This window comes from Hippichthys cyanospilos, chromosome 21 (assembly GCF_059441005.1).
Source record: "Hippichthys cyanospilos isolate Australia breed blue-spotted pipefish chromosome 21, RoL_Hcya_1.0, whole genome shotgun sequence".
Taxonomy (NCBI): Eukaryota; Metazoa; Chordata; class Actinopteri; order Syngnathiformes; family Syngnathidae; genus Hippichthys; species Hippichthys cyanospilos.
Window position 1 is genome coordinate 12,701,523 of NC_142389.1, and position 144,179 is coordinate 12,845,701.

General features: G+C 38.2%; 6 protein-coding genes across 11 annotated transcripts; 3 read left to right on the forward strand and 3 right to left on the reverse strand.

Annotated features, from left to right (window-relative positions):
- Nucleotides 1–11,064: 11,064 nt before the first annotated feature.
- cckb (cholecystokinin b) lies at nt 11,065–17,040 on the forward strand. Its single transcript, XM_088405505.1, has 4 exons — nt 11,065–11,215; nt 11,479–11,590; nt 11,676–11,822; nt 16,485–17,040. The coding sequence occupies exons 2-4, from the start codon at nt 11,479–11,481 to the stop codon at nt 16,628–16,630; spliced, it is 405 nt and encodes a 134-aa protein (XP_088261631.1). The 5' UTR covers nt 11,065–11,215; the 3' UTR covers nt 16,631–17,040.
- A 6,061-nt stretch (nt 17,041–23,101) lies between these two features.
- On the reverse strand, nt 23,102–48,354 carry trak1b (trafficking protein, kinesin binding 1b). Of its 2 annotated transcripts, XM_088405167.1 has the most exons (18): nt 48,202–48,354; nt 47,053–47,247; nt 43,810–43,886; nt 42,271–42,387; nt 42,092–42,192; nt 41,157–41,262; nt 40,969–41,047; nt 40,768–40,898; nt 40,615–40,689; nt 39,550–39,687; nt 39,398–39,474; nt 38,106–38,354; nt 36,307–36,581; nt 34,250–34,368; nt 30,905–31,100; nt 30,661–30,766; nt 27,530–27,655; nt 23,102–25,980 (listed from the first exon to the last, which is right to left on the reverse strand). In XM_088405167.1, exons 3-18 carry the CDS (start codon nt 43,858–43,860, stop codon nt 25,395–25,397), a joined length of 2,532 nt encoding a protein of 843 aa, XP_088261293.1. In that variant the 5' UTR covers nt 43,861–43,886; nt 47,053–47,247; nt 48,202–48,354; the 3' UTR covers nt 23,102–25,394. The 2 variants fall into 2 exon arrangements, with proteins under 2 accessions (XP_088261293.1, XP_088261292.1); XM_088405166.1 differs by lacking the exons at nt 47,053–47,247; nt 48,202–48,354 and adding an exon at nt 44,973–45,102.
- Nucleotides 48,355–50,693: 2,339 nt separating this feature from the next.
- On the reverse strand, nt 50,694–64,033 carry txlna (taxilin alpha). Of its 4 annotated transcripts, none has more exons than XM_088404892.1 (13): nt 63,851–64,033; nt 62,963–63,075; nt 62,634–62,748; nt 55,733–55,907; nt 55,384–55,638; nt 55,191–55,282; nt 54,946–55,116; nt 54,523–54,717; nt 54,317–54,436; nt 54,163–54,237; nt 53,998–54,090; nt 53,831–53,926; nt 50,694–52,557 (listed from the first exon to the last, which is right to left on the reverse strand). In XM_088404892.1, exons 3-13 carry the CDS (start codon nt 62,649–62,651, stop codon nt 52,234–52,236), a joined length of 1,614 nt encoding a protein of 537 aa, XP_088261018.1. In that variant the 5' UTR covers nt 62,652–62,748; nt 62,963–63,075; nt 63,851–64,033; the 3' UTR covers nt 50,694–52,233. The 4 variants fall into 4 exon arrangements, with proteins under 4 accessions (XP_088261018.1, XP_088261017.1, XP_088261019.1 ...); XM_088404891.1 differs by having other exon boundaries at nt 62,634–62,751; XM_088404893.1 differs by lacking the exons at nt 62,634–62,748; nt 62,963–63,075; nt 63,851–64,033 and adding an exon at nt 57,360–57,608.
- On the forward strand, nt 57,486–69,381 carry nsun2 (NOP2/Sun RNA methyltransferase 2). 2 transcript variants are annotated; one of them, XM_088404889.1, is made up of 20 exons: nt 57,486–57,586; nt 58,121–58,263; nt 58,483–58,640; nt 58,730–58,834; nt 58,903–59,008; nt 59,121–59,192; nt 59,278–59,362; nt 59,479–59,674; nt 61,723–61,797; nt 62,637–62,767; nt 63,009–63,082; nt 63,176–63,306; nt 63,637–63,733; nt 63,876–64,042; nt 64,118–64,210; nt 64,274–64,409; nt 67,328–67,408; nt 67,546–67,684; nt 67,771–67,810; nt 68,731–69,381. In XM_088404889.1, exons 2-20 carry the CDS (start codon nt 58,198–58,200, stop codon nt 69,044–69,046), a joined length of 2,268 nt encoding a protein of 755 aa, XP_088261015.1. In that variant the 5' UTR covers nt 57,486–57,586; nt 58,121–58,197; the 3' UTR covers nt 69,047–69,381. The 2 variants fall into 2 exon arrangements, with proteins under 2 accessions (XP_088261015.1, XP_088261014.1); XM_088404888.1 differs by lacking the exon at nt 57,486–57,586 and having other exon boundaries at nt 58,007–58,263.
- Nucleotides 69,382–83,487: 14,106 nt separating this feature from the next.
- ube2ql1 (ubiquitin conjugating enzyme E2 QL1) lies at nt 83,488–98,941 on the reverse strand. Its single transcript, XM_088404851.1, has 3 exons — nt 98,611–98,941; nt 97,373–98,292; nt 83,488–87,078 (listed from the first exon to the last, which is right to left on the reverse strand). Exons 2-3 carry the CDS (start codon nt 98,078–98,080, stop codon nt 86,947–86,949), a joined length of 840 nt encoding a protein of 279 aa, XP_088260977.1. The 5' UTR covers nt 98,081–98,292; nt 98,611–98,941; the 3' UTR covers nt 83,488–86,946.
- Nucleotides 98,942–99,212: 271 nt separating this feature from the next.
- med10 (mediator complex subunit 10) lies at nt 99,213–100,875 on the forward strand. Its single transcript, XM_088404852.1, has 4 exons — nt 99,213–99,720; nt 99,818–99,901; nt 100,108–100,210; nt 100,283–100,875. Exons 1-4 carry the CDS (start codon nt 99,599–99,601, stop codon nt 100,376–100,378), a joined length of 405 nt encoding a protein of 134 aa, XP_088260978.1. The 5' UTR covers nt 99,213–99,598; the 3' UTR covers nt 100,379–100,875.
- Nucleotides 100,876–144,179: the final 43,304 nt, after the last annotated feature.

The following is a 144,179-nucleotide window of genomic DNA, read 5'->3' on the forward strand; positions in this document are numbered from 1 at the left end:
TGCGCCTGCGGCTTCTTTCTAATCCACGCAGCGATATTCTTCTTATAGCGCGCTAACAGATGGGTGTGCTGTATGCAATGTTCGAAGTGACATGTTCCTGCTGAGCTACACGCACACACACACACACACACACACACACACACACACGTCCACACACTTTCCAATGGACTGCAACCTTATGCTCAAACGCTCCTATGAGATGTCATTGCTGTGACAAATACTTTAATAGTTGTTTGCATTATTTAGTATGTTTACTCACACGCTGTATTAAAGCTGAAGCAAATGGCCTTAGCTAGGCCTCTCTAGACATTTCCCTTTCAAAGTACACTATGTGAGAGGCTTCTCTCTCAAGCCAATTAGACACTTTTAATGAGCGTTTAACCTCAACCCTCCTGCCCCTGCTGCGTGCTGCAAATATTTTGCTAACGAGGGAGAGACAAACAGCTGTTTGACAGCTTGCTCTGAGGACACACGTCAATATAGTGGACCACAATATCCGAGTCAACTCAAGATTGTCCTCATAGTTATGCATTTGGGCAATTGTTCTTGAATTAACTCCCTCTCTCTCCAAAACGTTTTCAGAATTTTTTAAAAAATTGTGCAGGAGTACAGAAATTCAATACCGGGTATCTTTATATATTTACATTTTTCTGTGTTGACTTAAATGGGGTCTAAAATAGGTTGCTAGTGAAAGAGTTAAGGAAGAAAAAAAGTTGTTTAAAATAACTTCATAAATGAAGTCATTTTAACCATTCTGCAGTATTTTGTCCAATCCTTTGATCCTTACATTGAAGGGAAAGTATCGGAAAAGACAGCAAGCAGCTGAAATTTCACCCAGATGGTTCAAGATTCAAGAGTATTCTTGTCAGTTTTAATTAAAAATAAAATAAATTTATTGTTCATGAAATCATGCAGTTTAAATCAATTAATTAAATTAAAATGATGTCAAAATGTTACTTTATTTCAAATATTTCATTTAAAAAATCGTACTTGCCACAGTATGTATTTGTTTTTAGAAAAGCTCACATCAAAAAAGGACTTTTGATGAATAAAATTTAAAAGCATCTCTATATTTTCATTAAAAAATCTGCCAAAAAAGAATTTCGTCTAATGTAGTGACTTGCTTTTATTCCAACGTCAACATCCTACATAATGACTTTTTTTTATTCAAGCCATGTATCTAAATTTTTTTTTTTTTTTAAGAAAATCATATCCTGTTTTGAGAATTACTGTGTAAACGTATATAACTCCAAACAGTATTTAAAAAATGTTTACATCAAAAAGGACTTAATTTATAATTTATAGTTTTTGATAAGTTTTGTATTTTCTGTCTTTTAATAAAAAAAAGTTTTCTTCAAACGTGGCTTGTTTTTCTTCCAACATGAACATCCTACAATTTCTTTTTACAGAAAATCTTACATAAGGTTTTGTTTTAAGAATTAAACGTCTCTCTAAATTGTATTTTTTAAATTGTTTAGATCATAAAAGACTTTTGATTAATTTTTCATTCATAATTTTTGATACATTTCCTATTTTCTGTGTTTTCATAAAAAAATACTTTTCTTCTTGTTTTTATAAAAAATACCTTTCTTCATATATGGCTTTTTTTTTTTTTTTCCAGAAAATCCTATATCATGGGTTTTTTTTTTTAATTTTTTAGAATAAACCTTTAAATAGTATTTTTTAAAAAATGTTCACATCCAAAAAAAGGACAAAAATTATTTCCAATGTTGTGGTTTTGGAAAAAAAAAAAAAAAAAAAAAACATACTTTTTCTTCATGAGAAGCACATTTTGAGCAAGTGTTGTGTCTTTTTAACTTTTGACTTGACTTGACGAGAAATACTTTTTCACTAGACAGGAGCAATTAACAAAAATAAATAAATAAATAAATCTAGCCATTTGATTGCTGATAAGCCTTTGTATATAAAAGCCCCTTTATTCTCGTGTTAACTGTGCAACTTGTGGGACGTTCTCATGAGAGCTTCAAGTTGACTTTGAAATGAAAACGAAAGGATTCCGGTTAAGGTCAGTGAGCTGTGGGGATGAGTCATGAGAACATTAAGGGAGCAGGTCGTGAACGGCGCCGCGTCAATATTAAAGTCGCCCGACGGGAATTTTACAAAGTCTTTTTCATCATCTGCTACTGACAATTGCACAGGAAGTGCCTGAGAACTTCCATCCATCCTGTTTTTTTTCTTTTCATTTTCCTAACTTCCACATTTGCAGGGTACAACAAATCCAGCTGAAAATCCTCTAGAAATACATCATGAAAAAAAACAAGCAATATTGCCTTGTCGTCAACATGAGTAGATTGAGCCGCTTGGATGTACTACGGTGACTCATTTGTGCTCTTGAATAAGCGCGCCTCTTCGTCCTCTGCTGTTTCAGTGATTTTCCTTATTTTAGCATGAGCCAGAAGAGGGACATTTCCTGCCTTTTTTCACCAAAGTCTGGCCAAAAAGTTCTAAACAAATTTGTGGGCAGAATTAACTCTTCGTAAAGAGTTAATGGCTTTTTTTTCAACCCGATAAACTCTTGAGTAGTTAATGATACCAATCACTAATACCCCTGCTTTTGATACATACATATATTACGTATATATTAATGTATATGCAATGAATAAATGTTTTCCTTTTTATTAGTTTTCAGCAGTAAAACAATGGCATTGTGTATTTGACAAATGCGATTATTTTTATGTATCAAAAATACTTAGTTACAGACTTTAAATGATCAAAGAAAGGACATTTAGTAGGATTTCATTAAAAAAAACTTGTTAGAAGAGGTTTTTTTTTCAAATTTTGAGTAAAAACAAAACCTTGAGATGCTTTACAATTTTGTTAATCACTAGCCGATGTTTTTTACCCTTTTTACATTAAAATACTATTTCAAAAACATTTAATTCTCAAAGAATGTACATTTTTTCTTGTGAAAACAATCAAAATTGGATTAAAGTATTTCTTATAATTTTTATTTAATTTAAAGAGCAAAATACCCACATTTCATTATCATTAATCATAGTCAGTTTTGCCCTTTTTAAAAACAAATACTATTTATTGATTTAAGCATTTAAGTCTTAAATAAAGGACATTGTGTAGGATTTCTCTTTGAAAAATCAATATTTGGAAAGACAAAAGTCATTTTATAGCATCTTAACCCCTGGAGGAGGCTCCTCCATATAGCCCCAATGCGCACACGTACGCATTACTGGGCTTTACAGGGTATTTTCCGGTGCTTTTTAACATCAATTAACGTGCATCAGCCATTAAAACTTGTCATTATACATGATGCTGTCAAAACTTAAAAAACATTTAAATTAAAAATAACTAAATTAAAATACATTAAAAATAAATATCCACGGAATTTTATGAAGTCCAAATTAGGAATCACAGTTTAAAATAAGAAGGACATCATTTGATTTCTTCTCTATTAATTGAATATGAATGAAATAAAATAACACAAACATAACACAAACATATTAAAAATTAAACAATTAAACAATAAATAAAGAAAAGGCTTACACTCACCAAAACAAACGGTCACAATTGATTTTTTCAATATCTCCCCTTTTCATTACGGAGGTCTCTTTCTCTTGGCACTGAGATGCACCGTGTTTCCACTCGGGTATTCCAAAAAATTTTTAAAAGCACAGTAGCGCATTGAGGAGCTCTCTTTACCTTCGAACTGAGATGAGATGTACAATACTGTATACCTGCTCGGGTGTCTCCATAAGTTTTTAAAAGCACCGTAGCACTTATGTCGAGCTGTTGAAGTTTGCAAATCCAGGGCAGCTCCAAACAACAAATCGATCCTTTGCAAACAAAAGGCATTCCCTGCAGAACTATTTGCCAGGCTTAGCTCACGCCCCTGGTAGCCCAGTCAGATATATGGCCAAGTCGGGACAGGTTAGCTAATAGCTACACCACGCTGCTAAAACAATCAGGCAAAGCCAACACGGTGTAGCTTGGTTGTTGAATTGCACCGCATTCCTGCAGTGAGCATCCACTTCAGTTCAATGTGAGGCCTCTAGATCAGTGGTCCCCAACCCCCGGTCAGCGGACCGGTACCGGTCCTTGGATCAACTGGTACCGGGCCGTGTGGGCTGCACCCGAAATAATGTTTTGGAGATGATTTAGTTTAATGGTATGCGCACACCGAACGCGAAGGAGGCGAAGAAGCGGAGAGTTTTGTATTGTAGTCAATGGAGTTCGCGTGACTGGGCGCGAATGCACGTCGGGCGACGCGATGGACGCGAATGGAGCGACGCAAATGGCCGCGCGCGGTCACGAGAAGCAAAATTTTACCTTTCGCGTGAAGTTTTTTTTTTTTTTTTTTTTTTACTTTTTCCGCATTTCGCGTCGCGACAGCCAATCAACTTAGGGAACATTCAACGGCTCACGCAGGGGGCAGCACGCAGGGGGTAGGAAGGAATCATGGCGGCCGCTTTGCGGTCACCGGGAGCGATCCAACATGGCCAGCTGAGCTTTCAATACAAAACAGAGCCAAGCAAGAAGCACTCACCTTGTAGAAAGGCGGAAGCGAGAACTTGGGACAACTGGTATGTGCAGCGTTTGCTTCACTTAACAGCTGTTGAACTGTAGTTACTGTGCTAAGCTAACAATAGCGCAGCATTGTCAGCACAATATTCAGCAACCAGCACCTCCCCCTGTCCACAATATTACCGTTGGCCTCTGGCTGCTGTTGATATGATGTGGCTTTTAGAGCACCCCTCCGAACCCCCGGTCCACAATATAAATGTAAGGCGTTGACCGGTCAAAGGTTGGGGACCACTTCTCTAGATGACGATCTTATGATTCGGTTGGCTATTAAAAGCTGTCTATTAAGTTATACGGGCCATTCACATATCCATCTGCGCTTGCGCAGAAACCCACACCATGTTGATGTGAATGCCCTGGGTGCTGGCTAAGGCAGATTACATATAGCCTGGCGACACAAGTTAGCTGGATTCTAATTGGCTAAAATCTCCAAGTTAGCTGGATTCTAATTGGCTAAGATCTCCAACTTAAAACTACACATGAGAAACACTAGAAGGAGCGTAACCAAATGGATATAATATGACACGGAAGGAACAGCATATGGAGAATAATTTTATGAATTTAAAAAAAATTATAATATTTATATTTAGTAAAAATTAATTTGAAATTAAATTGACTGTCATTATAGTTACGACAATTATTGTTGTTTTTTATGACAATTATATCAGGTTATGTTAGGCCAGCAAAGAAGGCCTTGCTGGCCCTGACGGTCCACCCCTGGTGAAATCAAAGGATAAGGGAACAAAAAAACACTAGGAGGTTAAAATATTGCATTGATTATCAAAACTTAACGACCTTGAATATGCCAGGCTAGTGAAAAGTCCCGAGACACCCAGGGGTTAAACAAGAAAAGTAAAAACACAAAAATAATCGAGATTTCAATTTAACTTTTCAAGTCATTTTTGTCAGTATGTAAAAAAAATATAATGCATTTATTTGTCAAAGAATGGCCTTTTAGGAGGATTTACTCTTTAAATATAAAATTTATTATTTAAGTAGATGTATATTCTTTTTAAAAAAAAATTATTTCATGAAACCTCTTGACAAAATATAATTGAAGAAATTTAATGCACACGCAGTTCCTGTTTAATACCAGTATCAGCTGCCTGGTATCATTTGGTATCAGTGCCTGCCTATGTAGTATCACCCCCTCCCACCTCCAAGCTGAAGTAATTGCTGGAACTTGGACGATTTGCTTTTCACTGGCCAGTAAGAAAATCCCAACTCACAGACAGAAAAAAAGTGAGGCATCATTAATGTCTTAACTTTCCACCCATGCTTATTGTACTGAATTAAGAATCCAGTGACATTGTGATTTCACCATAGCCCCTCATTTAGGCATTTCCATCACATGCTGTAATCAAATAACCAATGTCAGTTCATTTCTCAGCATGTTGACCCACCTGTGACGTTTTTAATTACCGCCATTGTCATTCTGCCGTACCTGGTGCCACAAGCAGCTGGTGACACCCACTTCCTCTGAGATAGCGTGTTATCGCCACGAGAAAACGTCGGCTAATCCCCGACAACAGGTTGTTTGCTTTGTTCATAAAAATGTTAAGTGGCTACACTTGATCAATAGCCATCGACTCTGGGCCCAAAGATTTGCTGCGGGGCGTTTGATCGATGGTCCCGGTTAATCCCGCTTGGCTGGACAGAGACAGTGTGGGGGGAGAGACGTCGGCAACATGGTCACAATGTCTCCGGAATGGAGTCAGCGCTTACATCAAACATGATCACTAGTACGAATACTAGTATGTGTAGTATAAATACTTTGTTACAATACTGAAGTAGTTTTGACAGGTCAGATATCCGTCATATGTCAGTCAGCCCGCCACGCCCCTTTATGTTTACTAAAATCTAATTCAACTGACTTGAACATTTACCTCCCATATTGCTGCATCTTCCTAGTACAAACTGCAATCAGCCTGCTGTCAATATATTAATACAGTGGGAACCCGTGTTACGAACTTAATCCGTTCAGCGGCTAGGCTCGTAACTCGAATTCGCCGTATGACGGGCAATCCAAACCTATGTTAATTAGTAAATGCGTGCAATGCGCGCAAATACCTTAGGTAAAAACATCACGACTTTATACGCATATTAAATATTAGTAACATAATCTACTGTACAGTTAAATTAAATAACATAAACATACAAAGGAAAATGACATTTACCTTTGGGGCGACGTGACTTTAGCTGGTGGTGGTCGGAGGCGGAGGGGAGCAGAGACGAACCAGCAGAATTTTTTTATTTATTTTTTTCTTAAACGAGAACTTTTTTTCAAAAGAGAACTTTTTTTAAACAATGACTTTTTTTTGTTTAAAAGAGAACTTTTTTAAACGACACCTTTTTTTAAACGAGAACATATCACCAGCGATTTCCTTCTCTTTAATCCATAATAGAAGAAGTCTCTCCATTTTGTTGTTGACCGAGGTCCGTCCCTTGGCAAGGAAAGTCATGCCCTTATAACATTTGCCTGCTTTAAAGGCTTCCTTGTTTTTGAGAACTGTACCGATTGTCGAGCGGTTACGGCCTTACTCACTAGCAAGGTTAACTATGCGTGCGCTTCCTTCGTATTTTTTTATTATCTCCTGCTTCGTTTCTATTGTCATCATCCTCTTACTTCTTCCTTTACCGCCACTTGCAATTTTAGAAGCCATGTCTAACAGATAAAAGTTTGCAAAGTCTTCATAACACACGGACCAGCTCGTGCCATCAAGCAAGGTGAGGAAGTTCGGCCAATAGCATATCTACATTTCTGTGATTGACGTGACGCCGGCTAATAGCATCTCGGCATCTCCGTGACTGCCTTAATCGACCATAGCATATCGGCATTTCCGTGACATGCGAGAAAAGTTGTTTTTGTTGATTCAGCAAAGCAAAAAAAAATAGTGCGGACACACTGACCGTCATGTTGGATAGTTCGTAAGACGAAAAGTTTTTGCGTAAGAGGGGGACAAAAAAACGCCGCGGTCCACGTCGTAAGATAAAAAATACGTAAGACAGGGGGTTCGTAAACTGGGGGCCCACTGTAGTTACTTTACAGTACCCCCAAGCAGTGGAGAAATGTGTCCGGTGGAGTAAATAAACTGCATTGGTTCAATTCACCACTTGTCATTCACAGCTACTGTATAATATAGCTGACTTTACAGGAGATTTATTTGAATTTGCTCCCTTTCTAAGTCCTGCTTTCAAGTTTCTTGCTGGTAAGAGCATTCTGGGAATGCAGAACAAATTTGCGTTCTTTCCCTGATTCGCGCATGGCCAGAAAATGCAAGATAGATGTTTTTTTATTCCCTAATTGAAGACTTTATTTTAGTCAATTCAATGACAGCAATACTGAAACTTTACTACTTTTTTACTTGTGGTGTATGTGATAAATGACATTAAGATACATTTACACAAATGTAAATGAAATAGTCTTTTATGGTTGCAAGGCAGGCAGGTAGGTATAAATGAGAACTCTTTCTCTAAATGAGAGTTAATTCTGCCCACAAATATGTTTAGAACTTTTTGGCCAGACTTTGGTGCATGTCATGTAACGCACGATAATGCCATCCAGTGGACATGATTTTTAATTGCAGTCTTGTCCCCTGTATTTTGCAAATGTGGGATAATAAACATGATGGTGTATTATAGCCTAGGGTTAAACCCCTTAGCTTGCTTTGTTTTCGTGTTACACTTATATTATTGTGTTGTGTTTTAATTGCAGTGTAACTGTATAACCACAGACATGGTGTTAACTTTAATTGTAAGTACTAAAACAGAAAAAAGAATTAGGTTGAGTGCACACAGTAGTCCAGCGCCTGACAAATGTCGGACAAGGAAAAAAAAAAAAAGTCAAATGTCGCCATCTAGTAGTGGCGGAGGTTTGGGCAAAAATACACGGAAGGACTGACCATTATAATTTCGGCTCGTTTGAAAAAATTATGGGACATGATGGCATAATAAACATGATGGTGTATTATAGCTTAGGGTTAAACCCCTTAGCTGGCTTTGTTTTTGTGTTACATTTATTGTACTGTTTTGTGTCTCAATTGCAGTGAATCCGTTGAACTACAGACATGGTGTTAACTTTAAGTGTATGTACTAAAACAGAAAAAAGAATTGGTGTGGGTGCAGACAGAAGTAGTCCAGCGCTTGACGAATGACGGACAAGGAGAAAAAAAACTCAAATATTGCCCTCTAGTGGTGGCGGAAGTTTGGACAAAAATACACGGACGGATCGACAACTACAATTTCGTCTGGCTTGAAAAAATGTAGGACTGACAATGGCGGAAAGGGGGTGGGGCTCTGCTTCATCTTGGTTGACAAAAAATGTAATGTGATTGGTCTATGTTTTTAAATACCATCCATCATTTACTTTTTTTATTTTTTTTAAGATGGTGACAAGATGGTGTATTTGACTTACCTAAACATTACCAATAATCCAACAATTGGATATTAATCTCCCTCATAATCACCACAATAGGTTGAGATTGGCTTTCAAATCTTAATTAGCTACTCAAAAGCTGTGCTGTTCTCCAATTCAACTTGATGCATCACAGCCATCTATAGAAATCGTTTGGTCTTTACAGATGAACGAATTTCGAATGCATTTTGAATGAAACAATAAAGACTCACTGGCCATTTCAATTTATCTTTTAAAATCTCTTACTGAAAAAGAGAGCTGGATTTTTTTTTTATATTTGTGTTTTTTTCACACAAGTATGTACTAAAGCAGTGGTCCCCAAACTTTTGATCACCGCGGACCGGTCAATGCCTTAGATTTATATTGCGGACCGGACGGGGGTGCTGGCTGCTCTAAAAACCACATCATCCTTCTCACTACGCCTCAGATTTACATTGATTTATATTGCGGACCGGCGGGGGGAAGAGGGCTGGCTGCTCTAAAAACCACATCATCCTTCTCACTACGCCTCAGATTTACATTGATTTATATTGCGGACCGGCGGGGGGAAGAGGGCTGGCTGCTCTAAAAACCACATCACAAACGTATGAACTGTTTTGCTACGTGCACACCAAACACCGAATCATTCGCCAAATCATTTGCCGGATCGCTACGCTCATTCGCGGGGCTTTCTGTCGCGGTTGTACTTTAAGTTCACTTTTTTGTCGCGCGAGCAGAGGGGAGGGGAGTGGAGCGAGCTTGCTGTGCATTTCATGGTAGATCCAGAAAGAAGAACATTGCTGAGAACTTTCACTTTTCTGGGATGTGACAGAGCCAATATTTTCACCGGCAGCACCTTTATTCTTTACGGCAATACTCGCCTGCCAAAAAATAAAAGTTTCAATGTCGCAATCAAGTAGCCGAGACCATGCTAAATATTGTGCTGACAATGCTGCGCTATCGTTAGCTTAGCACAGTAACTACGGTTCAACAGCTATTAAGTGAGGCAAACACCGCACATACCAGTTGTCCCAAGTTCTCGCTTCCGCCTTTTACAAGCCAGGTGAGTGTTCTTGCTTGGCTCTGTTTTGTATTGAAAGCTCAGCTGGCTGTGTTGCATCGCTCCCGGCGAACGCAAAGCGGCCGTCATGATTCATTCCTGCCCCCTGCGAGAGCCGTTGAATGTTCCCGAAGTTGATTGGCTGTGGCGACACGAAACCCGGAAAAAGTAAAAATTTCTTTAAATTCACCCGAAAGGCGAAATTTCGCTTCTCGTGACTGCGCGCGGCCATTCGCGTCGCTCCATTTGCGTCCATCGCGTCGCCTGACATACATTCGCGCCCAGTCACGTGAACTCCATTGACTACAATACAAAACGCTCCGCTTTTTCGCCTCGTTCGCGTTCGGTGTGCGCGTACCATGAAACTAAATCATCTCCAAAACCTTATTTCGGGTGCAGCCCACGCGGCCCAGTACCAGTTGATCCGCGGACCGGTATTTCTTATGGGTAGTTTGGAGCAGATCATTAAAAAGACAATAGACCATGAAACTAAATCATCTCCAAAACCTTATTTCGGGTGCAGCCCACGCGGCCCGGTACCAGTTGATCCGCGGACCGGTATTTCTTATGGGTAGTTTGGAGCAGATCATTAAAAAGACAATAGACCATGAAACTAAATCATCTCCAAAACCTTATTTCGGGTGCAGACCACGCGGCCCGGTACCAGTTGATCCACGGACCGGTACCGGTCCGCGGTCCGGGGGTTGGTGACCACTGTACTGTAGTACATACGTGATGCAAACACACAACAGCTATTGGAGGAAGTAATAAAGAAGTTATGCTTTTAAAACAGATTATTGATTTTACAACACAATGACAACCCCTTCTTGCACACATGAACCCACGCACGCACACACACACACACACACACACACACACACACACACACATGCACACACGCACATACATTGATAGTCTAAGTCAACAAGGCGGCGACCATCATGTTGCGTTTATGGTGCGCAAACACCATAAAACCCAATTGCACATTTGTACTGCTTGAAACTGAAGAACAATTACACTCATATTAGTTTTTGGGCAAACGCACACACCCGCATTGGGGAATACACAGTACAGCTTGTGGCCATGCACACACACACTTGAGCAGAGCGGTGAGAGAGTATAAAAGAAGCATCCTTCCCACTCAGCGGAGAAGTGCCCTCCTAACGCTCACACACTCCAATTCAGCGAATCAGACCGCCTTTCTCAAGGTAAGAAAAAAAAAACACCTAATTTTTGAAATCTTTTTTAGAGTACACACTTTTTGTTTTTATTTATTTTATTGTCTGATTTTTGATAACATGGACAAGTGGACAACAGTAAAATTTATAACTTGATGATTTAGTGTGATTGGATGTTTTTTTTTTTCCTGTATGCAAATATTGTCATTGTTTATTTAATTGAGTGATTATGCTGAGATGATAAATGCACACTCATCAAGTTTGTCCTGTTCATTTGTGTGTTTTTGTTTCAGATGCGTGTTGGACTGAGTGTGTGTGTGGTTCTGGTGGTCCTGTGCGCAAGCTCTTTGGGGCTCCCTTTTTCCCATTTCGGGGACGAGGACCTCCATTCACCCTCTGAAGAAGGTAACCCCCCCTCCTTCTTTCTTTGTAAGTTTCAACCATCTTAATACAACATCTTGTCTTTGTGTGCGTGTGTGCGTGCGCGAAGGCCACCTGGAAGCCGACGCCCACACTTTGGGGGAGCCCCTTGTCCGACACAGTCGCTCTGCCCCCCAGCTCAAAGTGTCACAGGAGGATGGTGATTCACGAGCCAACCTCGGCGAGCTCCTGGCCAGACTCATCTCCTCCAGGAAAGGTGTGTGTCCTCCTTTCAGTTAAAAAAAAAAAAAAAGGTGCAACGATTAATCGACAGTCACATTCATCGATCATTATTTTGAATTCTGAAAATGTTCACCAATCTCCACAATTTTAGCTTCTCAACAGTTAATATAGTCACATTTCCTTTGTCCTTCATTATACAGACTACCATATTATACAGATTATACAGATTGTGTGTTAAATCCAAAATATAACATTTACAAACTTCAGTTTTTATTTTGAAAAACTAAGATGAAAATTTTTGCCTTTTTTGTCGCCATAATTGGGATCAAACTTGTAATCGAATAATAAAATCATTTTGGTGATACATTTTTAATTAAAGTGAAGGAAACCAAAACTCAAAATAATCATTAGTTGTAGCCCTAACAACATCGACAATATGTGTTGCTCATTACTGAAGACAAGAGCTCTTCATTTGACACCCCCCCCCCCCCCCCCCACCCCCACCCCCCAATGTGACACCACTGCATCAGTCTCCCTGATTACTGGCCCCGGTGCACAGCAGCTTTGTAAAACGAATTAGCGGCTCTGGAAAGCTTTTGTGGTTTCCAAGTGCGTTTATTAGAGTCTTCCGGCCACTTCACGACACACTGAAAATTCATGGATTTTTTTTTTTTGTGTGTGTGTCAGTGAAAAAAAAAGGCATAGAATCTTTTGAAGCCTTCTTATAACCGCAGGCGATTTTGGTTCTGAGGTCTAGGGTAGGGGGGAAATGAATGAGCTTTGACACACTGTCAAGAGGGCTGCTAGATATTATAAGAGACAGTGCGTCCCATATATGAGGGGCAAATGATTGCATGTTTAGGGAAAAAAAAATAGCTGGATTAGTGTGTGAATGCCGTTTTATAACATTAATAACAGTATTTTCATTTGAATGAGTGATATTACTTAATTCCTCATGCCGCACTATTGTTGATGGAAACATTCCATGAGGACTAAGTGGAATAAATGAGACTCAAACAAAAATATTCCTACATATTTTCGCATTATCTTGACGGAAACAACTGGATTTCATGCAACTGCTATGAGGGGTACCTTGACGTATGTGCCTCAATTTACAATTTTTTAAAAAATATCTATCCATAACTGAGTTTGAAGAAATTGAGGTATTTTAAAAAGTGATGTCTTTGCATGTGGGCAAGGAGAGCAATTCACAGCATAATTTTTGTGTTAATGCATGGATATGATACCTATTCATTAACTCTTTCAGTGCCAAGCGTTATAGGAAAAGGAAACCTCTAGAGGGCCAGTTATTTAGCATTCTCACTCATCTTTCAAGGCCAACAGAATATTGTGTACTATATCTATGTAAATATGATTGGTATCATATGAAAGATTGATTTCCATTCGTTACCTTGAATTGCATGTTGGTAATGCCTATGTTGTATGTGTGGAAACACTGCCATCCAATGGTCACAGTTGTCACTACAGTGCTCAATTCGCTTATAATAGGTATTAGCCCATTTAAGCCTAAATTGTTCCTGGACATGAAAACATCCAAACCATATGCCATTGGTAACCCTTTGAAATAATCAAGAACTTAAAAAAAAAAAAAAAGTGAAATAGTTGATGAAAATGTGTGTTTTATGAACAGTCACAACAATATAATTACTCATCGTGCAAACACACAACACACAACCAATTTGAGTAAGTGCAAATATATGTTATCATCTTAAAAATCACATGTATGAAAAATCTTCACTAACCTTTTGTTTGGGAGCTTTGAGGCTGTCATCTTTGTCTCAAAGTGCAACCACAAAGTAAACAGCTCTGGTCATGTGACAATATTCTCTAAACGTGTAACATTGAACATATTTCATCTACACATTGTAGTATTTCAGTACGGCATAAAAAATATTGAAAAATCATTTATAAAACCTCATAAATCGAATTTTCTTTACGGTCACTTTTGTGATTGATGGGTTGAAATGCATTAGTCAAGGGTATTAGCTACCCTGCATAAAAAACATATTTGACGAGAGTTGTATTATTTTTTATTGTTCTTACCATTTTAAAAGATGAGTATTCTCGTCCATGTAACAAAGAATTAAAGTGACATGGTTTACTGCTATCTTGTGGTGAACGAAGAAAATGCAAGGATTTTGAAGCAGGCACACTACGGTGTCTCATCATGACAATTGTACTTCTGCTACAAACCATTATGCTGCATTATGTCACGCTAGATTTTGATCCATAACGTTATGTTTTGTTATATTACGCTACATAATGTTTTGCTATGCTGCGTTACTTTGCGGTATGTTATCGTTATGGCATGGCACATTGTATTACATTACGTTACGTTACGCTTTGCCTCAATGTGTCACATGATATTGCATTATGGTAAGTTTGTTGCATTGTGTTAAGTTACGGTGCTTTAACGTTACGTTACATTGTCTTATATTACTGTACTTTCTATTCTGTTATGTTACATTACATTACATTAAATTGCAGTATGTTATGTTATGGCACATAGCATTACATTGTGCCATTACGCTAAGCCTCATTATGTGGAGTGCATTGTGTTACATTAATTTTTTTTACGTTTTATTACTCTATCGTGTGTAATGTTATGTTACGCTACATAATGTTACATTGTGTTACATTACATTGTGTTACGTTATGTTATTTTTTGTGTGCCTTGTTTCATTCTGTTACATTCTGTTACACTACACTGCATAATGCTGTGACATTAGTACCGCATTAAGCTGTGTTGCAATATGTTACGATGCAATAAGTTGTATATTATTTCATATTGTGTTATATTGCATTGTGGTGTTTTGTGTTACGTTGTTTTTTTTTAAAGGGATGAATTTTTAGTTCAATTGCATTAATTCTACACACTGTTTGCAATAATCAAAAAATGCACATTTTATATTCTCATGGAAATTTAAACAACATTATTTTTCCACTGCACTATTGTGCTCAAATCTGACAAGAAAACTTTTTTTCACTTCAAGACAAGGAGAACAACACGTCAAAGGTCACATTAAGAAGCATCTCCTTAGGCTGTGTGTGTGTGTGTGTGTGTGTGTGTGTGTGTGTTTGTGTCTGTGAGTATGGGTTTGCCGGGAGTCGTGTTCCTTGCTGTTCGCTTTGCATGTTTTCGGTGTGGGAGGTGTCGTTGTCGAGCCTTCTGCAGCCAATCTTCTCAGCACACCAGGGAACTTGAAAGGTTGTACTTCGTGTGTGTGTGTGTGTGTGTGTGTGTGTGTGTGTGTGTGTGTGTTGTGTGCGTGCGTGTTGCGTAGGAGGATGTGGGCGGGGTGAAAGCAGAACATCTCCACACGCAGAAATGCTGCTCGTCTTCGATCACGATAAAAATAAATAAAGATTATGAGAGCAGGATAGAAACTTTGGGTTGAAGTTGCCGGCCAAAATATTAGGTACACCTTCTTTATCATTTCCACAATGACAAGTTGTTGAAAGGTGGATTTGTTTTCTCAAGTCGCACGGATACAGAAGATGAGGAAACTAAGATTATTTCTGGTAAATTAAAAATGGTTTGCTTCAGTGTGCTTCTGGAGCACACTGACTGTGAATCATTTTTACACACAATACTTACACACACGATATTGATGGTATATTGCTGTTTGGCAGAAGCCTTGTATATCCAAAGGAGACCCCCAAAATGGATTTTTTTTTTTTTTCAACCATTAGTTGAGTGTTTGGATTGGTCAATAATTTGTGAACAGCCACGTGCATGTGTGTGTGTGTGTGTGTGTGTTTACAAAATCAAGCTTATGTCACAGAGATGAGTTTTGAATTACAGACGAAAATGTGAAATGTTCATTTAATGATTTCTATTAAAAAATGACCTACTTAAGGTCTCGATTTTCAGTATAACCAAAACTTTAAACCAGGCTTTCCTCAAAACAATAGATTTCAACTTGCCAACATTCAAATTGATGTAACTTCATCCATTTCAGAGCTACCATATAATATATCATTTTATAGGAAGTGAAGAATTAGACTTTGTCTACTATCACTTTTGATGTAAGCTTGCTTATGTGAACATTCCTAACCCTACCTAATATATATATATATATATATATATATATATATATATATATATATATATATATATATATATATATATATATATACATACACACACACACACACACACACACACGCGCGCAAAGGCCAGGATGTACTATTCTCACCAAACTAGAGCTTATTAGAGTCGCTCCATTGAGCCAAAAGATATATAGTCGACCTAAAACTATTGTCCATCAAAGTGGACAAAAATGAATAGGATGAGTCTCAGGAGGTCAATGGCAGTGAATGAGTTTTATTAGTCAATAAAAGATCAATGACGGACTCAAAGCAGGTGGATTTATCAAGTACATACAGTATTTCTTGTGGGTAGTTTGGAGCAGATCATTAAAAAGACAATAGACCAAAAATTAGGGACCAGAGAAAGGAATAAAACTGCCAAAACCTGACATCGAGAGTGGTGGTATGCCTGGTTAGCAGATTGTGATAATGATGGCAGCAATTACATTTGTGTTTTATTTATTTTTTGGGTTGAGGCCACCATTAACATTAACATGATCGATGCCAAGCACTTGCGTGTGTGTTTATTATTTCTCCTAAATTCCAACGACTGGTTAAAAAACATATTTGTCCCTTCGAGCAGGTTCCGTGCGTCGGAACTCGTCAGGCAATGGCAGAGGTGGCGGTGTGGGCTTAAGCGGCAACAACCACAGGATAGCAGACCGAGACTACACTGGCTGGATGGACTTCGGACGGCGCAGCGCAGAAGAGTACGAGTACTCCTCGTAGAAGCGGATCTGCTCCGACAACCAAGCTGTCCCGTCACACACAAGGAGAAGCTACTTAATGACCGTGTACATTTGTTTGTAATGTACTGTTAAATGCAATATACATTATGCCAAATTTTTGCCTCTCTGTCACACGTTTGTCATATGGACAGGGACGCAAATGTGGTGTCAGCGTACATCGAGACCTATTACGTAGAATAAACAAACAAAAAAAAATAACGCCTCTCCGTCTTTGAAGGCAACGCACTCTTTTTTTCTCAATTTTAGTTGTCACGTGGGCTTCTGTTGGGAATTTTTGACATCCAGGGAGCATCGTTTTCAATTCTTGTACGGTACTGTGAATTATAAGTAATCCAAATCAATAAAAAAAAAAGATCATGCAAATAATTAAAATAAATATTAACATATTCATTGGTTTCATCTGTTTTTGTATGTGGGTACTTGCTTCAATATGTTACTTTTCACTTTTAACTTCCTACAAGCAATATATATATATATATATATATATATATATATATATATATATATATATATATATATATATATATATATATATATATATACACACACACATCCAATTTGCATGAAATTCACGTGAATCATTCTCAAAGTCATCTCACAAGAAGAGGAAGTGAAGACCACTGAAAGTGGTCACGTGACAAAAATCAAGTACAGTATGCACAAAAAAAGGGTCGGTGGAGTGTGGGTATAATCCTGGTCCGTTTGAGCGCGAGGAAGGGAATAATGATGCCAAGAGAAAGGTCAGCTCTCAGCTGCACTGAGATGAAAGTCGGCCGACTCATCGTTTTGAAGGGGGGGTTGCAGCATGCTTGGGAATATCTTCAAAGGGACCTCGAGATCATTAGGAGCAATAATTTCCTGGCTTTATTTTGAAAGTCATTTTAAGCTTGCATCAATTCAGTGCTTCTCAACTATATTTTGCCAAGCCCCCTCAATCACAACACACTGACTATAAATAAGACCATTATCGATAAAAAAATTGTATTCTAAGTATAGCTAAACCCTTTTTAACATTAACAAAAGAAAAAGCAATATAAATCAACTTTTGACAGCTGTTAATTATTTTTTACAGCATTTATACAGGTTACAGCTTAGTCTAAATCAGAAAAATAGTCATAAAATAGTCCATCTTTTTTTATTGCAATTAAACTTAACATGATAAGTCAAAGCCTTTTCCCTGGGGTCATCCATGCCCCTCCTGGCATCGCGCTCCCTCAGGGGTGCCCACCCCACTATTTGAGAAGCACTACATTAATAATAATTAATTAACTACATTAATTAATAATTTTCAACATTTTAATCAAAACGGAACAAACCGCTCTACGAACAGCTGGCATGCTAACGAAAGGTCCAAAAGTCAGCATGGTGGGGAATTATGATGAAGCTGACTATTATTCTGCTTGTCTCCTGTGCTGACTGATCGATGTATGTGCATGTGTGCATGCGTATGTGTGTGTGTGGATTTTGCATGTGCATTGGAGGATTGGTGAACAAAGCATTTTTGGTAAATTATTCAGCGAAGTGGCAGGGGATGCCTTCGGGGAAGGAGAGGGATTCTATGTGTCTGTGTGTCAGTCTGACATTCAAATGAGTATAGTAAGGTCTTTTTTTTCTAATAAAAAAAAAAACCCGATCATGATATGAAAGATTTTTTGTTCCGCAAAAAATGACCATTTTCTGCGAAAAAAAACCAAACTTTCTATACATACCAAACACCCATAGTAATGCTTTTTTCACAAAAAACAACCACAACCCACCCGACCATCTATAGGTTTTTTTTCGCAAAAAATGTCTTTTTAAAAGGCTTCTTTTAAAAAAAACTCGATAGTTCTGCTTTTATTATTTTTTTTATTTTTGCAACAAAACAAAAACAAAGCTATAGTAAAGCTTTTTTATCGTTAAAAATTTTGGAGATGTGATAAGTCTTTGATGGAATAATTGTTTATATGTTATCATATAAAAACACATTGCTTGCTCACCTCTTAACCCACTCACTCTCATATATACACACACACACTCACACTACAGACATAAACGATTCCTTATATGGTATTATTTTGAAACTTGAAACCGCCTTCTTTGTAATCTTTGTAATAAAACAAGGAAGAGAGCCCCAGAACACCGGAAGACCCTGGTGCTCTCTCCCTCTTTTGGAAAAGATTGTGTTTGACTCAGAGTTTTAGCTTTTCTCCAGTCTCTCATTATTGATAACTCTGACATAACTTGGTCCTTCGAGCCGGATCCCAACATATCTGTGGTCGTGGCAACCACATAGCGACTGGAGACTGTGCGCACAGCCAGACTGGGTCTGTAGAAGAAGTCCACTTTCCCGTGGCTGGTTGCATCAGCGTCCTCCCCGGGATTGTTGATTGACGGCATCCGTAACCAGCAACAGAAATTGAGACGGGGAGGAGACATGAAGTGTGATTATAGTCTTATCTTGTTGGCATGCTATGTGAAGTAAAAGGGAGGTTGAAAGCCCTGCCAATGGCCCGAAAAACAAATAGGGAGGTTGAAAGCCCTGCCCGAGGCCCAAACGACAAAATAGAAAGTATTGCAAGAGGCTTGCACTACTTATACCTAGAATAAGAAAAGCTAGAAGTTCTAGAAGATTAAGACAAGAAAAGGTTCTAGTCCTGTGCGTCTTGAAAGTACGTGCACACATACACCAAACACCTGACCAAGTGCAAAACAAGGACCCTGTTTACTGCAAATAAGGAGGCGATGTGCTGATAACCCCTCCCTCCCTCAAAAGATAGAAAGAAAGAAATCAAAAATGAAATCAGACACTCAAAAAAAAGAAAATGCAACATCACATTGACTGCAAGCCAGAAGCAATATTATGTATAATGTTGTTGTGCTTGGTGTTCATGACTTTTCATCTTATGCGGCTCCTGCCGGATGAGGAAGAAGATGGGAGTGATGTCATTCGAGGACCACGACTTGTGTCAAATGGACACCATGACATGAGTCATGATGATGATATATACTGTAGTCCCTTGTTTAAGACTTATTATAGATATGTTTTATTAATTGCAATGGTACATAATCATACCTAAATTCAATTTGCTGACAATGGGACACTGTGACCAGAAAATACCTATGAACACTTCCGCCATGGCATCACATGGTTCAATTTGGAGTGCATATGTACTTAATAGATTTTGAGTTATTTTTCATTATTATTTCCCATGGGTAGGGGTACTAAAAGTACAGTTAAGAGTTGAGATTATGGCCTACAGATTAGGCATTAAATGGTTGCTATGGATATTAGTGAGCTCAGAAGCTCACACCAGATCAATTTGTTCATGAAAGGTTGAGACTCTTTTTCTTGGTTAATATCTGATGAATGGATGACCATGTTATTGACAACAAATTTTTTCAACTCCTACAGTTGTTTTCTTTATTTGCCTGAGGCATTTCACCATTAGTGACATAGGCGTTAGATGTATGGTGAGTACAGCATTAATGTTAGGTAATATTGGGTACATACAAGAGAGTACAATAATTATAACATGACCCTACTGAACGATGGACAAAATGGTGAACATTAATAGTGAAAGGCTGTATATTATATTAAGGTGGCATAATGATGAGGAATGTATTTTTATTTGATAATAGGAGGGAAATGATGGAAAAATTGTATATATGTGTATATGTTATCATATAAAAATACATTGCTTGCATACCTCTTAACCCACTCACTCTCATATACACACACACACGCACGCACGCACACACACACACACACACACACACACTCACACTGCAGACATAAACAATTCATTATATGGTATTATTTTGAAACTTGTAACCGCCTTCTTTGTAATTTTTGTAATGAAATGAGGAGGAGAGCCCCAGAACACCGGAAAGACCCTGGTGCTCTGTCCCTCTTTTGTAAAAGATCGTGTTTGAATCAGAGTTTTGGCTTTTCTCCAGTCTCTCATTATTGATAACGCTGACAGTCTTCATTTTATGCATATTATTTCAGACAAATATTACTGCAGGACTGTACACATATTTACCGTACTTAAATCGCAAATGATTAAACCTTTGATTAAACCTTATACACTAACTGAACAGGAGCTACCACTTTCCATCTTTTGAGCTCTCATGAGCAGCTGCCCGGACATCGAATTAAGGTGAAGCCTCTTATATCATAACAATACACTTGAAATTTCAATTTATTATAAAAGAAATCTAGGTAAAAGTAAAATTTCCAAAGCTTTTCATTTCTCCGTTGCACTCTATGTAGGCACACAGACAGGTGTGTGCGTTTGCTCTCGGCACGTCTACAAGTCACGTGATCGGCTCCCAGAGACCAAGCTGTCAATCAACGTGCCTACTAGCACGTTCGTAACGTGTGCATGTGTGCTGAGCTGAGTGCACACAGGCGGTTACAGGAGAGACAGAGGAGAGACGAAAGCAAACTTTTGTATCCTCTTGCCTTTTGTAATACATTGGAATTTAAAGTGTAAACTCTGCGTTTTGATCATGTTCGGTAAGCTTCTTGTTACTTGCTCTAGTCGGACGTCTGAGGAAGTGCTAAACGTATAGGCACATGACTAGACACAGAACAGAGAGGACATACCAGTACACTTACGGGATAATGATGTTGGTTTGTTTCCTGCTCCCATCTTTTGTATTCACCGGTTTACCAAAAGGGGTGGTCCCATGGCCAGGTCAGCATGTTGAGTTGTTTCCAGTCCTCTGCTGCCCCCTTTCGGGTCAAGGGTTTGAATCTAGCAACCTCAGCACCCTGGGGAAAACTCTTGGAGATGCATTGGAGTCCCCCACAGTCTGAGACCTGTGGGCGTCAGTTGACTGATATTATGTGTATTTGAGGTTGAGAATGAAACAATGCGCAGTGGAGACACTTTCTTTCACTTCTAGGTGTTATGCCTCTTTCACAGCATGCAGGCCCCCTGGGAGGTGACCAGACTACAATGCTCAATCTTGCTGATCTTATCAAAAGTCAAGCGTGAAGAAGACGCTACCAGTCTATACACACTATATATCTCCAAAGAATACTATTAAAAGCTTCATTATAATATATAAAGTTATATAAATCCCCTCAATAGTAAGGCTTGTTTCTTTGCAAAAAAATTGACAGCCTGTGGTAGGGCTTTTTTGGCGAAAAAAAAAATAAAACAACAAAAAACGACAGTCTATAATGAGGCTTTTTTCACAGCAAAACGACAGTATAAAGTTTTCATCAAAAACAACAGCCTATAGTAAAGCTTTTTTTTCCACAAAAAAAGACAGTCTATAGCAGTGTTTCTCAACTATATTTTGCCAGGCCCCCCCTAGAAAAGAGAATACTTTTCGCGCTTCCCCGTCAGTCGATGCACTTAATATAAATAAGATTATTATTGATGAAAATTGTTTAAGTATACCTACACATGTATCCTTTTTAACATTAACAACAGAAAAACGCACATTAAATCAACTTTCAACAACTGTTAATTATTTTTATCACATTTATACGGGTTATAGCTTAGTCTAAAATGTTTAAAAAAAAGAAGCAAGTGTACGAAAGTGCCTGAAACTAAAATAAAATGATGAAAATTATTACTTTATTGCAATTACATTCCACATGACAAAAACAAAGCCTTTTTCCTAGGATGATCCCGCCCCACTATTTGAGAAGCACTGTTCTATAGTAAGGCTTTTTGCCGCAAAAACATGACAGTCTACAGTAAGTATATAGTGAGGCTATTTTTTTCGAAAAAACAAAACAAAACAAAAAAAAACAATACGGCTTTTTTTCTGAAAAAAAACAACAAAAAAACAAAAACAAATGACCGTTTATATATAGTAAGGCTTTTTTTTTTAAATACGAAAACACAAAAGTCTTACAGTAACGTTTTTTTATCTTAAAAATAATGACAAAGTAAGGCTTTTTTTTTTGCAAAAAAAAAACAACAATATAGTAAGGCTTTTTTTGCAAAATAATGAACATGTATAGTAACAAAACTATAGTAACAAACTGCAGTAAGGTTTTTTATTTGCAAAGAAAATCTTGTCTATAGTAAAGCTTTTTTTTTTTTCAAAATAACGAACATGTATAGTAACGGAACTATAGTAACAAACTACGGTAAGTTTTTTTTTTTGCAAAGAAAAAACGCAAAAAAAACCCGACCATTTTTAGTAAGGTTCTTTAATGCAAAAAATGACAAAGTATAGTAACGCTTTTTTTTTTTTTTTTTTTTAGAAAAAAAATGACCTAAGGCTTTTTTTTTCTTTCGTAAAAATCAGTAAGGCTTTTTACGACCCCCCACCCCCCCATATACAGTAGGGCTTAAAAAAACAGTACAGTATGTAAATTTTTTTTACTTTCTTGGCAAAAAAATAACTTTGAATAAGAACATCATAGAACTGTAAGAACATGTATGTAGGTCATTTTTGTCATGTATGTTTACCCCCCCACATAAAACAATATGAACAAAAAGGCCATTAAAAAAAGTGTATTCTTTAACTTTCTTAAGACTTATGACTTTTTTTTTCCCGTAAATCATAACATCATAGTAGTGACATTTCACTGATGAACAAGCGAGAGCCACTTGCAAACAAATCGAACTAGTGTGACCGGCAATCCATCAGTCACATGACCAACATCAATCCACAAACGTCATTGGAAAGTTGAAGGCTTCCTGCCTCCTGCGAGTTCCACTTGGCGGGCCTCAGCATCTATCCAACAGGACGGAAGCATCATCAACTTCCCACTGTGACGGCCAATTATGGAAGCATCCAAACCCACAAAGATCAATCGTCAGATCATTTTTACTTGATTTTCAATGACTGCGAAAGGGGACAGCCTGGAGAACATCACTTTTTGTTCTAAAGGTGAAACTTTTTGTACACAAGGCAATTCAAGGTGCGTTATAGCTGCATAAAATTACAATAAGGCAAATAATAATCCTTAAAACAACATAATCTTTAAAATTGACAAGTGTGGAAGGCCCATTGCTACACAGTTTCTTTATATAGTGTTACCTCCTTTTACAAATGTCTCTACTTACAAAAAACTCAGGTTACTAAACACATTTTCGGAAAAATATTATCTATTGTTACGAAAGAAAAATCAAAATACGAAAAGCGAAAATGTTTGGTGTGTAAGAATGACACACGAGACACCAGTGCCCGCTTGAATAAGATTTGTTACAGTTTTTGATGCACTTTTATAATTTATTAAAACGCCCGCTTGTCCACATACGAGACACTAGCTCTTTGCACTGGACTGTGATCTTGCACTTTTCATCTTTACACGCCTCAGCTAAACTTTCCACCAACAGTTCACGTTGGCTAACATTAAACCCTATTCCCATAAAAACGTTAATATCTGGCATGTCAATAGCACGTTAGTGAGTGGGCTGGACATCACACAGGAAGCACTTCACATGACCACAAACTAAACTTAAGTAAAATTTCATGCTGAAAAATGATCTCAAAATAGATTCTTTTGCTCCTGTGGACTTGTAAAACATGCTCACTAGAAATGTAAACTAAAACCGTACAGATAAAACGACATAAAAAGGTCTCAGCACTCACAGACGCACCAGTGCCATCTCAAGACAAACAGATGAAATGCATTCATATTGTTAACTGCTTTTATTAATTAATTGAAAGGGTTAAGGATCTTTTTTTAATCTTCTTTACATGATGTACTTTGGATTCTATGATTATTATGCACAAATCTGATATTAATATGAATTTGCTACAGTTTGATGCAACTTTATATGTTTTTAATGATTATTTATTTCAAGTTTTGGAACACTATTTTGGGCTTGGAACTTTTTTTTTTATGAAAAAAAAAAGAAAAAGCTTGATTCACATATAAAAAGCATCTCTACTTACAAAAAAATTACATAATTAAATTATTTTCAGAACAAATGAATATTGGAAGCAGAGGTATCACTGTATATTAACAAAAGAAAAAGCTTGTGTGTATTTGCAGTGTTTTCGATGTTGCAAAGAACTGTCAACATGGAACAAAATATTAAGTGAAAAATGAATACAAATCTACCATCACCCAAAATTTGTTGTAAATCCCTCATTTCTGCCACATTTTATCCTGTATTTTATGTTGGGCATGTTGTTGGGCAGCTCAGGGGTCTTTTGGTGCTCTGATTCATTTCAGGCATGTTGGCAGGGCAGCTAAGTGTGTGGATGGTGCTCCAGCAAATACTCCTAAATTGTAATACAGTCCTCTCGCTCTGCAACATAGAGGTGTGTTAATTTCTAAATTCAAAGAAAGGCAGATGCTGAAAAATACAAAAACAATGGTCAACATGGAACAAACCAACAGTGAATTTAAAAAAAAAAGAGCATATATCTATTGGGCCACAATATAAGGTATACTTACACGATCAAATGCAACTTTACAAATAAAAGAATGAGATTAAATGACATTTTTATTGTATGTATTAAGTTTTTGTTCAGGTTCTTTGAGACAAATAGTTTGCTTGTATGTTGTTAGACATATTTTTTGAAAACAAAGATTCTATTTGCTGGAAAATAATACTATATGGTTAGAAAATTTTGTCTAATATGGAAGTTGTATTATAGCACCAGGTTGCTATGATGAAGTGATTTGAGGTGCTTCGAGCTGCATTTATGCTTCGTTAACTCTCTTGCTATATTAATTTTCTGTAGATGAAGTCATTTCCTATCATCCTGACCATGTGACTGGCCAGCAGCCAGTCCTTGTTCCTGATTGGTTCCTCACACATCAGTAGTCAAAACTACTCTGGAGGACCTGGAGCTTTCATGGCCATGCTTGCCGGGTAACTCCGGTTCCGTCTGATGCCGTCCGGCCCGAAGGGTGAGCCCGATCTGCGCAGCCCACCCAGAGGCCCCCCCAGGATGGGTCCGGGGCTGGCCGCCCTGGCCCCAGGCGCTCCGGCCACCCCAAGGCGTTTCACCTTGTCCAGCAGGTTGAGGTTGTGCACTGTCACGCTCACGTCAGTTTGGCTCTCGCAATCCCGCCCCCTCTGGCGACCCCTGGTGGCCCCCGTCATCTCCTTCAGGATGGAGCGCGCTGGCTTTGAAGCCAGGAAGTTGTCGTAAGATGGGCTCTTGAAATCAAAGCCCATAGAGGTCGCTATGGCTGAGGCCCCCCGTCCAGTCGGGGAGTTTGGAGGTGTGGAGGGGCGCAATGGATCGGGCTCCGGGGGTTTGTTAGGAGTAATGGACGTGCTGAATAACAGCCCCTCATTGGCCTGACTGGCATCTAATCTCTGACTCTGGTGATACATTGCTGCAGAGATCCCCCTCTCCTGAAGTAGGCGCACTAGGCCCAGGCAGGTACTGGTGGTACGCGTGGCATCTCTACAGAACAACAAGTAAGAGTTTAGCTTAAAAAAACAACAACACATATATATATATATATATATATATATATATATATATATATATATATATATATATATATTATATATATATATATATATATATATATATATATATATATTATATATATATATATATATATATATATATATATATATATATATATATATATATATATATATATATATATATATATATATATATATACAGTGGGCCCCTGGTTTACGAACTCCCTCTTATACAAACATTTCATCTTACGAACGTGGACCGCGGCGTTTTTTGTCCTCCCCTTACGCACAAACCTTTCGTCTTACGAACAATCCAACATGCTCCAACATGCCGGTCAATGTGTCCGTGCTATTTTTTTCGCTTTGCTGCGTCAATAAAACCAACTGTTCCCGCATGTCACGATGACGCCGATATGCTATTGCTCTTACAATGTCACAGTCACTGTTTCAGTCACGGTGTCAGTCATGGAGATGCCGATACGCTATTGGTCGATTAAGTTCACAGTTTCGGTCTCAGTCACGGAGATGCGGATATGCTATTGGCCGGCGTCATGTCAATCACAGAAATGCCGATATGCTATTGGCCGAACGCCTTCATCTAGCTTAATGGCACAGCTGGTCGGGATGGAAGAAAGGAGAGAAAAGGAGTGAAAAACGGAAGGAAGGAATGTTGTGAAGACTTTGCAAACTTTATCTGTTAGACATGGCTTCTAAAATTGCTAGTGGCGGTAAAGGAAGAAGTAAGAGGATGATGACAATAGAAACCAAGCAGAAGATAATAAAAAATAGTTAACCTTGCTCGTGAGTATGGCTGTAACCGCTCGGCAATCTTCTAAGGGCAAGACTTTTCTTGCCAGGGGACGGACCTCAGTCAACAACAAAATGGAGAGGCTTCTTCTATCATGGATTAAAGAGAAGGAAATCGCCGGTGATATGTTCTAGTTTGAGAAAAGTTCTCGTTTAAGAAATAAATAAATAAATTCTGCGGGTTGGTCTCTGCTCCCCTCCACCTCCACCCAGCTCAAGTCACGTCGCCCCAAAGGTAAATGTCATTTTTCCTTTGTATATTTATGTTATTTAATTTAACTGTACAGTAGATTATGTAACAAATTTTTAATATGTGTATAAAGTCGCTACGTTTTACCTAAGGTTTTTGCACGCGTTGCACGCATTCACTAATTAACATAGGTTTGGATTGCCCGTCATACGAGCAATTCGAGTTACGAGCGTAGCTGCTGAACGGATTAAGTTTGTAACACGGGGGCCCACTGTACATATATATATATATATATATATATATATATATATATATATATATATATATATATATATATATATATATATATATATAAATATATATATATATATATATATATGTCTATCTATCTATCTCTCTCTCTCTCTCTCTCTCTCTCTATATATATATATATATATATATATATATATATATATATATATATATATGTATTTATACACATATATATGCTGCATGTTGGTGTGTGTGTTTTTTTTTTTCTTGCCTTAAATTGGTGGAAGACTCAGACGGCCTCAGACTGAGCCTGCGGGGCGTGGAGGGTGTTGCGGCGGGCGTGCCCAGTAACGAGCTGGTCATCACGCAGGAGGACGACGCTGGAACGGCGTTGAGACTGTTGAGCAAAGTCAGCACACTTGGTCATCTTCAATTTTAGGAGACGTGTGTGTGAGTATTCGTTAGTTTGGCATTCAAATGAGGTTAGAGATCATTACCAGGCTTTTTGCAGGGGATGTGAATGAACTGATCATTTGGGGGGAATGACACCAGAAAGTGTTTTTTTTGCAAACAAAAACACTACCAAAATTAGTATGCCTCAGCCTAATAAGGAATTATTTTTCGAGACGAATGAAAAGTAAGGATTTTTTTTTTAAATTGACCTCATATTGTAAGCTTTTTTTTTTTTTTTAAATAAAATTACAATGTAAAGGTAAAAATAAATAAATATACTAGAAACAACTGGAAAAAAAAAACAACTATATTTTCTGAAGAAAACAGTTTCAGGTACTTTGATGCACTTGGTTATTTTTCTTTTGTAACCTGTATAAACGCTGCAAAAAATAATTACCAGTTGTTGAAAGTTGATTTATGTTGTTTCACTTTTTTTAATGTTAGAAAGGATCCAGATTTAGGTAAACAGTGCCTATACAATTTTTATAGATAAGAAACTTATTTATAGTCAGCATGTCAAGAAATCTAGTTAAGAGATTTCCAACAGTCTGGTGAACGCCTGCTCCACTGTGTCTCTGCCTCAACAAGGTGTGGAAGTGCGTGTGTGCCTACTCAGTCACGGAGATGCGGATATGCTATTGGCCGGCGTCACGTCAATCACAGAAATGCCGATATGCTATTGGCCGAACGCCTTCATCTTGCTTGATGGCACAGCTGGTCGGTGTGTTGTGAAGACTTTGCAAACTTTATCTGTTAGACATGGCTTCTAAAATTGCAAGTGGCGGTAAAGGAAGAAGTAGAAGGATGATGACAATAGAAATGAAGCAGGAGATAATAAAAAATTACGAAGGAGGCGCACGCATAGTTAACCTTGCTAGTGAGTATGGCCGTAACCGCGCAGCAATCTTCTAAGGGCAAGACATTCCTTGCCAGGGGACGGACCTTGGTCAACAACAAAATGGAGAGGCTTCTTCTATTATGGATTAAAGAGAAGGAAATCGCCGGTGATATGTTCTCGTTTAAGAAAATAAATCAATAAATTCTGCGGTTCGTTTCTGCTCCCCTCCGCCTCCACCAAGCTCAAGTCACGTCGTCAAAAAGGTAAATGTCATTTTTCCTTTGTATATGTATGTTATTTAATTCAACTGTACAGTAGATTATGTTACTAATTTTTAATATGTGTATAAAGTCGTGATGTTTTTACCTATGGTTTTTGCATGCGTTGCACGCGTTCACTAATTAACATAGGTTTGGATTGCCCGTCATACGAGCAGCTCAACGGATTAAGTTCGTAACACGGGGGCCCACTGTATATATATATATATATATATATATATATATATATATATATATATATATATATATATATATATATATATATATATATATATATATATATATATATATATATATATATACATAAAGTATATATATGTGTATACCTGTATATCTGTATATTATTACTATTTTTATTTTAAATGTGAAAAGTGGGGGCACTACTTCGCGGGTTTTACTTATCGCGGGGAATTCCCGTCCCCATTAACTGCGAACAATGAGGGATCACCGTAAACATATTTTTAGAAAATGGATGGGTTGATGGATATTGTTAGAATAATTGTAGATCTAGTGATTATACATTTGCTACAAAATATAAATGCTTGCAATGAAGAAATGTTTTGCTGTGAGAATTATTATGATTAGGATTATAATTATTATAGTGACTATAAATTTGCTACAAAATATAACTCCTTGCAAAGAAGACAAGGTATGCTGTGAGAATGAGTGCACTGCTTATAGAAGAAAACTGTCTTGTTATGGTTTTATCTCAAGCAGGAGGAAGGCCGCTTAAGTCTGCCTGCTGGAGTGCTTCTGCATCTGTAATTTTAAGAGTATCTTACAGACAAAATATTCTGCAGAATGTTTTGCTACGCATAATATTTGATCAAACATGTATTAGTTTTTCACCCACATGCTCACACATCGAAGGACAAGTACAGTAGTTCAAGCCATAGTCTTTCCCCTGATGCACTTTTGCACCTTTTAGGGCTGGAACCTTTATGTAGTTAGGGATATATATATATATATATATATATATATATATATATATATATATATATATATATATATATATATATATATGAAAAACATGAATAGCAAGACATTTTAACCACCCCCCCAAAAAAAAAAAAAAACTGATTATGTATGAATCAGCTTTTTTTCAGGACCATGAAAACTAAGCCATTTTTAAATGTGATTTTTGAAATAAAAATGACCATGTAAAATAAGAAAAAATAGGAAAAAAAAACACTCTATAATGCAGTTCTTCTCAATAGTAGGGCGGGTCCCCCTGTGGGGACGCGAGATGATGCTGGGGGGGGCGAGGAGGACCTCATTGTTTTGTCATGTGAAGTGTAATTGCAATAAAATAAGAAATATTTATTTTTTCATTTATTTTTAGTTTCAGGCATTGTGATGCACTCGGTTATTTTTTTCTGTTTTAGACTAAGCCGTAACCTGTAAAAGAGCTGTAAAAAATAATTAATAGTTGTTGAAAGTTGATTTATTTTTCTTTTTTCTTTTGTTAATGTTAAAAAGGATACAGTTTTTGGTATACTTACACACGTTTTATAAATACTAATCTTATTTTTAGTCAGCGCAAAGGTTTTCCCTTTCCTAGGGGGGCCATGGCAAAATATAATTGAGAAGCACTCACCGCATTATACCAATATGTTAATACATAAAAGCAAACATTGTTCATTACAAAATTTTTACTTTAGAATGCCAAAGTTGTATACACAAGGGGAGGGGGGCGGGGGGCGGGGGGCAAAAACTTTCCTAGAGGGAGCTTGGCAAAAAATAAATGAGAAGCATGATTTTTTTTTTCGCAAATACATTTTTCATTCTCTCTTTTATTTTGAAAAGGCTTAATATGTTATCCACGTTGCTTACCTGGGTGTGACTCGGGTCTGCTCGTCAGTAGGATGCAGGATACGGCAAGTTGTGAAGGTGTAAGTGGAGCTTGTATGGGCCATGCATTTACCTGGATAGTATGCAGCTGCGCACGCACACACACACACACACACACACACACACACACACACACACACACACACACACAAACCATAAACAACAACTCCACATTGTTTGCTCACTCATGATTCACTCCATTTTTTTATTTATTTTTTTGCCTCACCCAGTGCATCTGTGTTGCTAAGATGTGGCGATGGGGATGGTGAGGACGGGGAAGGTGGAGCCAAATGTGGCGATGCTTGTCCCAGGCTGGAGGTGGTACAGGCCACAGCTGGGGAGGCCGAAGTTGAGGTGCTGGGTAGATTCTGGAAGTACTGTTCCCCCGTTTCGTCCTCCTCGAAGCTCCCCCAAGAATACACCTGACAAAAATCTTCATACATGATTATCATTTCAAAAGACACATGTTGGGTTCAGTTAGACGTGCATGTTTTACACGACACGTGGGGTTAGGGTTTTTCATTTTCAACGGACAGCAGATGGAAGCACAGGTAAGCACTGTGTTTCCGCCTGACGCACATTTGACGGTGCCAGTGGGGTAACTGCAGGGTCATCAGCTGGGAGCCACCCTTCATTGATGTTTCAACTCCATTAATCCACCCATGTCCTGGGAGGAAGGTCTTTGGCAGCTTCCATTCTCCGTCAAAGGACTTCTGCAAGACCAGATTGTGCCGCCACCTATACCTTCCCTGAGCCAGCGCTAATTTGCAACTGGACCGGATGTGTTGCAAGCTTGGGTTTGGGACATAGCAGAGCTGGCAGCTTTCCTCTGAGCTGTACCACTGCCTCAGATTGCATGGGCTGGGGAAGGTTTCATATGTGGCCCGAATGAGGAAACACAGCCTTGCTTGAGGCATCTTCTACACTTCAGATCACTTGATGGTCCTGTTGACCACTTCTTCCCAGGTTGTCCATCGTCCTTGCTGCGCCTGACTGAGCTCATTGATCTTGTCATGCCTAACTACCTCCTCAATCACCAGATTTTTCCTCTCCTTTCTTGATGCCTTCGACCAAAGCTTGGCTGTTCCCCACACCAAGCCGGTTCTCCTTGACTGTGCCCTGCCAACAACTTATTTGTGCATGAGCCTGCTGATGGCCTGCTCGACATCCTCTTCTGCCTTCCATTTGCGTCCTGTTCGCATTGGTGCCTCTGTGTTTCGTACAAACGGGTCAGTTGAGCCTCTTAGCTCTAGCACGAGCCTCGCCGTCTCCTGTCAGTAGCCCAGGTTGAAGCACTTCAGTTGTTACTGCAGTGTGGTCTTCCCAAACAGGCCTATGTTGGAAAGGCTTTGAAGTAGACCAAGCGTATGAAGCTTGACCAAAACCCATTTGTCAAAGTCCAATAAGCCATGACTGAATTAATTTTCAATGGACAGCAAATGGAAGCACATACAGTAGCTACGGCATTTAATCTCTGCTGGCCCGTTGGGCTTCTTGTAAATGTCTTGATCCTTTTTAGTGTTTAAAATAATTTTTCTGACTCAGTTGTTGTCCTTTGAGTTGTGATCATAATTTTGAGCGGTGACACATCCAGAAAATGCATCCTGTAGGTTCTAACCCTAACCGCAGCAGAGACAGTGTGTTGCCAGTAGGCTATGCAACGCTGAGTGACAGAACAGCAAATTTCAGTTGCACATTCAAATTCAGCTCATGGAAATGATTTCCAGAATTTACCACGAGCTGTGTTGATCACTTTTGCAAAGGTGATCACTTGAGCAAACCATGGTATCACAAGCTTCCGCCATAACTGCTGCAGTTCGTTAAATTCCATATCCTCTGCGCTGCCTCTTACTCTTGACCATTGTCATCCACTTTTTCTCTCAGTTGAGTGGATCTTTGAATCTCATTGTAGTCCATGTACTGTCCAGCGATTTTCTAATCACACAGTTAGCCATGTTCCCCTTGAACCATTAGGTTGAAAGTGCGGATTTTGTCCTTTTCTGCTTGAACAATAATAAAATCCACGGGCTAAACGTATAAGTTCTCATTTTTGCACAAGCGGCAAAGTCTTCAATTTAGTCTTTATTAAAGCATCTACATCATTCATATTGATGTGTTGCTTTTATTGTTCTTTAGGTTACAATGAAAACCGAGCTAACTTGCTGCCGCTATCCGCCAAACATGAACACGTTTGTTACGTATCGCGTCTGACGTATGTCACTCCAATATTTTAATTGGCTGATTTCGGCCTTAGGGCCACATTGACCGGGCTCTCTGGCTGTCTACTGAGAGCAGTTAAAGACATGCACACAACGGTTTTGGTGACTCGTCACACACAACAAACATTTATGGGCCGGCCCTATTTGAGTTGCAGTTAGAGAAATTGTGTTTGTCTTTGATGCAAAATTTTATGCAAAATGTTTACAATGGAATTGCCTTGGTAACATAATTGGCAGTCATAATCATGAATATTATTATTCAGGACAATATTCATAGCTCATTACGCTCTAAATCAGGGGTGTCAAACGCATTCTTATCAAGGGCCACGTTGCAGTTACAGTTTCTGTCAGAAGGCCGGGATGACTGTGATAAAATACATTTTGGGTGTATTTATTACACTTCCTTCTAGTTTTGAAATCAGAGAGACGGTGATGGCAGAAAGCGCTTGCTTTTTCCCCCAAACAATTTCAAATTGACTTACAAATGTGATATTTTGACCGGAAACTTGAATTGGAATGGGCATTTCGCGGGCCACGTGAGATGATGTGGCGGGCCGGATCTGGCCCCCGGGCCTTGAGTTTGACACCTGTGCTCTAAAAATAAGACAATTATTTTGAGCCTGCAGTGCTCCACTAGCGGCAGCAGGTGGGGCCAAGCCCCACTGGGCCCAAACGCAGAGAAGACGCTGCTTGGTACGATACTAATACTGCGGCAACAATTTAAGTACAGTACTAAAGTAATCTTTAGTACATCATACTAAAGTAATTGATTGGTACTGCCAATAATCGTTACTTTGCACCTCATATAATTGATGACTATACTAGTAGTGGGATTGAATGTCTGGTCTGGAGAAAAACATGAAAACATCTTTGGGATTGAATGAGTTAAGGGCTGCGACAAGCCCAACAAGAAAGCAGCTAACTTCAAAGTGGATAAAAAGCAGTTAAGGCACTTTTGAAGATTGTGAAGGGATTTAAGCTAAGCTCCCAGGACCTGTTGTAATGGTCCGTAATCACCATACAGCAGAAAAGAAACTTACACACTTCATTGTTGTTAAATAGTCCATAGATGGATTGGAACACAGACGTTATTGTAATTGCAGCAATATGCCAAACAGCCAGAGGGACAGGCAAACTGACAAATAACTAATGCATTCAGTATCAGCCATTTTTACACCCTCCTTAAGTCAAATACTTTAAAAAAAAAAAACATATTTAAAAATAAGTACCTGGGATTTTACATTTTGGACCCACCCCCCCAAAAAAACCCAATAACAACAAAAAATAACCTAAAAATTAAAATACATTATTGGGATTGAATGAGTGAAATAACACTCACAAGACGTACACACCTGTTCAAGCTCAAGCTCGAGGGGTCTGTATCCTTTGGACACCACTCCAGGCCTGGCGTCCAGAATCACCCCGAGATGCGGCTGGGCTAATTGCTGCCAGTGATGCAGGGTGGCCGAGCCTACGGCGGAAAGACACGTGACTAAAGTGTACTCCGCCTAGCTGATGGTGACCATGGTGATCAAAGTAAACAAAATAAGATAAATAAAAGATGACAAAAAATGACAGAAGAAGATAGGAAATTTGAATGACAAAAAAAAGTTTTATTGGTTATGTATGGCGGGGTTAAGAAAGAGGAGTACATGTTGAGAAAAGAAGACAGATGAATAAAAACAGAGCAAAGAAAATGAATAGGGTGCATAAAAACATTAGTGTAATGAGCTCTAATACAGTGTAATGGCTTTATTAAAAAGAAAGCCTTAAATATTGCTTGTTATTGTAATTGCAATTGTTAAAAACAGAGCAAAGTTACCTAAGTCGTATTTCATTTTTTATGAAGTACGAAAAAACATTTTTAGAATACACATTGGTATTTTTTTTTTTTATTTCTACTTAGGGTTACTTCACTTTTGGGGAAAAATTAGTGACGAAAAGCAGCTCAGAAAATGGATTCCATTGTACGCTCATCTTCATACGAACGCATTACCTTCCGGGCACCTGTTTGTTAGCTTAATTTGCTCGTAAATTTGTGGTAATAAAAATCTGTTGAAAAAAAGAACACATTCAGAAAAATGTGTTTTCTAAAGATCAATTTGACCGTTATACCATTCTTGCGGGTTAGAACAATTGCATTTAGGTTATCCTATGCAATCTGTATTTTGGTAGATTAGGATGAATGTTTTCTGTTACTGTTATCGCTGAAAAAGAAGAATTGACACTTCTCAAACAGTTGCAAGAAGGACACAGGCGCGTGACTCGACCAATGAGGGTTTCGCGACCAGACGGGTTGTGCTTGATGTTCCTGAGGAAGAAGATTCCAGCACGGACTCTAACCTGCATTCCTCATGATCATTAACCGATTGTTTACGTTTTTGTCAAATGTCTCCCCCAACCCTTCAGGGCGGCAATGACTTAGGTACTTAGGGCCAACCCAAATTAATAAATGAGCAGAAAGAATCTGTAACGAGATTGGAAGTCGCCTTCAGAAGGTGAAGGCTCCTGTCTGCTCTCCTTGCGAGTAAAAGTAGTAAAAGTTATTGAATGTTCAAGGTTGCTTGAACATTGAAGTAACAGGAGGAACTTCAAAATAAAATCGTTCCAAAGCCGTTCGTGTCAATACAATTATTGTTATGGTACAGTTTATTGTGAAGCAATGTCTGGCCTCGCACAACATTTCCTGCTTAACTAAAACGGAGAAGATTGACAGGAAGTGCATTCTCCCCATGTACTGTACTGTATTTCATAGCATTTGTGGCCCATTCCTATTAGTTACTGCCTGGTAAATGAGTCTTATCCTGCCTGCGTCATTTTACGCTTTATTTAAAGATATCACTGCAAAAGAGGTGAGGTTTTATGGGCATCCCTACACTACATTATCAGCAGGGGAAAGACATACTGGGCGGGAGGTTTTTTTACAATGTCAACGATGCCTGTGTTAGTATCACAGAAAAATGCGCTAAATATTGTAAATATCGTATTTCATAAATCGAATGTTCGCATGTAGAGGAGTGTCCGTATTATAATATTTTGTAGCATCTCCTGCCACTGAAGAAAGGGGGCGCCAAAGGGTGGTTTATTCAGAGCCAAGCTCTGGGCTGAGTGTCTCTGCGAAAAGTATGAGGGGAAGCAAAAGAGCCCGACTTGTGATGATGCATGAGAGACCAGAAAGAGTTGAAGAGCATGAGAGACGGAGGCGTGGCCTTCCCTTCGCTCACCGCCTTCCTCTTCCTGCTCCCAGCTTTGTCTCTGGCCCACCTCCTCCCCCTCTCCCTCTCAAGCCCCGCCCTTGTCTTTCTCACCCAGCCCCACCCACCCTCTCTTCCTCCTTCGGGGATCTGCCCCGGCTTCCCCTCCCGCTTCCTACTCCTGCTCGCTCGCTCCTTTTTGGCCCCGCCCTCACCTTCCAGCGGTTTGACAATCTGCAGTTTGTCAGGCAGGTAGGGACCCCTAGTGGCCCACAGGTGGAGGTTCCCCAGTGACATGATGCTTTCCGAGGGGGTCATGACGCTCCCCTGGCCAGCGGCTTCGGGGAGGCCGCCGCCTCGCCGTCGCTCCCGCTCCTCCTCGAAAAAGCGCCGCTCGCTCAGGTTGTTCTGACGGCGCAGGGACAGGCGACGCAGGGCCAGGCGCAAATCCTCAGCTCCGTTTGCTTTCTTCTCTCGGCCATCAGTGTTCCTGAACAATCACAGTCGTACAATATGAGGGCATCTGAAAAATGTTGCACAAAGTAAAACATTTATACCACAACAGAATACCTTCCCTCAGTGGTGTAGGAGACATTTGGATACTAACAAAATGAAACGTGTGGTTCTTCTTTTATTTTAACTCTTTTAATGCCAAGCGTTATCGGAAAAGGCAACTTCTAGCGTGCCTGCATTTTCAGCATTTTCATTCATCTTTCAAGGCCAAAAGAATATGGTGTGCTATGTCTATGTAAACATGGGTGGTATCATATGAAATATTGATTTCCATTCCATACTTAGTCTACATGTGTGTAGTATGTATGACAACACTGCCATCCAATAGTCACAGTTATCACTACAGTGCTCAATTGGCTTAATATTAGATATGCACTAGTCAAGGGTGACAGCTACCCTCTATAAAAAACATACTTGACAGGAATTTTATTCTTTATTATTTTTATTACTATTTTAAAAGATGAGAATTTTTGTCCATGGCACCTGAAAGAGTTAAGATTTGAGCACCACCTCAAAAAATAATACCCATAATGACCAATAATAAAATGAAGTATTTTCCTAAACCCAGGTGTTTCATCAAAAAATGAAACACACCCTAAAAGACCAAAAAAAGGCACAATATATTTATAGCCAGTATACAAAAATGCAAATGTTGCATATTTTGAACTTAATTTCAAATTTGAAAAATCTGATTTTTTATCTATCTATCTATCTATTTATTTATTTATTTATTTATACAAATTTTGATCAACAGATTTTGCATACAGGTAATTTCTTTTCTTTATTTTCACCATTCTCATAAATGTTTTCATGTCATTACACTTTGTGTTTAACTATTGTATTGGTTTTTCTTGATTTTTTTTTTTGACAACGTTTTTTTCAGTTAAACGTCCTCCTGCAGACATTTGCCAAAAACTGATTCACGGACTTCTCCTGACACTCATTCTATCCCAAAGACGTATTTTTACATTTTGAAAGAAGGCACAGTGCAGAATGTTAAAACCGTTTTGCTTTTGTGGCAATGGAAGAACATTAAACTCTGTACAGTAGGTGAGAGAGAAAACCAGAGGTTTCACTGTAGACACATTGCCACCTATGGGTGAAAAAGCGCAACTGCAAGAAGGCTTCAAAACCAGAGGCATCGAAAGCAATTTTTGTATTAGGGGGCCTGGGTGTCACAACACCTCAGTGAGGACTGACCAAGCGTGGCATGAAATATTAATATAAAAATACTTGTATTGTTTTAGTGCTGTCAAAGAGTGTAAAGTTTAAAATAATAATAACTTAGTTTTTCTTTACTTCCTGTGGCAGCTGTGCACTGCCAAATTTGCAACCAAACTTGGAGAAGAGAGACACAGAAAAAGATGGACGTTTATCTTTTTTTACTCTAAAATCTTGTTTTACTCTAAAAGGTTGCTAAATGGCTCATTGAATTCTAATTACATGATTTTAAACTAATTCTTTAAATTCATTAAAAATATCCCCCAAATCCCGTCTTCACCTCTCCTGACTGGGCGCCGTCTCCATGAGGATGCTTTGGGTGCGGTTGTCAAGGGTGACACCATCCCCACCCAGGTCGCTGCCACCCAGGCTGGAGTGAGGGCTGGTGAGTCCGCTGGACATGGGCGACGTGCGCGAGGACAACGACTGGTTGGAACCTGGAATATTTGCGCTGGTTGGGGTCAGGGAGCGCTGACGCACTGTCTGGTTCACGTTCTTCACCGTCTCGAAAAGGCGCTTACGGTGGACCCTACCGGAGTAAAGATATGAAATTTGGATTTAAATGTGAACACACTTAGTTGAATCATCACTGGGGATTAAATTCTGATAGCTGGTAAGAATAATATTTGAGATTTGAACACTTTAAAATAGGTTGAAGTTTAATATCTCACCACATGAAATTGGCCAAAAATGGATCTTAGGCTTCAACCGTAAAACATTTTTTTACAATTAATTCCTGGGGTTTCATTTGCCAAAGTTTGTTTTAATGTTCCTTCGTGAGTGTGTGTTTTTTATTGTCAAATCATCATTATGGGAAAATTGCTGTAAGATTTTTGAGTCAATTAAAACATAGTGTGCTATTTGGTGTTACTTAGTGTAATGGAAAATAAGTATTTAGCTTATATTATTATTTATGTTATTATGTTTTGTTGTTCATTGACCACCTGGCTTTGGTTTTAACAAAGGCCCTTTCACCTAACATACATGGGAACTTTCTGTGCAGCTAGACATTCTTGAAAGATAAGTCCAACACTGATATATCATACTCCATGGTTTTGCCTCCCTTTATGTTTTAAATACTTCCACTCTGAGGTGGGTTTTTTCTCTTGTAGGCGTTCACGTTCTGTGTGACTGTATAAGAATTTTAATTTTTACTTATCCCTGCGCACTCCTTTGCAGACCACTTAGCTGTTCGGTAAACTTGTGTATTTGAAGCTTCAAATAAAAGTAACCTGAAAGGACAATTTGTTTGTCCAGACTATTTTACTATTCTCACTGAAAATCCTAAAAAAAATCCACAACATTAGACACCCAGTTAGTTTCTGCTGCTGAAAAACAGCACCATACTATGATGCTGCCACCACCATGCTTCACTGTAGGGATAGTATTGGCCTGGTGATGAGCAGTGGCTCGTTACCACCAAACATGACATTTACACCTAAGAGTTCTCATCAGACTGCGGAATTTTGTTTCTGAGAAACATTTTATGCATCCTTCCCCAGATACATTAAGTACATTGTGCCTGGTGTTTGTGTTCTAACATGCAATAAATTTAAACACTTTCATCCATACTTTTGCTGCTCACTGTCAGAGTCATCCATGCTTAACTCCTTCCGCATGGTTCCCTCAATTTCTGCAGCCAAGGAATCCTGCCAAACACACACGTTGGGTGTATTTTCTCACATACCCATATCTCTACAATCAAACAGCTCTTGAAGCCTCACCATGGGGTACAATCCAAGTGGATGGAAGCGTCGGGGCGTTCCCACAGCATAGTTTCGGTTCCGCAGGTTCTTCAGCTCCTCCTGGGCCTCGTGAAGCATTTCGATGCACTCCGAGTACTTCTCCTCCAACTCTTGCAACTGTTGGAAGATTAACGTCATGCTTTGACTCTTAGGTGCCGGATTGGTTCCAAATTACTTTCTTATGTTCCCCCAGAAAAAAAAAAGCAAATAGAACATCCTCCACATATTTTTATTTTATTTTCCTTAGGGATTTTTTTTTAACTCGTTCAGTGCTCTGAAAGCCAAAAAACATTTTAACTTAGCTGGCAATATATGAGTTAATAATAATAATATTAGCAGTAATAGTAGTAATTGCGAAAAGCGGGGGTCAACTTTAAAGAAATTTTTAAAAAACAACAAATAACCACATCAATAAACCTAAAGATAATAATAAAATATACTTTGGTCCCGTATACAGCGTATATCCTTAAATTACAGTGGACCCCTAGTTTACAATGTCCTTGCGTTTTTTTCACCTTACGACATGGACCGCGACACTTTTTTTGACAATGTTTGACACCTATGATTTAGAGTGAAGTGAGTTTCTTCATATTCGTTTGTTGATATGCATGAGAGTTGCTATGGGTTTTATGTTTGTGTGAGAGTTTTCGGTCAGGATGTTCTTTTTAAGTGAGTTTCTTGGTGTTTATGTCAATAAAGTCGAGTTATGACATTTTGTGTTAATTTTTTTTGAGTGGGAGTTTTGCAGATTTTTTATGTGTGTGAGTTTCTGTTGGGAATGAGTTTTATGGTTTGAGATTTCAAAAAGGTTTTTTCTCTCTACATGAATGATTCTTTTAGAGTGTGCGACTGTTTTGTGGGAATAGCTTTTTTACACAGAGAGTTTGGTGAGTTTTTTTCATGTACAGGATGTTTTTGGAAGATTTATTTCAGTGAAAGTGAGTTTTTGGGTAGCACGAAAGCTAAATGGGATTTTTTTCTCCATGGCACCTCAATTTAGTCCGGCTTGTTTCAACCGTGTCGCCATGACAACCCTCGAGTCACCTCTGCAGTGAGCTGCCTTTGTGCATCTTTGGCTGCCATCAGATGCTGAGAGAGCTCTTCGTTCTCCACGGCAAACTGCACACACGAAGTTTGAGATAAGCATAGTAAGCGATTGTTTTTAATTTTATTAGCTGTTTTATCTGTATTACGCACAGACTTGGCTTTCTTCTGCAAGTCAACAATTTGGGAAAGGAGATGCGTAATCTCCTCTTGTTGTCGGGAGGCATCGTCAGTCTTGCGAGCGAGTTCCTCTGCGATGGTTGAAATTTGCAGACTAGACAACCCTGGAAGTAAAAAGGCATTCCCAGCAAGAACACACAAAGTCAAGTGGACCAACAACTCGAGAAAACCTACGAAGTTCCTTCACGCAGTCATTGACAAGCTGCTGCTCTTTTTCCTCGTACGTCTCTGTCTCAGACTTGAGATGGCTCGCCTGCACACGGGCACAAAGCAAGCTAGGGTGATGTCATAGCATTAACAGCAAAACTTGCAAAGCTTCCCAGAGGAATTTTTTTTTGAACAGTCACCGTTTATGGGCATACCTCTGAGCGGAGCGAAAGGTTCTCTTCTTCCAGTTCCTTGAGTTTCCTCTGCAGAGTGTCATTCAGAAAACCTCCCGCGGCAGCTTCCACTCTACTCTTTTTGCCTCTTTGGTGATATAAGCATATTATGATATTAGCAGCTTAGTTTATATTTGCATAAAGTGTTATTAGCTGAAAACCGCATGCTGACAAAAATACTGTAATAATATTGCTTTGGCGCCATCTGATGGCATCTTGGAGCTTCATTTAGACATGTCAGTCAAGTTTGTCACTAACGTGTGGCATTCAAAAGGAATTACAATGTTTTTGAGTGGACCTCAACTATGTATAGATATTAGCAAAAGCAACAGGGTACAATCCCAACTCACATGAACTGTGGCAGAAACATAACAATGAAGTGGCAATAATAAATCTGCTCAACCAATGAGTGTTCCAATCAGTGGTCCTCAACATTTTTTTGAATGACACATCTGGGAAATACTTTTTTCAGCCAATTACTCCCTAGCCAGAGCAAAGTGCAAACAGAGAAAAAAAGTTCTGTACCATCAGAACAATTTGATACTACATTTGTGGTGGTATCTCTATGCATATTTTATTCAAGAGATCTATATACAGTATCAATATATCTATCTATATCTATCTATCTATATCTATCTATCTATCTATCTATCTATCTATCTATCTATCTATCTATCTATCTATCTATCTATCTATCTATATATATATATATATATATATATATATATATATATATATATATATATATATATATATATATATATATATATATATATATATATATATATTTATATATATATATATATATATATATATATATATATATATATATATATATATATATTTGTGTGTGTTTGTGTGCCAAGCCAAGTGTGAGCAAGTAACTCAAGCATGGGTATGCAGTTAAAAATGCTGACGTTGGGGATCCGCCAGACTCTTCCTCGCTCTCATCGGCCGCATTGGTGTAAAACTGCAGCAGCTCGTCCTTCAGGTTCAACTCATGGTGCAGCTGGGCCACCTGCAACCCCAAAATCCCACAATCAAGTAAGCCGTTAAAAGGAATACTGTATAATAAATGTATGGTGTGTGTGAGGACCTCTTCAGTGATTTGCCCCACTTGCTCCTCCAGATAGTCATTGTGCTCGGTCAGAACTCGATTTTTCTTCAGGAGGGATTGACCGATCCTGGCGGCCAACTCCAGATCTCTCTCTTTCTAACACCCAAAAAAAAAATACAAGCTACATTTAGACACTTTTGATGTTCAAACACTTTTCACAACACAAGCACTTGAATATTTATAGAGAATCTGTTTGAGGTTAGCCCAAAAATACCTCTTACACAAAGCCAAATATCTAAGACGTTTTGTTAATCAGATTTTTTTTTAAGTGTGTGTCACAAATTTTGGTAAAGGTATCCAAAAAAAGAAAGTTTCTCAAATGTCGTATACTTCATGGCTCTCACATTCCAGAAAAGGTCTTATTGGTCACAAAATCATAAAAAAACTCTCAGCCTAAATAAAGCCTCTGACATAACTCGAAAAGCTTTTAAACTTACACAAAAACTAGAAAGAAAAACTCTCAATTCATCAAAAACCTGTCATAGGACACACACAAGACAATTCACTCACGCGAATAACACTCTCACACACCCAAAACATTCAGGAACATTGTGGTTGCAGGGAGACCTATTTTTTTAAGTGAGAGTCAAAAATTTTGGGGGTTTGAAAAAAAGCAGAAAGGAAACCAGGGTAAAAACCAAATTGTCATTCGTTCTCACACTCACAAAAAAATGGCAGCATCTAAAACCTCTCATGCGTAGAAAAAAATGTTTTCACACACAACAGCTACATCTTGTCTCATACAATACAAAAAAATGTCACAAGACAGAACACATTTCACTTACACAAAAAACAAACACAAAAAAATCTTACATCCAAAAAACCCTAAAAAGGGAGATCTTTTCCTGTTTAAGTGAGTCAAAAGTTGTGTGAGAGTCCAAATTGGTAAGTGTGCGAAGAGAAGCTCAAAAACAGAAGCCATTTCACATCTTGAATTGTTACTGGCTCTCAACACATCACCAAAAAAACACATCATCAAAAAAAAAAAAATCTCACTCAGAGGAAGAACAAAAATCTCACACACAAGTCTAAAGTGAGACCTATTTTTGTTAAGTGAGAGTCCAAATTTGTGGGTGTATGAAAATAAGCACAAAAAAGGAAGCAAGCTCAAAATCTGAAATGGTTTTGTCTGTCATACTCACACACACACAAAAAAACAACATATCTCCAAAAATCTCTCGCTTAATGAAAAAAAAAAATCACAATCAAAAACAACGAAACCCATGTCTAACAAACTAAAAATTCACACATCAAAACCTCACATATAACCACAAACTCCCCAAACATACAGAAAAAGACCTCTCAAACACAGCAAAAAAAATAATTTTGTCTTGTCTGTGGAATGAGAGCCAAAAAAAATTTGAGTGAAAGCAAGCGAATAAATATAAATAGGTCAATGTCAAGTCTGGATTCTGATTGGCGCTTTCATGCAATAAGCCCCTCCCTTGGCCTTTTGCAAAGGTTAGGTTCAACAGGCTCAACATTTAAATGGCTCTTGATTTTTATGCGTGAGGTCACCTCTTCGAGAAGACGTGTGACGGCATCAATGTCACTGAAGGTCTTTGTCATCTGGCCCACTCGATCTGCACACAGCACTGAGGAAACACAACACATTCACATACAGATGAGAAAGATTACGTTTGTGGTAAAGCTCACATGGCATTATACAACTTCGCTAATTTTCCAGAATATTCCTCTGAAAGTTCACGACCAGCTCAATTTTGTCTGAGGCTTTCGTCAGAAATGATGATGATGACGATATTGTTGTTGGTGTTTTCCATGGTGCACAACCCGCAGGAAATAACTCCTATTGACTTTGTTTAATCGATGATCAGTTCTCTGCAATAGCACAATCGCTATCATTTGTGACGCACTTATTTCAAGTGGCACGACATTTTAGTGTATGTGTGTGCGTGTGTGTATATGAATATTACTACAATAACTATGGTATATTTTATATATATATATATATATATATGTATATATATATATATATATACATATATATATATATTTATATATACTGTATATATATATATATATATATATATATATATATATATATATATATATATATATATATATATATATATATATATATATATATTTTGTAATACACTCATAATAAAATTGTATCCAATTATTTGATTACTCAATGGAATAATCAATACAATAATTCATATCTATACAACTGAAAACACTGAATAACATAAAAAATATAGACATAATTGGTTGATAAGCATAAATGGGGGAAAATTATTTGTAATACATTCATAATAAAATTGCATCTAATTATTTGATTACTCAATGGAATAATCAATACAATAATTCATATCTATACAACTGAAAACACTGAATAACATAAAAAATATAGCCATAATTGGTTGATAAGCAGTAAATGGAGGAAAATTATTTGTAATACATTCATAATAAAATTGCATCTAATTATTTGATTACTCAATGGAATAATCAATACAAGAATTCAATAATTTATATATATATATATATATATATATATATATATATATATATATATATATATATATATATATATATATATATATATATATATAAATATACACACATACACAATATTTCATATTCAGAACTAGACATGTAAATCATATTACTTGGTTAGTATCTAAAATGCCATTTAAAATCATCACCGTCTAGTCCTTTACCTTTTTCATCATCCCGACAATGCCAGTCGTTCGACTCATCCCTCCTTAACATCGCCATCATCCCACTCTCGCTTCCCATCTCCTCTTTGAGTTATGGCAAATCCCAATCTCATGCTATGCCTCTCTTAGTGGCACACACAGGACTGACCCCCCACCCACCCGTGGCGCAAGAGAGGCTGAGTAAACCTCTCACCAGTGCACATTTGAGGCATTGACCAATGAATGACAATGGAGGGAAAGTTCAGCAAAGAATGGGTCCTAGTTATACTACTATACTATACTACTAGACTTGGAACATTCGGAGGTGAGCAATTCATTACATTAGATTTGTATAACTATACCTGTATAGCACACACTGTATTTCTCATTAGGCTTAACTATCATAAACAGGGTGAATTAGCATCAAAAAGATATGCAGTCGTTTTTACCCCTGGGCCTGCAGTCAATGTGACAATAGTCACTTTACAGCACCACCAAGCAGTGGAGGAATGTGTTCAGTTGAGTGAATAAACTGGGTCAGTTCAATTCACTGTCAGACACAGCTATAACACAGCTGACTTTGCCAGAGTTTTTTTTTTTTTTTTTTTTTTTTTTTTTGTAATTGCTCCCTTTCTAAGTCCTGGTTTTAAGTTTCTTACTGCATTCTGGGAATCTAGAACAAATTTGCATACTTTCTCTGATTGGCTCTTGGACGGGAAATGCAAGATAGAGGTTTTTTAAAGATAGAAGTATTTTAATTCCCTAATTAAAGACTTTTTTTAATGAATTCAACCTCAACAATACTTTCTTTTACTTGTAGTGTATGTGACAGATGAAATTTTTACAAATTTAGACAAATGTTCATGAAACAGTCTTCAATAGGTGTAGGGCAGGCAGGTATAAATGAGAACCGACATCCACCCATTTAGTGTCATGTAAAGCATGCTAATACCATCCAGTGGACATGATGGAATAATAAACATGATGGTGTATTATAGCCTAGGGTTAAACCCCTGAGCTGGCTTTGTTTTCGTGTTACAATTATATTACTGTGTTGTGTTTTAATTGCAGTGTAACTCTATAACCACAGACATGGTGCTAACTTTATGTGTAAATACTAAAACAGAAAAAAGAATTAGGTTGAGCGCACACAGAAGTAGTCCAGTGCCTGACGAATGTCGGACAAGAAAAATAAAGTCAAATGTCGCCATCTAGTGGTAGCGGATGTTTGGGCGAAAATACACACACGGACTGACAATTATAATTTCGGCTCGTTTGATTAAAATGATGGACCGACAATGACGGAAAATAGACGGGGCGCTGATGGACCAGCAAAAAAAAAAGTAAGTTTCCCACCTCTGGATGTTTCGAGATCAATGACCCAAATCGGGTCGAAATTGACATAGAGGGGTTTAAGCATATACTTCTAGATAATCATACATTTTAAATTGGATTTGGTAAAAAAAAAAAAAAAAAAAATGCCTTCAAATGTTATTTGTTTGGATCAAATTTAAAACCAATTTTTTGGGATATGTCATACTCACATGGGTAAACTACCATAGTTCTTACAACACAAAAGCGTAAGTTTAATATGAATTCCTTCATTTATTGATAAAAGTCTTACATGATTTTATCATTACATTATACAGTATAAGGAACATTTACCTATAAAAATGAGTTGAATTTTTTTATTCAAATAGTACATGGCAGGAATGGATCCAAACCAGGAAAAAAAATAAGCTTGAGCTATTATTGAGCTATTGAGCTATTATTATATTATATTATATTATATTATATTATATTATATTATATTATATTATATTATATTATATTATATTATATTATATTATATTATATTATATTTTTTCAGTAAATTTTTAAAATGTTTTAAAAGATAAATGCATATTTTAGATAAACTAAAACTAATTAAAATAAACTAAGACAAATCATTTTCAAATAAATAAATAACAGATAAGCTCTAAAATCAATTAAAAGTGAATTTAAAAAAAAAGACTACCAGTAACTAGAATGAAAAATCAAAAGTTCTTAAAACCCTGTATACATGTTTCAAAATGTTCAAAGTGAAGCCATTCTTACTTACAGAAGTATTTGAGTGTCTCTTCTATCTGCTCGCTGGTCAGGTCGAGAGGGGCATCTGGCGCCAGCAGGGGCGTGTGCAGCCAGTCATCGTGATCGTACCCGTAAACTGTATCGGCCCGCAAGCGATAAACTGGCAGCTGCTCCTCCAGGAGGCTGATGATCTCAAACTCCGGCAGGTCGGTGCTGTTGCACACATCTAAAGCCACATGAAAAACATCACTACTTTTGTTCACGCTAACATGGTGCAGACATTTTAGGACAACATATTTCTTTACTCACTGATTAAAAACTGAAAAAAAAGAAAAAGCAAACTAGCAATTACACAGTAGTTTCCTTAAAAAAAAAAAAATTGCTACGTCGAGGCTTTTGGTTAAAGGTATTGAATGAATTTCAGATTTTAACACTGTTTACCTTTTCATAAAGTTTGAAACAGCATTAATCAAATTTTAATTGTGATCACAATATTTGCTGCCTTGATTAAATAAGCTGATCCTTTGCGATCTTAACATTTAAAAACCCTGCTACGGTACAAATGTCAAATCAAGTATTTTTCCATCCTACCACCAAGAGGCAATGTTTCCCACATGTTTGCATGAAGAAAGCCTCTTCTTTTCTCACCCTTATATATTATTTACCAGTGTGAAATGCGTTGAGTTTCTCACCTGATTCCTAATACAATCAAAAAATCAGATGAGATTTTGACATCTAATTAATTAAAATTTGTTAAAAAGTGAATAATGTGCTTGGTTCTAAGTAAGTTCAATTTTTTTCAGTAGTTTGCACTCACCAAGTAAGTTAGCTGCATTGCCTTGCGTTCCAAGTGTGTGCCATGTCTTGGGTGAATTTGTTTGAATTATTATGTACCTTATTTATTTATTTTATTTTATTATTATTATTTGAAATGTCAAGCCTTGAAGCCTTGTTTATTTTACACCCCGTGTTTAAAAAAGGGCAATAAATAGACATGTTTGACTAAATATGATGAATAATCGGGATTTCAAAATTGACCAAAATAATCGTGATTATTATTTGGGCCACAATCCTGCAGCCCTAGGTGTGGGCCACTAAAATGTGGGTGGTGGCACCAAAACAAAACCCACAAATAGGCTCATTTAAGATTGCATAATTAGATTACAACATGCTGTTTTACCTGTGATGGTCTCGGCGTCCTTGTAGTCAGAGAGTGCCTGGCAAATGTCAGGCTGACTGGACTCGCCCTCCCCTACATACTGATCCTCGTCCGCGAGAGCCCAGTCAGGACCCCGCTCCGGGTCGGGGTCTGGGGCCGGGGGGTGGTAGGGGGCCGGGGAGGCCAGCTTGACTCACTGGCGGAGAGAAACGGCGGCCATGGACCTCTTGAGCGGACTAAGTGGATAACAAAACACACCCAGTGAGTTAAATGGGAAAACAAAAGTCATATTAGTGTTTTGTAAACTCTAACTGCGATCAATGCACCTCCACTTTTTAAGTTGAGTGCTGCTGAGTCAGCAGTGTGCCGTCTGCAAGCTGCATGCTTTAAATCATGCAAAACATCACTGCAGAGCCACATTCATCCCTGCACAGGCATACATTCTAACTCATCTGAATAAATTGTTCCTCTTCTTTGATTAACTATACCAAATGTAGAATTTTTTAAAGATAAATTAATACAAAATATTAGGGAACGTTTAACCACTTTGCTTTTTTTTTTTTTATCAATACCAGCATGAGAACTCAACTTAAGTAGCCTTCAATATCAAGTACTGATATCACTAGTACTGAAGATAATTTGTTGATCATTTTAAAGAAAGACCAATATATCCAATCATAGTATTATTATAGTCTTAAGATTACATAAATTAATACCAATTTTCCATCGTCTTTATGTATTACTACCCAAGTAAATTGCAGTAAATACCAGTATAAATACTGTACCAGTATTGGTGGCTGCAAGTATCGAAATGGGTATTCGCCCGCCCCTACAAATTCTAACCAATATGGCGAAATAAGAGATGAAAATTACATTGCAGGAATTTAAATAAGGAGTGGGAAAGCGTATATTGATTTAATTTTTAACTCTTCTAACTCCCAAATTCCTTTTTATAGTTTCCCAGCTAAATGATCAAAAAAGAGCTGCCCAAACACTTTTCAGCCCATTTCCATTAAAAAGAAACAAAAAGTAATAGGCATTAATTGACGTTTATGGCGCTCTTCAGTAAGGTTTGTGTTGACGTCTTTTCACGCCAATGGTGCTCAAAGCGTTAAAATGAATGGACGGGTTACATTTTTTTTAAATTTTACTCTAATCTGCCCTTAATTAATAAACCATATAATAAAACAAAATTCTGTTGCTATCCATCCTCACTAGGGTAACAGGCATACTGGAACCTATCCCAATTGTTTCCGGACAGAAGTTGGGGTACACCCCGAGCTGAATGCCAGCCAATCAAAGGACACACAAACAAACAACCGTTCACACTCCTTAACACACTCAAGGGCAATTTGGAGAGTCCAATCTTCCTATCATCCACATTTTTGGGAAAGTGGGAGAAAACAGGTCTCCAGAGAAAACCCACATAGGCACTGGGAATACATGCAGAGTCCACACAAGAAGGCTGGAGCAGGAATTGGAACTCTATCACCATGCCACCCATTTCAGTTGTTGTTATCAATAGTCTTACAAATAAACAACAAATACAAATGAATCTATCAATTTCAGGAGTCAAGAGCTAAATTAATGCGACACTAATGTTCCTACTACTACACCCTTTATCTTGTTACTATTATCTAACTAATACAATTATTTTTCCCACAAGTTGTGCCTACTAGACCTTAAGTGGACAACTTTGGCATGTTACGAACTGAAACACTATTTGGCAACTGTGTACCAATAGTGACGTTAGAAAAAAATCGTCCTAGTAGTGTGTAGAAATGTCATACAGTAGTTACTACCAAGACACGGCAGCAGAATAACTACTACGTGGACCTTAAGCTAATAGAATTCAAACGTCTTTGCATTTTAGGCCAGGGGTTCCCTCATGTGGCAGGGTTATTTGAGGGTGTGGCTTCATCATCCCTACGTGACGTCACGGATGCGGGTCTCACGTAAAATGGACCATACAGAGGAGACAATAAGCAGCAACAGCACATGGCATGACAACACCACGAATGCACTTGAAATGGAGGAGGCTCCTTACATTCTGCTGTGGTCAATCAGGCTGCCAAAAGCGTCTCCATCCGTCTGGATGATGCACGCTCTTTTGGCTGTTCACAGGCCGGGGTGGAGCGCCGAGATGCAAGCCGCCACAGCGGAGCTACCCCCGGGTATCGGATAGTTCGGTAAATGGTCAAGGTCACGTTCTAGAGCTTGCCAAAGTCGCGAATGGCCCGGTCCACTTGTCTCCTCCAGCAGCCATCTCTTGTTTCGGTTAGTCGGCCAATAAAGCGTCAAGTCACAAGTGAAGCGAGGAAAACACTTCCGGTTTGGCCTTTCGTAATAAAACATTGGACGATTAACAGCTTGAACAAAACTGGGTAATGTACCGTATTTCAAAGTAAATCTTGAGCAATAAGAAGTCATGAAAGAAAATTTAATAGTTATTTAAATCTATTTTAGTATTTTGACGGTTAAAAAACACGTTACAAAAAGACTTACAAAACACCCAGCAATCTTCAGATTTTTTATTAAACAAAATGTAAAGTCTTTGAATGACAAACAAAACCACAATGCAAAAGAAACAAGGAATATCTTTGGTTCCTTTGCCTGTTGAATGAGTTTGTTATGTAAGACAAAAAAATACATTGGCTTCCAATGCTACAAAATTATTATCTTTTACAATGTCTAAACAAGACACATGTATAAGGAAAAAAAAAAAAAGCAACTCCTACATTTGAACTTTTCAACATGAGGTAACAATCAAAGTCTACCTGCTATGAAAAGTATTCTGCTGTGATGGACTACAGTTATGTGGAGATGATGAAGTAAGAGTAGATTGCAAATGCCTTTCACTTCAGATCGACACAGAATCAAAGCGAGTGTTGCATAGCGGTCCCCAAACACAAACGCTGGCTAAAAAATATGTAGGACATTCCTATTACTGGCTAATATTTATGACATCTTTCCATCAAGTAGCATTCACAATACTACCAGTAATGTAATGTAATTGGCTCTTTAAGCAATCAAGTATTTGTCGAAGTGGGAATCATCGTAAAACATTAAAATGAATTCATGAGAAATTACCATTAGGTTTTAAAGTCCAAACTTTTCAATGGGAACAAACCGAAATAAATGTTAATACATTAAAAGTTCTTTCTTAATTCTTCAATAGTTGGGGGAAAATCTATTTGAGCATAATATAAACTTTACCAGATTTTGTTGAATATGAATGATATTTAACATTCATGTTTTGTTGTCTATTTTTAACGAAAGAGTTCATGTAGAAAACAACGATTAAAGTGGTGACGTGTACGTGTCATGTGGAAGCTTTTTTATCTCAAGGCTTATTCTATGGTCCCTGTTGGGGACATGGCTGGAGTATTGCCTTTTTTGCCCTCCCGAATAGCTTAAGTTCTTCTTTTCTCATTTAAGATCTTGGAGTGCTTCTTAGCGGCAGCGATCATTTTCTTTACATGTTTCTTGGATGGTTTGAGTCTGTTAAAAGAAATCTTGTTTCCTTGTAATGATAATAAAGAAAGCTTAAAGGTGTACTGACAAATAAACAAACTGAAACATCCCGCTTTTAAATTGTATACTTTCATATGGCTGTGAAATTCTGACAAAATGAAATGGTTATTTTTATGCTTGAATATACAAACTGGCCATGGATCGTCAGTCCATTCCAATAAAACGTTTTAAACTACATAATTGCCTAATTTGTAATTAAATATTTTTGGAAAAACCAAACAACTTTTTTTTTTATATATATCAAACTTTAAACAGATGTGTGAACGAGCAAAATGTTTGAAGACCGGATAAAAATACCAGTGTAAATTTTTTTTTAAAAGTTATGACTTCGGCAATTATGCTTCATGGCCAACCATGACAAAAAAATACCATCAAGAATTGGAATGGAAATTTTGTGTCCCTTTTTAACCCAAATGACAATGCGGTCCTCTCAAAACTGGTTTTAGATTTCTCGCTTACAAAATAAAGATTGATGTGAAAAGGGGTGGGGGATGGGGAGGTGGTCCTGAGTGATGATCGTCATTCCTGCGTAGCGACCGCCTGAGCCGCCTCCACTCGGGTGTCCGTGGTGAGTTTGGGTTTGCAGCGTGGCTTTTGAGAGCTGCATTCAGGGAGGGCGGGGCTAGGGCTGCACGCGGCGCCGTCCGAGCCATCTTCCGGCACAGAGTCTGTGGGCGTCGGGGAGGGGCATTCCGAGTCGGTGGTGGGCGCGGTAGGGGCGCCGCTCCGCTTCTGTACTTTCTTGCAGAGCTCGTTACGTTCCACTTTAAGGGCCCGTCGCAACTTCTCCAGCCGTTGTACTTTACCTTGAAGGGCTTCGAACTCGCGGTCTTGTACCGATTTCTGCATGTAAAGCATAAAAGTTTGCACCAAAATCTGAGTTACCAAATTCATGAAAACACTATTAGCCTAATAGCCTATTGACACCCAGCCTATTCATTTGTGTCCACTATAATGGACAATTGTTTTTGGTGTATGTGTTTTGATTTTTTTTGGAGCTACCATATTAAGTCTTTGTGTGCTCAATCGAGGACATCCTGGCCTTTCCATTGATGTGTCTTGTGTTTGGGTGGGATGCAATTAACTTGCTGAAACAAAATGGACACAACAGTGGATGTTGAACAGTGAATAAGCTAGGTCTCATAAGGAAGATATCTTAGTGGAACACACTTTTTTTGGAGGGGGGGTACGCCTCAAAGGCAGGGCTGTAGCCAAATATTTTTTATGGGATGACTGCTGCAGTGTTTCACATAATAAAATAATTAATTTTCATTCTAAGATATAAGTGTCAAGTGTCTAAGGATACATATAAACATGACTGAAAAAAAAAAATACTTAAAAGATATGCCGTAGGTGTGGGGGTGACCAGAAAATGAAAAGGTTGTGGCCACCATATACCTCGGCCCCTGCTCAAGGGTCCAACAAAAGATCCAACTTAAAAAGATCATAACATAATGAGCAACCATTATGACAAATATGTGAGATGGTGCCAAATGGTCTATCTCTGGAGGTAGAAGAAAGTTGTTTTTTTTTAACATTGAGATTTTAATTTTCTGTGCATTAAAATAATTTTGAATATTGAAGTTTGCTAGATTTTCTCTGGCTAATATGCATGCACAAATAAGAGGTTAGATTTTTTTATGTGTATACATACTGTCCAATCAGATTTTCAAACAATGGAGTATCGTGTAGTACAGTATGAAAACACAAAGAAAATATCAACAGAAACAGAAGTTTTCTTAGGGTTTTGGTTGTAAAATATTCCTGCTGCATATTTGTGACAAAATCTCAAAATGGTTCATTTGTTTGTGGAGCTACTTAACTATTATTTGCTAAAAAAAGAAAAAAAAGAAAAAAAAAAGTCCATTCCTGATTACTTTTTTTTTTTTCCACTGAAGTCTAAGCCTGTATTGGCTTTAGCGGCTTCATTGACAAAAGTAGTCCTTTACCACCATTTTGTGACATTTATTGGCAATGCTAAATCTTTCGGTATGAGTGTCAAGGTGCCAATTCCTTGCCCAATTTTGCCATTTGGGGCCGTGCTCTTTTATGTTGAGCACTGTTTAACATATATTTCTGTTGTGTTTCTTCATTTGCTTGAGCATCCCTACTTTACCTCCTCAGCCATCTCCAGAAGAGCTTTGTTGCTGCTTTCCCACCTGAAGCGATACATGGCCGTCTCCTTTTCAAGCTTCTTAATCTTTTTTGTCATCTGCTCAAAAGTGAAGGGAATCAAAACAAAATCCAAAAACAGCAAAGCAAAACTTCAGCGCGACTCCTCACCTTCTCCATCTCCTGTTTGAAGGTGGCGAAAACCTCGTTGCTCTTGGACAAGGTGGTCTGGAACTCCTCGAACTTTTCCGTGTACAGCGAAAGCTATGAGAGGACAAAGCAGCTTTAGAGGTCCAGCTAATATCCGAGTGATGTTGGAAAGGATGATGGGGAAACCTGCTGCTTGAGGTGACCTTCTTGCTGCTTCATCAGCTCGTACATTCGCTGAGACTCAAGTGTCTCCTGCAGCAACTGATAAAGAGAAGACAATTGGACGCTTTAGCTGAAATGACAAGCGGACGATCGTGTTCATGTGTGTGTAATCATTTACAAAATGTTTCTCAGTGTTGTGGCGTTCCTCCGACTCCTTGAGTAGCTCCTGCGCCTGCTGAAGTTTAGTGTCCACCAGCTGCTGCTGTAGGTCCTTGTGCTTCACCACTTTGTCTATATGCTGATTGGGAGAGTCTCATTTAGCCAACTCTTCACTGGTAGTCTAGTTCAAAAGTTGTTAATGGCAGCAAACGACTGAAAACACACCTCCTCTCGTAACTTGTACTGCTCATGGAGCTTCTTGAGCTTCTCTGCAAGCTCCGTGTTCTCCTGGCGCAGGCTGGCGTTCCTCTCGTTGTGTTGCTCCATTTGCACCTGGATGTCGTTGAGCGTCAACTGAAAATGCGACGTCACCTCTTTCCGTTTCTCCTCTTCCAGGCGGGTCCTCTGTATCCCTTCCTCCTGTGGACACAAAAATACATCCAATTTGGATTTCAGTGGATGGATGACAGTTTATGGTTCAAATCAACATGTTGAGTCTACTTTACATTGTATTTTTTCAAGTAAAATTTTTAACTTACTGTGCAAGATAAGCGTATAACAGAACAGTTGGTGGTGCTCTAATTGCTCTTTCCACTGATTTCTACCATATAGGAAGTTAAATTTGGCTTGCGTGTGCGTGTTGGCAACCTTAAGTGTGCGGTTGTGCCTCTGCAACTCCCGGCAGAGGCTCTCCAGCTTGCTCCGAGCCAGAATGGCCTTGCTGTGCTCATTCCTCAAGGTGTCTTTCTCCTGCACCAGGTGCGTCTGCTTCTTCTGAAGTGCTCGCATCTCCTTCTGCCTGTTTCGATGCTCCTCCAGCTTTAATCCACACACACAGATGACAGTCAAGAGAAAACATTTTTACGGGCTTGGTAAAGAAGAAAAAGGCTTACCAGTTCAGCGTACTTCTTGCAAAGGACCGTTAACTTCTCCTCAGGAGTGCTCAATGTATTGAGAGTCTGCATGAGATGGGTGATTTCTTTGCCTGGAGAAAGCACAAAAAACAGATGCATGAAATGTACACATGTATATTTTAACAGTATCTGTACTTCTATTTGAACAGAATGTGACTTGACTCTTCCTCACCTAGACCCTTCACTTTCTTCTTCTCCTGTGTCTTCTTTTTCTCTTTGTCTATGCCGCCAGAAGCCCCTTTGACTTTACCTGCTCCGGCCCCGTCATTCCCTTTGTCATCAGTAAGCCCGTTGAAGTCAAGGCTGTCCGACTGGCTGTTACCCAGGGAGCCGCCGACGTCCGAACGGCTCTCTCTGCAGTAGATGCTGAGAATGTCCTGGAGCTGGCGGCTCAGCTCGTTGGCTTTGTCGCTCTGAGACTGGGCTGCTGATGTGGCAGTACAAAAAGAAAAGTCATACACAAGATGGCGAGACTTCAAGCATATGAGACATTTGGTTGGTTTATAACTTCAGAGCGTTACCTGCGCCCACTGCCTCATTTTCTTGAGGTGATGTTTCAGATGCTTTGGGGCTGCTGCTGACCACATCATCCTTCAGAGCCACGGAAGGTTTTGTTGCGTGTGCTGTAGTTGGCGCATTCTCATTGTCCGGGATTAGCGACTCCACTTTGACTTGCTGCTTCATCTTCTGTTTTTTCTTTTTTGCGGGGAAATGATAGTTTGGTTTGCAAAGGCACCAAGTTGCAATTCCTTGACAGCTTTAATTTTAGTCTGCACACAAACTGTCCCTAATTGTCAAACCCAGTGGTTCTCAACCTTTTTTCAGTGAAATACCTCCCGTGAAATATTTTCCCGCCAAGTACCCCTTAACCAGGGCAAAACATTTTTGGTTTAAAAAAAAACAAACATGCCATCAATGTCTGGTTTATTAAACTTTAGAACCTTTCAAATTTAATTTGTACTGGTCCACACAAAAAAATGACCAGCGCAAAGTGTCCTCTTTTGGATCAAAGAAATAACTTAATTATTATTATATTAGTGTCGACAAAAAAAACAAAACAACAAAAAAAAAACAATCAACAGATTGTCTGACCTGTTCTCAAAAAGAAATGATTATAAATAAATATCTGACCACAGAAACATATTAAACATAAAGTGTCCTCTTCTGGGATTAAAAGATCCGTTCCCAAAATAAATCTTTAAGATAATTATTGTTATATATTAGTCCGCAAAAAAGTAATCAACCTAAAGTGACAGATCTGTTCTCAAAAAGAAATTATTATAAATAAATAATTGACCACGTAAAAATATTAATCATAAAGTGGCCTCTTTTGGGACTTAGGTAAAAGATTTGATCACTAAAATAAATCATTAATGAAAAAATTATAAATCTTTCTCCAAAGAAAAATATGAAACATAAAGTGTCCTCTTTTGAGGGAGAATCCGCCTTTTTAAAATAATGAAATTGAATAACCTACTACGAATAACATTTGTTCTCTGGACTTATATTTACCTGAAACATGTAATTACTTCAATACATATTTTGAGGGGATTTTTGCTTGTTTATTTGATTTAAAATCTGGACTACGCCTTTGAGTTCTTTCAAGTACCCCCAGGGGTACCCGTACCCCCATTTGAGAACCACTGGTCTAATCTAACCTAACAGCAGGGCACACGCACCGTACTTGGTGACGTTCCGAAACATCAAATGAACGAACGAGATCCACAGATGGACAAAAACGCTCATATGTCAAATAGGAACTAATGGACATGTTGCAAAACCACACCAGAACTCGACGCTAAATCCATCCGTTTACATTTATAGCAGTTTGTCTCGAACTTTTCACTGCATAAAAACAACAAAAACAGCTCTCACTCACCTCTGTGAGTGCATACACAAACTTCGATTGTCACTAATGTTGATTATCTTGATGGTTAGGTTTCCAATAAATGAATACATAAATTAGTGCGTCAAGTTTCCTTACCTTCGCTTTTACTTGTACTTGGCCACTCATTGTCAGAAAAAGCTTTCACAAGATGCAACAGTACGGGCAAAATCGTCTCGAGATGCAGTGCGCTATTTTATTTACAAAGGACAGAAACAACAAAGAAATGTACACTACAAAAGTGGAAAAATTTGCTAACCAACCTTTGTTGACAACAATAGACTCTTTCTGTGCACTTAAAGAGAGAAATGCTTGCAGTCTAATAGCGTGAGCTAAAACATGTGCACTTCCGGTTTGAACTTCGCTTTCTTCTTCGTTGGTTTTAATAATATCTCGCCGTCAGAAATATACATACAGAGAACCCGCTCTAGAGCCTTAACTATACGATGATATTGCTGCCATACTGGACGTGGCAAAATAAAATGACAGTGTAGGTAGGCTATTTTTACACATCCAATATAGTAGCAACGCCGACGTACAGGCGGTATTTGTAAAATGGTGTCCGCAAATTTGCCCGACAGTAATTCGACATATTTGCCTGCTATACAAGGTGGTGAATATATGCTTAGAAAATTCTAATCTAAAATTAAAGTTAAACCGCTCGCTTTCGTCCTTAAATATAAATGAATGGGGGTGACAACTTTGTATCCTTCTGTTAACAATCTCCGCTACACTAAAAGTAAATACCCTCGTTTTTTTCTTGCAATTTTAGTTGAATAGATTAAACAAATATTTGCTCTTGCGTCCGGGCATACGTGCATTGTGTCACATGACCTGCATGTTTCTAAACGACTTTCACCACCATTTTATTTTAGGCGTATTGGTTAGATACCAAAAAAAGGGGTCCTGATTCACATGCATCAGAAACTACACAACGCGCTTCTGGGTTTGATCATATCGTAGCATAGTAGCGGCTCTGTGATTAGACGCACATGATTGAAGTGTCATTCTTTTTCTACCACAGTTACACACCGATTTGGGTCGTTCGCTCTATCCACACTGCTTCGTATACTTTTCTCTAGAGGTGCATCCCTCTTAAAAATGGGGAAAAGAAGCAGACAGAGGCAGAAAAGCCAGCCTGCAGGCAGAGACCACAGAGACAACGCTGTAAGTCACTCATCTGAAGAAAAAAATGTGCAAAACTGATATTTCCTCCAGTGTATTTAACCAAGTGTCTTGTTGTTCATACTGCAGCATACTAACAACTGTTGAAGAAGAACACTAGGTGTCCAGCGCAATACAATGCTCGTTCTCTTTGCCTGTTGATTCTCTTGATTTTAAACAAGTATGACACGCCAAAGTATAACGCTTTGTCTGTGTCTGCAGGGTTGGGGTGCTGGTTATGCTGATATCGTTAAGGAAAATAAGCTATTTGAGCACTACTACAAAGAACAAGGCTTGGTTCCAGAGGGAGAGTTTGAACAGTTTATGGTTGCCATGAGGGAACCTCTTCCAGCCACTATACGAATCACTGGATATAAAAGGTAAGAAGACTGCTACAACATTTATTGTGGCACGGGAAATATTTTATAACTTATTTAAATGGGGAAAATCTTATCTTTCCTGGTTTCAGTCATGCTAAGGAAATCCTTCACTGCCTGAAAGAAAAGTACTTTAAGGATATTCAGGAGTTGGAGATCGATGGTCAGAAGATTGAGGCTCCGCAGCCTCTCAGCTGGTAATCGTCATCCTGATATCATTGCAAGCACAGTTATGAAAAGTCCTGACTCTGCCCACTTTTGCCAGGTATCCTGACGAGCAAGCCTGGCACACTAACATGAGCCGGAAGATTATTAGGAAGTCTCCCCTGCTGGAGAAATTCCACCAGTTTCTTGTCAGTGAGACTGAGTCGGTAAGTCAATAAAACACACATTGGAAATAACGGCTTTGCAGAATTAAAGTGAGGAAGAGCAAATATCTGGCTCTAAATTCCAAATCATCGTCTTTGTTTTTACATCATGAAGGGTAACATCAGCCGCCAGGAAGCTGTCAGTATGATTCCTCCACTTCTCTTGAAGATTGAGCCCCATCATAAGGTAATGATGGTCGATACATTTATTTTAATCAAAATATTTCATAGTGTAAATTTACAGATCATTAACACCAATTTGTTTTTGTAAGATTTTGGACATGTGTGCAGCTCCTGGCTCAAAGACAGCCCAGCTGATAGAAATGCTTCATTCTGACATCGATGTGCCATTTCCAGGTCAGAAAATTTAATTTCATGGAATTTAATGTATAAAATATCTTTGAATGACATTTATGTACATTTTCGATAGAGTAAGATGATTTGAAATACAAGTGTTTTGAATTTGATTCCAGAGGGTTTCGTGATCGCCAATGACGTGGACAACAAACGCTGCTATCTGCTGGTGCACCAGGCCAAGCGCCTCAACAGCCCGTGCATCATGGTGGTCAACCACGACGCCTCCTGCATCCCCATGCTGCAGTTCCAAAATTCCGACGGAAAGAAGGACATCCTCTTCTACGACCGAATCTTGTGCGACGTGCCCTGCAGGTCAGAAGTAACTTGCCATGTATGAAAAGTTTGGAAGTGTGTCCAGTCTGGTGTGGCTTGTCACTTATACAAAAAAGCTATTTTATATTTCACCAGTAGATTGCAGCAGACATGTGGCGAAGCTCCCTGGTTTACGAGAAACCCCTGGTTTACGAGAGTAATCCGTTTCGTGGTTGGGATCGTAACGCAAATTCACCGTATGGTGGGCAATCCAAACCTGTGTTAATTAGTTAATGCGTGAAAAACTCCAGGTAAAAACATCAAAATTGTATATACATATGAAAATTGTGTATCAAAATAGTAAAGTAAGTTCTACTTATATATAATATACATGCATACAATTAAATAACATAATTAATAAAAAAATATATAAAGTATTTTACCTTCAAAGTGATCTGACAAGCTTGTTATAGCCATATTCCTGAGTGAGGGTAGCCTGGCCTAGGCTAGGCTAACTTAGCTTTCTTCATATATCTTGATTATCTCCAGCTTCGTTTCCATACTAATCATCTTCTTACTTCTCTCTTTAATATCACTAGCAATCTTGGGACCCATGGTTAACCAATTGAAGTTTGAATTAAGCACTAAAATGCACAATAAATACTGTATTTTCCGAACTATAAGCCACACCGGTATATAAGTTGCAGTAGCAAAATTGATCAAAAAAAAAAAAAAAAAAAAAACATCTTTTGCCACGGATAAGCCACACAAGACTATAAGCCGCAGGTATACGGTGGTAAAATCAAACTAAACTTTTCTTCATGTATTTTTTTTAATTGTCTACCAACTGCAACATTCTCTCTTTAACAGACTGAACATGCCTGCAAATTTAATCCCAACATTATATCTATAGAAAATAGATGGATGGATAGTACCAATACTGCAGAGTTAAATATAAATTCAAACTCAAAATCAATACTTCGATAGCGTTCTGTCTCTCGTTGTTGTTGTTTTATATATATATATATATATATATATATATATATATATATATATATATATATATATATTTGTAATAAAATATTTTAAAACTTTCTGAGCACAGCCATTGATTCACGTCTTTTCAGTCCTTTTTTATAGTTGTTCCATAAACTGACTCCTTGAACACACATTTGCTTGACCGGTGGGAAAAACCAGCAGATAAACTGCACTGGACTATAGCCGCAGAGCTCAAATCATGATGAAAAAGTTGTGACTTACTGTCCAAAAACTACGGTACAATATTGAAAGCGCACTCAGAAATAAAGTCCTTAGGCAGCCATCTTTGTGATCCTGTGCACTGACCAATAGTAGACCAGCATTTTAGTAGATGCCGTAGTAGACCAGTATTTTTGGGAGTCGTGACGCCAACCAATAGCAGACCAGCATTGTAGGGATGACGCGTGTAGTGACGTATGAGCGTGTTGCCCCTAGTAGACACGCGCGCACACTGACTGCCATGTTTGAGAAGAGTTTTTTTTTTTTTTTTTTTTTTTTTTTTTTTTAATGTCGTAAAGCGAAAATGGCATAAAGAGGGGACAAAAAAAAAAACATTGCGGTCCACATTGTAAGGTGAAAAAAAAACGTAAGGCAGGGACGTCGTAACCCGGGGGTCCACTGTACTAAAAAACAAAAAGAAAAACCTTCCAACAAACCACTCTCAAAGTCTTGACACAGTATGACCCTTGTGCTGCCATTTCTAGATTTTTTTAAAAACGGAAACTATTGCAAAGAAAAAATAAATTGACAGTGTTTCAGTCACTTCCTGTACAAATTGAAATTGGCATTCACTGAAATACAAAATATATATTACAGTAATTCCAAGATTTTCCAAGGTCAAAATTAGTTCTTGAAAATTGTGATTAATTGCATTTTTTTTTTAGATTAAAAACTGAAATCAATACACTTAATTAGATTACATGCAGAAACCCTGTTAAAATCTTGAAATGTGAAACCTCTAAATAGTAGATACAAAATATAAGAAGTAAATATAAGAAGCCCTTTGGTTTGGTCAGATGCATCCGAGTTATCCAAAGTATGTTTGACCTCTGCTCTCTGCTATCACGCAGCGGGGACGGCACCATGAGGAAGAATATAGACGTGTGGAAAAAGTGGACAACCAGCAATAGCCTGCATCTTCATGGGTGAGGAGGCAGCAATTACAGTGTTTCCCCGCCACATCGAGCTTCACTTTTTGCAGCTTCAGCATGTTTTTTTTTTCTTCCTTACACTCAGCAACGCCTGCCTGATGAACTGTAATAACACTCCCTCACTCAATCCTAATGTGGAGTCTGAAGCCATCTAACATCCTGTTAATATTCGACCTTTTTTAGCTGCAAATGAAGGCATTTTTGCTTAAATGTAAACCACTTTTTGTCATTCTGCATGGACAGAGTTGTGGTACTACGTAAGTGTGGTGTGCTTAAGGTTGTGAGTGAGATGGATGTGGGGGAAGAAGGAGGGGACGTGAGCGGATGCATGAGAGAATGAAAATGTTATCAAAGCCTATCTGAAAAGAGTTGCATTGCGGTGTATGGTCGAGGCGGGGAATGTTAGTGCTCGAGGCTGCGAAGAGAGTTAGTGGCCACTCACCACTTTCTTGTGCACTGTGTGTTGTGTTGTAAAAGAAAATCAAGCTTGTGCCCCCCAAAAAACATGTTTGACCTCCATATTACAGTTCAGAGATTGCTGGGCATGGGAAATTAAGGTTTGCGAAGTTTTAATTAAGACAATGGTTTCATTTTGCTTACACAGCCTTAATCAAACCCTACTTCGCGGGATTCATTTATCGCATGTGTTCATGTTTTTTCAATCAACTTATAAAAAGATTAACCATATCACATTAAGTGTAAAAAACGAGGAAGGAAACACTGTTTATGCTTAGTCTGCTTTTATGTTGCCCAGCACATTTTTTGTGGTGTATCAAATAGCTTTTAAAGGCAATGGGTGCTAATTCAAAAAGTTGGGTGCTTCTGCTCACCAGCCTCCAGATGCGCATTGCTGTGCGTGGTGTGGAACAGCTTGCCGTAGGTGGCAGGATGGTCTACTCCACCTGTTCACTCAACCCCATCGAGGATGAAGCTGTCATAGCGGCACTTCTGGAGAAAAGCGAAGGTATCAAACACTCAAAAGCTTTGATTTCGGACTACATTTGCTTTTTAGGAGATTAGCAAGAGTTCCTGGCGTCACATAGTAGGCTACTTTATTAGAGCGTTACTTTTCTTTGTTTTTCAGTTTGTATGTTACAATGTGGTACAGTTATATGTGCAACAAATAAAAGATTAAAACATTATTGTCAGATATACTTACATAAAACGAAGCCTTGCTTTATTGCTCTTCCCATTGACAATACAAGGAGCACTCGAGTTGGTCGACTGCTCTTCTGACCTGCCGGGCTTGAAGTGGATGCCTGGTGTCACTTCCTGGAAGGTACAACCACCCCAAAATAACATATTTTAATTGCTATGACCGGATGACGAATGGTTGGTTAAAGTGCTGAAAAACATTGTGGTATCTCCCCAGCTGATGACAAAAGAGGGCAAGTGGTTTGCTGACTGGTCAGAGGTTCCGACCAGCCGCCACACTCAAATCAGGCCCACCATGTTCCCGCCAAAAGATGTGAACAAGCTGGCTGGGATGCATCTAGAAAGATGGTATGCACACGGATACGCACAAATGTCAACAATCTTCTATAGCGCGTGCCTTTAAGGCCGCAGTGATTTAGAGATGACGTCACAGTTGGATGGCAGTGAAAGGTTCTGGCCAGCAGACGGCACTGTTGTCACATGATTCAGTTTTAAAGGCCGGGGAAAACGTGTGCTAACCTGTTCGCACCAAACGAGGAGATTAGTGTGTTATTAGATTATTGTTTACCAACCTTTATTGCGCCAAGGCACACTACATTAGCAAGATCTCGTGGTACAGCAATGAACAAAAATCTCATAAAAAATAATACACTATGTCCCAATGTCTTCACTTGTCAGTATGCGGATTCTGCCACATCACCAAAACACGGGAGGTTTCTTTGTGGCTGTTCTAATGAAGAAAGCCCCAATGCCTTGGAACAGAAGATATCCCAAGGTACATTCGCATTAAAAACATTTGACTGTCATTTCCACCAGAAAAGATAAAACTAAGATTCTGTGAGCACTTCCCTCACCTGTTCCGTTTTCCTCAACACAGCTGGTCACAAATTACCTTTACTTGCTCTGCTTGCCCCCAGCTGAGGAAAGAGGCCCCGTCTGGCTCCGATGCCCAAATACAAAGCTCTCCGGGGGCCCCGGCAGAAACTCCCTGCCTCCTCGAAGGAGACGAAATGCAGGAAGACAAAGGAAACAGTGAAGAGGCCCAGGAGGGAGCACCCAAAGAACCTTCTTCCAGCATGTGTGGGTGAGTCACGCTGTTTGGAGAAACCAAGAACCGGGAAACAAGTTAGTTTTCACATGTGTTTTTTCGCACTTTAAGGCCCCCTCCCTCCAAAAAATTAAAACTCTTTGGGTACAAGGAAGACCCCTTTGTGTTCCTTGGGGAAGATGACCCCGTCTTCACCGCCATGCAGTAAGTCTTTCATGTTTTTTAATCAACTTATAAAAAGATTAACCATATCTAATTCTGCTCTAGATCTTTCTACAACTTGTCTCCAGACTTCCCCAAAATGAACGTGTTGACCAGAACGCACGAGGGCAAAAAGAGACACTTGTACATGGTGTCTAAAGAGTTGCGCAACGTGATGCTCAACAACAGCGAGCGCATGAAGGTGTGTCATATGATGTTTCAAATCAAGAATCTGTGAAAGCGGTTTAGGGCCAGTCTAACAAAATATATTAAAGGATTGGTAGCATTTTTTTTTTTTTTTCTTATCTTAGAATTCTCATATTATATTCAGAAATCTGACTTCTATGTTGGAATCCAAAAACCTTAAGAATAAACTATTTTGATTTCAGACTTTGTTCCTAGAATTTGATTTAATCCCTAAAGGAAATACATAATACAAATGAAAATTTAAAGAAGAGAAGCATCATTCATAGATATCACAACTCAACACAGTTTACAATTTTGAAAGGATAAGGAAGAAGTTCAAGCACTTATTGAGTTTTACATCTTGTTCTCCCTATATTATTACCGTATTCTCCGCATTATAAGGCGCACCCAAAAGCCTGATTTTTTTTTTTTTTAAACTGACGGTGCGCCTTATAATCCAGTGCACCTTATATATGGATCAAATCATGTGCTGACTGCATAAACTATAGTTTATGCCTAAAAAAATCCAGTTCAAACCGACCTGGCCCGAGGGTATTAAAGCCGACACGGCCGGCGCGATTAATTAACTTCATTTGCAGGCCCAACATTTTTGAAGACTTAAGAGTGTGTGGCCCCACACTTGTGTTTGTCGTTTAAATTTATTTAATGTGCTTTCGTTTAATTCGCAACTTCTTTGTGCTCCATATTGTAACAGCGGGTCAAAAATATATAATGCACGCTGAGGAAAAAATTAAAAAGAAAGCCCTGCTTGGCTTCAAACTCATACGGTTGCATGTTTGTCGTTTAAATTTCCCTGACTTTCGTTTATTCCTAACTTCTTTGCGCTCCATAGAAATAGCGGGTTGAAAATATTTAATGCATGCAGAGGAAAAAATTAAAAAGACAGCGGCGCCACGCCTTCACTCGCGCTTGGCTCCAAACTCATGCCGTTCCAATCTAATCCAATCCAACTTTATTTGTTAAGCACTTTAAAACAGCCACAGCTGACCAAAGTGCTGTACAAAACAATAAGAACATTGTAAAAACAGACACATTAGCTCAAGGATATAAAACGCTAAATCTGATAAGACAAATGAGTAAGGGTAAAACAGAATAAAATGAAGGAGAAAAAGAATAAAATAGTGAATAAAAGGATAGGGATAAAAGAATAAAGGAATAAAATAAAAGTAAAAAGTGTTTGTCATTTACCTTTCCCTGACTTTTGTTAATTTGTAACTTCTTTGTGCTCCATAGCGAAATAGCTGGTCAAAAATATATAATGCATGCGGAGGGGAAAATCAATAGAATTGCGGCGCAGCGTTCTCAAGTGCATGGCTTGATCTGGATCTATTGTGCGCTCTGCGGCTCCTGTTTAGTAGTTAAATAGCAATTACCAATAACACATTCTCTGTTTTATCAGATTTTTTTTTAATACCAAATATTTCTTAGTATAATATCCATACAACGCTTATATTGTATGAATAAAGTTTATATTCTATTAATAAAGTTTGATGACTTTGCTGATTGTTTATAATACATTTCCTTTAGTAAAGCACCATCTAGTGGCTGCATAACGCAACTCTATCTAGTGGATGCATAATGCAACCCCAGCCAGTACTATGGTTTTAACTCTATGTGCGCCTTATAATCCGATGCGCCTTATATATGGCGTTTTTTAGAAACTCGGCCATTCACTGATGGTGCGCCTTATAATCTGGTGCGCCTTATAGTGCGGAAAATACAGTACTTTATAATCGGATACTAGGCCAATTATATATAAAAACATATTGTAATGTATCAGAAATAAAACAGGAATACGCACACTTCTTAACAATTCTACAGAATCTTGTGAATTGTTGGTGTATTTCTGTTTTGACTTCATGATGTGAGAACTCCAGTTTAAAGTCAGAATTCAGATTTGTTTTTCCTCCCAGTTCGGACTTTGAGAAGTCCGATTTTATTCTTGGAATTTTGAGAATAGTAGAATCGTGACCTTAAAATGAGAATCATGAGCATTACTGTAATTCCCACAATATAAGACATTTTTTTGTTGATACGGTATTATTTTTCGTTAAATGAAGCGAGCAGATTGAATCAACGTCAGAGTACAGCCTTGCTCATACACAGAAATATTACTAAAACGTAGAGGATCATATAGAAGTAATTATATCTCCAGCTGATTCAATTAAGAGGCATCGGTTAGAGAACACAAAGATATTCCATTTGGCTCATTTATTAATTGTAGTCTTTATAATTTAAGCATGAACACAAGAAAATATGAAAAATTTCGAAAGATTTCGTTTATTCTGTTTATCTATAGTTTTTACATTGTCGCCAAACTGGGTGTGTCACAGTAATACACAGTAACATAAAAAATATTAGAATTTGACCCCAAAATGAAGGTAGTATCCAACGATTGGGGGATTACAGTAACTCATAATTCTGAAAAGGTAGAATCCTGCCAAACTTTTTTGGACCTTATTTTCCCACATAGGATTCTGACTTTAGAGTGCGACTTTTGTAATTAATTCTGACATAAAAGCTTTTATCTCAGATCTTCACCCCCCCTCCCCAACTGGTCCCAATTCTCTTTGGTAATAATCATAGTTCTCGCTGTGCATATTTTTCCAACACCAAATTGTTTGCCTGATTTCAAATGCTTTTATTCCTGCCCTCTGTGATGCTCATTGTTGCGTTTTCTAACCACAGACTGATTCCTCCTACTCATTCTGGGACACAAGAAAATGGTTTCATTTTGCTTACACAGCCTTGAGCAAGGCGGGTGGGAACTTTGCACTAATTGTATAATCCAATCCTGCCTAATATAGTCCTCATTTACAATGGAATACCTGATTATGATTCACGAAGGGGACTACTGATATTAAAAATAGTAGCTAGCTAAAAACTAACTATTTTCTCCCCGCTCCCTTCTAGGTGATAAATACAGGGGTTAAAGTGTGGTCTCGCAACAGTGATGGAGAAGAGTTTGGTTGTGCCTTTAGACTGGCTCAAGAGGTGATCATTAGTTTCAACTATCTCCTAAATGTTTTCTGCTTATGGTAATAAGTACGCAAAAATGCAACTACAATAAGAACTTAAATCAATTGCATGGTTTAGATTTTCTAAGCATTTCCCCTTCTCCACCCCACCAGGGTATCTACACTCTGCAGCCGTATATTTGCTCGAGAATCATCACAGTGAGTGTGGAGGACATCAAAGTGCTGCTGACTCAGGAAAACCCCTTCCTCAGCAAATTGGAGGAAGATGCCCATGCTCAGGCCAAAAAAATAGGTGGCTTTAAAAACTGCTTTTTAGCCTACATAAACGAATTTTTGGTTCAATCCTTAATCTGCATTTATTTATTTATTTATTTTAAGGTATGGGCAGCATTGTGTTGAAGTACATTCCCAACCCCAAGTAAGTGCCTCTGGATTTTTTTTTTTCATACGATGCATTTCACACTTATGCCTTCAGTGGTTTTCGACTTGAATAAATACCACTCAGAAGCACACATACGCATTACTGGGCGTACACCTTAATTGTGTACAATACAGGCTACTCTCCGGAGCATTTAAACATCAATAAACCGGTATCAGCAATTAAAACTTATCATTATACACGATACTGTCAAAACTTAAAAGGGAATTTAAAATTATTGGTCCGCAAAGTTTTATTAAGTCCAACCAAGAGCAGGCAAGCTTTAACAAGATTGTACGCTATAATACAAATCACAGTTTAATATAAGAACATCTTTTTATTTATTTGCCATTAATTGAATATGTTGCGGAGAGAGAGTATTATATTGTAGCCAAGGAAGCTGCGTGGGAGCAATTCATCCACACAGCAGCTCAGACCAATGAGCGGTCGGAGACATATGACTCAACAATGTCACTTCTATTCCTATTACAAACTCTACCGCTGAACGCGGCAACTCCCGAGCACTCAACAGAACGCTTCCTCTATCAATGTCCTCCTTTTCTCATGGTGGTGACTCATAGTGACTGCCTCGTAGGACCCGTATAGCTGCCCAGCTACACGCCTGCCACAACCAGTCCACAAAAATGGACCTCCCCCCGTATACACACACAGGCATGAACGAAATCTACCCCATACACTCCCAATTTATTGGCAACGAGGAATTTACAACAGAAAATGAACAAAATAAAATGACAAAAATATTAAAAATGTAAAAAACATCAATAAAATGCTTTTAATATAATTATGATAAAATATCCTCGTTAGGCCAGCAGAGAAGGCCATGCTGGCTCTGATGGCCCACCACTGCATATGCGTGATTAAGCTTATGATTTCTGTGTGTTTTACCTACCGCTTGGCAGTAAGCCCACAGAGCCGCAATGTTCCATCCAACTGTGCGGCTGGAGGGGAAAGACATCCATCCGAGCCTTCGTCCCCCGCAACGAGCGGTATCACTACCTACGCATGCTGGGCGTGGAGGTGTTCCGGGACAAGCAGGGCGTGGGCCGGAAGCCAACAGACCCCGAGGCCAAAGGGAAGGAGGGCGAGGAAGATGGCGAGGAAGAGACGGATGCTGCAGCAGGGGGTGGTGAGGGGGAGCTGGATTTGGAGAACGGGAGTGAGAATGGATCATCTGAAACAAAGATGGATTATGGCAATAAAGGGACTAATGTTTGAGAGGAGAAGACAAAGACTGAGTGAATGGGCTTCAGGACAGTCCACGTTGGGAATGTGGGAGGACAAGGCGGAGCTTATTCTCCAGCATGATATTGATACGGAAGGAATCCCTCTTAGAGGAAGCTTGGCTGGAATTTTTGTGGGATCCTCCAGAAAGAGGACTTTTTTTTTTTTAGTTAATGAAATTCATTATTTGTGCTTTAAAATAGATCTTCAACTTGCCTACTGGCATCGCCTGTCTTTAAGTTTTGCATTTTTAAAGAGTTTTATATTTAGTCTTATCTTTGTACACCTGTATGAGCTGAAAATGAGCCGAATAAAGGTGTATAAGACTACTGGGTTCTTGTCGATTCATTTTAAGGTAATGGCCTGGTTATTGTTTTCATAGTTTTCTTGAATGAGTCCTTGTCTTAAAATTCAAATGTATTTTTCGAATGATTTTCTTTTTTTTTGGTTACAAATAATAGACAAAGCACTTTCCCAGGATTTTTTTTTTTTTTTTATGAATGATGTTCTGTTAGAAACATTGTGTGTGTGTATATATACATATCATATATATATATATATATATATATATATATATATATATATATATATATATACACACACACACACATATATATATATATATATATATATATATATATATATATATATACACACACACACACATTATATATATATATATATATATATATATATACAGTATATATATATATATATATATATATATATATATATATGCAGGGTGTTCCAAAATGGTTGACCCCACTCTAAATGCCCAAACTAATTGATGGATCGTAATGAAACTAAATACACTTTTATTTTGAAGGTCATTAGTTTTATTTTCTTTACAAAGAAATGTACAAATATTTGTTGGTTCTATGCCAGATTTTCATAAATGTTCAATATGAGTGCCACCTGTAACTGCACAAGTTGCTGGCTGTCTTGGCAATTTAGGTATGCATAAGCAGCCCTTTTCTAGAAAGTTATGGTGCCAAGTCCTAATTTGTTTTGTAGTTGGTGCCTTCTTTGCAAAATTTGTGAAGAAGGCATGCTGCACCGTCTTCGGTGACTGAGTCCGAGCATACTCTAACACATAAAATGCCTTTTCTTTTGAAGTTAATGGCATTTCTTAACCTGAAAAGATAAAACTGCCAAACCTTACACATAAACACATTTCTACACAAGCTGTGAAAATTTGAGGTCATTCCAATGAAACATGTCAAAATCATTGGCCTATGAAATGGGGTCAAACATTTTGGAACACTATGTATCCAGTATATGAAGTGTTAGTCAATGAACTAATGGGATGGATGTTTATTGCCCAGTGAGGGCACCATGACAAACGCTGTTATGATGACAAGAACGCTCACCTCTCAGCTGCTGCAGAAGGCAGGACACTGGACACACACCTTAGAGCATCTTTCACGTGGGAACAAAACTGGAGTTTTTACTCTAAAACTGGAAAAACATAAAATGAAGTCAGGGAGGATGAATGAGAAGATTATTGATTTTTACCCTCTCCCCAATGAGAGAAATGGCTACTGGTGTATAAAAAGAAATTAAATAAAACTTTACGAACAAAGAGATCATTTTATGCAGGAGAATCTGCTGGATGAGAAAAATGTTAAAAAGCATTGACAGGATCGTGTGTGTGTGTGTGTGTGTGTGTGTGTGTGTGTGTGTGTGTGTTCGTGTGTGTGTGTATATGTGCACCACATACTTTTAATATCTACCCAAATCTTGAGAAGGATACAAAGCGGCTAAAAATATTGAGACACATTACACACATAAAATTTGAACTAATCAAGACAGACTTCAAAACTCCCTTTTCCCGATATTTTGAACTGTTTTAGTCTTCCAATTTTGCAGGGAGAGTTTGGCCAAATGGCTTTTTTTTCTGTTCCTCAATGCACAAAGCAATTAAGGCCATACAAAATTTGAAGACCATCAAACACCTTTGGAACTAACTCAAAATGCAAATTGAAGCTCGAGGCCGCTGTCCCTTACACAATTTAACTAAGGTCATACCCACTGAGCAGACAGAACATTGTATTCTCTATGCGTATGTATGTGTTTCTACTCTGAATGTGTTAAAGTAGGAGCTGTTTGAAGATGTATTTAAGCTCTATGACAGTGGGTCTATTCTACCAGTGATGGGGCGTAGTTATTTCCAGGAAAGATACTGCAGTAGAAGCAATGATTTGAAAAAGTAAATACATATCATAGTGGAATATTTGCATATAAGGGGATTGTGGAAAAAAACAAAACAATCAATCAATCAATCAATTTTTTGTTTAATGAACCAGCTTCACTGTAAACAAGGATCAAAAACTATGAGTCGGTGGGTGACACGCTATGAGGGTTTCTTGCATGCAAGCCAGACGAGGTAACTTGCCACAGGCCCTCCTACTGCACTACACATATTTGCCTAAATCTTAAATGATTAAACCATATACACCGTACAGTAAGTGAGCAGTAACCCCTTTCCTTTGAGGTCTCGTGCAGCCGCGGTCATATTAGCAGCGGCCTGGATGTTGAATTAAAGTCAAATCTGTACATGATCAAATATGATAACACTGGAAAGTTTACACAAATCCCATTTTGTGATAAAAGAAATCTAGGGAAGAGATTTCCAATGGTCTGGCGAACGTCATCTTTGCTCCTCTGTTTCTCCCTCCTGCCTGTTGACAACGTGTACTGGGGTGTGTTTCATGACTGACACAGCAGGTCTCTGTGGAGATGCAATCTATTCCCATCTGACTCCTGCTTTTACACCCACAGGGACGTGCGGTGTTAGTCATCAAATGTACCCACAGCAAAGGCACACACATTAGGCACAAGCACACACACGAAGTGTTGAGGCAGAGACACAATGGAGCAGATGTTCACCAGACAGTTGGAAATCTCTTACCTAGATTTATTTTTAAATAAAATGTCTTTTCAAGTGTAAACTCTCCACTGTTATCATGTTTGATCATGTACAGATTTGACTTTAATTCAACGTCCAGGTCGATGCTAATATGACCGCAGCTGCTCGAGACTTCAAAGAAAAGGGGTTACTGCTCACTTACTGTACAGTGTATAAGGTTTAATAAATTAAGATTTAAGTATATATGTCTACAGCAATAATATTTGTCTTGAATAATATGTATAGACTATAATTCAACGTCCAGGCCGCTGCTAATATGCCTCATATATATATATATATATATATATATATATATATATATATATATATATATATATATATATATATATATATATATATACAGTATGGATATATACAGTATGGATATATACAGTATGTACACACAGTGGGCCCCCGGTTTACGAACTCCCTCTTTTACGAACTTTTCATCCTACGCGGCATTGTTGTCCCCCTCTTACGCACAAACCTTTCGTCTTACGAACAATCCAACATGCTTCAACAATCCATTCAATGTGTCCGTGCTATTTTTTTCGCTTTGCTGCTTCAACGAAATTAACTGTTCTCGCATTTCATGGTGACGCCGATATGCTATTGCTCTTACAATGTCACAGTCACTGTCTCAGTCGCGATGTCAGTCACAGAGATGCAGATACGCTATTGGTCGATTAAGTTCACAGTCCTGGTCTCAGTCACGGAGATGCGGATATGCTATTGGCGGGCGTCACGTCAATCACAGAAATGCCGATATGCTATTGGCCGAACACCTTCATCTAGCTTGATGGCACAGCTGGTCGGTGTGTTGTGAAGACTTTGCAAACTTTATCTGTTAGACATGGCTTCTAAAATTGCAAGTGGCGGTAAAGGAAGAAGTAAGAGGATGATGACAATAGAAACCAAGCAGGAGATAATAAAAAAATACGAAGGAGGCGCATGCATAGTTAACCTTGCTCGTGAGTTTGGCCGTAACTGCTCAGCAATCTTCTAAGGGCAAGACTTTCCTTGCCAGGGGACGGACCTCGGTCGACAAAAAAATGGAGAGGCTTCTTCTATTATGGATTAAAGAGAAGGAAATTGCCGGTGATATGTTCTAGATTGAGAAAAGTTCTTGTTTAAGAAAATAAATAAATAAATTCTGCAGGTTGGTCTCTGCTCCCCTCCGCCTCCACCCAGCTCAAGTCACGTCGCCCCAAAGGTAAATGTCATTTTTCCTTTTTATATTTGTTATTTAATTTAACTGTACAGTAGATTATGTTACTAATTTTTAATATGTGTATAAAGTCGTGATGTTATTACACACGTTGCACGCATTCACTAATTAACATAGGTTTGGATTGCCTGTCAAACGAGCAATTCGAGTTACCAGCGTAGCCGCTGAACGGATTAAGTTCGTAACACGGGGGCCCACTGTATATATATATATATATATATATATATATATATATATATATATATATATATATATATATATATATATATATATATATATATATATATATATATATATAAAACACCGTGGTCCACATCGTAAGATGAAAAATACGTAAGACAGGGGGTTCGTTAACCTGGGGCCCACTGTACTTCAATATTATTGCTCATTTTCCCTTACAGTAAGGGCGTGAATATTAAACTATTAAATTCTTGTGGGTCACCTTATCCCAAGAAATGTAGAACTGACACTTCTATAAGACCTTTGTTAGAGAAAAGGTTGCAGCGTTGAGTCTTTTCTGCTTTTTGACGAGTACACAGTGAAATACAAGCGATGACATCACTGGTGTACTCATCTGAAGTGCACTCGAAGTAGCACAAAGTAACACACGTTGTCCCTTATTCCTCCCTTTCCTCCCTCCTCCTTCCTCCTGCATTGGTCCCCACTGATGTGAGATGCTTGCTTGCCCACTCGCTGCCTTGCTAAACCTCGTCCACATGCATATATGCTTGGGATTATATAATCGAGCGGTTACGCAATGCAACACTGTGTGAGCATGGCAAATTCAGCCACACACACACACACATGCATACACACACATGCACACACACATTGTGGCTGTAGAATCTTGTGTTTGGATTAAACCAATCACCACACACACACACACACACACACACACACACTGCAAAGGCCTTGAAAATCTGTTGCTAAATCTCTGGCTGTGCCTGTTGGCTTTATCTGATAATTGCACAAAGCCTGTTGTCATCCTTTGCAAAATTAGACAATGGCAAAGATGCAGCCTGTCCGTATAAACACAATCTTCTCTCTGCTGCCCCATGGCCTTTATCGCTGCACGTTATCCAGTGACGTTGCAGCGTTTACACTATTTAATCCTCATCCTCTTCCCGTGATTTAAACTAAATGTGTTTGTGTGTGTGTGCGTGTGTGTGTGTGTGCCCCCCTTGTAGTGTTGTCTTCCCGGGCGACATCGCCGGGCTTTTGAGCCACATTCATCTCGAGTGCATTGCACAACAGAAGAGATGAACAAACATCAATCCGGCTTCATTCGGACTTGAGAGGCACACTCCAGTGCCCTTTACATTTATTACGCCTGCTGAACAGCAGCAACACTAACTAAACAATTATGGAACAATATCCAGCAACTTATGGGTAGCTACTTGAAAATAATTACCATTCTCTAAGGTCAATCCTTCCCCTGTGATTTTTTTTAAAAGGTTTTAAAGAATTTATGTGGGAAATTCACTTACAGCACACTCACACAGGAGATTTGTCGACCATTGTTCACGCCCATACAATCACAATTATTTCTTTAAATTACATTTAAATGTGCTTTAAAGTATGTTTTAATTAATTGAAATCATGTGAAAAAGTAAAATGTTTTCTTTTCTGTGTCTGATTAAGTATACTTTAGAACTGCATTTGTAGGGGTATCACAAGGCCAGATGTGTCACAGGTACTAGCGTTCCCAATACCATTAGCATCTTTGTCGTGCTACTATTCAGCACAGGTAAAATTCTTCGATCATCCAAAAAGATTCACAGTGCCCAGTCATCATCTGGGCCCATTATCAGATATTCGGCTTTAGTCCATGTGGTATAAACAATCAGTATTGTATTTCTTTTTAAATTTACTTTATTCACAGCTCAGCAGTTAGCACACAGTGATTGGACTTGACATCATGACTTCTTAATAAGCTTCTAACGTCTTTTGTCATGTATATCATGACGTGGGTGCCACCCAGTGTCCAAATTTATATATATATATATATATATATATATATATATATATATATATATATATATATATATATATATATATATATATATATATATATATATATATATATATATATAAAAAAAAGCCGGTGCAACTTATCTGTTGTTTTTAATCTGTTCGATGTTCCATTTTATGGAACAAATATGAAATAGAACTGCAAAGATGTGAATCAATGGCTGTGCTCGAAAAGCGTTTAAAAAATATATTATTAAACAAATCTATGTCTAAATTGAATAAGAGAATGTATAAAATTGTGGGTAAATTGTGGTACACTTTATATATGTATATATTTTATTTATGTAATTACGATTGTATATATGAATTATAAGCAATGTGTTTTTATCATATTATTAAATGATATTTTTCCTCATGTAACAAGTTTCATGCTATTAGCGGAGCGCCACTCATGGCGAATACCGACGGGCCTTGTCGTCTTGTCTTTCCCTGTCAGTCAATTGTGTTGAATGTTTCTTGGTTTGAGCTCAATAAATCAAAATTTTGTTGCCTTGGACTGCAGGTGTAATGATAATAAAGGCTATCTTATCTTATTAAGTAATTATTAAGTGCAGAAGGAGCTGGTTTGGCACGAAGGCACAGACATAAAATATTTGTTTTTAAATTATTTTTCACATTTTATGTTTTTTTTATCAAAAAAATAACATAAATGAATGAAAATGAACTAATTCAAACAACTTTTCATTGGACAACGCTGCTTGGGAGATGGGAGGGTGTTAGAATGTGGGGGGGCGCGTTTTGACAATCCTGGAGAGTTGAGAGACAAGCAGAGGAAGAGGAGATGGATGAGGTTGATGAGCATAGAGAGTTGGAGTTGGCAAAGAGGTAGGTGGGTGGGTGTGGGGGGGCGAGTGGCGGACACAAGGCTTTATTTAGTGCATGCCTGTAGGTGTTGCCTAGTAACAGACAGAGTGAGAGAAGGGAAGCTGAAGAACATCCCTCGCTTTACATGTTTCCCCACTCTCTTCACTTCTTTGTTTTTCCCTAAAAAATGCTAACTCATGCATACACACTCCTTCCCACCCCCCCAAAAACACACTCTGCATTCTTCACTCTCATTCTCACACTTGGCACAAGCATGGCTCCTCATTAGCAATCAGAATGCACGGCAGTCAGGAAGGAGGGCAAAAAGAGGAGGAGCCAGGGATGGAGCGAAAGTCGACATCCGCCGATGTTGTTGCCATAGCATTTGTTGCTCCGTTACACTTTCTCTCTATTCAATCTTTAAAGGAGGCTATATGTACTGCACACACACTCGTATGTGTGTGTGTGTGTGTGTGTGTGTGTTCATGGAATGGCTCTTACCAGAGAGAACCGGTTCAATAAATCAACTTAATGTGCTCTTGTATCTCACGCAATCACAGCCATTTCATGCGATGGATCAAGGTGAGATAGAGGGCACTCTGCAGGGTGGCAGTTATTGGTCCTCGAGGTGCCCACTTGCAACAAAAGGGAACAAAATGGGCCAGAGAAAAAAAGAATAGGAAATTGGACTCTTTCACACTGTTCAGGTTAAATTTGATCCCTATGGGTATTTGATGGCAATATAACAGGAAACATCTTTAAAAAAAAAAAAAAAAAAAAAAAAAAAAACAGTACAAGTTCATTCATCCCTTGTGCACACAATTTGCAAACACATTGCATTTTTTCCCCAAATTTTGTAAATATTTTTAAAGGTGTAATAATTAAGTTATTTATGAATATTGTTTTTCCTTTAACCGCTCAAATTGTTCAGTGGCATCAGTTCTATGCCTACATACTGTAGGTAGGTTAAATTTACTGTCACTCACAAAAAAATATTAAAAAAATGGTATGGCCTGTCTGTGATGTGATGATAACATTTAAAGTCATTAACTGGTCTCTGCCACCACATACTGTCTTGAGGTGAAACACAAGTCAACAAAGAATTTTGTGTTTGTTGGCAGAGTTTGACGGCCACTCAACGTAATGTTGCAAAATCGCAGGAAGGAATATCAATTTAATAAATCCTATTAAAACGCATCTCAAAAATTGTAAATATAATGGTTTTATATAGTCCAAATTTGGACAATGGTTATTTTTGTACACAAGATCTCCCACGTCCAGCTGCAATCACATTGAAATGTCAGAATTGTTGAAATTTTACATGTTTTAATCATCTGCTGGAAATTTCAGCTCCCTGTTTTTTCCCCATTTATTCTATGATATCATTAAAAAAAAATCTGAAGAATTTCCATAATTTGTAATATAATGCCATAAGGGTTAAACACATATATCCCATGTATTCAATAACCAGTATTTACTCAGAATGTGGTAAGAAGGTATTGGAATGCTGAGTGTATGTTCCTCAAAAGGGAGAGAATGGCATGTAAGGAAAAAGTGATTTGAACCAGTTCAATTCAGAAACGGAACAGAGCTGTTTGAACCAGTTCTCTATGAGAGAGAGCGGAAGATTCCTTTAAGTTTGAACTTAAATTGGTTTAATGCTTGAGAAAGAAGTGAAAGGCAAAGGAGAGAGGCACTCTTCAGAACAGGTACGTCCGAGCTAACAGTATTTTTTCCATGCAATGGACAAGGTTGTGTTATTTTATCTCCAGTCTCTCTTATTGATAACTCAAATACAATCTAATATAATTCTTCTGCTCTAAATTTTTTGCCAAATTTAACCCACTTCAAACTAAAATTATTTCTAGATTTACCAGGGTGTGTTTAATCAAGACATCGAGGTAATCGTGCCGAAACGTGTACCTTTTGCTTTTTGAAGGGCCATGTAGCAAACGTGTCAGTGACACAGTCTAGTTCATGTGTGTTTCAATAACCGGGGAATTTCAAACTGTCCTCAAAACCATCAGTATTTCCACCACAGATTCCTGCAAAACATATGCGTTAAACTTTTAAAGGAAATCTCAATACAGTATATAAGATCAAAAGAAACAGATGATGTGAAGTTCATAATTTGACAATTATTATGATGACAAGTAAAATATAAAGTATAAAATATAAAGAGTTAAATGTAGCCTGGTTAAGTAAGGCTCCTGTGCTGTTAGCATGTGTGCTGCTCATGGTCATGCATGCGAGTCCCATGCATGCGAGGGGGGGGGCATAAAGGTCATGCGTTGCATTTTAACCAACCAAACGCCGCTTACTGACTTCAGTGCTGGTTTTTCTTTTGTAGTTGCCATTTCCAGGATGTTAAAAAAATATTGACATCAAAAACAAAGCCAATGAATGCAGATTGAATATTTTTACAATTAGGAAATCCACACGACATTCCTTGGACAGACCAGTCCAGCAATGTTCAAATGGGGGTATCAGTACCTCTAGGACAACAGTGTCCAAAGTTGGTCCTCAAGGGCCGCTGTCCTGCATGTTTTCCAGGTTTCTTTTCCTGATAACGATCCTGATCATTTGAATCAGGTGTGTCAGGAAAAGAAACCTGGAAAACATGCAGGACAGCGGCCTTCGAGGACCGACTTTGGACACCCCTGCTCTAGGGGTAGGTAAAGCAACTTTAGTTTGTATGTGAGGTTTTAAGATGGTTTGTGCAAATATCAATACATTGGGTTGAATGCTTTTTAATGATGTGACATGACAGTTTTCTTTTCATATTAAGAGCAAATTAATTAGAAAATCAAGCAATTGTGTTATTCTGACTCTTTGGTAAAACATTGTATGTATTTATTAGTAATATATCTTATTCGGATGCACAAAAGATGTTTACAAGGGCTATATTGAGTGGAGGCAAAGCAAGGAATTATGATCAAAGCACAAGAAGAGGCCAAGTTGTAAAAATGTTACCTGACTGATATCAAATTCTTTGAAACAGCCAGCCAGTATTTCCATACAACTATAAACAAAGTCTTTATAGTGCAACTCACGTGCCACAATAGATCCTTAGATATACAGCATTTTGAGGATAGGAGTTAGCTTGACAGATGTGCATTAGTGAAAAGCTTGGCTGCCATGCGTGAAAGAACCGAAGGTTGCTAAAAATATATTTTCCCACATGCACTGCGCCATATAAAATATTTATAGTGAGCTTTAGTCTGCTAAGAATGGCATCGATGCTCAAGCTGAAAGTAGGGAAAGGCGGGGCGCCTGCCAAAGCTGACTGTTGCCGCCATCCCAGTGCCAGAGCTTACATAAGAGCTAACTGCCGCTTGACACACACTTGTTTGTGCACTCTATCTGCCGGTAACACGCTGGCATCAATGGTACGAGGGCTCTATGTTAATTTAGATGAATGTACCTTCCTAAAAATACAAGTGTGGGCAATTTAACATGGAATTGCTGACGGATCATTTCAAAACTGAAATAAGCCAACCCTAAACCTAGGCTGGTCCTTCTCAAAACGTGACACAGGATGCCAGGGGCGATGTGGATGATCCCAGGGGGGGAAAAAAAAAAATAAAATATATATATATATATATATATATATATATATATATATATATATATACTGTATATATATACTGTATATATGTATGTATATTGTATATATAATTTGTCATAGTTTATTGTATATTCATGGTATTTTTCAACAACTATTTTCTTTTAAGTTTGCTAGAAATATTTACTTAATTGCTGAAATTACATCTGTCCGTCCATCCATCCATCAATCCATCCATCTTCTTCTTATGCTTGATTAAATCCAAACTAATTTCCAAAGATAATGCTTTAACCAACCAGTCTAATATTAAAGATTTAAAATAAAGACATAGTGTTTTGCAAAGGTATAACACTTTTCAATACAAAAGAACGTGCTTCATGTTCCAATTAATTTGCTCTTATTTTGTAAAAGAGAATTGTCCCTGTCATGACATTAAAAATCGATTACAATTTACTGATACCAGCAGAAATCCTTTTAAAAATGTCACGTGCATCATTTGAGAACCACTGGATGAATATAGCAAATTATTATATTTATAATTTTATACCCCACTTTCCACACAATTTTTTGCCCCATGACCTTCTTTGTTGCATTAGACACATGCTTGTGGAATCTAACGACCTTAAAATTGCACCATATTTTTTTCACAGAAGCATCCATTGTCCCACATGTACACACAATGTTGGTCTGGTTCCATACATGTGAATGTAAGTCAGGGAAAACACATTCATTATTGAACATATCCAAGTAAACGGAACCACGGCTGCATTATGCATGGTGCCCTAAAGAATGAAATCACATCGGTCACACAATCAATCTGCCTCCAAGCTTACTCTGTGTTTGATATATGATGCAGTTAATGCACAGGGTGAGGTGGGTGGGTTATTACATATCATACCGGCGCTCACCATTAAACAAAATGTATATACGACAAAGGCAGTCAAAAATGTAACGTGTGTCTTTGTGACCGTCAGTCAGCCTGCTTCCCAAATCTTCTGAGAGGAAATAGGACATGTGCAAATCACATCTTATATAATGGCATCAATATGAATCAGATGGCGATCTGCCAATCCTATAATCTTTAAGCTTTGGGCCTAATGTCAATGTCACTTCCTGTTTTTACTCTCTGTTGTTAAGTCTACCAAATGACCAGAACCTTAACTGTTGAACCCCAAGAGACGTTGCAAAAAAACAAAAACAAAACAACACTCTTTTATATTGTAACTTATGGAAACAGTGATGACTGCATTAATAACATGTGATTAATTTTTGATAATTTTTTTTTGCATCACTTTAGTAGACATTATGGTACTTCCTCCAGTGCAAATGCCTTGACTGCCTCAGGGAGGTTTATTACAGACATAGTATGAACATACGGTATAGTCCTTGAAGAAAGTCTCGACTCTTCAGTAGGTTGCAATATTAGTTATGATTCTTTGCACAAGATAATGAATATATAACTCTGTGTTTTATACCATCTCGCTACATGTGTTGCTCTGCAGTTTAAGTTCAAATACTGTACCTTTTTCTTAAAGGGTTGGCCTTTTTATGTAGTTTCACATATGTACAGTATATTGCTTAATAAATAATTGTGTTAGGAATGAAGGCCTTCACACACTGTATGTTTTTCCTATTTCTAATGTTATTGTTCACTTCTTATTCCAAGCAATTATTTGACTTGCATCACCTTCCAACATTTTTCATCTGATTCCTTTCATTTAAATTTGAGCATATTCAAAAATCTGTGCCATCCAGTCTACCATTTTTTCTTGTTTCAATTTATTTATGTATTTATTTTTTACAGATTTACATTTTTCACCCAATCAAACCCAATTCATTTACAAAGAGAGATTCATTATAACAGAATAATTTCGCTCTCCTTAGAAATTCAAAATACACCATTTATGGGAATACAGTTTAGCATTCAAAAACTCACCCTTCCCTAATATTTCAGATTTCAATGGAATTACCGCAAATTGTCAGGAAAATCTTTCTACAATTCATGTTTTGTACGTGATTCACCATTTTTTCTTCAGTAGATCACCAGATGACAGTTCCCATTTCAACATGCTCCTAAAATTCATGCTATTCAGGGCTACTATTTTCATCATCCCAAAAATGACAATTTTTCACAAGGACCAGAATTTTCTTTCAGAAGTTAATACTGAATGTTTTTCATATCCTCCAAAGTCGTCACTGTATTGACTAATGAGAATATTTTGCAGCTTTTGCACGCTCCGGTGTCCACGCTGAGTTTTCAGCATGGCCTCGTCAATAATTCGCTCACCCAGGCAGATCCATAGTATGGATTCCATATGCTGCTCAGGTTCACCTGCACTAATGAGCAGTGGGGGGCATCCGCTAGACAAAAACAAGAGCCATCGAAGGGGCTTCATTAATCAGGATTTGTTTGTAATGATGATGATGTGTTAAGGAGTGTAAAGTGTGTGTCAATATGTTCTTGCAAATTTGTGCAATCCAGCATAATTGTGGATGTAACCTGGTGAGCATGTGCTGATGTGGATGGAATATTGTTTTGGACAGTTTTGTGAACCCATGCAAAAAAAAAAAAAAAAGATAAAAGTATGCACAAAGTATCTTACACTTATAGACAACATACACTATGACAACTATATTTACATATTAAATTTAATTCAGCTTCAATTAGGTAACATTGAAGCAAAACAAAATATAACTGTAACTGTTAATTTATTAAAAGCCCACTCTGAATACAATTTGCATTTTTACTGTAAAGGGTGGATGAAAAAGTTACTATCAAGGCACATCTGTGCAATCAGCATCTTGATCTTGATAGAATCCTTACAGGTTTACATATGAGCACAACAGTTATATAAACCATGTCACTCTTTTCCATTTTTTACCCTTAAAAAGAAAATAAGATTCAATCTTATTCCCTTCTTTAGTAATCACTGTTTGAAAATAGGTCCTTTGAATGACACTAAGCTATTTTGTACAAAAGAAGACAATTAGATTTTTGTGAAGATGTGTTTTCTGCACAACAGGGACTTTGACAGTTTTTTTTGTAGCATCTGAAACATCTCAACAGGCTTTCCCTTCGATAAAACTTGAACAAAAACAGTGAAAATGTTTTTGATGGCAAAATAGCAGTTTGCCTTTACATATACAGTTTTTGTAGCATCTGAAACATCTCAACAGGCTTTCCCTTCGATAAAACAAACAAAAACAGTATAAATGTTTTCGATGGCAAAATAGCAGTTTGCCTTTGCATATAACTACACCACAAAAGTGTTCAATTGGCATAATATTAAGAGTGCTGGGTGTCCATCCATTAAAAAAAAAACCTAGTGGAAATGACAGAAATTCTCGTCCGTGGCACTGAAAGAGTTATAGAAGGACCTCTTCCAATACCTTCCTGAGACCCAGCCTATTAATTTGTGTCCATCTTGTCTCAGCAAGACAGTAGTTATGTTATAACCCATTCAAACACGAGACATTATTGGAAAGGCCAGAATGTCCTTTCCTGAGCACATTAGGATTTCGAAATGTAGCTTTATTAGGTCATAAGTTATAGACCAACATTGGGCAAGTATGGTCCTCAAGAGCCACACCTCAAGAGCCACAATCCAGTCTGTTTTCATTATTTCCCTTGAACTAACACACCTGATTCAAATGATTAGATCATCGGCATGCTTTACAAAACCCCGATAATGACCCTGATTTGATCGGGTGTGTTGGTTAAAGGAACACATTGAAAACAAGTTGCATCGTGGCTCTGAAATGAGTACTTATTCAGAAGTTTTTTGAAAGTAGGACAATACAGCGACCAGGTGGAGGACACTTCAAGCCTGAAATAGGATTTTGCAATGTATGGCGGTTGATTTTTATGCGGATTTCAAAGAAAACACGACACAATGCAGTCATATTTGAATATGCTGATTATTTTATTGCACATTCTTGTTTGGTCTTGCAAACGAGCCATTTCCCACTTTATCGACCAAACAATCAAGTCAGGAGAGTGAAATAGTCCAGAATTAGCTAATCTCAGGTCAGATGTGCACATGCCCATATGGTACATGAGATGTGAAGCACTGGGAGGTCCAAACTAATCCTACGCCTGTGATTGAGGGGTGGGACTTTTAACCACTTTTTAGTTACGAGAAGCTAAATCACAGGACGACAACCGGGGAAGGTGTAAGTTTATGATGGATGTTGTAAAATTGTTTTGGGCTCTGGCGGGATTTTCTTCCAAGTCCCTTTAAGGTGTTCAGGCTTTGTGACTTTGTCCTGGAGTCCTCCAATAAACACAAATACCCTTCTTGGTAATATCCCCCCCTTTTCACTTCATTTTCTAGTGACAATACCTGCATCATGCTTCAAATCTTCATTTTTGGCAAACCACAAATAAATTAAAACACATTCAAGAAGACAATGACATTTGCTGACGCGTAAAAAGAAAATCACATACAATACATGAACTCCTTTTAACCCTTCAAAAACAAACAAAAAAAGCATTTAGCATTTTTATCTCCAGTTTTTCTGACTTTCTTACAAAAAAATATACAGTAGGTAGCTACCAATCACAGTTGACATGCAAATATAATACAACATAACCAGCTCAGTTAGTGTTTTGCTAACTACCAGTCTAAATCTAGTTCACAAAATGATTGGCTTGAAACCAGCAAACACTCAGCTCGGAAAGAGTTTGTGGAGTATGAATTCATTTTACAGTATTTCTGCTGACTATACAATCAACCCTGAAATGAAAGGGTACATGGATCACATTTCACATCATCTCTTTTTAAACAGTCCACCCGCATCATCCAGCCTCACCTGTCTGCAAATAACTACTAAAACATGGTGGAGCAACGCAAGTTGGACTGGAATGTCAACAAGTGGGGGTGGGGGTGGGGAGAGGGAGGTTTGACATCCTCTATCCTTTCGTGCACAACCGCCTCTCTGACGCTTGGCGGAAATGTCAGCCCAATTAGCAGCTTTGCTGCTGACATTTAACTGGCACATAGCAGAAGTAGAAGCCGAGCTGACAGGATGAACACATGGCAGAGGCCTGCCTGACTGGCATGCTGACGGTGTGTGGGCCGAAGTATCGGGACACAGATTTCGGTAGGATTTTGGCTTCCGGTCAAAAGCCTGATTTGGAATACAGGTCATGGCGCCAATTTAAAGTGCTGATTTATTTTTCAATTGTCATTTTAGCTTTAATACAAATAATGGCATATGTGTGTGTTTGTGTGTAATGAATTTTTGTTATGTAAATAAATGTGAAGGATTTGCTCCAAATGAGGCTTATGGCTCCAAAAATTGACAACAAATTCCCTTAAAAATGATGTATAATGCATGCAGGTATCTTCAATTTGAATGCTGCCAAGTTGTTTACTACTTGCTTTTTGTCATGCACTTCAATTACAATTTGAACATTTTGGTTGCAAGGAAATTCGAGACAAAGGGACAATGTGTAAGATTTAGACCATGTGTCCTGACGGACAAAAGCATTTAGCATTGTCTGTAAGCTAAAACAAACATGTCACCTTCCGGGGGAGTACCACCGCCCATGTAATATTTAATGATAACTAGACTGATTATAACATTTAAAACATACTGTTGCTCATTAAGAACACATTTATTTGCAAGTTTATGAAATTTGCAATAATTTATTCCTTTTTATTGACAAAAACGGTGTACATCTTACACATTGTGCCTTATTGTTGGTTTTGTAGCAATCCAAAAATGGGCATCTGTTGAAAATTCATATTTTTGTCAACTCAAAACTGTCAGGATCCAAACACATGAGAAATCACTGGAAAGGCCAGGATGTCTTCTATTGTGCAACTAGGACTAATAGGGTAGCTCCATTGGGTCAAAACCTATAGACCAAAATCAAACGCCCACTACAGTTTAGTGGGCTCAAATAGGTCTCAAGTATATAGCCTTTCCCTTAAGATTTCATGAAATTAATAAAAAAAAAATCAATACAATCTTTCAAAAGGAGCAGAAGCCTTTATAGCTACAAACTGGACATGTTCTTCAATTTTCCCCTTCAGGTGTTCCAACATATGCCTCCTAAAAGTCCATGTTTTTATTCCTGCGCATCCATTAAGTTGTCAACACAGGTTTCTACCATCTTGCAACTGGCTGACATTTCCAAGAAGCGACCCCACTGTGCGCTGTTCTTTTAGCTTGCCCTCTCTCCCTAATATCCCCTGATGTCTCTCTCTGGGTAATCTTGTGGTGCTCTGGAGCATACATTCATTGAAATGGCGAGCTCCCTTCTACATTTCAAGCCGTGCAGGTACAGTAGGCGCACACCGGTGTGTTCATTGCACAGCCGATTTCCTGCTAAGACTTTGGTTTACACCGATCACAGACAAAAAGACATATTCCCTAAAAAACAGTAACTCTTTAGGCTGTAGTGTCTATTCACATTTAAGTTTTAAAGGGCTGTGGCCCTTTGCACACACATGTACACAGACACACAAAATGAATCCAGGAGTTCATCTTAACGGTGAGAATGGCAGTCTTCTTTCTCACCAACACACAAAGCAAGATGGCCAACTATCATTCTATGTATCATACAGTCCCTGCATAAAGCAAGAGCAGTTTTTTTCCCCATTAGAAATCAATATCCATCTACTCGACAGCGAGCGCTAAATTTAGCCACGAGACAAAAGAGATAGACAGTGGGCGAGCGAGCTTGGAGAGGTGGAAGAGAGAGAGAGTGAGCAAGGGGGCGAGCGAGCTTGGAGAGGTGGAAGAGAGAGAGAGTGAGCAAGGGCACCGCTCCATGTACATTACAATCTTCGTGTTGCATCCAAGTGTGGGCAACCGCACAGCCGAGAGAAAACGGAAATGAAGGAATGAATGAGCGAGAAATCAGCGCGCTGCCCATCTATTAAACATTAACGGCTTCATTTATATGCAAATGAGCACACAGACACACGCAGACGACCGAGAGTAATGCCGAAAGGAAATTTGTGGGGGTAGGGGGGGGCAGGAGGATGAGTCTATTTCATTCAGCTGCAAAAAGTCCACACTGTGTCCAATTGCACGTGCACAAGAAAAAAAAATATTGTGGAAAAAAAGCAAACAAGAAATGCATTTCCAAATGCAAATGTATCTCCCTTTTAGGCCTTTCCCAAAATGTGGAACAAAAATTCCTTGGGCGAGTGTGAGGGCAAATCACTTTCTGGAAAAGTGATGATGATGAAGATGATAGTTATCGCTTATCTGCATATTTAAAAAACAAAACAAAACCCCCGAATCGACGCACGCATAAAAAGAAAGCTACAGCAAAAAAGGTGAGAGTGACATTGTTGAGTTAGCGTGGTGTCATTTTGGGAGTAGAGGTCAAGGGTCGGCACTCAGCCGTCCGACACGGGTGGAGACACCCAGCCGTACTTCTCATGGGTCTTCACCAATGACTTGAAGGTGGCTTCGGCTTCTTTACGGCTGAAGGCCTTCTTGGACTTTCCTGCTTTCCGACATATACGTCCCTGCGAAGAGGAAATGAAGGACCGTTATTGATAAATGTTTCATTTATAGCAGCGGAAAAAACATCATTATATCTGTGGAATAGTCACTAGAATCTAAAGTCTCATTTCAAATCAGCTCTTGCCTTTGAAACAAAGGAAATGCAAAAAATGTATTCTGCTTCGCCACACACTGTGCAAGAAGCCTTTCATAACTAGGTAATCTGTCAAAATAGGAGTCATTTGTTGCAGAGGATAAAGAAGATATGCCAATAATTCAATTTTATTTACTATATGTCTACATGCATTCGTTAGCCTGACTATGGCATTTTGCATTGAGTGGTAGCATTACACTAGTGGCAATTACGTTGAATAGTGGAATTGTTTTGAAGTGGTCTTTGTGCCACGTCTCAGTTTACAAATTTCAAATGGAGTGTTTTGTTCTGAAAAAGAAGTGCCTTGTCTGAAAATAAGTAATTTATGCAGATCATTGGATGATATTTGTCCAACAACAGACTTCAAATAGAATATGAAATTTCTCTTGAATGGCACATCAACCCTCAAATTCTTCACAATGTTCAGTATATACCCAAAAACGTTGAATTCTGATTAATATTACCTTTGTGGATTATAAATTATGAAGGAAAATTGTAAAAAATGTAAAATTGAAAATAAAATGATCCATCTCAGGGGGTGGTCATTTTTCCACTTGCTGTCATCTGAAAATGACATTAAAGTTGCTCAGGTAACACCCAATCGCAGCTCATCTATTTTCAGATTTTCATTTGCAAGCTATAGCCATGATGGGTTTTATGAGCCTTGAGCAACCATTATGTAATTTCTAGTTGACAGCAAGTGGCAAAATTGGCCACCCCTAAGATAGCATTTTTAATCTAAGTATTTCACAAATCACAAGTGTAATAATAATCACAACAGTGTTTTCACTAGTGGGGGTGGCAGAACATATTACTGTAAAAACACATTTTTGGGTGGCCCTCCCTTTTAAAAAATGGCTATGACTTGATTAACTCATTTAGTGCCAACTCATTTTTGATCCTCCCTTACCATGACACTTGGGGAAAAAAAAGGAATAAATAAACAAATACCCCAAATTAAATGTCATTTTCTGACTATAAGCCACCATTTTTTTCTCATGGTTTGAGTGAGCCCTGCAGCTTATCTGCAGGTTTTTTTTGTTTTTTTTATTTTTTTCTGGCCACCAGCAGACAATCCACCGGCAAAGCAAATATGTGTATTTGTTTAAGGTGTCAATTTATGTAAAAATTACAAAATTTTAAAAATATATAGTTAAAAACATAAAAAAAATATGTCTAAATTGAATAAGATCTTGTATAAATGTGTGACTTCCCTCTGTTTCTCCACCTCATTCTCCTCAGAGGCAGGTGTTTTCCTAATGGGTGGGCGGAGCCACCCACCGCGCACCTGAGGACCATCAGCCATCCCCAGGTTATTTATTATGCGGTGGAAGCAGGAGGAGGCCGTTGGAGTAAACTGCTGTATACTGAACTGTCGAGTTACTGAATTTCCCCTCATAGGCTTTAGCATCTCGTGTCGTGAGTATTTCTGTTGCTACTTTGAAAGTGTATTTTGCTCGTGTCTGGTTTTGTTTTTCCGTTCAGCTCCAACGGCTTCCTCCAACTGGCTGCGTTCCCCTCTTCGGCATTCCGGCGTGAAGCTATCCACTACATAGTTTTTGGGCTCAATTCCTGCAGCTGCGGCTTTTATACTGACGCGGCTTATAGTCCAGGAAAATATAGTATTTCTAAATCAGTTAGAGCCAGTGCCTAAAACAAAAGGTGCACTGTCAAATATTCAGTTTTAATATGCATAGGCACTTGGGAGAAATAATTTTTTTAATTAACAAAAGTAAAGCGTCTGCAAATAGAGAGAAAATAATTTGGGGACAATCATATCAAATAAACAATTACTTTTGCTTAATCTTGTCAGCAGACTGTAAAGTTTTTTTCACCTAGGACAAGCATGCCACTTGTGTCAAATAGGAACATTGTCTGGCACAGATGTCACTTGAATCCATGCAGATTATTGAATTAAAAAGGGCATCATCATCACAGAGTTAGTATGACTGTATGGGTGTTGTAACCCCCCCCCCCCCCCACACACACACACACGCACACGCACACACACACACACACACTGGTCACCCGGCATGAAATGATCTACGGCGCCGTTGTGGGTTTTCTACCTCTCACTTTGTTTTATAACACTGCACCACTTTCCTCTGCCGCTTTATTGGCTAGCGGCTTTCTGCTCAAACTAATGAAACAATGTTTCCATGGCCAGCCTTTCTGTATGCGGCACAACAGTTCAGATTGGGTAATATTGTCCGGGTTATTCTATGGGTGCTGTCTACACCTTAATCCTCTTCCCCAATTGTTATTTACTTTAGAAATACAAAGTATGAGAGAATCATTATAGCGTTACTTTACATCATGAATGGCTAGAACTTGTGTTTGGTAGCAGTTCATAAAGAAATGCGGTTTATGATGTGCGTGTGGGTGTTTGTGTGTATATTGTCTATTGGAGTATACAGGAATGACTAAACACAGTTAAGGACAAGAAGCACAAAAATGAATTCATCACATATGCTTCATAAGGACATTCCATTCATGTTATGGGAATGAACAGGAAATTATGATACTTTGTAATTGACTAGTCTAAATAATTGTTTATTTGGTTATTAACATAACACATCCTACTCAGTATTTGTAATTTTTTTTTCATCCTTGTCCAATCCTTGTCTATTTAATAACAGGTTTAACCAAAGTTTTTGAAAATGAGCAGTTCTAGTCACTGATTAATGCACAGGAAGTCTAGGTTTTATAACCTGTCAATTACAAACAGGACCAGTCAAAAGTTTTGAGGCACCCTCCATTTAATTGTTTTAGTTCCGAAATTGAATTTATTGCCAGCCCAAATAAAATGGATTTTGATTTATATAGCTGCCATTAATTCTGAGCCCAGTAAAAACATTTGACATATACAGCCGTCAATGGAATTCATTGAATTAAGCAACAAAATTCACTTTTTTTTTTTTTTTTTTTTTTTAAAATCATCACAGGAAGCGGCCATCACAGGAAGCGGCCATCACAGTTGGTCAGCGCTCAGGTAACAACCAATCGGCTGTTTGTGAATGAATTAACTAAAAAAACAAATGAGCCGTGATTGGTTGTGACCTGTGCTCAGCAACTGTGACGTTATTCTCAGGCGAGGGGTAGTAACAAAATGGCCTACAATTGGACAAGAATTCTCATCTTTTAAAATAGTAATAACATTCTCATTAAAAACACTTTTTTATGGAGGGTAGCTGACACCCTTGACAAATGCTTACCTAATATAAGCCAATTGAGCATTATAGTGATAACTGTGACCATTGGATGTGTTTCCACACAAACACAAATATTACCGACATGCAATTCAAAGTAAAGTCATGTTACCACCCATATTTACATAGACATAGCACACAATATTCTGTTGGCCTTGAAAGATGAAGAGCACACAATATTCTGTTGGCCTTGAAAGATGTGTGAAAATGCTAAATATACCGACCCTCTGGCCTTCCTTTGCCAATAACACTTGGTAGTGAAAGAGTTAATGCACGTTTCACAAATACATAATCAAATTGCAGTTTATCGTCAGGAGTTGGGTTGACTCTTTAAATCATTGACATTTCAAAGAGATATTGATGGAATTATTTGTATAACCTTTATTTAACCTGGTAGATCAGCTTGGCACACCTTGCTATTTTCTCAGTCCGCTTTACGATTAGGATGACTTACATTGACTTGCATTTTCAAATAAGCATGCATTGATTGAATTTCCCATGTAAAATTGGATTTTGACATCTCTAACCATCAATGGCGGCGAATGAATGCTTTCATTAGCTTTCATGTGAGGTCATTCCAGAGTATCTCATGCATACACTTTTATGTCATGAGCTTTGTCTCCTGATTTGCAAAAAAAAATTGACGTCTATCGTCGTCAATGGCAGTGAATGAGTTAAAAAAATGTTTCAAAACTTTTGACTGCTCTTACAGCATATATTGCACGCCCCTGGTCCCACTTTTAATTTCAGCGCTAAACTTGATTACAAAACATGCCTTGCAAATTTTGTCCTGACATTTGTCCTATTTTTGTGAAATCAATCTCTTGCGGTTTGCAACCGATGTGAACTCATTGAGTTGTGAGAGGATGGCGACGTGCGCTGATGGGCCTATTACGTCACAGAATTGCAGACGTGCTTGCGGGCTCGCTTCCGGTCGCAGAGCCACATGTGATCTGATTAGACATGCATAGCATCCACGTCAAACACGGTTGCTCTCTCCACCTCAAAATGGCGCCTGTTGCCTTGCTGATGTGCCTCATTATTATCGGCTATTGTTAAAGACTGCTGCCATGGCGATGTGGTAGCAAGGAACACCATTGAACATGGCTTTATTTTGAGGCCTCTTGTCTTGACATTCGGACATTCCCTTATTTGTGAGCATGTAAGAGGGCTGGTGAATGTGTACCTGACATAAAAGTCTCTGACCCCTGCCTGAAATGTGTAAATTGAGCATTCATTAGCCATCTGGCTAATTGTATGAATGGTAATTGGTCAATGGACAAAACAGGACAGGCGTGGCGAGTCCCCGTCGCATGTTGGCAATTGGCACTATACAAGACCGGAGGCAGCTTTGTTACATAATGCAGCCATGTGCTTCAAGAGGTCAGGATAAACAAACAAGTGATCAATAAAGGCCTCATCAGACCACGCAGCGCTTCTGGGACGATCGTCGGGTCATTAGAGGGTAAAATCACCCTTTGAAAATATGTTAGCACTCAAAACATGGTCATCTGTCATAAGAAAAAAAAAAATACCCATGGCCACACTGTACTTGAAAGCACTTACATGCCACAGTAAGCTAATACAACTTGTTAGTGATTGTCATCATGCTTGACTAGGGTGTTGGGCCTGCCTTTGTCGCCCTCATGCTTATGTGTTTTCCATGTAGCTTATTCACTGCCAGCCCAGTAAAACTTCATCTATGATGTCTGTAGCGACTAATCCAGTGACCAATTTTAGCCGCTCAGGTGGGTGCGGGATGGGACATGTTTTTTACGCGCAGCAATGAAATGGTGAGTAAATAATGAGCAAATGATGTGCTTGAATTCAGATCTTATGCTTGTGATGTTTTCAGTTATTTGTTATGCATAGCATTGAGTGCTTGAATTGTTTGGTGGCGTGGTGTGGCATTTTTCTTGCTTTCTTTGCGTTGTTGGTGGTGTTGGCGTTGTTGCGGTGTTGTTGGCTATGTTGGGGTAAAAACCATATGATCTCGCCGTCACCCATTTCCGTGCTGCCAACACACCTGTCCTTAAATAAGTTCCTAATTATCTCAACCCACCTATACCGCCACCCAGTGACCACTTATGCAACAACAATTATATAAAGAAACAATGGCTCCTACAATGTCTATAACTGTCATCCGCAGATAATGGTTCATGCTTTTCCACAAAATGCCAGATTGTGGCAGTTATTACTGCAATAAATACTTTTTTTTTTTAAGTCTTTGTTCTGTCAGGGACACATAATAGAATAATTCTCATTCACTGCTAGCCCGGTAAAAATTGATCTTTGACATCTATAGCTGTCATTGGCAGTTAAGTGAATTGTTATTCCGCAACATGGCAGATTAAGTCAGTTATTGACTACAATTTATAACATTTATTAATATTTATTAATACATTTTTAAATGGCTGACATTAAAAGAGTTATAAAGGCACAATTGCAGTTCCTGGTGTCTGATTACTTTAGGACTTAATTACTTCAAGTTATCAATGACTATTTTAGTACATACGTCGCTAAGTTTAATCTACCACTTCAGTATCTAAAGTAATTTTTTACTTTAGTACTTAAAGACTCACATTTTCAAATAATTAGCTCGAGTCATTAATTACTCAATTTAACTATTTATTTAATTCCAAAGTAATTACTTATTTTAGTAATATCATCTAGTATTAGCCATTTTAGACCATATACGTGTGTGTGTGTGTGTGTATATATATATATATATATATATATATATATATATATATATATATATATATATATATATATATATATATAAAACTGTACATATAAAAATTTAATGTGGTTTGTGGCATTAGAACATTATAGAACCATATATATAATTTTAATATATCTAATTTTTTTATATATAATGTTAGAACCATATATATAATTTTTTTAGTAAGTAATCTAAAATATAGTACGGATATGTATTTGGGATTGAATGAGATAAGAATTCTTTTACGTGAGACAAAATAGCATTCAAATTTCAGTGCAATAAATTGATTCAGTATTCAAATAAATTATTTTACAAAATTAATCATAATGACTTAAATTTGTGCTAAGAGCCACTGTATGTTCAAAATTTACCCAAGCCATATTTAGTCGTGCTATTTCTTTTATAATAAACGATGTACACTATTCGTGTGTCTAAGGGTGACAATGGAAAAGAAAAGGCTCGAACCTATGACCTACATACTGTATATGCTCTGTGTGTGCGTGTCTCATTGTGGACTTTCATCTCAGCACTCTCCCTCGTAAAAATAGATCTCCTTCATGATGAACATCAAAACACTTGTCACAAAAGGATGCATAAATGTGTGGCGTGTATTTAGGATTACCATGGCCTTGAGCGTGTGAGAGATGATCTGCTTGGGAAAATGCAGCACATGCAAATGATGCCAGTGGAACACACACACACACACGCACACACACGCATTCTGTACATCCACGTTAATCAATACTGTTTCCATTAGATACAAGACGACACTGCAGCACATTTTGTGAGCAGAGCAGTCGTCAATCTGCCAAACGTTTTGTCTCATCTTGACTAGGAGATGTTTCATGAATTCAACACAAAGCACAACATGTCAGGGTGACATGGAGGATTTTTTTTTTTTTGGGGGGGGGGGGTAACACATCATCCTGCTATGTTCCATTGAAGCGAAAAGATTCAGAATTAACTAAAAGTTATAGCGTCGAGTGCATGTAAGGATGCAGACATTTCCCCAAAACACAGAGGGGGGAGGATTTGACAGGATTACATAACCGAGTTGATCTGAATCTCACAGGTCTGCAATCGTTGCATTCCCTCCCTCTGCCCGCTTTTCCTTCCCCCAACGGTCTATTAGGACTTTGGAAATGCGCTAGGGGGAAAAAAGGACTCGTGTGACTCAGTGGCCATGCGGGTCTTTGTTGCCAGAGGATACTGACTGATGAAAGGAAATCAAATGGGGACTGCAGAGAGCACCGTGGAAAAAAACGGGGGGGGGGGGGGGGGGGGGGTGTGTGAAAGGGTAGTCGTAAAATAAGATCCATCCATCTTGTCCTCATTTAGGTCCAGGGCCAAGCATGCAATGTCCACGCTTGGAAGGATGGATGAAGATTCAAACCCAGAAACTCATACAGTGACCGTGGACTATGTGCAGACCAAACACAATACGATATACGTGAGATGATTAATCAACTGATTAATCAAAAATCAAATTAACTCATTAGGCCTGCAATCTAGAAAAAAAAAAAACTTTACCGCACGACATGAAAAATTAAAACAAGTATATATACAAATAAAAATACATAAATGACATAAAAATACTTATTTAGGCAAAGATTTAATTGCAAATTATTTTGGACAATCAATTTATCGCTGAAACTCCTCAGGTTCAACCTCTCCGCAGTAAATCTTGTTTTATTTAGTCCTCTCTGAAAGCAAACTGATTAGCACTGTGTTAAATTGAAATAAGATGTTTACAAACATTTGCTTTGACTTGGGAAAATAATAATCAATCTTAGCTTATTTTCTGATGCGTTATGGACCAAACCAGCGATTGAGCAATAAAAACGATTGTTTTAATTTTCTGCACCGTTGATTTGGGAAAATGTGCTGCTTTTAAAAATTTCAATCTTATTTTTTATCAGTTTATATTTTTAAATCTTTTAGTCAACAAATAGTCAACCGTTACATCTATTATGAACTTTTAAAGCCAGCCATTTTTAAAAACAAAATAATCAACCAGCCAATTTCAAACCATGCGGAAACAAAAGTAACAATCAATAAGAGAAAAATGAGTGTGTGAGATCTATGCTCAAAAAATGTGCATGATAGAGTTTTGAGATCTATGCACAAAAAAATGTGCAAGGCAGAGTTTTAAAGGGGAAATCAATCCTGGGATTTTTATTTTACAATAATACAGGTATCTTCAAGTTAACCATACTAGTCTAAAGACAGTATTATGACTGATATTGTGTTTGTGCCCGCAAAATACAAACTTTTTTATCCATCTCAGGGTGGCCATTTTGTCGCTTGCTATTGACTGAAAATACAAGTCGCATCAAGTCGCAGCCCTGCTTGTGAATTACATATTACTAAACTTGCAAACCTGAGCTGTGATTGTTGTCTGAGCCCTGACAACTCTGATATCATTTTCAGTTGATTGCAAGCAGTAAAATGGTCGCCCCCGAGATAGATCAAAACGTATACAAAGGACCCCTGGGTTACGGCGTCCCTGGCTTCTGTTTTTTTTTTTTTTGCATTACTAAGTGGAATACTAAGCGCATACGTCAATATATGCGTCACTGCATATGTCACTAACACGCTGGTCTGCTATTGGTCGCCGTCACAAAGATGCTGGTCTGCAATTGGTTAGCGTTAAGACGTCCCTAAAATGCTGGTCGGCTATTGGTTGACGACATGGAGTCACTAAGTTGCCGATATGCTAAAGACTTGATCTTATGTAGGTGCTTACAATATGGTATTTATTTTGAATTTTAGTGCTTGATTCAAACTTTAGCAAGCCATGAGTCCCAAGATTGCAAGTGATGTTAAAGGGAGAGGTAACATTCTTATTAGTATGGAAACAAAGCTGGAAATAATCTGGAAATAAGGAACGAAAAAGGCTAGGCTAGCCTAACCTCACTAGGGATTATGGCCGTAAGCAGCTCAAGTCAATGTCACTCAAAGGTAACACAAAATGAATATTAAAATATTAAAATATTAAAATAAAATATTTTTTATTTATTCTGTTATTGAATTTTATACATGTATATTATATTGTATCTCTCTATTGTATCTCTCTATATATCTATATTATATTGTATCTCTCTCTCTAAATAGCTCTTACTATACTATTTTCTTACTAATTTTTAATATATACCTAATTTTTCTGACTATAACCCACAACTTTTTTCCTCATGTTTTGAGCCCTGCGCCTTATATTAATATATATATATATATATATATATATATATATATATATATATATATATATATATATATTTTTTTTTTTTTTTAGTTTAGGTTTTTTTTTTTTTTTTTTTTTTGCTAGCCACCAGCAAGCAATTCGGTTTTTTTTTGGTTTTTTTTTGCTAGCCACCAGCAAGCAATTGTGTCTATCTGTTCAAGGCGACAATTTATGGACCAACTATCAAATAGAACTGAAAAGATATGAATCAATGGCTGTAATCAAAAAGAGCTAAAACAATATATTTATTAAACAAATATATGTGTCTAAATTTAATGAGTATATATAAACTACTGATTTCAATTTTGAACTGCTATTTAATTAACAGATGTCCATCCATTCATTTTCTATAAATATGTTGGGACTAAACATGCAGGCATATTCAGTGTGTTAAAGAGAGGATGTTGCTGTTGGCAGACAATTACAAAAAAAATTAAATAACTAAAAAAAAACAAAAAAAAAAACGACAAACTTTATATACCATCTTTTTGCGTAAAAATCTGATGTTAATACCTGCGGCTTATAGTCCAATGCGGTTTATTCGTGCCCAAAATTTTTTTGCTCATATTTTGCTGCTGCGGCTTATATACCAGTGCGGCTTATAGTCCGGAAAATACGGTATATACAGTTTTGATGATTTTACCTAGGGTTTAATACAGATTAGCTAATTACGATAGGTTTCCATTACATGCCATATGACAATTTTGCGGATTAATTCCGTATGGCGGGGGTCCATTGTAATGTCATAAGTATAATGCCACTGAACTACATGAGCTGTGAGAGAAAAAAATGCCAAAACCCGTGGGGATCAGAATGCCAGAACTCGTGGGGATCAGAATGCCAAAACCTGTGGGGGCATTAGGAACATATTATGGTGAAGAAAATTATGGGTTGACTGTCTCTTTAAATATGTAAACTACAAACAGGTGCAAATCCACCTGTGCAGCAAGAAAGAAGATTTGTTGTAGCGTAGCAGAAATCATCTCACCTGTCCTTTTACGAGGCTGGCGGCAAACTGCCTCATGACGGCCTCCACCGTATAGGCGCTGGACCATCCTCGGGGGGTCAGCAGCTCCATGCAAATGGCGCCGCCGTCCAACACATAGCCGTTCTCCAAGCGGGGTGTCAGCACACGCATGAAGGGTGGCGAGAAGGGGAAGTTGTCGGGGAAGGTGACGTTAAGCAGGATGAACTCGGTGCTGGTCTCCTTCATGTCCTGCCACAGCGCTGAGTCCTTGTCCACCTGGTGCAGCTTGACGTTCCAGTCGAACAGGTTGTCCTCCACCAGTTCCACCGTGATGAAGTTGTCCCCTAACCTCCGGATCTCCTGCAGCTCCTTCATCAGTCTGCGCGTCCGCACTTGGGTGCAGTGATGCCTGTGGGGAGCCATCGGGGGGACATTGGAGGCTCCGGTGCTTTTATTCCCGCCTCCTCCGGTCTGCTGCTGCTGCTGCTGCTGCTGTTGTTTCTCCTTGGCATCCTTGCCTGGTTTCTCCTTGTCCTTGCCGTGCTGGTCCAGCTTCCTCGCCTTAATCTCCGGGGTGCTAAGGATGTTGGTGTCGTTGGCCGTCTGACAGTGTTTGTTGTTCTTCTGATTACCTTTGCTGCCCTTTAGCGAGCCCTGATGGTGTTTGGGGTCCTCGGTGTCTCGGTCGTGTAGGCGGATCAGACCGATTTTCCGCAGTAGAGTAGCCATAATTTAGTTTGCGGATCTGGTTAGGGATTTCTCCACCAATCCCCCCCCTCAGAGGGTTCGCGATTGCACCTTTTCCCGATATGGATGTGGACTATTGAGTTCACCTTGCTTGCACCACCCGCAGATCCCTCCCTTCACTGCAGCCGTCGGAGGTGCGCTCAGCCCACGATCCTGTGCTTTTCCTTTCAGTGCATAATCACAGCACAGCGTGACTGCACGTAGAAATTGAGGAAAGGATTAATAGCACCTTAATCCCAACAAAACAAAAAATCAGGTACAAGTATAGCGGTTTGTCCGGAATTTAACCCCATCCCTCCCCCGCCCCAACAACATTGTCGCCGCAGTACAGACCGTGTCTGTTACACGCAAAAGAAAGCTGCACGTCATTACAACAAAATGTTGCATCAAATGAACAAAATGATCACAAACGCCTATGACAAAATCCATCATTGGATGAGGTCACAAATCTAACTAACACCTGTCTCCTTTGCTATTAAACGCAATTAATACCGAACTATAAAGTCACTTACCCAATGAGTAAAATCCAGAGTATCTTTTGCCACTGGCCACCTCGTATGCGTAAAATAAAGGATTCCAGAAGATCCACGAGAGCTGCCACGGTGCTGAGCTGCAGGAAAGCGCGTTGAATGGTGCGCCGTCTTTGTCGTGCGAGTGTTCGTATGAACGTATGTGAGTGCAATTGCTGCAGCTCTAGTAATGCAGGGGATGACGAGCGAGCCGACCAATTTAAACGCTCAGCCCACACGCGCTCGCCCTCAAAGACGTTTTTCAAAGTAAAGCATATCGTGCACAGTGACGATTGTCTTTGTGCGTGTACAAATGGTACCACACAGTTTAGAACAAGCTTAATGAACCATATCAAAGTGCGCACTACGTGGTTCTGACAATAAGGTATTAGATTCCATACAAATGATCTTCCGTATTGACAATCACATCATCCAACAAGAAAAACAAACAATACATTTTAACATTGAAATCAAAACCGTGCATTATATTCGTCATTCAATCATGATTACTTCAATCGTTATTACGTGATTGTAATACCGCGTAGATGGCAACGCTTTTATTGCGAAGGCAAAGTGTCATTATTTTGTTTCCTGTTTGCAGTCTTAAAATTTGACACACGCAGAGTCTTAGGTCCTATGTGCTTAACATAGGTCCCATGTGCTTAACATATTATTTACGATAATACCATAGGATGTTTATGGACTTTTTAATGGATACAACGAATCGATGTTGTCAGGGAGTGTTCCAAAGTTTTGTTGTATTGTATAATGCTTAACGTTGTTTAAAGCCTCGCTTTCTGGCAGCACGACGTTTAGATACAGAAAACGACTACCCTCCCCGTATGTCACCATGACAACAGGACAGGACTTATCAGCCATTGGCCGTAAAAGTTGCCGTAAAGCAAAACTGCTCTATAGCTACGCTAGTCATACTGGCTAACCAGAGACCAGCATTTGAGCCGAGACATATTAAATTCTAGAACTCAAATAAATGGCAGAGAAAAATGAAAACCTTGAGGAGCATCTCGAAAAGTTTGTCGAGAATATTCGACAGCTTGGAATTATCGTCAGCGACTTCCAGTCGAGCAGCCAAGCGGGACTTAACCAAAAACTGTAAGTCATGTTTGCGGTGACGCGTTGTAAATAATCCTTTTCAATAAACTGATTTTAACAGATTAACGTTATATATGTATTTATTATCATTTTTCAGTAATCTAATGATAACCGGACTGCAAGACATCGAGAAGTGCCGTCAACAGCTACATGAGATAAACGTACCGCTGGAAGTGTTTGAGTAAGTGATCAAGGACGTTGACTTTGTTGTCTACCTTTGCGTGTTGTTTTTTTTTTTTCTTTTTGATACAAAATAAATTAATATTAGACGGGGTAGACTCCATCTTCCGTAGTTTTAATACTGACAAGTGCTATCGAAATGGATGCATGAAAATTATTTGTTATAACCTACTCGTTAAATATGTGCCTTGTCTGTGTGATATTCAGATATATCGACCAGGGTCGAAACCCACAGCTTTACACAAAGGAGTGTTTGGAGAGAGCCTTGGCCCGCAATGAGCAAGTTAAAGGAAAAATTGACACCCTGACGGTAAGAAGTGTTATCAAAGTGAGCCAGTAACATTCGGAGAATTGTTTTACAAGCTTCTTTATTTTACTACAGAAATTCAAGAGTCTTCTCATCTCTGAACTCGGAAAAGTCTTCCCAGAGGAGATGTCAAAATATAAGGCCATACATGGTGATGATGCTCCATCTTAGTGACTCCTGCACTGTCACCCATGACCTGTTAAACTGTGACAAATTCATTACATTTTGAGCCTTGCATCAGCTGCATTGAGATTCTCTGTGGTTGCAACCAGTCTCAGTCAACCTTCTTCTTAAAATGTTATTTAAATGAAGTGTGTTGGTTTGACAAACATGTTCCCATACACGTCCTTGTCTCTTGGACACTGTTAGCAGCAGGGTAAATCTCAAGATAAATACTGTACAGAAGCTCTTTCCTGACTTTGCAAGAAACATTGGTACTTAATTTATATCTTTTTCTGTAATAATTCATACAGCATAAAGTCACAATAGTTGTACATAAATGTTTTGCTCAGGTTGTGATAGTATGAATGCAGGTGGTTTTTTTTTTTGGTTTTTTTTTGTTGCTTTTTTGGGGCCAGAGGGTGCAGGACCTGCTCAGAAAAATCTGCTGTTTATTTGTATCTCATTTGTATTAAAGATTTTGTAAATAAAAAAGAAATAGCCATCCATATTGTATTTGTGTGTAAAATAGCATTCTCGTGTCTGTTTTGCCATTTCAAATTTACAGTATTACCTTATCTGCTATAGGTAATCTAGTGTGATACCACTCCCTTATGTTGACTGTTGTGGTGGCATGTGAGTCGAGTGGAACCACCATCAGTCCCTGGGATGCTGATCCACAATGTCTGCTTTCACATCAAGGCATGGAAACAAACTAATCCTGGTTAACTCTTTTATCTTCTGTAGGAAGCTAGTATGGCGGCCCAAGTGGCTACAATGCAAACAGTGAAGTTATCTGGGTCCAAATAAGAAATTTAAATGAGATATTCATCTAATTACAATGCAGCACATGTATAAAATCGTGATTAAAATGACTATAATAATTAAATCAAAATTCAGTATCTTTGTGAAGACATAAATTTAGACACAGGTCTTATCCAATATGATAATCTCGCAGCACTAACAGTGGCCATTTCATTTCCCATTAGGCAGCATTAATCAGATATGCCGTCAGCACATTCCCATTTGCCCTTTGACCCCATGAGATGACGTGAATCCGGTCAAGGGCAAGTGTTTTTTTTTTTTCAATCCAATAAGGAGCTAGGCGTGAGATGGTTGAAATTAAATTAGTGGCTGTTTCTATCCACTTTGTTTTCCTGAAACACACACACACGGGCATGTCTTCACACTGCAGAAGAAAATAGAAAGAGGTCTAAACATTGATTGGATATCCTTGATGTCCATCACGAGTACATTCTTTGACATCATTAAGACAACTTGAGAATAAATAGCATAGTCAAACAAAATAGTGAAATAGTTGACATTTTAAATGAAATATTTCACTAGTAGTAATCGTAACACACCGTAGATGTAAGCTAGTGCAGTTTTATCTCATGTAGTTGTCCCAACAAGTATGTGGAAAAAACCCTTATTCATTTAGGTACCATTTTTAAAAAACTTTAATGTGCAGTTCCTTATTGTGTGTACCATTCTGTCTGTTATGCTTCTACCATGTATAGTATACCATGCACCTCTCCGCCGCTGAATTTTGAGGGAATGAGAAAGTACACTGAGAATGTTCACAATTGCGTAGACACCCATTTCTAATTGCATTTGGCATAAAAATAAAAAAAGTGTACTAGTGTACAAAGACTGCAGTGGTGAATATCAAGGACGTTGAGTAAATGCTTCAAACATCAGTAAAGGTTTCATCCATTTAGGCCTGCATGTTATACCCACCCAGTGCCCTTGGATTGCTACTAGGATGCAAAATCCGTGCAAACTATGTTTGATGCTATTAGCATAATGTCTTTTTGATGCTAATGCTAAGTGGTAAGGAGCCGCTGAAGCCCAGGCAATTTGTTTGCACGGGTGTGGGTCACTCCTCTCCCCCTCTCCCCACATTGTGACCAGCGGCTGTCTGGTCTCAGCTTCGTGACTGTCATTCAGCTTCTCTGAGCGGGTCAGGAGGCAGACCCGCATCCTCCTTCTGTTGCGTTCATCCCTATGGCAACTGTCTTTTTTTTCCCAACGTCACGCACACTTTCTCTTCTCTCGAGACAATGGTATATGCTGTGAAGGCTTGTTTAGCTGGAGAAACTCTCCAAGCTACAGTGAATTCAAGTTGGTGAAAATCTGCGTAGCGCCTGTTCTTGCTCTATCACAATAATTTTTTCGTTAATAACGGGCAAATTTGGAACTCAATTGAAGTGTGCTGTAAATCTGACAACAACAAAAAATTATGAAACGTTTTATATTTCAACTCCGAAACGTTTTTCTAAACTAAATAATTTTGTCTATTGAAAGACTGTTAGCTTAATGCTAACATATGATGTCAGACATCATACACAAGCTACTAGGAATTAGCATAAAGGTTATTGTAAATATAAATGCTTAAAAACGTGAGAATTAAATTTGACACATTTTTACTTTTACGCCCTGCATTCAAAAATGGTTAGGCCTATCATAAAAGACAATTAGCTTAATGCTAAGGCGACGTGAAACACCATGCACAAGTTACCAAATGGATAGGCCCATCATTGAAGGCCATTGGATTAATGCTAACATATTATACAAAATATCATACTCAAGGAACCAGGACTTTGCATAAAGGTTACAGTAATGATAAACCTATAAAAAAGGTGTGAGCATTCATTTTGGGATGACTTATTACTTTTCCGCATTGCATTTGAAAATGAAAAAGCCTATCATAAAAGACCATTGGGTTAATGCTAACATGATGTGAAACACCCTATGCACACCAACATAGCATGATGTGAAACACCCTATGCATGCCAACATAGCAATAACATTAAAAAAAAATTATAAACTTCTAAAAATGCTGTGAGAATTTATTTTACTTTGACTTCTACGCCCTACATTTGCAATCAGCAAGGTCAATCATGAAAGTCCGTAATCTTAATGCTAACATGTGATTTGGAACACTACACACAAGCGTCCATAAATGAGGTCAAATGTTACTGTAATTATAAACCTTTAAACAAATGTTGAGGATTTTATTTTTTTCTTTTATGCCCTAAATTTGCCCTAAATTTGAAAATGGATGAGTGTTCTCAGTTTTATTTTCGGTGCTTTCTTCTTTTATAAGTCGGCAAAAAAGCGGACAGCGTGAAATGTGGTGCAGAGAGCAAGCTACAAGAATTATATGTGGAGAGTGCGTCTGATTTTTTTGTTTTCTCTGGTTGTTTGTGTCTTGATGAAACCCAATCAAAAATGTCCCATTTCCGTCATTATATCTGATTCCTTATGAACCAGGACCTGTTTATCCACAGTTCGATATCAGCACTCATGTGAGCATTAATCTGGCTGTGCGCGTCAGCATGAAAAAACACATTCACGCTGCATCTTTAAAAATCCATCTGTTTGCAATCACCCCTAATGACCAAAAAGGCACACGCGAGGCCTTCATGCGTCACATTTTGAAGCAGCGAGCCTATGACCCAGCGTCAGCGATCGAACAGATTGCGTGTGACTGTGTGCGTGAGGGTGCCGATAATAGGATGATAAAGGCGCTAAATGAAAACCATAAATCAGCGCGGTGATGCCGGTTGCCCGATGGTACTCGCATGCGCCCCTACCAAGGGCCCGTCAACAATGGCTATCGAATTACGCCGCTTAAAATGCCCTGCAGATGAACCTTAATCAATGGAAAACAATAGTTTGCCATGCTTGGACCATGCACGCATACAACCGCACTCATTGCTTATTAAATGCATCTGCAGCCGGTGCTAATTTGCCGGGAAAAAAAAAACAAACAACGCAGAAAGCTGGCAGACAGAAATGAATAAGGGATGAGACAGAGGAGCGAGGGGAGTTTTCATAATTTCCCTTTGGTTTAATTAAGTCTGCTTCTGGTTTGCCTCATGTAGTGCAATGTTCAGGGGTGAAATTGTGAGCCCTGAGTGTGACATTTACAACAAAGCCCAGCCACTGTTGTCATCTCACTGTCAAGTTGAAGCCTTAGTTCAAATTAGTCAGTCTAAGGAGAACCAACAAGCCAATTAGGCACCATTGTAATGCATGTAGTACATGATGCTATGGGTAGTTCTTTGGCTTCAAATGTGGGAAGGCCTTCAGTGGATTTTCTCACAGTCAATGGTCATTGTAATATTATTGGTGTTTGCCAGAGGCTGTGATAGTGCTCCAGGCGTTTTAAAGAGGGGTGCTGGGAAAAATAGCAGGATGTAACTGCCCTCTGGTTAAAAGGCAACACCATTGTTGTTAGATATTCAGAGTAGAAGACAGGCAAAAGATTTGGATTAGTTCGAGAAATGCAACCAATTTTCAGATTCCAAATATGTTCATTAAAAAAACGTCAACAATGCTTTTTACCATTAAGCTATCATTATATGATACGGCCACTAAGTATGTGGTGCATTCAAACACAGTCGGTCGTTCCAAACTCAGACAGAAAATTTAAATATTAACAACTGCAAATGTCAAAATGTTGTTGGCTTCTTATTCATATACAAAAGCTGACATATAAGTAGAAGAATAATGTGGGTGAACTTGGTCAATGATCAAAGTAGTCACTTATGTTTAATTAAATAATTACACTTCTGTCTTCCGTTCTACTGGTTGATATGTCAATGAATGAAAACAAAGATTGAGTCAAAATCCAAAATATGATTTCAATCTCTTAAATTCCCTTGCTGCTTGGTGTATCCTATCCACTGTAAAAAAAATAAAATAAAATAAAAAAATAAAAAATAAAAGAAGAATCTATCATAAAGTACTGCGCTTGAAATTTAGCGAGCATATCAGCATTTGGAGATTAACTGTACTGAAACAAAATTGAACAGAATATTTCATCATTAGCTATTCCTAAAATTGAAACATGCTGTGAAATTAATTAATAATCCAAAATGTTTCCATGGTGAAGATATAGCACTCTGATATTGTACCACACATACACAAAATACAATATATAATACTGGATCATTGCTAATTCACAAATGAATTTGGTTATATGAGTTTTATGGGCGATGTCCCACGTGGTCAAGTCGACCATTAATTTGTTTCTTGAATATTTTAGCCTATAGTCAGCTGCTACCTTACAACCCCCATTGTCACCCAAAATGTCTTATCCCAACGGACACACATGCACATGCTCCATAAAACTCCACCACCCTATCAACCCCCTCACCGAGGTCAACCCATAAATGCCAGGCCAACCCTCCCCCTCCATTTTTTTTAACCCCTCCAGCCGCCTCTCTAATGTGCTGGTCACACCATACTTTCTGAAAGGTGGCCAAGAAATAACAGGAGAGTTGTATGAGGTGATTAAAAAAAAAAAAAAAAAAATCTCCAGAGTCTTGGGAAAATAAATGCCCAGAATTAGAATTGTGAAATCCATGTCAGACAGCAAGATAAATTAATGGAAAGGAAAAATAAATTGATCAACTCTTATGACACATAATAGTGATGAGAAGTGTGGAAAAATCAGTGTATTCAAGTTTGAATCTTTGTGAGTGGCTGCCGGTGGTTGGTTGGTGGTTGCCGGTGGTTGCCGGTATGGGTAATGGTGAGTAAGCGGTATTGGTAATCCATTCATATATAAATTTATGGTCTTGAGCAGATATGAGCAGCTTAACTGTGTTATGCTATGTTCACACGAGACAAATTGTGTCGTTTTTCCTCTACACTCTGCATATATATATATATATATATATATATATATATATATATATATATATATATATATATATATATATATATATATATATATATATATATATATGTATGTATATATATATATATATATATATATATATATATATATATATATATATATATATATATATATATATATATATATATATATATGTATGTATATATAATATATATATATATATATATATATATATATATATATATATATATATATATATATATATATATAGCGTAGAGGAAAAACGACACAATTTGTCCCGTATGAACGTAGCATAACACTTAGCACCCCCAGGAGTCTTTGCAGTAGAGCATTACTGTTTAAATGGACGGAGCTTACTTTGATTGGTTGATAACAACCCGATTATAATTCAACAAAGGATAGACCCAACATTTGGGTCAATTTGATCAATATTTCTGGATTGTTTTGCACAAAAACCCCTCCCCACAATATGTTTGTTTTGTAACAATAACCCAGGGAGATAGTTTGGTCCTTTTTTGATCCATTTTGGGTTGTTTTAAATGAAATGTTTTTTAAAGTATATGACTAAACAAATCAATTCAACTCTGTCAAATAACAACACTGACCTCCATTTAAATCCGAAAGTGTTAAATATGCACTTTGGAGGTTAAAATCACATCCGAAGAAGTATTCTTTTTTATTTACTCATCTTCAAGTAGAGTGTAAGTATACGTCTGGGCCATTTAGAGGTTGTGCATATGCGTACAAGATGCGGCCATCATGACTGATGGATGATTGATGTAATACTGGGTTCATGTGTGTTTTCATCTTGGGGACAAAATGAGGTTTGGAGCCAACACAATGAACAAAAGTGCACTTGGATTGACTAGTCACCATATAATAAACCATGTAGGCCAGATTGGACGTGGCCTGCATTGATGTCCCCCATGGCAGCACATGCGGCGCTGCATGGCAACAACAAAAGCTCATTAATCATTGTTGAGGACATGCACTTTTGTATATAATGTGTGTTTGGTGGGTACCTGTGAGCCTGCCAGGTGCTTTTGCATCAATGCTGTTTTCTCTTTTGTCCGTTTGGCTGGTGTGTAGTTCGCTTGGTATACATGAGTGGCTTGTCTTTAATGAATTGAAAATGATGCAAATATTTACATACAGTAAAAAAAATAATTACTAACCAGAATTGACTCATTCTTTCGTTCCATCTCCTACTCTCTCACTTTGTGAACCCCGCACAACTTGGGAGGTGTCAACCGTGGGAATACTTGAGTCGATTGGATCCACAGCAACGGTGTGGGAGGATTACCAGTGCGTTTGCCCACAGATTACCTAATGACTTGGAGGAGGCCTTCATGACTTCATCGCATACCCGATGGCATTTATATTGGCTACACATGCTAGTAGATGTATTCCCTGGTTTAGAATATGGATAAAAAATACTGTCACATTGTTTACATTGTATTGTATGCTGAATATGAATAACCATGTGCTATTTTTTCTTGACACTGTCGAAGATTTAACAATACAGTACAAACAAACTTGATCATTATTGTGCTTGTATTTTATAGTAGTCCACAAATAGGGATCTTAGAACCCCTGAAGCTAAACTTTTAAAAACAGTTGGGGTAAAAATAACTCAATTATCAGTCAAAAAAGAAGAAACCCTATATTTGGGTCAATTAGACATAACTTTCTGTATTATGTACTATTCTGTACTTTTTGCTCGAAACAACCCAAAAATTGGTGATTTTGTACAAGACAACCTGAAATGAGTTGTTTCATATAAAACAAGCAAGAAATTTGGGGTCAAATTGACACACAACTCTGGGGTCATCTTACTTTAAAACATAATTGGTTATTTTTGACCCAAGTGTTTTCAGGGTGTATGTGAGTGCGAGATTTTAACAGGGTTTCTTTATGGCGTTATATTTGTGCCACAATTACGCAAGCGGGGAAAAAAATTTTGAGCGTTGAAAATAAAACTGAACGATCGAAAACAGATTTTGAGCGCAGAAAAAAAGTTCTTGAAAAGAAGTTTCTCGCTCAAAATTCCTTTTTGCTCGCTCGCAATAGCATTCTTGCATCTCAACATCTCGCTCTCGTTCGCGATACTCCTCCCTCCCTCGCTCAACATCGCGTTTGCTCAACATTGAGCTCTCGCTCGCTCGAGTCATCCTCTGCGCTCGCTCAGTTCTGCTCATGCGTTACGTTTGTGCCACAAAACCAGCCAATCAGAGCTTGTAAAAGCACATTGATTGACAGCTTGGTATCCAATGAGATTGCTTGTTGTGTTCACCCGGAACGAGCAAACGAGAGTGCGTCACATCGACGTGGGCAGGAGGGGTGTGCTTATATTATTAAAGTACAAAAACTAAAAAGGTATTTCTGTCAAATGATACAATACAGTAATAATAATAATATTAAAAGTAATTCTCCAGCCCAAGTCCGTGTTGACGCACTCTCGTTTGTCCTTTTCAGGTGAACACAGGGCAAACGAGAGTGCGTCAACGGATAGCGTACAAGCAATCTCATTGGATACCAAGCTGTCAATCAATGTGCTTTTACAAGCTCTGATTGGCTGGTTTTGTGGCACAAACATAACGCGTGAGCAGAACTGAGCGAGCGCAGAGGACGACTCGAGCGAGCGAGAGCTCAATTTTGAGCAAACGCGATGTTGAGCGAGGGAGGGAGGAGTATCGCGAGCGAGAGCGAGATGTTACGCAAGAGAGGGCTATCCCGAGCGAGCAAAAAGGAATTTTGAGTGAGCAATTTCTTTTTCTGTGTTCAAACTCCATCGGCGCGCGCTCAAACTCTTATCATTACGCGTTCAATAGTTTTTTCTTGCTCTCAAAATCTGTTTTCGCTCGCTCAGCTTGATTTTCTCCGCTCAATTTTTTTTTTCGCGCGTTCGTAATTGTGGCACAAATATAGCGCCATATTTCCTCCGGTATTAGCAAATCAAATTCACTGCTTTTTAATGTCATGATAAGAACAGTACATGCACTTTTCAAATTAAGAGCAAAGCACCTGGAACATGAAGTAACATTGCTAACTTATGGTATAGTGATTTCTTTGCAAAATGTTGAATGAGTAAATAATCATGTGCTGTTTTGCTGCACTGTCAGAAATGTATTAATTTAATTTATGAGGTAATTATCGTAATTGTGGATCTCACCGGTTCTCAAATTGTACACTGGAGTACCCCTTGAGGGCAGGGTGAAGACACTTTTTAACTGGGTTTCTGCAGGCATCAGCAAATCTAATTTAATGCTGTGACAAATTAAGGTATTTCTTTTTGATAACAGATTTCTTCTATGATCCAAAAGAGGAGCATGGGTTATTTTTTGTGGACCAATACATATGAAGTTTGAAAAAGCGTTGAGAAGCAATGGGGTACAGAACTACTGATATATCATGCTGAGAGGTTTCTTGATTATTCTTGGTAAATGATTTAGTGAGCTGAGCGAATGAAAATCTTCAAAGCAGGCCCAGTTTCAACCTTGGTTTTGAATGCTTTGCATTGAGAAGTTATGATTTCATGAATTTGTCATGGAAGAAATTCTGTCATGTCAGTGACCTCACAAATGTTCTTTTGCATCAACGGGCTCAAAAATGGGACACAGAAAAACCAAAACCTTGTCGAAAATCTTTCTACTGTAGAACAATGAATGATATTACAGCTAGAAAGTAAGGACCCGCTTCATATGAAATATTCAAATCAGATGTCATATTGGCTTATGTGTTCCACTTCAACTTTATAGAATGCAAAAGCACATTTTATCCTCTGTACTTTTAGATTCCATATTTTCATTTATCCTGTTGAGGCACCCCTTGTATACTACTTCCACATTGTATGTGAATCCAAAGGAATATCAAAAGAAAACTGCATAGTATGAGCAGCTTAACTGCCAGTGAGCAACAGTGACAACATGGGTTTATAAATTACGTAATCCTACGGAGCTGCAAGTGGACTTTTGAACCGGGTTACAGATGGGGCTTCTCAACTCACAGAAGCGCATCTCTTTTTCACAGATAATTTAGTCTGTTGGCAAGTTAATCTGGATTCAAGAGGAGTGGTGTCCTCAAGGAACCCCTTTCTGTGGTGACTCATCACATTGAAGTCATTGGATGTGCCAAGTTACAAAAATGAGCTCATTGAATATTTAGACATTTTTTTTTCATGCAAGCAAGAATGTTTTCACCTTTCGAGCCGAAAAATGCACTTGAGTGAGCTTCATAAAAACTTGATGTTTTTTTTTTTTATAGTGTCCACTGTGGGTGGCTTTTAGACCAAGAGAAAAAAAAGTTAGTAAAAGAAACAAACCGGTGAAGAGGGAACAAAAACTTTTGCCCAGCCAAAATAATCCAAAAGGATGCCCCAATTACCTGAAGGGAGAATTTTTATTTATTTATTTTTTTTAGGCGATCAGTGATCTGTTTGAAGTTTTGGCCAAAATCTTAGCACCCTACATACATTTAGTTTAACTCACACTCTGCTGACCTCATTAAAACAGATCTCTGGCATGTATAGCTGTAGATGGCAGTAAACGACAATTTTCTTATCCCATCCCAACTAAATAACACATTTCCACTTGATAATGAATAACTACATTTTATACTCATAATTGATCATAGACAGTTTTTAAATTTAATGAGGTTTTAGACAGCTCTCTCCCCATAAATGTTTTTCAATGAGATGAAGTTACGTCAGCTCTATAGCAAAAACATTTGACTAACCCTGGTACAAGCTCTATAGCAAAATCATTTGACTAAGCCTGGTACAGTCGGTCTCCGGTTTACGAACACCCTCTTTTACGAACATTTTGACTTACGAGCGTGGACCGCGGAGTTTTTTTGTCCCCCACTTACGCACAAACCTTCCGTTTTACGAACAATCCGACATGCCGGCCATTGTATTCATACATTACTTTTAGCTTTGCTGCGTCAACTAATTCAGAAGTTGACACTCATCACGGCAACGTTGAACGCTATTGCACTTACAATGTCACAGTCACTGTCTCAGTCACGGTGTCAGTCACGGACTCAGTGACTGGAGATGCTATTGGCCGGCGTCACGTCAATCACAGAAATGCTGATATGCTATTGGCCGAATGCCTTTATCTAGCTTGATGGCACAGCTGGTCAGTGTGTTGTGAAGACTTTGTAAACTTTATCTGTTAGACATGGCTTCTAAAATTGCAAGTGGCGGTAAAGGAAGAAGTAAGAGGATGATGACAATAGAAATCAAGCAGGAGATAATAAAAAAAATACAAAGGAGGCGCACGCATGGTTAACCTTGCTAGTGAGTATGGACGTAACCGCTTGGCAATCTTCTAAGGGCAAGACTTTCCTTGCCAGGGGACGGACCTCGATCGACAACAAAATTGAGAGGCTTCTTCTATTATGGATTAAAGAGAAGGAAATCGCCGGTGATATGTTCTAGTTTGAGAAAAGTTCCCGTTTAAGAAAATAAATAAATAAATAAATTCTGCGGGTTGGTCTCTGCTCCCCTCCGCCTCCACCCAGCTCAAGTCACGTCGCCCCAAAAGTAAATGTCATTTTTCCTTTGTATATGTTATTTAATTTAACTGTACAGTAGATTATGTTACTCATTTTTAATATGTGTATAAAGTCGTGACGTTTTTACCTAAGGTTTTTGCACGCGTTGCACGCATTCACTAATTAACATAGGTTTGGATTGCCCATCATACGAGCAGTTCAAGTTACGAGCGCAGCCGCTGAACGGATTAAGTTCGTAACACGGGGGCCCACTGTATTTTCAAAAGTGATCATTAGCAACAGCAACTGTGTTAGGATATCAGTAGCCAAGTGTCGTTTTGATTACCGTATTTGCTATAAGGCGGATTATAAGGCGCACCTTTAATGAATGGCCTATTTTAAAAATGATCACAAATTAAGAATAAAGATGATTTGTGGAAAGTACTATCAGAAGAATGGGAAAAAATACCTCTTGATTACATTGAAAGCCTGTTTAGATCAATGCCAAGACGAATCAAGTGTTTAAAAGAATATAATTATGATTCAAAGAAATTTTAAACTTATACCTTTTTTGATTCAAATTGCAACCAAAAACCTTAAAATATGTTGTTTTGTTGGTTTAAAAACAATTTCTGGTTCATTTTTTAAAGTCACACTTTCGTTTAAAAAAACATGCGTTGTGTTGCCCCTTGTCCCCATTTAAATTGCTTCAAAATTGGAGCATATATAGCATATCAAAATTTCAAACAGTGAGTAATAAAAACATAATTGTAAAAACTACATTTATAACTGAAATACAGGGGTAAAAATGGAATAATTTACATGGTGATTAAGTTGTTTTATTTTTTCGCCCCCCCCCCCCCAAAATGAAGACCTGAGGTTTATTCACTGTATAAGGAGTAGCGGATTATAAGGCGCACTGTCAGCCTTTGAGAGAATTGAATGCTTTTAGGTGCGCCTTATTGTGCAGAAAATATGTAAATTTATTGAATTGCTTCTGAAATGTAATCCGATTGCTCTAGCCAGCTAGCGGCTAAGCTACGCCAGATGCTGTGCAAAATGCTAGCAACAGGTTCAATAAATTGTCAGCGTAATTAAATAATTCTCTTGTTTCCCTGAATAAATGATCGAACCTGATTTTATAACAACGTCATGTTGTTTGTATGAGCAGTCGCATTGTTGTGACATGCGTTTGGGAAGGAGGTATTTGTCTCTATACATAATTATTTCGTTTTGCTATCATGGTGCTCATTTTCTTTTGTATTTCATTGCACTTGTGGCCCAAGAAGAAGAATAGAAAAATAGGTCTCATGCTGTGCAGGGGTGAGAAATTACATGATGCTTTTTTTTTGGTCCCATCCCTAGTATTTACATCTTTACAGAGTACAAATGTACAATCCCAGGTACATATTTACATTTGTTTTTTCAAATATTAGTGTAAGGGTGGGTCTGAAAATAGCTGGTAATGAATGAGTTTGTTTTTATTGCTGTTTTTATTGCTATTTTGTACCTAAAATTGTTGCCCACTGTCAATTACAGGGTATATATAGAGAGCCACAATCATGTCAGGCCAGTGAACCACGACTCCTTCAGTGACACAGAGCAGTTTTGTTGAAAGGCAAATTTAGACCAAAAAAACAAAAAACAAAACAAAGTCCACTCTTGTAATTCTCTTGTGAGAGCATGGACTTAAATAGCGTCTAGTCTAGAAACGAGGGCCTAATCCTTTATCAAAAAGCCAGCAGCTTTGCATTTTTTTTTTTTTTTCAATCCCTCAATGATTCTCCCAATGACCCATTTTTCTTCCTCTGCATGCCATTCAAACAGGAAAACAGCAGTGTGGCAAGGAAATGTTTGGCTATTTTTTTAAATTCATAGTTAAACTGTTAACTATTGTGAGATGCAAAGTTCATTTTTGGTCTATTGTACATTTCTGTTGTGCTACTAGTGCTTGAAAGTGAGACTTTTTGTGATTGATGCTAATGCAATGAAAGCTGACTATAAGTTGATTTATCAAGCGGCTCTCAACCTTTATTATTCGATAAATTACGTTAATTAACTAGTATGACTAATGACATTAAAGTAACCGTTACTTTGGCAACCAAAGTAATTGATAGGTACTAAAGCACCTAAACTTAATAAGAATTTCTTGAGAAACTCAGTACCTAAAATAATCAATTAATTTAGGTATCTTTAGAACCTCAGTACCTAAAACAATCAATTAATTTAGGTATCACGAATATTAAAGTTATTAAAGTAATTAATCACTTAATTAATCAGTAATTAATCACTTTGGTCATTACTTATTGAAAGAGGAGGATAGTGAGAAACGCAATTTCGATTCCTTTGTATGTCAAGCATGTGAAGAAATTGAAAATAAACTTGACTGACTTTGACTTTGATTATTTTAAGTGCTTTGTTACTCAGGTACTAAATTAGTAAAAATACTTGATTACTTTAGTTGTCTTGTGCCTAAAATCATCTATTACTCTAGGAAGTATACGTTATTTTATTTTATTTAAGAGTATTAGAGTAATGAATTACTTTAGGTATTATTTATTACTTAATTCTCTAAAATAATAATTACTTTGTTATTTTAGTATTTAAAGTAATGAATAACGTTACATCAACAGAAACCTTTGGTAAGAAATAAGTACCTGGGATTGAATAGCTGGACTTGAAAAAAAAAAGATGAATAAATAAAATACATAAAAAAAAAAAAAAAAAGAAGTGTCGGGGATGGTGGACCCAGACGGAGGAAGGCGCTGAGGCAGAAATGCGAGTAATAATCCATTTTATTTCATGGCAGGGCAGGCAGAAACAAATGCAGAAAATGGCACAGCAAAAAATACTAACAAGACGCAGGCTGGTGAAACGGAAAGACAGACACACATCACTTGCGACAAGGATCCGACACTAGCTGTAACAAAAACTCTTCTTAATTACACACACGAACTAAAGCAGGGGAAGCGGCTTGGTGGACACATGAGGGGCAGGTAAACGCAGACAGGTGGTCCAAATCAAAAATAACGCGCGGTGACATAATCTTAACAGAAACTATGCAAAACGCAAGAACAGAACGTCTCAAAATAAACCCACCAAAATCCAAAAGACCATGACAAAGAAGATGATTTATATGGAAACGATGCTGAAGATAACCCTTATTAGGGAATATGGGCATAACAAGCGGCACTCAAAGGTAAATAAATCCTTTCTATATATTTTATTTATCACGTTTTTTGATTGTATACATGTATATCATATATATGTAGCACTTACTATACTATTTTGGTAACAATTTTTAATATGTACATTTGTTTATATGTACATTTTGATATATGTACAATAATGTACAATTTTGATTCTTAACGCGCCATTTACAATGGGTTATGGCCATCGCAATGCTCATTTTTTATCTTTTCTTGAAAACTCTTAGGGGATATGAAATCATTAGCCCCTGGAAAAGCGCCCAATATGAGTAGAAGATATGCGTTGCCATGACGAAGACGGCCATTACAGTGTAGGCGTCTGCGTATAGACTTGCCAAAAGGTCAGCGTCTATATTTAGATGTGGAGGTCAACAAACCTTCGTCACACCGTTGCATTTACCTGATGGGAACGGGATGGAAGGAAGATGGATTAGATGGGGGTGTCATGAGTCTATGATCAAGGAAAAATAGATCTGGGCAAAGTGAGAAGGAATTACGCCAACTGTGCCTCAGATTACTTCAGGGCTGAAGAGAATTAGGCTAATCTAAATTTAATTAAAGCAAACCCACATTAGCTCATTTTAGCACCTGCACTTTTGGTGCGGGTACAAGTGGGAGGAGCTAAGCAAGTGTTCTGGGTAGTTCTTTTGGAAATGAGTTCCTCAGAGAAAAGATGGACAATCCTCTGAAGAGGAATACTAAATGTGCATACGTTTTTCCAATAGCTCATTTTCATTCCCTGCCACTTTTGCAGCTCTGTATCACCATTGCGTCATTTGACGATTCATTTTTTTCATCCCACTGTGTCTTTTGCAAAGCACACCTGGGGAGTTCAACCTATGATTTCTTGCCTCCTTTACCTCTAGGCTAGTGATGCAACTTCCAATTTGTGTGAACTTTTCATGCATAGAGAATGGGCAGAGTGGCATTCGGATGGAAAGGATGCTGCGGCATTGGAGGGACTTCCCGATCGAACCCTATACATGCATAATAATAAAATTACATATCTAATTGTGGAGATTCGGCAGTTTTTATTTCATGTTGTGTCCACATGTCTCTTAAAGGTAAGAGACAATTTAAAAATGTTCTTAACAATAATATAATCTATGTGACTTCACTAGTATAAACACAGTATTTTTATTTTATTGGAAAAAAAAAACTTTGTTTGTGGAATATGAATTAAGCATAAAATTCCACCCTGTACGAAGATGGATATTTTTGTAGTTTTATTCGCTAGACAGCTCATGTTTTACTCAAGGGACTATGTTATAACGTTACAAGCTTAGTAGAAAATAAACTGCAAATAATCATGATTACCGTAAATTCCGGACTATAAGCCGCTACTTTTTTCCAAAACTTTCAACCCTGCGGCTTATTCAGTGATGCGGCCAATTTATGTAATTTTTCTAACGGCCGCTAGGAGCGCTCGAGTAGAAAAGGTAAGATTAAGATCGGTGGAATATATGCGTCGAGGAAGACTGCAACTTCCTGTCTTGTGCATAAATTAAATTAGCGTGAACATACCCTCATCATGGAAAATGCAAAAAGAAAGGCATATGACGCAGGACAAAGTCCATTCCAGCTGTGATTTCTGGGGGCACAACGAAGTATTTGCAGCCGCTTGACATTAGTGTGAATCGTGCATTTAAAGTGGCGCTCCGTGTTGAATGGGAGAATTGGATGACCAGGGAGTGTGTGACGACGTCTATATAACAGTTTCATTCCGACACTGAGGAAGATGACTTTGATGGCTTCAGTTCAAAGGAGGAAGATGAAGACGGCTTACCGTGATTTTTACCAGTATGTTCTTTTACCAGACCGGTTATACTGTGTTACTAGCGTGTTGCTACCATGCTGCTAGCGTGTTGCTAGCGTGTTGCTACCATGTTGCTACCGTTTTACTGCCCTGTCACAGGCTTCAGTTCAAAGGAGGAAGATGAAGACGGCTTGCCGTGATTTTTACCAGTATGTTCTTTTACCAGACCTGTTTTACCAGACCTGTTATACTGTGTTACTAGCGTGTTGCTACCATGCCGCTAGCGTGTTGCTACCATGTTGCTAGCGTGTTGCTACCATGTTGCTACCGTTTTACTGCCCTGTCACAGGCACCGTTTGGGAAGAAAGTTATATTATTATTGTTAAGGTATATTATTAAAACTTTGAAAACTCTCTTTATGTACCGTCTTTCTTTGTAAATATGTTTACATGTTTTAATGTGGGCACATGCGGCTTGTATGCAGGTGCGGCTTGTGTATGTACAAAATCGGTTTTCCTCTAAAATGTAGTGGCTTGCAGCTTATAATCAGGTGCGCTCTATAGTCCGGAAATTACGGTAATTACCACGGACGTGAAACTACTACAGTACACATATTTACTGAAATCTTAGTTTTAAACCTTACACAGAAAGTCTCGTGGCAGCCACGGTTTAAATTAGTCAAATCTGTAAATGAACAAACATAATCAAACAAGGGATCACTGTATATATATATATATATATATATATATATATATATATATATATATATATATATATATATATATATATATATTTGTGTTTGTGTGTGTGTGTGTGTATATATAGTAGAACTCCTCTACAATGAAAACAATTTTGCAGCCATAAATTTTTCACAACAGGGGAGTTTCACGATAGCAAGACAAACAAAACAAACAATCTACGATCTGACTGAAGGTAAAAACAAAACCATCCAACATTTCAAAATAAAGAAAAAAGAAATGAAGAAATTGCCAAAGCCATAATAATCATAATCATTTTTTGCATAATGTCTTACAGTTTGTTTCATCCATGTTTCATCCATGTTTCATCTTTATTTCTTTTGTCCTGTCTTCAAGTGTTAAACCTGGTTTAAGATTGATGTGTCCGGGAATTCCACCCGTCAAATGATGTTCGCCAGCCAAATTCGTCAAATGATGGTTTCGCCAACTACGCCCCTCCACGCGGCGTCCACATGGACTAGATATTCCGCGGCGCATATTTTCCGGAATTTGAGCGGGATCGAGTGGAAAACATGGCGGACGAACTAGTGCAGTTCGCCGGTACAAACATCTATATGATTCGTCTGAAAAGGAATACCGTTATCTAAATACCGTAAACAACAACTCGCAAGCACCACTTTGAGGAGAGATGAGGAGTCTGTTAAAAATGCTTGGAAGAATTTCGATTGTTTGAATCTACTGGCATGCTCTACCTCTATTGTGGAGTGGTATTGTTTGTATGCTGTAGAGTCCATTTGCTGCCACATATAATATGGGAGAATATCGTCTGACTGTGGGGGAGAGCCGCTCCGAGTATACAGTGCTGCAAAACGCGTGACAACCTGTCAAGTATAAACCTAGACTTTTGCTGCAGGCTTGTTTTCGCCGTAGTGAATTTAAGTGCAACGCAAACGCAGAAAAAACATTTTGTATTATGCAACAGGAGGATTTTTTTTTGCTGTATGAGGAAGTAAGAAAGAGAAAGGCTTTTTTTTTCTATTTTCACACATCGTGGCATTTTTTGTACATACATATTTCGTGGTGAGAGAGTGACAGAGAGAGAGTGAGAGAGAGAGAGAGAAAGAGCGAGAGAGAGGGTGGAGTGGGGGGGCAAATGAAAGGAGCATATACAGACAACTGCTTTCATCTGATGTGGAAACTATAAAGCAGAACTCTGGAGTGAACCCCTGACTCCCTCTAGGCTTCTGAAATCGACAAAAAAAATATGGATAGTAAAAATAATGGACCACCTGCTATGTTTCACTTGGGGAGGTCATGACTGGACTCTCTGGATTTGTGGGCCACTTCAGCGCTAGCGTGTTGGCGTAAAAACCCAAATCCCATTTACGGTGACTCACTGCCACAAGACACCGCTGGAATTTTGCTCCATAATGGAGATAACAATTAGCTCGCTGGAGAATTTGTAGTGCATTTGGCCCCCAGTTTACGAGATTAATCTGCTATGCGGTTGGGATGGTAACGCGAATTCGCTGTATGGCGGGCAATCCAAACCTACGTTAATTCGCTAATGCATGTAAAACCCCAGGCAAAAACATCAAACTTGCATATGCATATTAAAAACTGTATAAAAATATTGCTACATGTATAGAATACATAAAACATACAATTAAAAAATATCATAAATAAAAAATATAGTAAGGATTTATTTACCTTACCTATTTATGGGATGAGCTTGTTGGTCCATATTGATGAGTGGTGAGGGTAGACTAGGCTAGGCTATTTTAGCCTTCTTCGTATTTCTTGATTATCTCCAGGTTCGTTTCCATAAAAATCATCTTCTTAGTTCTCTCTTTAACATCACTAGCAATCTTGGGACCCATGGAAGTAAAATGCATAATAATTAGTTATTTTAAGCACTCAGGCGCAATCCAGTCTGTAGCATTTTGCCATTTTGACAGTGACGCCGACCAATAGCAGACCAGTGTCTTGGAGAGTCAGCCCAGCATCTGAATGATGCGTTGCAGCGTAGGCAGTTTGACAGGACCAGAAAATTAGAGTAATTACCTAAAAACGCCTGAAGATGGAGACAAAACAACACAAATACAGCCAACCCCTAGGGTCATGACAGTTTTGTTGTAAAGTGTGAAAAATACCGTAAAGAGGGGACAAAGAAACAACGCAGATCACGTCGTAAGCTGAAGAACATGTAAGGCAGGGATGTCGTAGACCGGAGGTCCACTGTATGTATACGTATATATATACAGTAATATATTTGGTGAAGATGGTAGAGCAACAAACCCACAATCCTCTGAGACACTGGGTTGGCCAATGGACCATACATACTGATTGGTGAGCGTGTTGGCCCATTCCTGCTCTACGACTTGCTAATCATCCACGTTCACTTCACACGCCATCTGTTCAATATACGTCAGGACGATAGCATGAGAACATAATGCGCATCAATGTCGTACTGTATGAGGTCATGATATTACTCATGTATTTGAGTCAACATCTGAGTCTCTCCTTCACACACACACACACACACACACACACACACACACACACACACACACACACATACACATGCACGCACACGCACACATGCGTATCTCCTTAAGCTTATGTAAGCACCTGTGTGCTACAGTAGTCAGAGACAGGAATAGGCCTAATAAGAGGCTTAAATTCGCCCTATCACACACACGCGCGCACAGACACACTTTTTGAATGGAGCTAAGCTTCTTTTTCTCGTCACACAATCATCAATGGAGTGTTGCAGTCTGCCGCCATCTTGTTGCCTCCACATAATCCGAATGAATTCACTTATCGAGAGACATTAAAATGGTGTGATCGGTTTAAGCAGGTTTTCATACGATTCAATGGGATGCTCCATTTTATTGAAAATTGCATGTTGCCAGACAGGAAATTGTCGGATGACCTCGGGCAGCTATTACATAAGGGACATTACGCAGCCACATCAGCTGGTTTGGTGACTCGGTTATTTGGGGAAACGGGTTCAGCGTGACTCAGCACAAAACACAGCGGACCACGTTGTGCTATGCTATCAGTTTTCTTCTCAGAAGTTCTTGATTGGTCAAGACACATAATTAAAAATTGAACTGTCCTATCTTAATTACACATTGCAGACCAAGCATGAGGATAAACTCAATCATTTAGGAATTAGAAAAGACCAGTGGTTCTTAACCTTTTTTCGATGACATAACCTCTATAAAAATACTTTTGAAGCATTTTGAATGGAAAAAAAGAATTAATAAAGAATGCTGTGCCATCTGTGTCTGATTTAATAAATGTTAGAACTATATTTGTGGTTGTATCACTAGGCGTATTTTATTCAGCAACTTCAGAACACAGACCATGTGACGCCATCTATTTTGTTTCTGACTTGTCTGTTGGAAAATTGCTTCATTAATAACATAGTGTATTCATATAAAATAGTACAAATAAAATAATAGCAATAGCAATAGGTTGCTTCATGTTCCAATTCATTTGTTCTTATTTTGGAATGAATAATTGAAAAAAAAAGCACTCTCTTCCTCTCATTGCTGATGTAGAAACACTCTCAAAATCCAGCATACCCCCTCAAGTGCGTTCTTGTACCCCCAGGTGTGCTCATAGCCCCATTTGAGAAAGACTGGACGGGTCCAATTAGTTCTTCTATATGTTCTCATTGCAAGACATTTGGGAGCAAAATGCATTTTTGCCCCAAGCAAGATCTTTAAAAGCAAGCTTGGATGAGTTTTATAGCTGAAGCTTTTTTGAGACCCCTGACCCAAACCCAATTAAACACCCTTGAGATTATTACAATTGTGAACTAACTTCATGTTTTACTTCCATTAGCTGTGCAGGCCAGGTGTACCATTGCTTTTGTCTACTAAGCTGTTTATGTTATTATATAAGTTCCATCCATCACTGAGGCAATAAAATGTGTTCCACGTATAAATTCAGAGGATGATTAACAAAACCACAAAAAATTAAAACACACACACACAGTCTTGAGTGTATAAGAACCTTCTCAACAATGCTGAGGTGCGCAGAAAAATAAAGGTGATGATGGGGAAGGGAGAGTGAGAGGGTTACCTAACACATCAAATTACCATGTGACACATATCTTAAATTACCATACATCAGATCAAACAGCCAGACTCCTGAAGTGATTATGAAGCCAGACGTGTGTTCACTTTCAACCTTGTTTCACTCCTCATTAGCATATCATTAGCATAGAACTGCTTCTTGCTGCCATGTCGGCAATTTTGTCAACACTGCACTCCAGGGGTTTCTCATACCTCAACACCCGTGCATCCATTCATCAAGCTACAAAAAAAACAACAACTTTTCAATCCAACCACACTATGATAGACGCCATTGATATGAAGATGAGAAAATGACAGTGGAAGTCATCTGAGAATATCAACATTTGATTGGCTGTCATGCTGACAGGCACCTTAAATGAATTTTTAGAGATGTTTTAGAAGTGCATAATAAGGGGAGGCAAACGGCTATTACTCTTCCTGAGCTCATTTGAGAAGCTGCCATACACCACAAAAATTGCAGTGATGAGCAGCAATGACGCAAGCACACAATAAAATCTGCAAATAATTCATTTTACATCTCAAGCGGTGACATTTAGATCAGATGATAACCTTGCACATTTTTGCGAGGATGACTCTTCCATTTGCAATCATAACGCAGTAAAGGTCATGTTAATAATGTACTCAATAATAACTAACATCTCAGTCTGACCATGTGGTGTTCTCGGCTAATAATGCTTATGTCCAGCAAGTGGTTTCAAACAGAGCATGCAAAACGAACTTCTTGGTGTTGATTTAGTGACGCAATGAGAAGACTGAATCATTCCTTGGTCACATCAGCTGCACATACTCTTGGTTGGCCAAAGAGAGAAGTTTACTTTTGTCCTTTTAAAGTGGAACATCAAATTCTTGATGAAATCAAATTTAATTTGTGAATAGAAATGAATAACTTATACGTTTTGCTTTGGTTGGCTGTGCAGAAACCAAATAGGCCATTAATTTTCTATACTGATTGTTCTCAGCCTTTTTTTTCAATTATGTATCCTCTATGAAACACTTTTTGAGCTATGTACCATCTAACCACGCGTCAGCATTTTTTTGGAGGACAATTAAAGACTTAAAAGAGAGCGCTTTGCCATGCCTGTTTGGATTTATTAAACTTTAGAACTGCAGTATAGTGATATCCCTAGGAATACACTGTGAAAACAGATGGTTTAAAAATAACCCAATTATGGGTCAATAAAAAAACCATACCCAACATTTGGGTTAATTAAGCCCAATCTTCTGTGTTGTTTCATCGATGAGAACTCAGTTTTTGAGATTATCAAGTGCAAAACGGCCCATCAAAACAGCCCATTTTGTGTGTGTGTGTGTGTGTGTGTGTGTGTGCGTAGAACTACTTTTTTTTTTTTACCCAAAATTTGATTATTTTCAACTCAACTGTTTTTAGAATGTATTCCATTAATCATCTGAAAAACATGCAAAATACAAAGATAGAAAAATAAAAATAAAGACGTTTTTCAGTAAGATGCTTCACGTTACAGTTCATTTACTCTTAATTTGAAAAGAAAAATAACTATTGCTGTCACAGCAATGACAACTTGAAAAGCATAAAATTGAATTTGCTGATACATTCAGGATGACTCTTAACAATTTGCGTACCCCTGATTTGTTTCCAGGTAACCCAAGGGGTACTTGCACCCCATTTGAAAACCATTGTTCGATAAAACTTATCCTTTTAAGGGTGACAGCTGGAAGAACCTGGAACCCATCATGGCTGACTTTAGGCAAAAAGTGAACTACTGGACTGAACTGGACCAGTGATTAGTCAATAATTCAGTAAAAGTATCCTCCTGAGGGCCAGCTTATACATTTGTGTGCACTTTTGTGTCCAATTTGTCTCAGCAAAGTTAATTGCATCCAACCCAGACACAAGGTACCATTAGAAAGGCCAAGATTTCCTCTACTGAGTGCACTAGTTCCTAATAGAGTAACTTCAATGACTCAAAAGATATAGAGCAAAAACAAATGTCCGCTACAGTGGGCATTTATTACAAAATTTAATATACAATTATTATAGATACAAATTGTATACCTAAAACTGCATTCCTATTAATAATGATACAAGGAAAAAGCAATATAAAATAAACTTTTAACAACTGTTACCAATTTTTTACAGCCTCTATACAGGTTAAAGGTTTGTCTAAGCTCATTTTTATTGAGGGCCACGCTGTATTTATAGATTCTGTCAGGGGGGCCAGTGTGACAAGGAAGTCAAATAAATTTTAAGTGTTTGTCACACATTTACATAGTTTTGATATCAGAGGCCTGTTCGAAAGAGACATTGGGAACCAAACAGTAAATGCCTGTTTGGTATTTTTACCAGAAACTTGACATACAATCAACATTTTGCGGGCCACATGAAATGATGTCATGAAAACATTATAAAAAAAAAAAAAAAGTACATCAAAGTGCATGAAAAAAAGATGCCAATCCTTAATGTATCACAATTACAACTTCTCCAAAACTGAACGAAAGTGAAAATGAAAAAAAAAAAAAAAACATCCAACCATAAACCCAAATGCACCAAAATGCCATGACTTGGGAAAACAATTGGTGTAACCACCAACTCTGTTGAGACAGATTTGTTCCAACTCCTCTATTTTACAGGTGACTGCTCCTCAGTGCATGAATAAAATATCCCACTGTCTTATTCAGTCACTGTCCAAATCCACCATGATCATTCTAGTCCTGTTGTGACAATGGACTGAGGCTGACAAAGGACTGGACCACCATTCCAGTAAACGGTAGTAATTTCTGATATATCTATAATTCATTTGATGTGGGGTAAATATTTCATGACCTGTGACTGGAAACTGCCCCAAGTTTATTTCTGAGCATGGGTCAAACCTCAGTGGAAATCAAGTGAGAGTGTACCAGCAAATCATATCTGCCAGTGGTAGCTCTGTGCTGCACTCTTAATGGTAAATCCACACAAATAAACACGTTGAAAATATTGAGAATTTAAGAGGTTGCTGCTTGTTTTTCTGCATCTTTCACTTCCTTTCCAATGACACTAACCTTGTAAATAAATGACTAGTGCTTCCATAAGTAGAGGAAAGATGAAATGCTTCAATTTGTTTCACTCGGTAGGTCTGCCAACTCCACTGACCTCCAAGACAAATAAAACAGCGCACCCTTCTGAACAGACCCGGATCTTGTTTGTTTTCTTTCTCTCTTTTTTTCAATGCACACTGCATAAAAATAAATAAATAAAATAAATAAATAAATAAATGAATAAATATATAAAAGATTTCTATCTCCTGAGGCTGTTGAACTCCCAGATGACCTCCGGGATAAACGCGGCAAGATTTAGAAAATCTTAAATGAAATTATCAGAGGATATGTGGATGCAGATAAGAGTAAGATGAGTTGAACGCTCCAGCTCAAGAGATTTGTCTGTAGGTTTTCAACAAGCCTGAAGTAAAGATATTAAGTGAAAGGCAACTCTGCCGGCTAAATTTAAACATGTTGCAGAGTTTTTGCCATTCAGATACGCAAACTCAGACTAACACATTCCAATTCAGTTCCAAGGTTTGCTGTCATATAATTAGGCAAAAAAATCACATTGTGTTTGATTGAAAATGTTCTTCGGGAGGCACAAAGAAATTCATGTCTGGAATAGTGAATGCTGCAAATCTATAGAAACCCGGTCAGGCAGATCAAACATCGTTCTCTAATGGCCTTCTAATCACATTACACTTATTGCACTGGTGAGTGAGAGTCCCATCTTTTGTCACACTGAATGATAACTTGAGCATGATAACAAAGACAATTACAAATGAGATTGCTTAAGGTCAACCCTATACCTTCACATAATGCATTCAAGGACTCCAGGAAGCAGGACAAATCATATTTGGAGGTGAATGCTATGTACATACATACATACAAACACACACACACACACACACACACACACACACATACATATATATATCACATATATATATATATATATATATATATATATATATATATATATATATATATATATATATATATATATATATATATATATATATATATATATATATATATAAAACAGAGAGAGAGAGAGAGAGAGAGAGAGAGAGAGAAAGAGAGAGAGAGAGCGATGGGCAAATTACTTAAAAACTGTAATGCATTATATATTACTACTTTTACATTAATTAGCTACAATACAATATTAATTAGTTACAATACAATATTACTGTATTTGAAATGTAACGCATGCCACTACTATTGCATTACTTTTATGTTACTCTCACCACCATAACTGGAAATATGAATTTGCCATGTTAACTGCTGCTTATTATGCTCATTACACTTCCAGTGAAAGGCTGGCTTAAGCCTAAAACCAGTACAAATAATTTAATCTGTATTGTTGTCACGATGGGGGATGATGGTGGAATGCAGAAGTGTGGGAAGGTGGGAAAATGTAGGTTTAATGACAAATAAGGCAGGAGTAATCAGGGAACAAAAATCCAGGCAGGGTAGAAACAAAATTGGCCCTCAAGGACTAGGTTTGGAGACCCCTGGCCTACATCATTGTTAAGGTGTTAAACGTGCTGTTTAACATGACTTTTGTATGCTTCATTTCATAAACAATAACCAGAACTATTTATAGACTATCGTTATTATTAATCACGATTCTACAGTGAAAATCAACATTCGCTTACCTTGTCATAATTGCTAGTTGCAACAGGGTTGAGCAAACAATCCGCTGCATGTCGGTAGCTCTTGCCTCTTACCAACCCCAAGCCCCCCCCCCACACACACACACACACACACACACACACACACACACACACACACACCAAAGTCGGGGACACCATATGTCAACTCGACCCACAAGCTTCACCCTGGGGTTCACTGCCGAGGTGCAATTTTCTCATCATCCAGATAAGCTTTCTGCTGTTGCTATGACGATGGCAAGTGGTGAGCAGGCAGCAAGGGGGAAAAGTAATGAGGTGTCACCATAACGCTCCGGCTTACCGCTGACTTCTGACCATCAGGGCCAGTGAGAACATGGGGGACTGGGGTGTAATATTGCTTCTATAGCTAATCTCACGACTGGCTGGTTAAACCCTGGGAGCAAGCCCACATTGCAGAAGATGAGAGAACGGCTAATACCATGTTCGCACTGCAGTTAGTTTTTCACACGAGGTTCATAAAGAGGCGCTTTGTACAGAGTGGTGGATCAAGAAAAAAATAAAAAATTAGGGGTGAATCAGAAACAAAAATACATAAGAATTGTGATTCTCATTTAGTATTTAAGCGATACAAATCGCTTTTTGCAAACTCATGTGACGCATAAAAACCACACGGCCATGAACTTAAAAGCAACGTTTCACTCCACCGCTAACGAATGAAGTTATATTTTTTTTATTTTATAACGGGTCCCAACCATGTTGAAGCCACGATCAATATTTTTGCCGCCTTTCTTACTAAATAGATCAACAATGGCAGGAAGTGTGTTCAGTCATGTCTTCTCCTGCTTTCCCTCACTAATGAGCTCAGCAGGAACAAATATTCATACAAAACAAAAAGCAAATGGTCTGTAATCAACACAACACAAAACTTCAGCATGTCCACAAAACACATGTTACTGAAAAATACTGTTGCTACTGCACTAAATAATATTACAATTGTAATTGATCATGTTCCAAATATGGTGGGGGATTAACAAACTAGCATACGTTTCATGCTTTGCCCATACTCTCAATGTAGCTGCTCACTAGAAAAAAGTTTGTTTTAATATATTAATTAATTATAATTAATTAATATTTAATTTCATATAATATAATGGTACTGCAATATCCTATGAAAAGACAATACATCTTGCTCTTTTTAATTTTTGTTTCATCTTATTTTTGTCATGTTCTGGTGGGTTTTTTCCATGGAGAGTTTAGTTGTGGGTTTTCGGGTTTCATTTTGCCTTTCAGTTCTTGTCTTCCTACATGTTTCATTCAAATCAAAACTTAAAGGGCCTATAACACGATATTTTATTCTTTCCATAGTGTTATACATGCATATAAATTACATTTGGCACATTATTGAGTTTCATGGTACCAATATTTCTAACCAGGAAGTAAAACGGCTGATTTGCAGAGACCGCACCGCTGACCGCACCGCTGGCTGCCTTGCCCCCTTCATGACACAGCTCAATTCCGGTAGACCACGAAAGATGCATTCATTCATCATCTTGAGCGCTTCTTCACGAGGCTTGTGTCTCATAGAGACTATTCTAATAGTGTGAACACGGGTCCAAAAACAGCCGTTTTACTGACATTAAATTGCAAAATGGCATCAATGCACCACTCTCACGAACATGCATTCCTCCTATCAAATGAGTCACGGTAGGAACCCGGTGTTCATAACAATAGTTTTGCCCACAGGCAAATAATTTACTACTGAAGCTGATTGTCCGGCTGTGTGCTCCCAAACACATATTTTTGCCACTTTGGCATTTTCTACATTAAAACATTGTAGCTAACAAATGAAATCAGTAGAAATCTTTAAATCCCGACTAAAAACACATTTATATTCAAAAGCATTTAGTTAATTGCGCCTGTCTGCAGCTTTCTTCTATTATATTTTTTCCTGCCCCCCTCTTCCGGCTGGGAGAGGGGGCTAGCTAGATGGTGAGGGTTGACTTGACCGCCTCCATTGGGTCCTGCGCTGGTCGACCATCACAGGTTAGGAGTTCGGCCGTCTGCGGTCCACCTGGCTGGAATGTGGGATGGTTCCTGCCCAATGGCTTTGCCTGCTGTCAAGACATCACTGCACTATATAGCACAATATGTTTTTTGTAATTTATATTGTTTCTGTGTATGGTACATGCAGCATCCACTTCAACCTGTGGGCCTGGAAGGGGGCTCCTCCCACCTGTGGTCCCTTCTGGAGGTTTCTGATTTTCCCCAAATTGGGGTTTTTGAGTTTTTCCTTCCCCTTCTGGGAGCTTTGACAGGGGATGCTGTTGTGTACCTTATACTGAAAAGATGTCTCTGTACGACCTCTTTTCATCTGTGAAGAACTTTGAGACTTCGGTGATTTAGGGCTATATAAATAAAATTTGATTGATTGTTTGATTGATTGATGAAACGTTGGCGTTTACTTGGTTGACTTGGTGCAAAATGTCTCCCCCTCAGGTCTTCCAGCTAAAAGACATGGATAAGGCTGGCATGTATTTTCTATTGCACAGGCACCTCAGGGAGGTGTAGGGTGGTTGGTATTTGCATCTGCATGGGCGGGGATGGTGCGAGAGTACAGAATAAGCAAAGGATGCTAAGAAATGCATCAATGACGAAAAATAACACTTTGGAATTGTTTAGGGCAGAGGTCCCCAATCGCTGGCGACACCTCTGGCCGCTGTTGATATTGCAATCGTCGTAAGGAAGGACACCCTCCCACCCTGTACTCAAGTAATACAATGATTCTTTGGACTTCGACAGATTGAAACAGAACTCATTTGTAATTGAAATGAATCAATTCGTTTTGAATCAAAAATCAATTCTGAATCGAAATGAATTGTGAGACAGTCAAATATTCCCACCCCTGACCTCAATCAATAATGGGTCAAGCATTCCGATTACCAACTGTGATTCTTTGCTGTTACTTGAGCATGTGTATCTGGGTCAGGCTGAGAAAGCAGACAGTGAATGAAGGAGTGTGACTCACAAGTGTTTGCTGTTATAACACGGCCACAATTGGATCGAGGCATGGGCACAAATCACTTTCAGCTACATGCCATGTGACTTGAATGTCAAATTACACACAATGTTGCAAGGCTATGTTGTCTCTTTCTTAAAAAAAATAAAGAAAAACATGAATACATTGATATTTGGCCTGTTTGATCAAAATGTTTCTAAAATATTATTCACGTATCCCTGTCTGCTGGACACTCTCCTCTCCCGTTTGATCTCGCCCTTCTTTTCTCTCGCTTCGCTGTGTCCCTGTGAGTCATCTGATTCAAAGACCATTTTCTGAGCAGCCTCCCCCTTCCCCGCTGCATTATTGATCAGAGCAATCGAAGCAGGCTCGACCCTGTGACGACAACGCTCACACTCATGCACATACAATTCACATGCAGTAAGTGGCTCCATCAAGCCCCCTCCGCTTCTCAGTAGTGATTTCTGTTAGATAAGACCATTAAGTGAGCTTACCAAGAAGGAAAATGCGTCTAAAATGGATCACATGTATGTAAGTGGATGCATTTGCCTGAAAATGAAGGCTGATGTCATGCATTGCGTTTTGCTTTAAGTGTCCTATTATGGAGGGGGTAGAGGAGGGGGGGGGGGGGGGGGGGGGCTTTCCACATATATTAAACACTTAATAAAGGGTTGAGGATCAAACCTCTTCAGGTTAAAAAAAAAACAAAAAAAAAAAAACAAGAAAACAGATGAATTCGACCCAAACTTTACCCATTATGTCCTGACAGAACATGACACTTTTAAAGTTCTTCCATTTGAAGTTCAAAACTGAAAATATATATAGATACAGTGTACAGTATTAAAAAAAAATATTGCTAATCTTACTCAATGTCCCATTAAATAAAACCTCCAACTTCAACAAAATGAAAAAAAAAAATCAATCACACAACAAATTTCTTTTTAAGTATTCCACTAAATGTTTACCATTAATTGGAAAAGATTTTCAACTTACCAGAATTTTCTTCTGATCAAACATTCAAAATTTTCACCAGTAAAATATGAACAAAGTTATTTTAAAAATGACAAAAAATGACATCACGGCTGCTCAGAGTTCAAGTAACGACCAATCACAGCTTATCTGTTTGAGTTTAGTTATGTGACATGAACAAGCTTATGACCTTAAAATGACTTATCCATTAGATTAACATTCCTGATTAGTCCAATGTGGATTCAAATTTTCTTCAAATATACAATGCAAGGAGAAGGTGGTGTGCTAACTTTCTTTTCCTTGGCTCTGTGACTTGTTCAAAAAAGTTTCCCACTTGAGCTTGGACAAATTTTACACTAAAAGTCAAGGGTAAATCCCTATAACAAAATTATAACCTCTCTGCTGAATATACCTTCTCCAACTCGACTAACTTTGGTGCAAATCATGAAATATGGTGGCACCACTTGAGGGGTGTCCTCAAAAGGTTCTGCTTCTTGCATGATACATGTTATTTCAATAATAAATGATGCACATCAAAGTGAAAAAAAGCCTCACGAGTGTCTGCACGCTTTTTTCACATTAGAGGGTGGTCTTCATTAGAAACTTTATTACCCTCCTTCCCCCATGTAATATCTTCTCACCAACTCCCCCCCACATTATTCTCAACCATCTCATTCACCAGGTATGTCCAAGTGCAGTGCAGCATAAAGGACCCTGCCCCCCCTCCACACACACACACACACACACACACACGCACACACGCACACACACACACCTCTCCCTCTTTCTTTTTTTCTTTTTCTTCTCTGTGGGCTGCTGAAGGCTACCAGTCTGGAAAACCACAGAACACACACACACACACACACACACACACACACACACACACACGCACACACACACACACACACGCACACACACACACACATGCTGTACAAACCAACAAGACACCCACACACATATACGGTACACACACAAGTTTTTTTCTTCTAACGTGGTGGGGACATCCCATTGACATAATGCCTTTCCTAGCCCCTACCTTAACTCTAACCCTTACCCTACACTCAACCATAATCCAATACACATCTATACTGCAGTCTTAACCCTCAAAATACGGTCTGAACACACACACACACACCTCCCCAGGGGAGAGCGGGGCATCAGACTATCCCACTGTGGAAGCGATCTGCTCACCAAGGTGAGCAGGGCTTCTGACCAAATCTCATCAAGCCGCCCACTCATCTGAAAGCAGGAAATAGCCATTTTCTTCCTTTCCAATAGCTTTTGTCTTCAATAATATTCAATAGTAGTAGGTACATTATGATTAGAAATTGGTCCAAAAACAAGCTTGGTTGGGGTTTTATTAAAGGCTTCAGCATGTCTTATAATAGCAGTTGTTACACATTCTCATCCAAATATGTATGATTATCAGGTTCATATCATGAACCCTTTATTAATTGGTCTTGGACCTCAGTTAAATTGTTATAGCACTGCTAGAATACAGTGTAAATTTCAGTTGAGTTGGATTTTTAAACTGATTAAAACAAAAATTGGCATACTATTTTTTGTAGTCATTTTTTGTTCAAAAAAGTTTACCCCCAGATATGCAAAATTCCACTGTAGTATGATTTGTTGTTACCTGATTTCCATTCGACTTTTCAATGTCCACATGTCAACTTGTTTGTCAGATGACAATGGAGACAGTGCAGTGAGAGGTGTGCGCAACTCCCAAATGGCCAGTACTAGGATGGACAAATAGGAATTGTATAGTTTTTAAACTTGACATGATAGTGGGAACAATTAGATGTTATTGATTCCACACCCAAACATTAGTTAAACAGGAATGAGACCTAACTCAATAAAAAAAAAAAACCTCACTTAAAGTCAGGATTCTGAAACCATTAGAATTTAAAGTCATAATTGTCACTTTTGAAGTTAAAATTCTCACTTCATTTTTTAAATTTTCACCAGCCAAAATCTTGACTTTGGTCTGAATTCTGACTGTTATAAAGTTAGTATTCTGAATTTAATGTCAGATTTATGACTTTAGTAAGGTTAGGGTTCTGAAATCAGAGTGAGAATCCTGCCAACTTTTTTCCCCTCTTCACTGGTTCAAATCATCTTCCTAAAAATATTATTATCCTGACTTATTGTGACGTCCAAGGGAGGATTGTAAGAACAAAGTCAGGATTCTTTTCTACTTTATTCTTGTAATTCAGAGTCTAAAGTGGGAATTTTCCCTTTAAAGTCAAACATTTTCAAAGGCAACATTCTGACTTCAAAATCAGAATTCTGACTTCCTAGTGACTCGTTTCAGAATTTTCACTTTATTCTCAGGATTCGCTCTTCAAATTCATAATTTCAGAAGATCAAAAGCAAAGGGATACTTTTAAAGTTAAAATTTTATAATCACTTTATTTGCAAAATCCTGACTTTAAAGGCTCGCATCCTATCTTTAAAGTGATATTTCTGACAATTTTTTATCCTTACTTTCAGTAGTCAGAATTCTTACATTAAATTGTATTTTTTTATTCTTACTTATTCGTACAGTATTCTCACACAGAATTCTCACATAGAGGTTTCTGACTTAAGAAATAATTCTGACATTCTCTTCTTAATTCTCATTTTAATACAGTCAGAATTCGTTGGTCTTCACTCTTTTGTCAAATCTTTTGTACGGTGTAATTAAAAAAATATAGTAATCCTCTGACCAGATCTCCATTCTTCCATCTTAATTACATTTTGCCTGCAGCCAAACCACACAATGGTCTCATCCAGTTGATAATTTGCAATTATTGTGCATTATGTATTGTATTATACTGACAGACCATGACCTATATACGTAATATTATACTGACAGAGCATGATCCATGTATGTAAATACTTGTATAAGGAAAAAAAAAAAGAAAAAAAAACTATCTTTAGCAGTGACTGTTTGCCATTTTATTTTACTCAAGTTAACAGTGCCGAAATAGTAGTGGAACATAAATCACAGAGCATAAAGAATTGCATGGCTCCCTCCAAACAATGCTAAAATAATCTATTGTTTTTTCCTTTCAGTCTCAATCGTTCTGCCAAAGTCAACATTTTTCTTCCCACCAGCCTTCACTATCATTATGCTGGTTTTGTTCGGGCCCCACTTAGACTGTCGCGCGCTGATTATGGCATCTCAGTTTCCATAGAGATGCTGAAATCTATTATGGTCATAAATGGAGCAAAAGATGGATGAAAGGGAGTGGCGCACTACAGCAGAAGGCTCTTCTCCTAAACGCACACTCCAGAATCATCAACGCTCCACTCCACAAAATCCTTTGCCAAATTCGTTCAACCTTTTGCATAAGCTTAGAGAACAATGGCACGAACCTTCCATTGTCTTCTGTGTTTGGCCGGCTGCACTTTCTCATCCCATCATTAGCAGGATTCTGGGAATTATGTTTCATTTGTATTCCTGGAGAACCTAATTAGTAATTGAGTGGATTTAATGTTAATTGAAATCAATTGTTTTGATATTTGTTACATTTAAAGCGTTAAAGGTATGAAAATATGTTTTTTCACATGACAAAAATTGCTAGACGTCAAGTAAAATAACAATAACATTTCATTCTAATTGGATTTATCCCTGCTTATCTATTCAGGCAGGTGTATAGAAACACAAATCTTAATAACACCATTCTGTTACTTGATCTTAATTATTTAAAACAAGTATGAGTAGGATCATGAGAATTACACGAGTATTACATCTATGAATAGAATAGTTTGATTGTTATGTGTTTTTTTTAGTTGTGTTATTTAGTTTATTGTGAATATATATATATATATATATATATATATATATATATATATATATATATATATATATATATATATATATATATATATATATATATAGGAATAGTTAGTTGGTTATATAGGTATGTGTATATACTGTGTACCTATATTAATAGTGGTGTTGTATATGCATATTATGTAGCATTGTGTCACTTTATATAGCGATATGTATATAATTAGTATATTTTCATTATTGTAAGTATATGATTATTCAGATATTTATGAAGTGTGAATATTGTATGTATGTATTTGTATATTTATATAGGCTATTTATACAAAATTATACAGTATATTATGCATTTATATATATATTATATATAATTTTATAGTATTAATATTATATGTTATATAATACAATCATACTTAAAAGGGGTAGAACATAAAATGTAGTTTTACTTCTTTCTTACTTCTTTCACTGTTGTTGTTTGGCTTTATTTTCAATTTCATCTATTTCTTTTGTATGTACAAAATATATTTTTATATACAGTATATATCTTTGAAAAAAAGAAAACCAATGAATTCAAATGAATTCCGATTAAAACTCTTGGGGGCTCTCATTACTCTGCAACAGTGATGTAATAAGATGCAAAAAGCATTCTATTATGAGTCTTCGGTAGCAAAAAGTGGCACTTTCTTGAATAATTAAAAACGGCTCCCTTAACTCATTTGCATGCAATGCATTAATAATGCTGTTGTTGTGGGGTAGCATTCATACATGTGTAGTGAAAATGTTTGCATTCAAGGCGTTTATACTTTAAATTGTTAAAAGAGTACTTTAGGTTTTTTATTGGTTCAAAATGCTGAAGTCATTATAACGAATGATCTGCTTGCCAAATAGTGAGCCAATTTACAATTTTTGCACGTTATTAAAAACACATTTTGCCACTTGCTTGCTATCGAAAATGGCATAATGTGGTCAACGCTTAGGTAATGACCAATCACACCTAACCTGTTTTCTGGGTTTGATCATGAGACATTTACAAACAGAACAATAGTTAGTCGTGATTGGAAAGAATTGAAACAAGACACCAGGGAGCTGAAATTTCTCCCAGAGGGTGCTAAGATGTCAAATTTCAACATGGCACAACCATTTAGCCATCCCTTGGCTCAAAAGCTGAGAGAATGATATGGAAGACAATGTTCAAAAAATGATCAAAATGCTGAACAACTTAACATTCTTGACCTCTTCATGCATAGCTGTCAAACTCCAGTCCTCAAGGGCCTATATCCTGCATTGTTTCCATATTTCTCTCTCAAACGCACACAGATTACAAATGTCCAAATGATTGTTGATGAGCTAATCATTTGAACCAGGTGTGTTGGAGAGTGAAACGTTGAAAACATGCTGGCTACCGGCCCTCGAGGACTGGCGTTTCACACCTATATCATTGTGTTTGAGTTCATACAAATTTGAATGTGTATCCAAACTTCTGATTAGTAGTGTAAGTCACACTGATATATTTTGATGCATACATTGTTTCTTAGGCCAGTGGTTCTCATATGGGGGTACTTGAAGGAACTTCAGGGGGTACTCGACATTTTAAATAAAACAAACAAACATGCAAAAATCCTTTAGAATAATCCATCCATCCATCCATTTTCTATAGCCGCTTATCTCCACAGGGGTCGCAGGCTTGCTGGCGCCTATCTCAGCTGGCTTTTCTATGGACATATATTTATTTATAATCATTTCTTTTCGACACTTTATATTGATTATTTTTTGTGGAAAAATATTTATTTTTCATTAAGTTATTTCTTTTTGATAACAAATTTCTTCTATGATCCAAAAGAGGACACTTGGTTGATGATTTTTTTGTGGACCAATACAAATGAAGTTTGAAAGGGCCTAAAGATGAATAAATCAGTGTGTTTTAAGTATTTAAAAAAAAAGAACCCCAAAATGCTTTGTACTTGGCTGAAAAGATATTTCACAGAGGATACATCACTGAAAAAAGGTTGAGAACCACTGTCTTAGGCCATTGTTCTCCCTCTTGTAAAGTGCACGCATGACAAAAGGAGCTACTGAGTCATCACAGTTTTTTTTTTTTTTTTTTACGGGGTGTGTGTGTCAATGTTTCAGGCAGGACAGTCAGCCTCTTGGGTCACTTATGCATAATGAACTCATGTCGTGTCAGCTTGCAGGGAGGGTATGATGTCACCACATTAGGGATGGGGATTTGTTGAACTAGGCTGACCTCATGAGAGGTGATTCTTGTACCTTTAGGTTGTGTGAGAGGGGATTGCAAGAGAAAAAAAACAAAGGTGGTGAGCAAAAATGGTATCTTGAGTTTTTTGACTGTTCATGAAGATTTGGGGCTGGCGAGAGTTTGGTGGACATATGGTGGCGGGTTACATTCTCAGCTGGACAATTTAAAGGGAGAGAAACTCCAATGTGGGCATGTGCGTTGGGTTTGTGTGCTCAAGCGCCATGATAAATACTTCCTCCATCTGCAATGAAAGGGCGAGTAAAGGTCACATTTGTATGTGTGTGTGTGTCTGCAGGTGGCTGAGCTAAATCCTTGGCTTGCTTATCATCACAGCCTAAATTAAAAAGAAATAACTCGCACAGCAAGACCTTCACCTCGGCTAGCCTTTGGCTATTTCCATTTTGCAGCAGAGTGGAACGAAACTGAGGGGAGAGAGTGCAGGAACTGTCTGCTTTGTACTTTTCGCTTGGCTGCAAACAGTAAAAACAAAAGGATGACAAAACCAAAAAGGGTTATTAGACGATGGGACGCTATCTTTGCCACCTGCCACTAGGCAGATCAAACCAACTTTGAAACAATACACCATCTCATCTTATTTACCTGTGTGTTTTGCTTTTGTTGTCGTTCTAATGATCCGCCTCTCCCTCCAGAGATGTTTCGTTCTTTTGTGATTAATTGTGACATGCAGCAGTCTGCCGCCCAGATGGATGAGCAGTGCTGCTCCCCCTCTTTTTTTTTTCTTTTCCTTTTCTATGTCTTGCTGTTTGTGTGGGCAGGCGAGCCTCTGTGCATTTCATATTTGTATGACATGGACGAAAATATTGGGACACCTACTGCAACAAAAAAAATCTCAAAATGGAGACTAAACAAGCGGTTCTCAAATGAAGGTAACTGTATACCCCTAGTGCTACGTGAAGGTACTTCAGGGGCTATGTGAGATTTTAACAGGGTTTCTTGAGGCATCAACAAATCTAATTTATTGCCATTTAACTCTTCTTTACATCATAGGCATTTCACATACAAGTGAAAGCAATGAAAGACACTCAGGAGCTGAAATTTTACCTGGATGGTAACAACATGTCAACATTCAACATGGCCACCCCTAGACTAAAATATGGCATGGAAGAAAATGACCCAAACATGGTCAAAATATGGGGACAAGAAATAATGCAGTTTTCCTTTCAAATCAAGAGTAAATTAATTGGAACTTGAAGCAGTCTATTGCTAAACTATGTCAGAGGCACGTCTTTGCAAAATGTTTGCTTGTTTTGTTATTTCTTAATGATTGTCACATTGACTTCAGTGACAACATTTTATGACAGACAAGCCAAAAAAACAAAAAAAAAAACAATGGTAACGTATTCTAGAATTGCTGCATAAAACATCCCTAGAGATGTTTCCAAAGTGCCGACGCACCCATTTCACTGCTAGACTGATTGGCTTTGTGGAGCATGAGCTGACTTTTATGGCAAGGTAACACTTTTTGTGAATGTTGTAGTATTTTATTATTTGGAGGCTTTTTTACCACTCATGCAAACAAATGACAGCTATTTTCAAGGATGATTATCTGCACCAATTACTTTTTTTTCCTACTGTGAAATAAATTACACATGCACTGGCGACAATACTTGGAAAAAAAAAATATCTAAAGAGTGCAAATTGCTGAAGGTCTTCATGGAGTGTGAATAAAGACATTCCCATCACTCACAATGCAGCCAATTTGGAGCGAGGGAAGATCACAGGGTGAGAAAATGGAAGAGGGAAGGAGAAGGCCAGCTATTTGATACACACCCCTCTGCAATCCAAATCCCCCTAGCTAGCCCCTTTTTCAGTCTTTTTGTGTTCCATTTTGCCTTCAAAGATATTCCAAAATAACGTGCATACTGTTTGTTACTTGACCTGTTTAAAAAAAAACAGATAACAAAAACAAAAAAAAAACAAAAACTGCGCTGCAATTCTCAGTTTTGATGTTTGAGGAAGACTGCATGTAAATGCATTACCTTCTATGAGAGTGTCAATCAAACATGAGCAATATGTTTATAAAGGCACAGTATCGCCTATGACATTTCTGGTGTTTGTTTATTTCCCTTTAGCTTCATGAAACAGGAAGTTGGCTTCATAATTAATTTCCTGTCTAAATATCTGGGAGATGGATGACAGTGATTAGGAAGCGAGAGAAACAAATTTATCAAAGATGCAGATATTTTGCCTGTCTTTGTCCAACTTGAATCACTTGGATAAAAGATTATTTTTGCAGTGAAACACACCAGCAAGATGAAAGGGACTGTTTTAAATTTAGATGCAAAAATATGCATGTCATTCCAAGCCGATACAAAACATTTATTGAATGTGAAGGTGACACCACATTGCAAATCATTTATATTCAATATCTCATTGCAATAAGTTAATTCAAGGATTGCCATGGAGTCATTCTTACCTTTTCTTTTGTGTTCTTTCCATCCTTCTCCATGGGACATCTGGGCACAGCCGGCCATCCTGCTGCTCTCACCCTACGGGACACAACATTTCTTAAGGATGATTTGGCATTGTTGATTATCTGTCAAGTGTCTGTGGATTTAGTTTGTTTATACAATACATATTTGTGCTTTTGACTTTATCCCCAGATTTTTTCGAAACAAATTTGCAACACTCTTTTTGCTATATATATGGAACAACATTACAAACATCTGCACAATCAAAAGTAAGAACAGTAAGAAAAACATTCATATTTTACAACATAAGATTATGCTTTTTTTAAAGATTTTAACCAATCTTTTTAGAATTGCATCACCAATTCACTCAAATACAAAATAAAGTCATGCGATGTTTTGCAAAAGAATCACTGTTCAAAAATGTAGCACCCAGTTGCTTCATGTTCCAATTAATTTGCTCTTGATTTGAAAAGAAAGCTGTTGTGTTCCTGTTATGGCATTAAAGCATTGAATTAGATTTGCTCGTACCTGATTGGGGAGGGTGCAAAATTATTATTATTATTATTATTTTTATTATTATTATTATTGTTATTATTTATGTCTAATCAATCATTTCCACTGCTGTGGACATTTGGTTTTAGTGTATATCCTTTGACTCACGCTCAGGAGAGGACATCTCATGTATTTGACTGGGATGCAATTCATTTTGCAGTCTTGCCGAGACAAACTGAACACATCAGTGGACAATTCAATGGACACAAATGAATAGGCTGGCTCTCTGGACAATATAAGACTAAATGTAACCATTTTATATTGTCGTGGCGCGGTGTGGCAGGGAGGATTGCCGATGTGATAGCGGGAGTGGTGGACCCAAACACAGGGAGGCTCAGAATGGCCAAAAAAACACAAGCGGGCAGACTGGCATGGGGACGAGATGTGAGTGCGTGAGGTATAAGACAATGATCCGACAAATGACGATAACTTACTGGGACTAAAATAGACAGGACAATAATTAGACAAATACAAAACAGCTGGACAGACTGAGAGGTGGGGAACGCTGATTGGCAGACACATGGGGATGGGACACATGGGCAACAAGTGGGTCAAATCGCTTATGACAACAAGACAAGAACTAAGAAAAACCCACAACTTGAAAACACCTATAAACCCCCTAAAACAGAAAATCCACAACAGAACCATGACATATATCATGAAACACTGACCTTCCATGTACTCTGGCCCTGGTACTCATTGACAAGCATCTCAATGTCACAAAGCTTGTTTCCTCCTCATAAGCAAACCTTTTTTGAAACGTGTGTTCTTGAATTTCAACCCTTGTGTTGTATTTGAACCATTTTTGGCTCATTTTCTTCCACATCATTCTTGCAGTATTTTAGCCAATGGATGGCACACTCCTGGTAGTGTAATAACTAAGTGGTTATACCATGTTGAACTTTAACAAGTTGTCACCGTGTAGGTGAAATTTCAGCTCCCCAGTGTCTTCTTTCAATTCTTTCCTTTACATGTAAAATCTCTTGATTGGACAATATACCACACAAGGGTTAAATTAGCTTCCCTGTGCTAAAAAACAAACAAACAAATAAAATATTATAGTACAATTATTAACATGGTATGTGACAGCAACTACCTACAAATAAATGGTAAATTCAACATCAGTCTGAAGGACATTACAGTCAGATCTAAATTGATTTATTGTTCATTCTTGTGATTTTTATGAACTAAGGTGCAATACATCTCAAAAACAACAACACAAGAGTAGCTCAAGCTGGGTTGTCATGACAATGGCGAAGCAACATCTTCACATTTGAGCAGAGGATGCACTGGAAAAAAAATGCCACAAAGCTGTTACACAGCATGATATCAAAAAAAAAAAAAAGATGTTGAGATGTGGAGGGTTCAAGGACTTTGGTAAAAGAATCCCTGGAATAAAACCTTGAGTTCCACCATGAGGTTAAAGAGCAAACAGGCTGTGTAGGTGAAGAGGCAGATATGGGGGAAGGTGGACGTGAAGATCCATGGTGGATTCTCCATCAGTCTTGGACCAGCTGACAGCAGATCAATAGTTAAAGCGGCCACATGGCTTTCTCTGATGCTTGCTCTCTATTTCGAGCCCTCTTCTGTGCTAATCTCTCTCCTCCATCTTCCTCTTCTCCCTTGACTCGCTCCCTTTGACCTCCCTTACATCCTTCACATGCCTCCAACGTGATGGAAGGGCTGTTATCCGGCATCGAACATGGCTCTCTGCAGGCTGACCTTTATCTCTTGTTTCTGTCCTGCTGTTGCCAAAGAATGTTCTAGTTAGGATCAAGGTTTTAGCAGGATAGAAAGTGCGCGGGAAATACAGTATGTGATGCCGCTATAAGCTATATGACAAAGAGGGTGCAAGGCAATGCTTCTCAAATTGGGGTACCCTTTGGGGTACACGAAGAGAATTCAGGGGCCATTTGAGGTTTTTGGAGATTATCGGATAATCCAATTTTCGTAATTTATATTATTACAATGCCAGCAGCAGTATATATTTTCATTTCAAATCAAGAGCAAATTGATTGGAACGTGAAACATCTTATTGCTAAATTGTGTTTCATGACTCCTTTGCAAAATTTTGTGTTCATTTCTATTTGTTAGGTTTTATAAATAGGCACATTCTCATTAATGAGGCAATTTTCCAAGTAGGCTACCCAGTAATAAAACCAGTTATGTGTATATATCGTTTGGAGTTACTGAATGAAGTTCGTCTAGAAATACCACGGAAAAAGTAGTTCCAAAGTTTATTAAATAACAAAAATAGCACTGTATATGTCAGTCTATTTTTTTTTTTTTGTCATGTGAAGCAAATGTGAAGCTATCTTGTATGGTATTATTTTCGTGTGGCAAAAAGAGAGACCACAACTTCCGTTTTTCACTCATTTTCTCTCCTTCCTTCCATCCCGACCAGCTGTGCCATCAAGCTAGATAAAGGCGTTCGGCCAATAGCATATCGGCATTTCTTTGATTGACGTGACGCCGGCCAATAGCATATCTGCATCTCCGTGAGTGAGTCCGGGACTGTGACCTTAATCGACCAATAGCATATCGGCATCTCCGTGACTGACTCCGTGACTGACACCGTGACTGAGACAGTGACTGTGATATTGTAAGACCAATAGCATTCAGTGTTACCGTGACAAGCGTGAATATTGGATTTTGTTGATGCAGCAAAGCGAAAATAATTGTACGAACACATAGACCGGCATGTCGGATTGTTCGTAAGACGAAAGGTTTGTGCGTAAGAGGGGGACAAAAAACGGTCCACGCTCGTAAGTCGAAAAGTTTGCAAAAGAGGGAGTTTATAACCAGGGGGCCCACTGTATTTTGAGAGCAACTGAAGGTGCAGGTGTTTCCAAACTTTTGACGGGTATTGTATTTCCACCCAAAAAAATATTGGTTGTTCAATTATCCTCGTAGGTGAAGTAATTTTGCTCATTGACTGACAGATGGTGACTGTTCACTTTCTCAAATGGCATCTGGACTTTTTCTTAAAAAAAGCAAAACAAAACATTAACTCTCTTTGTGGCTCTGTGTACTGTTGAGACAAGAATTGATTATTTAACAAAACGACAAGAAAATGTGATTATCGGTGGCAAAGCCCAGAGGAACACAATTATTTCCAATGCACACGAGGGCTTCCCTCAAGACTGATTTATTTAATTTCAGATCATCAATTAGCACTAAGTCTTGGAAGTCAATGAAAATGCACCCAGGCAGAAATGACTGTACCATTGTTGATGAAACTATTGTGGTTATAGTCATTTAACCTTCCAATAAATGATTGTCTACTGGAGTGAACATTCATTTTTAGTCTATATCTTTTGACTATTTGGAACTACCTTACTAAGTCCTAGTGTCCCTAATACAGGACATTGTGACCTTTTGTTAGAACAATGGGTTCTCCCATATTTGTTACACAATCACTTTGTATGTTTTTTTATGTGATCAGTAGGTTGATGGATTAGAATGAATGTTTTCTGTTACTGTCGGTTGTTAAGAAGAGAAAGTGATGCGTGTCAACCTGCAGCAAGAACGAGATCGGCCCGTGACCAACGGGAGTCTCGTTACCTGACCAGTCATGCATCTTGTTCCTGAGGAAGGAGAAAATGACATGGACTCTAAACTGCATTCCTCCTCCTCATCATAAACCAATTGTATATATTGTTGCCAAATGTCTCCCCCAATCCTTCAGGGCAGCAATGACCCTTGTACCTAGGTACCTTTTGAACTAATAAATAGAGAAGATGCAGAGAGGGTGTTTCAGAGTGCAGTAGATTGTACTTGTGCAGTCCTTCTCCGTTCTCCTCATGCATGAGAAAGAAAAAATGCCTTTTCTCCTTCTTTGTGTATAATTTCCCACAAATGTCTAACAGGTTAACCTGACAGTCTTTGAAAGATGTCTCTTGTGTTTGATGGGGCTGCAATTAAGTTTGTCTTACTGAGACAAACTGGACACAACTGGCTGGTTACCAGGAGTATATTAGTGTATGGGTCTTGGGAGTGAATCAATTCCCTCAAATGTTCCCGATCACACTTGAGAGGCATATTTCAAACATACGACCTAAAGCAAGTGTACCACCATGTGTGTGTGCACACACACGCACACACACGCACACACACACCTCCTGTCTGTATGATACCTCCACTTAGTGAATAATGCATGAGCTGTCTGCTCGTGCGTTTCAGTGACAGATGCTCTTTTCTGTCACTCATCCAGCGCGCACATATCAGCGTGCACACACACATGCAGAGGTCACAGAAGGGCATTGCCACAACAATATGTCAGCTCGACGAATCAAACGACGCACACGAGCTGAGTCCTCTAAAGTGGATATTTGCACAAAGCAGAGGAAAGAATGCTACCGCTGGCTTTGGTTTCACGTTCAAGCCGACATCAGTGGCACTAATCAGAGCACTGAACAGAAATCAAGATGAGAGGCTCGTGAAAAGAAAATATCTGCTGGCGGGGAGCACAGCCGTGTCATTTCCTTTACCGGCGCTCCTTATCGGCGCTATTGATCTAGCATGTCTGCGGGATCAACGCCGTGTCTCGGGTGTTTCTGAGAGGAGTCCAACGGAGGAGGGATGAAGGGAGAGAAGATAGAAAGGTCAGAGCTGCTGAAGAAAAATGATGGGACAGACTACCACTACAGTCAGCATAACAGTCTTGAAGAAATTCACATTTTCTCTTCGTACTTTAATGTGTTAATAATCCCACGGGGCAACAATAATTGAAAATGTCATATAATAGGTGCAGTATTGTAGATTAGCACAATTGTTCATAATGTGAAATTCTAACATCTCCCTCTTTCCAGTGCAGAGTGTTTCAATATGGGACATTTCCTTTTGTAAAATCTTCATTTCTTTGTTAATTGGACTGCATGTCTAAACAAAAAAGATGAATCAATCAGTCAATCAAAGATGTAGTGACTCATGATTTGTATATTTGGAAGAGCTAAGTTTAGCCTGGGTTGTTAGAAAAGATTATGGGAAGTCCGTGACATTTGCACGTGCGGTACTATGTACGTATTGTACATGTATGACATAATGTACGATGTGTATCTACGCTCATTTCTGGGGCTTTTCATTTACTTATTATATATTTGTTTATTTGCTGACTTCTTAACTTAATTATTCACTTATTGACTTTTTGTTTATTTACTATACTCATACTAATTTATTCATTTATTTACTTTTGTATTTATTTACTTTTTAATCGGTCATTTACTTACGTCACTGTATT

What these genes read in the sequence shown, in the direction of transcription:
- cckb (XM_088405505.1), top strand. Translation starts at nt 11,479, where the DNA reads ATGCGTGTTGGACTGAGTGTGTGTGTGGTTCTGGTGGTCCTGTGCGCA. An exon ending in CCATTCACCCTCTGAAGAAG is followed by an intron (nt 11,591 to 11,675) that starts GTAACCCCCCCT and finishes GCGTGCGCGAAG; the next exon opens with GCCACCTGGAAGCCGACGCC. An exon ending in ACTCATCTCCTCCAGGAAAG is followed by an intron (nt 11,823 to 16,484) that starts GTGTGTGTCCTC and finishes CCCTTCGAGCAG; the next exon opens with GTTCCGTGCGTCGGAACTCG.
- trak1b (XM_088405166.1), bottom strand. Translation starts at nt 45,051, where the DNA reads ATGGGAAGCGAGAGTGGGATGATGGCGATGTTAAGGAGGGATGAGTCG. An exon ending in TCACACGTCTTCTCGAAGAG is followed by an intron (nt 42,388 to 43,809) that starts GTGACCTCACGC and finishes TTTGGGTGTTAG; the next exon opens with AAAGAGAGAGATCTGGAGTT. An exon ending in TCTGACAGTGAGCAGCAAAA is followed by an intron (nt 38,355 to 39,397) that starts GTATGGATGAAA and finishes TTACTCCGGTAG; the next exon opens with GGTCCACCGTAAGCGCCTTT.
- txlna (XM_088404890.1), bottom strand. Translation starts at nt 57,225, where the DNA reads ATGAGTGGCCAAGTACAAGTAAAAGCGAAG. An exon ending in AAGTACAAGTAAAAGCGAAG is followed by an intron (nt 55,908 to 57,195) that starts GTAAGGAAACTT and finishes CCCGCAAAAAAG; the next exon opens with AAAAAACAGAAGATGAAGCA. An exon ending in GGCACAACCGCACACTTAAG is followed by an intron (nt 54,718 to 54,945) that starts GTTGCCAACACG and finishes TTGTGTCCACAG; the next exon opens with GAGGAAGGGATACAGAGGAC.
- nsun2 (XM_088404889.1), top strand. Translation starts at nt 58,198, where the DNA reads ATGGGGAAAAGAAGCAGACAGAGGCAGAAAAGCCAGCCTGCAGGCAGA. An exon ending in TTGTCAGTGAGACTGAGTCG is followed by an intron (nt 59,009 to 59,120) that starts GTAAGTCAATAA and finishes TACATCATGAAG; the next exon opens with GGTAACATCAGCCGCCAGGA. An exon ending in TTGTGCGACGTGCCCTGCAG is followed by an intron (nt 59,675 to 61,722) that starts GTCAGAAGTAAC and finishes GCTATCACGCAG; the next exon opens with CGGGGACGGCACCATGAGGA.
- ube2ql1 (XM_088404851.1), bottom strand. Translation starts at nt 98,080, where the DNA reads ATGGCTACTCTACTGCGGAAAATCGGTCTGATCCGCCTACACGACCGA. An exon ending in CCAGCCTCGTAAAAGGACAG is followed by an intron (nt 87,079 to 97,372) that starts GTGAGATGATTT and finishes TCCTCTTCGCAG; the next exon opens with GGACGTATATGTCGGAAAGC.
- med10 (XM_088404852.1), top strand. Translation starts at nt 99,599, where the DNA reads ATGGCAGAGAAAAATGAAAACCTTGAGGAGCATCTCGAAAAGTTTGTC. An exon ending in GTACCGCTGGAAGTGTTTGA is followed by an intron (nt 99,902 to 100,107) that starts GTAAGTGATCAA and finishes TGTGATATTCAG; the next exon opens with ATATATCGACCAGGGTCGAA. An exon ending in GAAAAATTGACACCCTGACG is followed by an intron (nt 100,211 to 100,282) that starts GTAAGAAGTGTT and finishes ATTTTACTACAG; the next exon opens with AAATTCAAGAGTCTTCTCAT.